This window comes from Notolabrus celidotus, chromosome 2, assembly GCF_009762535.1.
Source record: "Notolabrus celidotus isolate fNotCel1 chromosome 2, fNotCel1.pri, whole genome shotgun sequence".
In the NCBI taxonomy this organism is placed as follows: domain Eukaryota; kingdom Metazoa; phylum Chordata; class Actinopteri; order Labriformes; family Labridae; genus Notolabrus; species Notolabrus celidotus.
Genome location: NC_048273.1, coordinates 14432393 through 14576571, shown reverse-complemented (window position 1 = coordinate 14576571; position 144179 = coordinate 14432393). Strand labels below are relative to the sequence as shown.

Sequence of the window (144179 nt, the reverse complement as noted above, 5' to 3'; positions counted from 1 at the left end):
GGTCAGTCTCTCTCCACTCTGTCTACTGCTGCTGCCTTCATGCTGTGATCCTCAGCAGGCTGTGACTGTGGCTGGCTGCTTAGTTTGGATTGAAAAGTGTCGAGTTTTAGCGACCAGCAGCTCTCAGCTGGAGGAGCAGACTCGAGGTGGATGTAAAGGTAGCTGTTTGGTAGCTACACCCAGACTCCACACAGACTGTTGGACCCTCTGAGGCTCCTCGGTCATTAACCACAGCTCAGTGCTGCTGGAAACTCAAGTCCAGGAGTTACTTCGATTTTAGGGTGTTTGCTGGCAACTGTTTAACTCGGTTGATGAACTGCCCCCCTAAAGTTCATCTAATAACCCTTAAAATGTTTACCGAAAATGTGGAGCAACTTTTGCTGTGTGTACAGATGTTTCCAGAAAGTTTGTTAAGCTGTCAAAAAATCTAGCTAGCTTAACTAGCCAGCAACTAGTCTTCTCGCTGACTTTAATCGATATTAATTTGTTAACTCTGGGGAAGCCCAGCTTTGTGTGAGTACCTACTGTCAACATAGTGAATAATGTGGAAAAGTACCCAGTATTCGTGCGAAAAATGGCCATCTCCTTTCCCAACCCCCTCACTGTCACCACAGGCTTCATTTGATAGCTTCAGAGGAGGCTCGAAGTTGTTAAACTGCAGATTTAACATTTATAATAGTTCATTTCTTAGAGGAAGAGGGGATTCGACGTCAAATCGCTGAAATGTGTCCTCTGCTCCTTTCTGCTGCATGTGCCTTCTGGTCTGGATCTATAAGTGTGTTGATGGTCATCTAACGTTTCAGCTTCTATAAATATTTGACAGGGAAAACCTGGCAGGCCAGCAGCAGGACAGGGCCTTATCTCAGCTTCAGCAGCTGTGTGCAGCAGGCCCTTAGCAGCTGATAAGTCTGAACAGGACAATTGTAACAGGTATTTGGGCAACTACGAGGTGTAGTACCAGTACCCAATACACGATGCACACAATAAATAATCAATACACAGGGCAAACCTCTTGGACTCTTGAAACAGAGTTGCTACAAGACAGTGGGTTTGTCTCTTTAAGTTTTTAAAGGGCCTTCATTCCCAGTGCTTTTTTACATAGCAAACTGTAACTATTCTGCATTTCTGTATACTTATTATTAATCCAAATTATATTATTTCATTCCTTATAACTTATTTTATTCCTTCTTTCTATTCATATTTTGAGTTGTTCATACTATGTACAAGAGCATTCTGTAACAACTGAATATCCCCCAGGATAAATAAAGTATATCTGTTTCTCATAGTTTATGGATGTGGACTATGAGTGGGAAGCATAGAGTCACTCACAATGTGATACCAAAGTAAATGCCCCTGATAATGATACCATCATGATATAGCAATTCAGTGTTAATTGTTCAATTTCTAGACATTCATCTAATGACCACCAATATCGCCACTCTTAATTCATGAAGTAGTGACGCAGTGAGTGGAACTGGAAGGGAAATCTATTAATAGTGCCTTATTATCTTTACTATTGATGTTTGGTTTCAGTGATACAATAATTCTATCACACAAATCAGGATTAGGGATGCACAATATTTTACAACTAATTTCCCCGATTACCGATATCGATATTTTTTACCGCACACCTAATTGCAGAGGTCATCAATTCTCTTCTGTATTGGAGTTAGCGTACAGTATTATGGTGATACTCTTATCACGTGTTATGTAATATTCCATTTCTTGAGCAAAATAAGAAAATACTTAATACTTAAAACTGCATATTGATTTATGACGATGTTTCAAACCAAATTTACACAAAAGATGCATCCTACTTAAAACTTGATGATGCTCTCCCTGATACAATCACAACAATACCCACAACCAGGGCAAATTTGGCCAATTTCACATTTGACAGTAAGGAAACCTAACCCTCTGTTCACAGGGAACATGTTAAAAGTGCATCTGTACAGCAATTAAACCCAAATTAAATAAAATGGTTTACTCTTTGACAGTAAATGTGCCTAAATTAGTCAGCTACATGTACCTTACAGACTGCTGCTTAAATTCAAATTTAACTTAAAACATGAGCCCAACATGTGTGCAGCAAAGCAAATATTGGCTGATAACAATAATGTGCTGATAATATCGTTCATCCCTAGTCAGGATGACAATATGTTGCCATGTTGATGTTTTTTCTAATGTTTAAATCAACCAAGGTTGTGTTTTTCAAACAAGCTATCCGATGGGATGTGTTTAAATTGTTGCTTGTAGCCCATCTTCTTGATAGTTGTATGATACGTGTCTATCACAAGCGGCAACCTCCTGTCTCAAAATATGAAGCACATGCGTATGTGTTATAAACTGCAATTGATCGAGCGTCCACTTGAGGCTGGCTGCAGAAACACCGGAAACCACATGCACACCAATTCAAAAAAGACAATCTTTGCAGCAATAATTGACATGTTTACAGCCTGGTTCAAAAAAACAGTTTAGGTCTAAGTAGCTCATTTCTTGATCGGCACTCGCCGTACGGGGGTTGTTTTTTTTCTGACGGGACAGCTCAGAAGATATTAAGATTTCGAGTTTTGCCATTTAAGGACATGACTGACTTGATTGACAGGTGGGAACACTGTAGCTGTTGGCTAGGAGGCTCAAAGCCCGCCTCTTTACCTCACACTATCTCAACAGAAGATAGGTTGAGTTAACTTCAAAACAGCGCTCAGGAACAGTTGGATGACATCATGGATACTAGGTCCATTATTTATACAGTCTATGTTCTAGACCAGTTAAGACTTGGTGCTACTCTTGAACCTGTTTCCTGCCGGGAGCCGATGCTCTCGCAGTCGAACCACAAAAAACTGGTTTTCAATTGAACACCAGCTCCGAAACGGCCCTTGGTGGCAAAGAGGTAGTTAAGAGATGCACTACTTGTACTTGTACTACTACTGCTACTTTACACAAAGACATGAAAGTAAAACGTGTATGTATTCTCTAATGCAATTTTAGGTTCCACTGATATAGTTAAACTTTTCCAATATGAATAAGGTTATTATGAACAGAGAGCCTGTCTATTTGAGAGTTTGATTTACTGGCTCAGTTTTCCTGTACATAGACGCAAAGAAGACATTTTATTTTTTACAGTTCAGATACATCTTTGATGAGAGACACCTCTGATACAGACTCACAGACTAACAGCCCACTTACAGCTTACTGTATGCTTACTGTATCAGCCTTTCCCTGTTATTTCAGTTAAAACCCTTACTCACAGTCTGACCAGATCTAGGCCATTGAGCAAACAGGTGTCTGCATGTTGTGACACTGCTCTATTTTGTGGTGCAGGTTCAGTGTAGTCAGCTGATATTTGCCTGTGCTGCAACATTTTGGGGCTGTTACATGTATTAATGTTTACAATGTTACTACCATAATCTTTCTGAATTGAAACAGACATATGAGTGACTGAAGGCACAAACATACAAACACCAGTTTCATGACTTTAACAGCTTTTATTGCAGCTTAGTCACAGTGTCTTCACAGGATCACACATACTGAGCAAACATCCAACCACTTTCTGCTATGCAGTGAGCAAATGAAGGTGGGCAGGTTTGTTGCACTACTGAATCAATGACACTATCTGTGTGTGTGAACTAAAAAAAACTAGATAATGTCTACTAAATAGAGCTCAGAGACATGGATATTCAAAAGTAAGGAAAGGCCTCAATGACATGCTAACCATTCAACCCAGCAGCAGTGCAAATAGACACTCTGCCTGCTAATAATGCATTAAATATTTGTGCAAACACAGATTCTCACTTGGTTTGTTCTTATATGCAGTGACAAATGCATGTTGACACAAACTTCTGTTGTTAGAATTTCAGTTTCTCTTCTCTTCATTATTTTAGCACAGGCTAGATTTGAGCTGTACTCATAACTTAAGTGAAAACAAAGCTGAGAGGCTGCTGGGTTGCAGATCACATTGGATCATGGCTCCTTTGCTGGAGACTTAATTTGTACCTTTCTTATTGACCATTAAAGGGGTTGAAAATGTCTCAAAAAGTCATTTCCTGTGTAAATCAACACCTGAAAGTAGCTCTCTGCTCACATTTGAGCAATTCTATGGTTGGTAGAGTTCTGTTTTAGTAGCGCGCTGTCATACGTTTCATTTTTAAAATCATGATTAACTACTATAGTTTATCACAACTTATAGCATTTCTTTTTTAAGTTATATTTTTGGGGCTTTACACCTTTTGTTTTATAGAGGAGAGGACAGTGGATAGTGTAGGAAACTTGGAGAGAGTGGGGGAATGGCATGCAGGAAAGAGGCTGCAGGCTGGATTCAAAACCCAGGCTGTCCGCTACATGGGTGCTCAACTTGACCATAAAGATAAGTCCTCAACCACAACTTGTAGCATTTTAATTGCAAGTTTAAAATTCCATTATTTTGCTGGCAGAACAGTTTTTAAGGCTAAATTGATGAAAACCTAGACATGCCAACCTGTGGACATCCCTACAACCCGAGTGTCCCCTGTAGGACGTCGGTGGCAAATAGTGTACTGCTAGCTTTTAATGCAATTCACATCAGTCTGATTATCTGCACCTGTATGCTTAGCGAGTAGGGGATAGCTCAAACCTGAAGTCATTTGGTGATATTTCAATTCAAGTGTAGTGCTGTTGATGTTTTCCACCATGGCAGCAACCTCCGGTCTAAAAATATGAGTCCAATGTGGAAGTGCTAAAACCTGCAGTTCATCGAGGATCCGCTTGAGGCTTGGTCTGGAACTACCGGAAACCACATACACAACAATTAGAAAAAGCCGATCTTTACAGCAGAAATAAACATGTTTACAGCCTGGTACAAAAGACAAGTGTAGTCTGGATATCTCATTTCTCAATCGGCTCACACTGTAGTGGGGGTGAATTTTTTTCTGACACAGCAATTTCAAAGATATTGAGATTACGAGTCTTCCAATGAGAGGCACAGCTGGCTTGATTGACAGGTGGGAAAACTGTAGCTGTTGGCTAGGAGGCTCAAAGCCCACCTCTTTACGTCACAATCACTCGACAGCAGCAATACGGCTCCCGCCGACGATTGGCCTCAAAACGGATGGGTGATGTCACGGATCCTACGTCCATATTTTATACGGTCTATGGTCAAAAGGGACAAAATAGCAGCGATTAAAAATAAATAAATAAATAAAACAAAAAAACAACTGAGTGAATTTCAGACCTTAATCACATCACAGTTAATGCATTAACGCTGACAGCCCTGTTTTCCAATCATCCTTAATAATGAAACAAAACAAGTACAGCTAATTATTCAAACATGTCACCAACAAAAACTTGAACTTACTTTGCTTTTGCTGTGGGTCAAATATCTTTTCCAGGAGCTGAGCTCCACCAACTTCCTCATAATTCAAACCCTGGCCAGCTCCAACAGCAGGGGTGAGCTGGAAGCTCGGTAAAGGAAGAGGAAGAACAACCGAGTGACACACACTTCAGTTTCAAAGACATGGCTCAGTCAGGGATGTAATACATGTTTGTGATCGTAGTTTTGCGATTGTTTGACTGGAAATGGTTTCAACCTTTGCAAGCCCCTACTTTTTTTTTTGTTTAGGAATCTACAATCCAGGCAGTTTGAGGCTTCATCACAGCAGCTGCTTTGAGAAACTGAACAAAATTGTTTACAAATGGACAAGTAGCATTAGTTGAGTGTATTGACTGGCTTCCTGTATGAGTAGTGTCAGTCAGCTGGTTCCTCTGGAGGAGCGCCTGAGGACAGAGTGAAGTGGAGTTCCTGCTCTGGGACCGGCAGTCCAGAGACTTATTAGTCTTTTTTACCAGCAAGGAAATGAGTAAAGTAACTAGAGCGTCTTCAAGCTGAAGGTTATGAGTACTGATAGAAGTTCTTAATTATGTCTCTGAATGCTTGTTTCGGGTGCGGCCCAGTATTTAAAACATCTAATAGTTTAATTTAGTAGTTCTCAGACATTTCTTTTTTATTATGAGAGACGTGGCTGTTTGAAGACATTCTGAAAAACTGAAAGATCATGGTAAAAAACGACAAGAATCGTTCCAAGATGTATAACAATGAACATTCTATTGGTATTCCAGGAAAGCTCACGTATAAAGTGACATCAATCTTGTGTCTTTGCACTGCAGTGTTAAACGGGTGAGCGATGAGTAGTCCCATTTGAATGTGAAAACCTTTTGTCTGCCCAAGTTGCATCTTTTGTCTTGTGGGGAGGTAATTGGTGATTATAAGCTGCAAGACGTCTTACATTTCTATGACATGCATCACAGTAGTGGCAACTATCTCGTGTTGCCAGTATTGTTTGGTAATTATATTTTGAGCTACATGTGAGCATGATAATGGACTCCGTGACACCGTTTTTATTTATAGACATTTCAGAAGTAGAATGGATGGTTGACAGAACAAGCTAAACAACACATCCGTCATGTCACGTGTCAATATTTTGACGGGAGAATGCCAAAATACAGAATTGTTGAGTGGCGTAAAGGCATTTTCAGGAAACAAGCTAAGGTTGTTTAAATAGATATGAAGTATAAATTGCAAGTTTATGATATCGCATAATCTCCTCTATCCCTCTTTCCACTTGGTTGAGGCAGATGGCTGTCTAACATGAGTGTGGTTCTGCTCGAGGTTTCTGCCTGTTAAAGGAAGTTTTTCCTCGCCGCTGTAACTAACTAAATACTGCGAGGTATTCATGGTGGATTAAGCTGAGGTAAGACTCAAGAGTCTATCCTTTCTTGATGTTGGGTCTTTGTTAATAATATGACATAGTCTAGACCTGCTTTGTTTGTAAAAGCGTTGTGATTTGGTGCTCGACAAATAAAGATTGATTGATTGATTGATTGATTGATTGATTGATAAAGCTCCTGCAGGGTAAGGAACTTTAAGTTGTTTGGATATGGAGACACCTGTGGATGCAGCACTTCCTTGTTACCTGCTTTCTTTTAACAAAAAAATGTCTCATTCACTGTGTATTTTTGACAGTTTTGTTTTCTTTTGTAGGTCACGTAGAAGCATCTGATTTAATTAGTCTGTTTTACAACCGGTTAAAAACTCCTCACTGGAGCTTTAAAGAGTACTTAGTGCAGGTAAAGTTCAATCCTCTTTTAAGTAGTTGTGTTGACAGCCTACAGATTTCAACAAGGAGGTCAGTCTACACTCGTCAGTTTAGCTCTTGTGCCTGACTGCAGACTACCTTCCCAATGGGAAGTAAAGGGGACTGTGTGACTGTGTGGGGATGTGTTGCTTGACACTGGTCAGCCTGTGCCAGTGCTTTGGTTATTTAAGGAAATGCTGACTCTCCAGTTTCTGCAGATCACGGGACACTGCAAGAGATGACCATAAACACTAAAGCCAAATATCACTCTAAATGTCATGGTGTACCTATGTGGTGACCATGTCAGTCTGATGTGTTGATTTACAAAACGTGATTTTTGCCTGTGCTGTTTGACCAACACTGGAGCACTTTGAAGCCAGGGAATGTTTTAAGCATAAACTTTGTATTGGAGCTGAAGGACCAATACATACATAATTTATAACATGAATGAGGCCAAACCTTGAAGGAATCAAGGAATCGCACCCGGCCTGCCGGCCACCTATTTGTGGCCCCCGAAACTGTTATTCCTTCACTATATGTTTTGGTCGGGTCAGCACGTGTATACCACGGCTTGTCTCCATGCCAACGATACGCAAACAGCATGTTACTGGGTCAATTAGAGTTAACTGCTGCTAGTGCAATTTTTAACTTTCACTTTTGTTTATGGAGCAGTTCGCAATTTTGCACTTTGCCAGCTGTAGGACCCTAGAATGCACGAAAATGGAGTGTTTTGTTCCCTGCTGAAAGGATTCGATGGTGCATCTTTGAGGTGTTTTTCTCTGCTGTTTGCTAATCCTCCACTTTGCACCATTTTCTTTTTCTTATTTTTATTTCCTTTCAAGAGTACTCTACCGCAGCACCCACTCTTATTCATGTTAAGTGCCATCATGTGGAGGCTTGAAGTAGTGACTCTGTAAATCAAAGAGAATCTGTTTTGAACAGCTGTATGTTTATTGTTTTAAATATCGATATCAGTGCCAGTGTATCAATAATCTTGCGATATATCATAGCAACGATATTTTGGCACACCCCTAGGACAGTCTGTTACATTAACATTAGCAGCCTCATGGCTAGCGGCAGCTTTTGTTCTATATACTGACATGCCACTCCATAGCTAGTGGCAGCAACTGGGCGTATTTTGATCTTGCTGTCATTCCTAATATTTATGTTCTCCTTCTCGCAGTGGAATGCTGCACTGTCTCTTGAGTGTTGCAGAGCTTGTAAAACAAATTAGGAGTTTTACAACAATGCTAGTTGGATTAAGTTAAGTGGAATAAACACAGACATAGTTTAGTTATTTTTGTAATTAATTTTTGTAAAAGGAAAAAAAGACAGCTTGCAGCTCAACTCTATTACCTATTGTGCAATTATTATCTAAAGTAACACAAGTATCGGATGAGGACTGTATTGGCATATGCTCAATATTAAAAATCTGATCGGGGGCCAAAAAGCTGATTTGGACATCCCTAGTTAAAACTAATCTTCATGTCACATGGAGTCACCTAAATGTATATCATCTATTGATAATGTACAGTATAGGGGAAAGAAACAGCTTTCTGCAATGATTAGAATTCATAGGCTTATTATACTACAACACCCCAGCACGATTTTAGCAGATGTTTTTATGATTATTTTGTAAAATTATCTTCTCCCTTTGCAACACTTCCAGCTAACCCTCTTTCCTCTGACTACTATGAATGCCTGCTGTGTCATCACTTTCACTTCACTCTCTTCCCAGATTACTAGAACAACCGACACCATAGACGACATGAGACATTTATGAGGAGAAACTAAGAAGTGCTTCTCTCTGACTCCAACATGCACACACTACCACTTCTGTAGCCCATCACACACTGCAGGTTAATCGTATTATTTTGTGTGCTAGATGGAGCAATCCACCACCTCACTAAAGTAGATATGCAACAACTTAGCTATAGCAATGTTATTCCATAATGAAAACAAACAGAAGGCTGCAGAAGTCTAGATGAGATGATAGCTGGAGCGATGTGGTCTCAGCAAGAACAGGAGGAGAGCTATTACTTTCCGTTTTCATTATTTGTCAACAATGGAATCTAGCAAACATTGGCCTCACGGGCTAAATGTTCTTTGTCAGATTTTATGATTTCTAAATTTAGATATATTTTATAACAACATGTCAGCCCGTGCAGGTCGGCCGGCTCTTTGGGATGCTGCATCTTGCAGTTTTCTGTTAAGTAAGTCATTTTTAATTAAAGCTTGGGTTGGTAGTCAGATTTAGATACACTTTTTGTTATACTGGACGGAGTCCTGAGGAAATGCTACATTCAGATTCATGCTAGTTTTTCCGTGACAACCGACCCTAGCTTTAAGCAAGTATCCATTGAGATCCCCGGTCTAATGCTTTAGATGAAAATCTTAAGACAGTCTGATGTTTGGTCTATGATTAATGAAGCTCACTCGATGGGATCCTAATAAAGACTTAATATTTCCCACTGATAGTTTCATGATTTGTCAACTTAATAGTGTGTGAATTGTTGGTGACCTTTTCACCTAGCTTATCCTTTAACAAAGCAAGAGGTACACACGAAACATTTGCACTGCCATTCAAAGAACAAGATGAAAGGTAGCTCAGCCTTCATAAGATGAGGAGAGTTAAAGCTTCAAAGGGTTCCTCGCTAACAGCAAGAAGCCAGTTACGTAAAAAAAAGCCAACAAGCAGGTCCAATTAAGCTTTTGTGCAAATGTGTCTCCTCAAACACTGTGTTGACACGCTCCTGTCACAGATATTTTAAATATTTGGACCTGTGCACCTCAGTTTTACACTCAGAACATACTCCACAGTGATGCATTGCAGTACTGAGAGGAGGGGACACCCTGTTCAATTTTACCCTTGCTGAGTGCATGGCACTAAGTGCTCACTCCACCTCTGAAATCCTAGACACTGTGGAACATTGATGTGACAGTGATGCAACTTAACACCTGACAATTCGGGTGCCAATGCCATACCCATGGGGATTTAGGCATGGCTATTCCTGTGTGCATCTACTACAAAACAAAGAAATCCTTTTGGTGGCACGGCCTGAGAGGCAGAGTAGAGAGTTACCACTCATGTGCAAGGACGCAACTTATGTTTGCTTAGTCTGTAGAAGTCTATATGAAGTGGCTGGTGGTCTCACAGATTACGCCCAACATGTACTTTCCTGTTTAAGGGGGAATTTCAAACTTTTCTAACTAATTCTGTTTTTTATTTAGCAGCCTGTAGTTTGTTTTAATGAACTTCTACAAAACCCCTGACCTGTTTTCAGAGGGACTGTATCCTAGCTGACAAACCTAACAGCCAACATCAGGTCACTGCTCTATTAAACCTGTGAATGATTGTAAATTACCATCATGTGATGGCAAAGGAAGCAAACTAAATCAGTTTTCAGAAGTGTTACTGACTTGTCTCTGAATTTTTGTTTAAAAATGGCTTCAAACCAAGCAGCAACCTCCGGTCTCAAACTATGAGTCCCATGCATATGTGTTATAAACTGCAATTCATCGAGAATCCGCTTGAGGCTGGTGGCAGAAATACCAGAAACCACATAGGCACCAATTCAAAAAAGACGATCTTTGCTGCATTAATAAACATGTTTACAGCCTGGTTCAAAAAACGGCTTAGCTCTATGTATGTAATTTATATATCGGCACACACTGTACAGGGGGTAGAATTATTTCTAACGCGACAATTCAGAAGATTTTAAGATTACGAGTTTTTCCCAAATAAGGACATGACTGACTTGACTCCCGGATGTGAACACATAGCTGTTGGCTAGGAGGCTCAAACTCCGCCTCTTTACATCACACTATGGCCCAATCTCAATGTCCACCCTCAAGCACTCACTGCTTTGCACTACTTTGCCAACTATTGTTTTCAAAGTGAGAAATATTATCCAGATATCGCTGGTTTTAAATTTTTATAATAAATACCAGCTTTGGATTCTTAGTACTGTTGTGCTGTTAGATGTTATCAGTAGTGTTATTTGTTTGGCTGATGTTCGGGAGTGCAGCAGAGATTCTGATTTGAAGCAGCTTTTTCATGTCAAAGTTTCAGAAACAGTCAAATCGAGTGTTTCAGTTTGAGGATGACACTTAAAAATGTCTGAAAACGAGTGTTCCTTGTTGCTGTAATCCAAAGTGACATTTGCTTTGGCTGTTATGAATTAAACAACATTTTCAGCTCAGTTTAACAGGCCCTGTGTCTGTGCCACGTCCAGCTGATCCTCCGTCTGTTGCTGGGTAGTTGTGTGTGGGAACTTCTACAGCCCTGTCATCGATCCAGGATCGGGACCCATACTCTGTCCCTAAGGTTAGCTCTGTGGAACATTCTGGGCTCAGGTCCCAGAGAATAGTGACATGTCAGCAGCCCATTCAAATGAACAGGCTGAGGGTAGCACTTTGTTAGCAGTGCAGGGCTGGGGGTGGGGGAGGGCACGGGGTGGGCGTGCTAAAACTGGTGCTGTGTTTAACACTGCAGGGGTAGACCAGGGAGCGTGGCTCCATGAAAGGTCTCCTGTTCCTGGATAGGCTCTAACAGTTTGGAGCTATGGACAGAGGGATAGATGCACTCTGGGACGGCACTCTCTACCTCTCATTCTCATTCAAAGTGTTCAGCTCAATAAGGGTTAGCTGTGGTAAATGAAAATTGAAGAAATCACCATGTCCCCAGTCTTTGATAAAATGCTCCACATGATATTTAGTAGTGACTGTGGATAACCAAAGCAGCTGTGGCTGTGAGTCTACACTTTAGTACACTGGTGTTTTAAGCTAAATGTTAATGATAGCATGGCAACATGCTCACAATGACCAGCTCTGTCACCCACACATGATGCTCTCATTAAAACAAAACCTATAAAAGTCAAAAGGATTCAGGGCGATTTTATGCCTGACAAATGACATACTTTTACAACACGATGAAGAAACATTGTTGATTTTAGTACCCAGGAATCACAAATAGTTGATGTTAACAATTGCAATTAAACAAATACATAATAAAAATAAATAATACAAGAATAATATGAACGATACTACCAGTGACAGTGTTTTTAAATGTGAGGATTCAGAAATGATTGACCTAGTTTACACTTTTCACTACTTTGAGAGGTCAGAGAGTTTGAGGAGATGAACAGTAGGTTTCAGTGGTGGATGTCTGAGGCAGGAATTGTTAAATGATATTGATTAGTGGGTGCTCATATTCCGTATTAAATTTCATTACAAGACCTGAATGTTTGACTCTTTGTAGGTACTGGCCTGGCAAACAGTTTCTATCACTCATATTTAATAATCCTTTGAAAATGAACACCAATTTGGTCTGTTTTATGTTTTTGTTCAGAGTTTAAAGTCTTGGGGGAAGTCTTAGGGATGTACACAAGTAGTCGATTATCAATTAATTGATTAAGAAATTACTTGAAACACACATTTTTGTTTTCAATTTCCGTCACGTGGAACAAACATCATTTTGTGTCATATAACACTCATCTATCAGGGAGCTGTTTTAATTTAAAGCATGTTTCGATGCAAGTCAGCTGATTAAAAGTGTTGTGCACAGCGGAGACGTCAGGTCTCCACGTGCACTTCTTAAAGAGGATCAATACGCAACTGCTGCCAACAACTACACAGACGCGAAGTTTGACAAATTTAACCAGGACATTTCCCCATCTTCGGATATAAAGCCAACAGACTGGTGGGAATTGCTCATACGCTATGTTTGCAGAGCAGCAAAACTGGACACTGAGTCTGAAGTACTTTTCTGTTAGTATTATAAGCCTTCACTTTATAAGACTATGTCCGCGGAGAATATCTTTATGAGCCTGATCATTGATAATCAGTGTTAAACATGTACCCGTTTTCAATACCGTCAGTTATATGCATTTTTTTACTGTGGAAAATATAATTCAGGGGGAAAAGACGTATTTGGCTTTATTTTTTACATAAGAATATTAATGTTTTTATTGATTAATCGATAATTGATTAACATTTTCAAAAATCGATCACGAAAAAAACTTAAAAATGTACATCCGTAGTGCAACTTGATGACCACTGTGGACACAGCGCTCTATCTTTTGAGCTTTTATCTCTCTATTTTTAATCTTGTTGTTCATGTGTATGCTGTGCTTTTTGATAAATCCTCTTGTCCGCCTGTCTTCTAACGGTCAAATGTATCACTCACTGTGAATCTTTGCTGTTGAAAATGTAAACAAAGCTTGTTTAGGCAGCATGCTGTAACTCACTTTGACACCCACCTAGCAACCACCACTAAAATAATGTGTGTAGTAATGATGAGTTTTGTTACTGGTGGTCTTTTTGACTTTTTGTCAGTCACAAGGAGGGATTAGCTTAGTTCATTCTGTTTCATTTGAGGCTAACCATTTATCATAGGACCTTTTAAAAAAGCTAATTTGACTGTTTTGATGTTAAAGATTTTAAGTTATGTTGTGGTTAAATGACTACACAGAGGGAAGTTTGGGGTCAGGATCAGGCCAGATTACAGCGATATTATATCTCTGGTAGGTTTGCTCTTCCTTCATCTGTTTAAAGCAGCTCAGTGGAGAAGGTCAGAGTAACTTCCTCTTGTTGATTTTCATAAATGTTCAGTCCCTACAGTCAGTAAAGTGCTAGACTTCTTTCTCTCAAACCTCACCATATGTCTCTTTGTGGCAGGCATTTCCTATTGATGTGTTTTTGAATTAGATTTAGCTCTCTGTGTGACGCCAGGAAACAAAAACAGTCTTGCAGTCGCAGTTAACTTTTCAAGGACAGATTGTTCTGGCTTGGTGTTGTCTGTGCGTCTATCAGTGATGTCTATTTTAAAGTACTTTTAATTGTTTTTAAAGTCATTTTATGTTCCACCACGCTCACTGAGGTCCACGAATGCTTCCTTTTTAAATGTCCCTCGTGTGTCTCTCACAAGAACCGGCCAGAGAGCTTTCTGTATTCACTGTGGAACTCTCTACCTCTGGACATTAAGATGGCGAGCTCTCTGTGTGTTTTCAAAAATAAACTAATCGATTCAATCAATCAAGCTTTATTTATATCGCAACTTTCATACAAATCAAATGCAACCTAAAGAACTATACAGCAATTGAAAACAAGAAAGAAGCAGAAATAAAACAATAGCAAGACATTAAAAAACAATAATGGATTTTAAAATATAGACTAATGCACACCAACAGCAATAAAATATATGTAATTAAAAAAGGTTAAATCGTCAAATTAATATTAAGAATATAAATAGTTAAAATAAATAATTTAAAAAGGGTAAGGATAAGAGTTGAAAATAAAATTGAGGCTAAAAATGTCAATAAACTGAGTAGATAAATAAATTAATTAATTAATGAATATTTAAATAAAAATAGTTAAGTAGTAAAATAATAAAGCAAAAGACATTTTAATCTGCCTTTTAATGAGTGGTAATTTTCTTTTAGCTCTGGACTGCATTATTACCATTGTGACCATTGTTTTAACATACTTTTTTATTTTATTCTATCTTATTATATTATGTTATTTATTTTTTCTGATATTTATCTATTTTATCATAATGATTTGATTTGATTTTTCTGATACTTCAGATTTTTCCCCTTTTAAATATTGCTGTTGTTTTCTGCCTCTGTTCTTTAGTGAAGCACTCTGGGTTGCATCCTTGAATGTATGAAAGGTGCTGAATAAAAATGAGTTGTGTTGAGAGAGTGTGGCGCTCAGTGTTGAGGTTCTACATCAGATTTACAATGAGATAGATGGAGCTGAAAAGTTAATGTAAAGCATGAGGCTCTTCCGTAATAACCGACCCGTTGCTCTGTAATTGGATCAAACTCTTGCAGTGCTGCTTGCCTCTCTGTTGAATCTTTGCTTACTACAAAGAAAGAGTTGTTGAATGTGATGCTGTTTCCAATTTGAAGCTTATTTGAAAGAGTAAAAGTGAAATTATATGCGAAGTTGATCAAACCACAGAGAGTTACCCAGCGGATCTGAAACTGAAAGCAAAGATTAAGCAAATCCAGACTCTTCCTTTTTTCTGCGTCCCTGAACTAACATAAGAAGGAAATATCTGCATGTCGTCTTTAGGTGGTCTGTAGGGTGTAACGATTCATCTAATTCATCGATGTATCGAATTATATTCCTATGATCCGACTACGTCGAGCTGTGCTCAGCCAGTTGGCCTTCTGGACGACATATAGCGATCTAACATTGTTTTAAAAGGTAATAAATTGATTGTATCGATACTAGGAAATAACGCATTGGATTAAACACGGTAGACTTTATATGGATGTTTTTTTGCACTTTTAATGACAAAGACGTTAAACGTTACTCAATTCAGGCTGCCTGTCTGTGATGTCATCGCCACGCCCCAGCAGACAACAAAACATAGCATGGCGGATGGAGCGGAGAAGCCGGCGAGCAAGAAATGATCAAGCCACCATTGCGGTCCAGCTTGTGGAAACACTTTGGCTTTTGCAAAGATGGAGATGTTCTAAATGAGTCGCTTGCTGTTTGTAGGATATGCAAATGACAAGTAAAGTACCACGGCAACACCACAAATCTATCCCACCACCGACTAAGTCGATTTCAAGTCACTGAATCGTTTCGGATCGTTTCATTCTAAACTAATATCGTCCTTTAATCGTATCAGCAACCACGAATCGTGATACGAACCGAATCGTTGTTAAGAGAATCGTTACACCCCTAATACCTTCCAAATTTGAGAACCACATTATATCGTTACATGATATCAGACCTGCGTGGAAAGTTTTCTTACTGCATTAAGTGTTATAGCAGAGGACATATATTCTGAATAGGGATGGGCATTTCAAGCTAAAATACTATTCCAACGATTATTCAAATAAACCCCCCGCCCCCGAACACACACACACACACACTCACATACACACAAACACACACACCTGTCCCGATAACGACCCGTTTGTTTGGCAGTCGCGTTAACCAGCAGCAGGGCGAGGTGCTTCTAGTAGAGGGCACTTACGGCGTCTGTCTCAATCTTGGCGTGTATGTTTACATTTTACAGCCATGCTCAGTCTCTGGAAATATGTATGTAGTAGTTTGAGATTCAGAAACTGAGAAAATCGCGGCTACTGTCACTACTGTCTTCTTCTTCTTCTTCTTCTTCTTCTTCTTCTTCTTCTTCTTCTTCTGATACTTAACGCAGTTAGCAAACCGCTTTAAGACACTCTGTAGCCACCGTCTGGCAGGAATACTGTATTACAACCAAGCACCAGTAAAAACAATGAAAAATTTAGAAAATATTTGCAGTAACTTTTCGATTTTTACGAAGTAAACGAATATTCAAAATCATTACTCATTCCTTATTCTGATCAAGTCGAGCCTCAATATCCAAATGAAGCTGAAAGCCCTCATAATTGAGAAGCTGAAACTCTGGAAGTTTTTTGCATATTTTCTGGATAATTACTCAATTTTCTTGGAGGTTAAATAATCAATGAGCGGTTAATCAGTTAAGCTGTATTAAAGGACATGTTTGGCAGCCACATGATTAGAAAAACAGCAGTTGTAGCCATTTAACAGTCTTCATCACAGCATAGCTCCCTCACACGTCAACCAGACTTATCTGAGCCTTATTTGGGGCTATTGTGTGTGAAAAATGTGAAAAATGTCAGTGGTGAGCTCCAGCTCTTGGGTGACTGGCGAAATGGACAACAACACACAGAAATCCCACTCCATGCATGTTTTGTTTCACTAAATCAGCCTCTGTTTTGTCTGACAGGGTAACAGCAGACGTGGTAACTGCTGGTGGAGAAAGTTGAAGTGTGATTGCTGCACATTGAGATTTTCAGACAGTCAATAGAATGAGAAATAGCAGGAAACTCCGAGCTTAAGTTTTAGTCTTCATGATTTGAATTGTATTTAAATTATAAGTCAGCTATCAGGGAGGTGGTTTGAATAGAAATGCATACAAACTGTATTTTCTCTGAGGCTACAGCTTGGACTTTGACATGAAACCTGTCTCTGTCTGCACTTGTTTGGTTGGTTTTATGGAGGAGCTTGATAGTCTTCATATCTTGTCTTCTCTTCCATTACTAAAAAATATAAGTAGAAAAAAAGGATCAATGTATTATTGATGGTAGGCTTAACCTGTGGCGATCAATGAACTGATACTGCAGCACTTAGTGTCTTAAAAGCTAGTGTATGTGGTGAGATACCTCCAGCAGTCTGTCTTCTTGTATTGAAGATTGTATTGTCTGTTTTATTCTAAGGAATGCTCAGATTTAACACTCACTGGAACTGTGCCATATCATACCGTCCACGGTAATACCGGTATTCATTTTTAAGTGATGAAAAAAGTTGTATATTGCAGTATAATTGATTTAATGACTAGACGAGGTTTGACGCTCCAGAGCAGAGACAGTCACAGGCGGACGTACATGCTTGCTCCAACTCCTCGTGTCAGAGCTGGTGTTAATGTTTACAGTGAAAGCGCTTAGTAGCTCAATCATCGTGCATTAACCATCTCTCCTTTCCAAGTTTGATGTCAGCTTATAACTGCAGCATTGTGTGTGTGACTGCCAGCACAGACTCTCTTTGGGTCCGTCTGGGGCTGTAGCATCAGCTATGTGCTCACCATAGACAGTATAAAATATGGACATAGTATCCGTGACGTCACCCATCTGTTTCTGAAGCACTGTTTTTAGGCCAATCGTCGGTGGGAGCCATATTGTTGCGGTCGAGCGATTGTGACGTAAGGAGGCAGTCTTTTTGTATTGGTGTGTATGTGGTTTCCAGTACTTCTGGAGCCAGCCTTAAGCGGATCCTCGATGAACTGCAGTTTTTAGCACTTCAGCATTGGACTCATATTTTTAGACCAGAGGTTGACGCTTGGACTCGACACGAGCTCAGCAGGGGTTAATTAAGGCTGGGCGATAGTTCAATAATGATAATTATCGTGATCTAATTTTTCTCAATAAAATTATAACAAATGTTCGATAAAAATTTGATAAAATAAACCTGTAATTACACCCCCCAACCACTGTGCACTACTCAAGACAATAATCTACTTAACAGATACACAAAATAGAATTTGATATATCTCTGTTATAGATTTAAATCAAATTATGCAAATAACCTCAACCTGAGAAAAACAAGAATCTTCACAACTTCACAAAAAATCTTATCTTACACAAAAGACCTGCTTCCTGTTAGCACCGTCGGAAATGAAAGATTCAAGAAGATTATCAGAGAACCAAATTTCAGATACAAGCTAACAAACTGTCTGGTTTCTTCAACTTTCACTCAGGAGAAAAAAATCTGTCTTTAAATTAAAATTAAATAATGATTTGATATTTACCGTGATAATTATCGATATCGACTGATATGAAATATCTTATCCTGATAACATCATTTTCAATATCCCCCAGCTCTAGGTTTAATATTGCCATTAGAACAGTTCTACCTGCTTGACGGTGTGTTTTAACCAAACGTCAACCTCCGGTCTCAAACTATGAAGTCCATACGGAAGTGTTATAAACTGCAATACATTGAGAGTCCGCTTGAGGCTAGCTGCAGAAACACCGGATATCACATAGACATGAATGGGGAAAAAGGCCATCTTTGCAGCAGAAATAAACATGTTTACAGCCTGGTTCAAAAAACGGCTTGGCGCTTCATAGCTAATTTCGCTATCGGCACACGCTCTAGATTTCAAGATTACGAGTTTTTGCCCAAATACGGACATAACTGACTTGACTCCAGTACGGGAACACATAGCTGTTGGCTAGGAGGCTCAAAGCCTGCCTCTTTTCGTCACACTATGCTTGGTCGAGTTCAGCATTTCCAATATGGCTGCCGTCTTCAAAACAGCGCTCAAGAACAGATGGGTGACATCACGGATACTACGTCCATTAATTATACAGTCTATGGTTTTAACTGAAGACTTCCTTGTCTTAAGCAATTGATGGTTAAAAGAAGCAGAATCAATCTGTGGCTGTGACTCGTAGTGGAAGGAGGGACTGTAAATTCTTTACAGAGTTATTGATAACAGCAGAATGTAGCTTTGGGACAAAAAAAAAGTTCATGCTTTGATGGAAAATATTGTGAAAAATTGTCTTTAAAATATCATGATATAATTTTGAGGCCATATTGCTCACCCCTCACTGGAACCCATGGATACTCAATGTGCTTAACATGACAATCATACTGTTATTTAACAACACTGTTCTGTCTTTCAGGTGCTGTCGTCACAACCATTGATCAGGTTTAATGGTAACCAAGGGGTAAGAACATCTTTCATTGTCTCTACTTCTTAATGCTTCCTCCTGTCAACATACAAGGGAAGAAATTATGGAGACACACAAGATATGATAGAGATTATATTTTTTAAAGGGTGCTGTTACATTTTGTTGAGTTTAATGTGACTTTTCATTCATTATGAGCTGCATGAAAACTCCAATTTTCAAGAGATAATTTCCAAGTCAAGTGGCACACACACACACACACACACACACGCACACACACACCCTTGCTCGTTTTTTCAAACAAGACGTGATTATTCCAACAATGGTGCCAGCTGCAAGCTCGAAGTTCTTTTCCCCCAAAATGACACGTCTGTGCGATGTCTTAAAGGGACTGCCAGTGTGATGCTGGCATACTTCAAACTTTTATCATACGTGTCATGTGCTCCTTCTGCCTGGCTTGATCATGATGCTCTCCTGTCACTGTGACCTGATTAGGGAAATGTTTGCAAACTGCTCTTGCTACTGGCCTCAACATTTTGTTTATTTTTGCTCAGGCTTCTAAATGTGCCAAATGTCAACGGAGTCTCTAAACAAAACTTGCCTGGCAGGAAAAGTACATCTTAACCTTTTAAAAGAATGTGTTAACTGTCTGGATCTCTGTCACATCTCAGTTTCCTCAGACACCAAAATCATGTTGTTAAAGGGAAACAAGTCAACATGATCTTATACTTCTCTACTACATCTAAAGTTATTTTTGACAATAAAAAATGATCTTAAAGCACCAGTCACTCTGACTCCTTTTACAGTAATGTAGAGTAAACTGAAGAGCTGAAATTTGATCACACAAAAGGCTGTTCTCTTATTCTCTGTTAAACTGATGGTGGCTCGCTGTCAGTCAGTGTTACCAAAATACTACCAGTTAAATTACTCGGAAGTAGCAGAAGAAACAAAGCAAGCCTGTAACAGAGACCTAACCCTGCAGGTTTTTTTTTTAGCAGCTTATATCCACCATCACAGGAAAAGCTCAAGTTACCTCAGGCTGCCTCGCTGCCACAGGGCCATGTCAATAAATGCACAAGGGTAGGATAAACGAAGAAACAGAAGAAGCAGCAATAAAATATGTCCCAGCTTCTTTTTTCTACCCTTCATTGCATGAAACTGTGCCCCCCTCCTGAGACTGTTTTTGCTTAGTCATGCTAAAGGCGCACCAAGCTGTGCATCGCTCTCTTTTATGAGCAATTTCCTGTCCACATGAAGACAATTAACGTGCTCGTGCTCACCATAATTCTGCGTGCATGCAGCTGCTTCCTTTATGGGTGAAATGCAGGGTTTGCATGTGTGAGCATGCCCACTGTGACATAGATAGACAGTCTATGTGCACATATTGTCACCCTTTCTGCTTTATTTATTGACTGGAGATTTTTTTTTCTTTCCATAACAGTCCAATCTTTGTATTTTAAATAGCATCTTTAAGCCTTCTACAAGAGTTACTTTCAACTATTTTGCCCCCGTGCCCTTGTCTTGTGACAGGTTTGACATCATATGTTGTAAAATGCTGCTGTGTAGTTTGGCACCATATTGAGAAATAAAGCTTGGATTTGACTGTTACATTTATAAGGCACTTAATTTTTAATTAAATTCCACCTGCTACACCGGCTCAACATGTCAGCATCTAAACTTTTGCAAACTTCCACCTTTGCTGAAGAAGGTCAGGGTGTTGTTTTCTTATCTCTTATCTTCTTATCTCATGTAACTATTCATTTTGAATTTTAGTAAAAAATATTGAAATACAAAAGTTTTTTGGTTTTTTTTTTAACAAATATCACTTCAATATGCTCAAGGGTAGTGGGTGTCACCCAAAATATGTTTTATTTACATGTACACATATTTCAAAACGAACAATTACTTCATTGCCCTAACATTAAAAAAAAAATGTCATCTCAGTTTTTATTGTAATTGCATTTTAAAGCTTTATTGAGAAATTGTTTGAAGAACAGTATATATAAGTTGACAAATTTTATCAAGAGACTAAATATAGATCTGTTCCCATTATTTAATTCAACTCTGAAAGTAGTGCTGGGCGATATTGAAAAAGGTGTTGTCACGAAAACATTGTTCATATCGGTCTATCATTAATTTTCACGATAAATCACAAATCATTCTTTAATATCATTTTAAAAGCAGATTTTTTTTCTCCTGAGTGAAAGTTGAAGAGACCAGACAGATTGTTAGCTTGTGTCTGGGATTTAGTGGTCTAGTAAATCGCCGAAATATCTTAACTAATGAAGTTTAGTGGCCTTTCTTGTCAAGCACGATTTCACTCTGCTTTGAGCTGGTAGGTTTTGCGTTTTTTTCAGTGTCGCTGTCGCTCACTTCAGCTGTGTTTACATTCCGCTCCAAACGTCTTTAAGCCCCACCTACCTCTCACCCTGTGACATGATTGGCTGTGCCGACTTCTTCTTCTGTTTAATGTTGGATGGGAACTGGCATTTAAGACACACTATTGCCCCCTCCCTTTCCAGTGGTTTGGGGGAGTAAATACAGGTTTAAATATATCAACGTTTTATTGCACGTTATATTTATATTGAGAAAAATAATATCACATTAATAATTGTTATCATTTTATCGCCCAGCCCTAACTGAATGTCTACTCATACATGAAAATAGTGAAATAAAAAAGTAAAGAGAGAAATAAATTGAACAGTGCCTTGTTTGTTCAATCTGCCCTTAAAGTTGACACCCTCATGTCTTAAGCACATGGATAACAAGCAAACACTGCTTAGAGTCTGCTGCACTATCACATCTCAAGCACAGTACCTGCCAACTGATCACTCCGTGGATACTGCAGTGTGAGACACACATACACACACAGCTTGTTTTTAACATTTATTTTTTAAGGCTGCTAGATATGCTGCTCAGGGGATCCACTCAGTGTTGTCCAAGCTCTCACAGATACATTCAAGTGCAGCAGTAACCTCGGTCATCACTTCAATGTGCATCGTTGCATTGTTTAATTTGCATGCTGTCTTGAACAATTTGTTTACAGTAGGATATTGCACATAATGGTTGTGTTATAGTCTGTTTTTTTCATATGTTCATTTGTTCAAAACAGACAGTCTTTGTTAAAACTGCACTTAAACTTCCCAGAGAGCGATTATATAGAATGTTATCCAAATGTCAGAAGTGGTATTCATTTCCAAACAACCCTCTCTAGAACAATTAAAGCGGCCATCCTGCTGTCAGTATATGTTTGTATAAGATGGGGAGTGTTGAGTGCAGAGTAGAGCAATTGTGCATGCAGTCAGGATCCAGTTTTACATCAGGGGTTCCCAAAGTGGGGGTCAGGACCCACTGGTGGGTCGCCAGACACTAATTGGGGATTGCAAGATTATTTTATTATTTTAAAGTAATCTAAAATTTTCTATATTGTTCATTAATATATATTTGTAAATATATATTTTTTAAAGTAATTCAATTTCAAATTCAAAAAACCTTGCAATACATTTTTTTCACTAGTTTTCTGCCTTTCTTTGTTGCTAGATGACTCCTAAGTGATCGATTTTCTGAAATGTTAACGATCAATTATCGATCAATCAAAAAAAACATTATCATTCTTAAGTCAAAAACAAGGCCAAATACGTTTTTCCCCCTAAATTATATTTTCTACAGCAACAAAATGCATATAACTGAAGGTATTGAATATGGGTATGTTTAACACTGATTATCAACGATCAGACTCATAACAATATTCTCTGCGGACATAGTTTTATAAAGAGAAGGCTCATAATACTAACTAAAGTACTTCAGACTCAGTGTCCAGTTTTCAGTCTATTCGTTCTTATTTAGAAAAATGAGCACCTATATTTTGGGGGTCACAGGCCAAAAATTTGGGAACCCCTGTTTTACACAGCATGGATCTTGCTTTATTATCAATCCATGGCATCAAGTTTGCCTTAAGTGACGGGTCATCTCTAGGAAGTTCACTCAGTCTTCATAGCGGTCTAGGTGCGCCCCATGTACAGAGGCTATGGTCCTTGTTGCAGCCTTCACTGATATGGCTCCTGGGCTTGACCGTTTGCTGCATGTCTTCCCCTGCTCTACGCTCCCCGCATTTCCTGTCGCTCTTCAGCTGTCCTGTCAATAAGGGTGACAATGCTCCCCCAGAAAATTATTTTACCTGACCCTTTTGATTGTGATGTAAATATAAGGAAGAAACAACAGCCATTTATAGATATGTATGTTTAACCATTTTTGCAAACCCTCTAGCAGACCCGGTGTTATCTGATGTTTTTCAACACACAGTAACGCAATGCTTTTTTTTTTCACTGCGCTCACCATGGAGGAGTGAAATCTGTTAGTGCTGAGATCTGAATGCAAGTCAGAAATGTAAAAGTGGCTAAATTGCAGAGCAGATGGCCTGGCTGTCAGGATGCAATCTCACATTCATTCACTCATTTTCATTCATCTCTTCACAGCTCTCTGTGAGCTTTTCAGAAGGGTTCACACCAAGTTTCCCTCAGAAAAGAAAGAACTGAATGAGTAAAGTTTGATGAGAGGTGGTTTTAAGTGAGGTTTGCTGCCTTGAAGTGGTTGAGGAAAGCACACTGGTGGACTGCATCAAACCTGTTGGATACAGTCGAATCTCAGCATGGTCCATGAAATGCCCTGACTTGCTAGGGTAGTTTCCTATGTGCTGATTGGTGTACGAGTAGCAAATATGAGCTATTTGTTCTCTATCATTCACAAGTGCTCTGTAGCATTTAGGATAACGAGATGTTCACTTTTCATATCATTGATTCTGCCTTCATGTGTCAGGCTCCTATCTCTTCCTGATATGTTTTTGTCTTTTTGCTCCTCGTCTCTCCTTCTGGCCTTGGAGAGAGGACTGGATGAAGTGCGTGGGGGTCTGCCCTCTCAAACAACCCTAACCTGAACAGAGTTATTGTTTGCTAGATGACACGCAGAATGAGAAGATGAGGCAGAGTAAGGAGGGGGTGGTTGGACTACCTGTTTAAAATCCACTTCCACCCTTTTCAAAATGCAGATTAACGGTAGAGATATTGTTTGATTGTCAGTGCCTGCCCTTTATCCAGTGTTTCGAGTAATCTCTCCATGCTTGTTAATGTGGGCTCCTCTGCTTTTATGATTCCTGTTTTGTCTAGCTTTAGTGGCAACAGCTGGCTGGTACTCTTGGAGCTTAATAAAGACTTGAACAGAGGCTGTTCTATACAAGTGTCTCATTTGCAAGTAAAGCGGATTTCAGCATTGGTTTTGGTTGATGAGAAGTCATTTAGGTTTTTAGAAGAATGGCTTAGACAGTTGCAGATTATCCCTGCTGTGTGTTCCACCCTACAGTTCAGAGAGGAGAGTTGCTTGGTGTTCTATTACGGCCATCATGAACCCCTTACTTGTGCTTTTCAAGTCATCAGTGTGAGAGCAAATGAATAATGTTGATTAATTCAGCTTTATTGCAGACAATGACTTTGATCTTTTAATTTGAGGACCAGCTCTTTGAGATGCTTGAATTTAATTTCATGGGGGGTCCATCAAACAAAAAAGACAAAAACATTTCAGTCATCAGAACTGAACACAAGTTCACCCTGCACATTGAAATTAAACCTACCTTGCTGGTCAGCACATAAAGTCTCAAAGTGCAGAAAGAGACTGTTGTGTAGTCTACTGTATGGCTGGTTGATAATGATAATTATCGCAGTATAATTTTTCTCAATATAAATGTAACAAATGTTTGATAAAAAATGTGATATAATTAAACATGTAAATACACCCCACGACCACTGGGAAGGGAAGGAGCTCTTATGCGCATGAAACACTAGTTGCCACCTAACATTAGACAGAAGAAGAAGACAGAATTGACCAGCCAATCATGTTGCAGGGTGAGAGGTGGGCGGTCTTAAAGACGTTTGGAACAGAATGTAAACACAGCTGAAACAACTCTTCATTGTCCTAAAAGTCGCTAAATGACGTCATCCCTTAATTTGCATAATCTGAATTGTAATGGGTGCTGTAGGAGAGACGTGTTACGTTGAGGGAGACAAAGAGGTTAGAAAACCCTCTAAATATGTTTAGAACTACAGTTAAGAGCCTAAAAGAAATCAATTAAAACATTACATTTTTCAACCATAATATGTGAAAGATATTTGTTGTATACAATCTACACTATCTAAATGGACCAAAAAGAGATAGTAGGCAGGATCAGCCAGGAGGGGTGCAACGGATCAAAAAACTCTCGGTTTGGAGTCATGGATCGGATCATTTTTCGGATCAGCAAAAAAATAAAAAATAAAAAAGGCAAATATAACTTTGTCCTCCATTTATTTTGTAAAACACTTGTAAACGTTTGCCGATTAAATAAAAACAACCATTAACTCAAAATTTACTGTGGGCCCAGTCATGCCTCATTCACATTTCATGGCATGGGACGTGAAGAAGCAGAGGAACTTCAAAAGTTTCACTCCATTCTTCTTTTAATTGCTGATTTTCACCGTCCACTTTTCCTTGAGATGCAAACTTGGAACACACAGTTTTGGTGCATTCTAGGGTCCTACAGCTGGCAAAGTGCCAATATGCGAACTGCTCCATAAACGAAAGTTAAAGTTAAACATTGCACTCGCAGCATTGGACTCTAAGTGACCCAGTAACAGTCTGTCTGCATATTGTTGACATGGAGACAAGTCCCTGTAAACACGCGGTGACCCAACCAAAACACAGAGTGAAGGAATAACAGTTCGGGGACCACAAATAGGCGGCCGGATGTGATCCGCGGCCCGTGTATTGACGGCCTCTGGTCTAGTGGGTGCGCAACGGAATTTCATAACGTGGCTCAAGCACATTCAGCATTCACTGTATTTCACAGGGAAACCAAAATGCTCCCATACACGTGACAGAACAGATGCAGGAGGGTTTTCATGTTCCTCTGCTCCTTCACTTGCCATGACTACCACTGCGCTTCACGAGTGAGTGTGGATTGAACATGCGGTCATCGCGTGAACACGCGCAACTTTTTTCATCAACCGATCCGCGGACCACGTCCGTGCCGATCCGTGGACAGCTATCCGTACGGATCACGGATCAACGATGATCCGTTGCACCACTATCAGCCAGCGGTGTCTTTGTGCATGCGTAATACATTTTCAGTCTGGATGCTGAGGGATGAACGCGTACTGCTCGGAATGCAAGAAGGGACTTACAGCAGCATCCATTGCTCAATTAGTAGATTTAGAACAATTCATGCTTTCATGTCGGTCTCCAAAAGTCTCCGTTAACACACCAGAAAAAAAAAAAATAATAATACATTTTATTTATAAAAGCGCTTTAAAAGTTTCTCCAAGACAATTTACAGGAAAATAAATTGTACAATAGAAAAGCAAAGGAAAACAGTGCAAAAAAGCAAGGGAAAGCAAAGCAGCAAAACAAAACACAACACAACACAAACCAAAAAAAACCAAAATCAATCAATCAATTATAGGTTGAAAGCCTTTTTAACTAGGATGGTTTTCAGTCCGGATTTGAATTTGGTGAGTGAGGGAGAGAGTCTGAGGTGTTGGGGGAGAGAGTTCCAGAGGGTGGGGGCAGCGACAGAGAAGGCCCTTATCCTCCAGAAAGAGTCGCTAGATTTGTTGCTAGTCGCTTTTTGGAAAAAGAGTTGCTAGAGGGTTCTGATAAATGTAGCGACAAAGTCGCTAAGTTGGCAACACTGGCGACAGCCAAACTGAAGAAAACACAAGCTACCAGCCCAAAGCAGAGTCATTAGTCTAGCACTGTGTTATCTCTGGCATTCACTATTAACTTAATACACTTCATTAAATACACTTTCAGAGTCTGGGTAAAGGAAGAACACAGAGACAACTTCTGCTGTTCAAACATGTTTGCTATCCACCGAGACCGTAGTACAACTGAACACCGACTAAACGTGATGCATTCACTGCACTGTAGGAAACTATCACTCCACTCGTAACTCTTGGTAAACTTAAAAGGGAGTGCATTTCTCAAACAATACTCTACTAGACTGATACGAAGAATACAATTTTATTTATCTTTGTTGTAAATTTAAATCACATTATGTAAATTACCTAACCCAGTGAAAAATACAAATAAAACTAAAGCTTCCCAAAAATCTAATCCTACAAAAAAGACCTGCTTCCTGTTAGCACTGTCAAAAATGAGGGATTCAAGAAGATTATCAGAGAACTTAACCCAGATACAAACTAACAAACCGTCTGGTTCCTTCAACTTTCCCCTAGGGGCAAAAATCCGCCTTTAAATTTAAATGAAATCATGTTTTAATTTTTATCGTTGTATGAAAACATTTGTTGTGATACCATTCTTTTCAATTTTGACCAGCTCTAGTCTACTGTAAGGACACACTTACAACAAGGGAGTGTCAAGTTTCGCCTGAAAGATGAGCCACTTTCTTTGTAAACTGAGTGAGGCAATGTATGAACATCCGAGTTTCAACGTTCACAAGTTTTTATTTCAACCGGAGCGTGAGCCATTTGGTGTGGAGGAGCCTTGTTTTTTTCTCACTCTTTCATCCTCTACTATGTGAGTCAGTGAGTCAACTGAGTCACTCCCCTGAGCTTCGCCTCTCAGCCAAGCTCCTCTGCCTCTTAATCAGCTCTGGATTCACGCTCTCGACCTCGCTCCTCTGTTTCTACAGTAATGAGGTCGTTGCAGCTGTGAGTTTAGATGGTTTACGACGACATGGCACGGTGCGGCCTGTGTCATTGTTGATCCTCACACCACAAGCAAACCTTTCATATTTCACACAGCCAGATTTTTGTTTTATGCTGGTACAAAGTGGTTACTGCCATTGAGACTGCGCAAAGCCCCACACCCTCATACAACTAACAATATGCTGCAATCACCCTGCAATGACACAAGCCCTCAGAAGTCCACATCTGTGTGAGTGAGACAGGAGCTGTTTTCTTACTGTCTTTGTTTCAGGTAATGAACATTTTATGGCTGTTTAGAAAAGTAAATACGAGGCTGATGTTGTCATGATTTGCTATTCAGAATGGTTGCAATCTTAACCCTCTTGTACACAACCTGTTCAGGACATGCCCATACAGCCTCCCTATCTGTGTAAAAGTTGAGGAGGTGGAATTGGAGGGTGAATTTGTTCCCCTGTTAAGCCACCAGCAGAGGTGTAACAAGGCGAAACAGTGTCAAGGCAAACGGGGCATCTGGTAGGACAGACTAGCACTGTGAAGGTGTGTGTGTGAACTACACACGGCTATCTGGCACTGTTTGTTTACACATTGCGCCTCTTGGGCTGAAACACAGCGTTAACTCACACACAGCAGAACAACGGAGTAATGGCAGAGCTGTTTTGAAGAGTCTCAAGGTGAAAAGTAGTCATGGCTTCGATGATGTCAACCATTGGTTTGTTAACAGTCACTCTGAAGCCTCAAGTTCAGCACAACGTCATGTTGTTGTTTTTGGAAATGACCATATTAGATGTGAGGGAGGTGCTGGAGAAGGCAAGCAGTTGGCAAATGCTAAATAATCGCAGTTATACAGTAAGTGCCCAATGCTTGTATTAGTTAGTAAAAGGTTTTCCACAGGATGAGATTCTTTTTGCAGTCTTGTCTTAAAGAGCAATTTGAGAGCTTGTAGAAACCACTTCACCTTGCTTCCTTACAAGCAAGTGTCTTAAAGTAACCAGTTTTCTCATAACTACACATGGCTATCTTTTCTGTGAAAGCCCTTCATTGGATTCTAATGGTACGCTCACACCAGACACGAACGATCATGCTCTTTGCGCGAATACAGACGCAAGAATGGTTACTCGCTCTATTAGCACAAATCACTCACTCAATTCGAGCTAACTTCCTACTACAACCCATAGCTGACAGACAAAGTTTTTCACATATCACCAGATAATCCTCCTCACTCTCTGTCCTCACAGTGAGCTCCTGTTTACTTCTGATCCCATAAAAACAGGTGGAGTCACAGAGTTTGGGGAAGCTGCACAGAGATAGAATCAAAGTGTGCCATATATTCCATATGAGTGAATCTCCGCTGGTCCATACGTCACACCTCACGTCACAGGTTGATCTGCACGCTGATTGGCTATCACGCCGCGATAGATTCGCTGGAGTTCAGAGTCTTAAACTGTCGCAAATGATTTGCGTGTATAATTTGTGTCATTCGCTGTGCCCAATTTGCGTAATTCGCGCTGCCAGACCAGAACTTGCATCTATTCACTTCTTTACATGTGATTCAATCATGGAAATGGTTTTATTTATTCATGTGAACATCCCATTAGGGGTAAAGGAAATAGTTTGGAGCAAAAACATTTTTAGTAGGGATGCATCGAAAATTCAACTAAACTGAGCATGTGCAGATTGAATCAGTTGATTCCTAACTTGTTCCTGATTGGAGCAAGTGCAAGTGACCTGTTACAACTGTCCCCGGTCTCCCTACTAATAATTGGCATAATTATTTTTTTCGTTTTTTCGTTTTTCGGCCTTGGTTTCCTCATTTTCAGTTTTCGGTTTTGGCCAAGAATTTTCATTTAAGATAAGATAAGATACTCCTTTATTCGTCCCACAACGGGGAAATTCATGGAGTTACAGCAGCAAACAAAAAGGTGTACAATACAAGAATTTCAACAAGAATATGTATAGAAAAGAAATGTTCATCAAAGACGACAGATTGGCCATAGTTCTCCTGTTAGCCACCACCTCCACAGGATTTCGGTGCATCCCTAATTTTTAGCATTAGTCTCTAAATATGTTGAATTCTGCTCTAAAAGTATGTGTTCTAATGGGGTCTCTTTGACTTTTAGAGCCAGCCTCAAGTGTACATTTGAGGAACTGCAGCTTTTTGCACTTCTGCAATGACTTTATTTTTCAACACTGGAGGTTGCTGCTTGCCATGAGCACAGCTGACATTGAGTCATTGAGTCGAAACAGCTCGGGCGATAACTAACCAACAGCTAGAAGCACCTGGCACTCATATTTACCACACCTCCAATCACACAAAACTTCAACTTTAATGTCATTTGAGCATGGACTTGGGGAGTGAAATTTCCCACCCTTGCAGTGTCAATAACTCTCAATAAGTTGTCCATTTTTGTGTAAGCCTGCCTCAATTAGCCAGTAGGTTAACTGAATTCTCTCCCTCGTTTGTCTGCTGTTGTTGGTCTTGCTTCTACTTTGCATCACACATAATGAAGAGCCTGGTGAAGAAAGCTGTCAGTGCTGTTGGTGGTTTTGTGGGCTGATGTTTTTTTTATAACACTATAACACAAACACAAGTATACAGTCATGGCCAAAAGTTTTGAGAATGACACAAATATTACATTTTCACAAAGTCTGCTGCTTCAGGGTTTTTAGGTGTTTTTGTCAGATGTTTCTATGGTATAATGAAATACAATTAGAAGCATTTCATAAGTATCAAAAGCTTTTATTGAGAATTACACAGAATTCATGCAATAAGTCAATATTTGCAGTGTTGACCCTTCTTTTTCAAGACCTCTGCAATTCTCCCTGGCATGCTGTCAATCAACTTCTGGACCAAATCCTGACTGATGGCAGTCCATTCTTGCATAATCAATGCTTGGAGTTTGTCAGAATTTGTGGGTTTTTGATTGTCCACCCGCCTCTTGAGGATTGACCACAAGTTCTCAATGGGATTAAGATCTGGGGAGTTTCCTGGCCAAGGGCCCAAAATCTTAATGTTTTGTTCCCCGAGCCATTTTGTTATGACTTTTGCTTTATGGCAAGGTGCTCCATCATGCTGGAAAAGGCATTCTTCATCACCAAACTGCCCTTGGATGGTTGGGAGAAGTTGCTCTCGGAGGACGTTCTGGTACCATTCTTTATTCATGGCTGTGTTTTTAGGCAAGATTGTGAGAGAGCCCACTCCCTTGACCAAAAAGCAACCCCACACATGAATGGTCTCAGGATGCTTCACTGTTGGCAAGAGACAGGACTGATGGTAGCGCTCACCTCGTCTTCTCTGAACAAGCCTTCCTCCAGATGCCCCAAACAATCGGAAAGGGGATTCATCAGAGAAAATGACTTTACCCCAGTCCTCAGCAGTCCAGTCCCTGTACCTTCTGCAGAATATCAGTCTGTCCCTGATGTTTTTACTGGAGAGAAGTGGCTTCTTTGCTGCCCTCCTTGACACCAGGCCTTCCTCCAAAAGTCTTCGCCTCACTGTGCGTGCAGATGCACTCACACCTGCCTGCTGCCATTCCCGAGCAAGCTCTGCACTGGTGGTGGCCCGATCCCGCAGCTGTAACACCTTCAGGAGACGGTCCTGGCGCTTGCTGGACTTTCTTGGGCACCCTGGAGCCTGTTTGGCAACAATTGAACCTCTCTCCTTGAAGTTCTTGATAATTCGATAGACGGTTGACTGAGGTGCAATCTTACTCGCTGCTATAAACTTCCCTGTTAGGCCCCTTTAGTGCAATGCAATGATGGCTGCACGTGTTTCCTTGCAGGTAACCATGGCTAACAGATGAGGAACAATGGTGTCCAGTCACTCAATCATGACAGATTGATCGCACCCACACCTGTGTTAATGTGTGTGACACCTGTGTGTCATTGAAATTATGTTAGCTGGTCCTTTTGTGGCAGGGCTGAAATGCAGTGGAAATGTGTTTTTGGTGATAAAGTTCATTTTCAAGGCAAAGAGGGACTTTGCAATTAATTGCAGTTGAGCTGAACACTCCTCATAACATTCTGGAGTATATGCAAATTGCCATTATAAAAACTGAAACAGCAGACTTTGTGAAAATTAATAGTTGTGTCATTCTCAAAACTTTTGGCCATGACTGTACTCTCACACCATGAGTCTTTACATTATATCCATTTCTTCACCTTCATGAGGCACACTGCTGTGTTATGTTCTACTTCAGCAGGGCATTATTAATAAATGAGAGCACAGGTCTACAGTGGGGCAAATAAAGGACAATGTATTTATTTATAGTAAGCCACCTGCAGCCTTCACACGTGTCAGGACCTTTGGTAAACAGAGCTTAGTTGCACACATTCTGACCACACTCCGTCTCAGCGCTGACAAAGGAGCTAGTGAGTCACAAGCTGAGACTCTGGTGGCGTTGGGGACACTGGGCTGCTCACTGCTCTGGAAGAACTTGTACCAGGGTGCTAATCTAATCTGTAACTTCAGCTATCTGTGTTACTTTGGCTCAGTGTGATGACATGTCAGCATGTTTTTTTTTTTTTGCCAAGGAAAACAGATGAGCTGGGTTATTTAGTTTCTCTCTTTGGAACATGTCAAATAAAAACCTCTGGACCTCTCATCCAGATGCTCTAGTGTTGACAGTTTTTTGGTGCAGGAATAGCGGTAAGCAAGGTTCCATGTCATTGTGCTAATTTCTCTTCATTACTGACATGCCTTTGTGCACAGCATTCAAAATATTCCCTATTTTCATCTGATGCATAATCTTAGTGCTCTAAGTGTGTCGTTTATGGTCAAATTTCAAGTTGTCACTCGTCCAAAGATTCCCATATCTAAAGGGTGTCCAGCTGCTTGCTGATGATTGCAGGTTTGCTGAGGCCAGGAGAACAAGTGGCTCACTCCACTTCCTCTGTAGTTTTTGTTTTTAAATTAACACCTGTAGAGTGAGGGAAGAAGTTAATTCTGGGGCTGGAAAAGGATGTGCATAACTGTGCTGAAGGCCAGACACTGCAGAAATACCTATCATAGTTCTCCTGTTATAATCATTTACCTGCAGCTCCTCCAGTCATAGTTTGGAAACCATTAGGAACAGTCTGCATTCTGCACTGCAAAGACTGCTAGAGTTGAACAAAGGTAAAAGAAAACAATGTAGCAGGTTTATGCTACGTTTAAGTGAGCTTTGTGTTTATTATTGAGGCCAGCAAGAACATACTTGTGGCTTTTCACAGCTTTGCTTAGTCATGGCCAGGTGTTCAAGCCAGGGGAATCAGCACAGATGTGTTTTAAGTTGTGAACGTTGAGTCTGGAAATAGACTGTGGGACTTGATGTTAAAGTTCCAGTGAGGGACTTTCTGTTTGTTTTGATTTTAGAGCCCCCTGGGGACAAAAGGATACCTCTAATACTGTAGCTGTGTCAAGTGGCAACCTCCACCTCCATTGAAGCCAAAGCAGAAGTGTTAAAATCTGAAGTTCATCGAGTTTCCGCTTGAGGCTGGCTCTGGAAGTACCAGAAACCAAAAAACTCGTGTAGTCTGGATAGCTCATTTCTCGATCGGCACACACTGTACGGGGGGGATTTTTTCATAACACAGCAATTTCGAAGATATTAAGATTACGAGTTTTCCATTATGAGAGGCACAGCCAGGGCATATAATTAACTTTTTTACCTCATCTGACATTGGCTAGTGACCTCCAAAAATTTACCAGCCAAAAATATTTTTGACCGGCCAAAGAAAAAAGCTGTCTGTTCCCCTCCTGATCGTCTCCTGCCTCTTTGTTTGTCCTTTTAGTTTGTGCTGGCTTCACGCCGGGAATGTGTCGCCACATCTTCCTCAAAGGCTTTCCCCGCCATGCTTCTTCAAGCATAGGGAATGAATAGAATTCCAGTAGCTGACGTCCCAAATAACAACACAAGTACAGCGCGCCGCAAGGGTCAAAACAGCCTGACAGTCGGCAGAAATGGGCGAAAGGACGAAAACCTCACATGCAATACAAAATTTTCAATCGGCCACTGGCGAGTGTGTTTTTGTTTTACATGCCAAACTCATTTTTTACCTGCCATTTGAGCTTGGCAGGTGTTAAATTTACGCCCTGGGCACAGCTGATTTGATTGACAGGCAGGAACACTGTAGCCGTTGATGAGGAGGCTCAAAGCCTGCCTCTTTATGTCACGCTATCTCGACAACAGTTAGGTTGAGTCCAGCATTTCCAATATGGCTCCTGCTGGCGATTTGCCTCAAAACAGCACTTCAGAAACAGATGGGTGATGTCACGGACACTATTATTTATTTATACAGTCTTTGAGCTGTGTATGTCGTGTTTCCTGACAAAAAGTGCCGCCCTCACTCGTCATAATGTGCACACAGTCAAAGAGGACTTTTTCCTCATTGTAAGCGAATTGCCTCAACTGGCACCTACCCACTCATAACAGTTATAAGTAGCCATCAAAATAATGATAATTTGGTGGTTAATGTTTTTCTAATGATCTTATTTTTTATGGAAAGTCATTGTCATATGGTAAGAGGCGTCATTGTTCATCTCAGGCTGTTTCATAACCAGCTAAAAACTTCTAACAGGAGCTTTAATAATAAAGACGACACACTATAGTTAAAGTTTGGAAAAGGGTCAAAACTGAATATATGAATAGTCTAACAGGATATGCATACTTATTTGTTTTGATTGAATCATATGTACATTGTTGACTGTAAACTATAAAAGGCGCTTATATACATATTTTATACCATTGTACCAAGAAAGAAAATGAGTGTGTATAAAATGAAAAAAGGTTCAGACTTGTTTCCAGAAAAAAAAAAGGTATAAATAGTCTAAAAAAAGCTTTGGTCTTATTCGGGAAAATATTACATTTTTAAATGTTAAATCTTTTTCTTCCTTTTCTCTGTCTTTAACAGAAAATCTCAATACCACGGTCAGAAAATTCCAGTGAACTGCAAACGTTTACTTTCTACCTGTCAAATGTGGGCCGAGATAACCCCCAGGGCAGCTTCGACTGCATCCAGCAGTACATCACAAGGTAAGAGAAAACACTCTTTCCTTTTCTTTCCTTTTTCCTTATCAAATGTGCATCTGATTTTTCCTTCTAGAAACTTTAAGGCTGCTTTAAAAGTCATTATACTTGTAGGTCATGGGCATGGATTTAGCCTCACATGTCACCTCACATGTGTGTTGAGATCCTTGGGCAGAGGTTAATTGTGCATTCCAAATACAAAAATGAATTACCTGAATAGTATTTATTTGATTGTATTTTATTTCATTTAGTTTAACCATTTTAAGAAATATATTTTAAAATAGTTTTATTCCTTAAGAGTTCTTTGTGGGGAATTTTGTCTTTTGAAATATGTTTTATTTCTTTATCTTGACTTGTATGAATTTACGAACTGCCTGTTTTATTTTGCTGCCCATGCAAAGCACTTTGTAACTTGTTTTTAGAAAGTGCTCTACAAATACAATTATTATTATTATTATTATTATATTTGAAGTGGCTAAGATTGAAAGGTGCCGTAGAGATAAAGTGGGCTGGTGTTTGTGACGCATCTTGCCATAAATCAAAATCAAAGTCCAAGGAAAGTTTTCTATTTCTTAGAGAACACTCAAAATAATTCAATACCAAAAAAGATCTAAATAAATGATAATAATGACGATGAAAGTGGCAGCTGGTCGACAAAAAAATTCAACCCCACTCACCCTCTTTGCCCCCCCGCCACACAACTGAACCAGTAGATAAAACCACACCCATGAACCCAAAACCGGAAATAATCATGATTAACAAATAAGACATGAAACTCAACATTATGGCCTCTACATCATTATTATTATTATTATTATTATTATTATTATTATTATTATTATTATCCCCCCTCTCTCTCTGGTTTCCAGCTCTATCCACTGCCCTCTCCTCTCTAATAAAGGCGTAAAAAGCACAGCAAATATCACTTTAATCATGGGTCATCATTGGATTCATAACACCACAGTCTTAGACCTTGGTGTCAACAGTCTTTGGACAGTTACCCACTGAGTGTTTCTGGGCACACATGCTGTTTATCTAACACAGTCAGGACCTGTAGGGAATCTGATGCCTGACAGACTCAACCACATTAGGACTTTGTCTCTACTTTCAAGCTTTATTGACATTACACTGGTAAATGATATACTTCCCCCGTGTATTTTCAATAGAAGAATGTTGGTTGAAATAAACTGCGGAAGGTGATACAGGCAAGGGACATGCAGACCTCCAGTAACATCCAATAAAAACACACATTTCCTCTAGTTTTGAATACTTTTGTGCACAGTGATGGACAAAGAAGAATCAAGTTATTCAGAACATGTAATGCATGCATGTCAGTTTTTCACATGTTCCAAGCTGTTGCATTGACTTTGTAAAGTTGTCTCTTTTTAAAGTAGCAGTTGCAATGACACCAAGGTTATTATAGTTTTGCATTTTTCATTAGTTTTTATTTCGTTTTGACTTTTTGTTTTCAATTTCAGTTTAGTTTTAATTAGTTTTTAAAGCAGCATTGTGTAATAAAAACTTAAAACATCATACCATTTTCAATAATATATTCACCTTGGACAGATGAACAATAATCCATATAAAACAATAAAATGTGTCATTCAGTGTTACATTGTATTTACCAAAAAATGGTCACAACAACAACCTTACATAAAACATATAATACTGAGTGTATATATGAGATAGATTGACAAAGACGAAAACTAACAATATTTTCTCTATAATTTTAGTTTATTTTAGTTAGTTTTGTAAACTCACAATACAGTTAAAGTTATGTTTTTTTTGTAAAGCCTTGTTTTTATTTTTATTTCAGTTAACAGAAACGTTAAGTTACCTTTTCGTTATTTCATTAGTTTTTTCGTTATTGATAATAACCTTAAACGACACAAAACCTGCTCATTATGAAAGTCCATGACCCTCTGTGCACTAAGCCCTTAACACTCATTCTGCCTAACATGCAAAACTGTGCTGACAGAGTAAGTGAGCACCAGATGTCAGTGTCAAAAGAGAAGGAAGTGGATAAATGAAATGGGGAACAACAACAATCTTCTGTGTCTTTACTGTCAAGTTTTGGACCCAATTATTCTGAAAATATTTCAAACTGTTGGGTCAGATGGAGTTCATCCACATTTCCGACTGAATCCTAATCAACCTTGAGATCTTGTATAAAACCCTAATGACTGAGCCGAGCTTCCACCGACCGTGCCAGCAACATCTCATTTTCTGCCAAATCCTCATCAAAGTGGAGACAAATCAAAGAGAGCCTGAGAGTCAGGAAAGCATGGGATTTGATGCAGCGGGCAAGTTGTACTGTGGGAACACACAGTTGGAAGGAAAATGAAAAAATAATAGTTGTGCCCTTGGGGTGTTTTAATGGATCTCATCTGGGGGAAGGAATGCACAGTAGAGGGTTGAGTTATTGCAAATAGTGAGAGATTAGTGGTACATGTTGAGAATTAACTTAGACTTGAAGGATGCTACCTGCAAATTCTTGTCATAAATCCACAAATCTAAAATGTAGAGAATGTCTCCGCTCCAGTCTCCCTCTCTTAACTTTCCTCTTTGTTTTGGCAGTGAAGGGAGCATTCAGCTGGATTGTTTGGGTGGGATCCAGGACAAGATCACAGTTTGTGCCACAGACGACTCCTACCAGAAGGCCAGGGAAAGCATGGCCCAAGTCGAAGAGGAGACTCGTAGTAGGAGTGCCATCGTCATCAAGCCAGGGGGGAGATACGTAGGTGAGGACACGCGTCACAGAAACATGCAGAGCGCCAACATGCTCCTGTGCTCTGCATGTGTTTGTGTAGCCTCCCTGCACCGTTGAGCGGGTTCATATTGCTGCAAACGGGTGTGGGGGTCCGGGGCTGAATGGCAGAGAGCCAGCATGCTGCCAACAATCCTCATGTATAACCAGGACATAATTGAATTTGATGGTGGTCTCTTCCTCTGTGGTAAAATATATAAATCAAAAATCCCTCTATTCCCCTAAATCTATGAGTGTATTTTAAACTCCAGAGCTAATATTGCCTCTGTGCATAGCTCACCAACTTCCAGACTTGTTGTTTTGCTGTCTGACCTGAAATGTAAAACACTTTGTGCAGCCTTGCTTTGCTGCCTGCAAAGAAATAAATCCACTGAGAGCCTCTTCACTGTTAAATGATGAGTCAAAAATGTTTAGTCCGTGAGTGCTGTGGAGCAGAACAGTGTTTTTGTCGCAGTAGGAGGCAAAACAAGAATCATTTGAATCTGAATCACCTTAAAAAGAAGGTCTCAGTTGGAGGAGGTGATAATAGCTGTTGTTAGTAATGGAAGGTGAGTTTGAGTGGATGTGGTGAAGATCAGTGCATGATACATCTCCTGTGAGTCATCTGCCAGCTCTGCCAGCCATCATCACTCACTGTGCAAAAAGATATTGACAGATAAATATATTTCCTGCTGAGTTAACAGTTATTGTGTTTTTAAGCACATGCTGCCAAATAAATAGTCATCTGATGAGTCCTTTCTTTCCCAGCACTTCTGGAGGTAAAATAAGATGTTAAAACTCAACACAGGAAATTAAACTCACCAAAATGAAATACATTTCTAAGATAATAGAACACTAAAATATTAAACCATTAAAAGAAAATAAGATGCTATTCTTAAAAAAAAAAAAAAAAGAATAAATAAGTATATCATCAATAAATAAAGTAGAATAAAAGTGACTAAAATTTGAACTAATAAATAAATATATAAATAAAACTGTTAAGAATAAAACTCAGTTAAAAGCGCACATGTCAAAATAAATGGTACAGAATATAGATCATATTTACAGACGGTATGTAAAAACAATCAATAATTTAAGAAGTGCAACTAATTTGCAAATAAAGTGCAAAATCACAAACAGCATTTCCATTTAAACACAGGCACTGTTCAGTCTGTCTGTCTTAAGATTGAGCCGAAGGCTTCAAGTGAAATCAAATCAGACAATTTCAATTCCATCTGGAGAGTATTCCAAGCAGAGGGTGCATATTTGAATCCCCCTCCTCCCCTTTCCCCAAATGCAACACTACAAAGAAGTTCTTGGTTGTAAGATAAACAAGAAAATTGATATTTATCCAAAGGGAAATTGCTATGCAATTGCAATTAAGCAAATAAGAGTGCAACTATCTAAGTGCAAATGTAAGTGGCAACTTTTTAACTTTGAAATCCGCCTGGTCTTAAACTCTTCTGTGATTCATCCACTCCTCAGGTAAGAAGGTTCAGATCCGGAAACCGGCACCTGGCCTCTCAGATATCGCCCCGTTACGGAGGACATCTCGGCCTGTCATCATCTCCAGCAGCACGCTGAAGAAAACCACACCTCAGCACAGGCCTCTCAGAGAGCGCCTGCTACACCTGTTGGCCCTCAAGCCTTACAAGAAGCCTGAGCTGATCCTGAGGCTGCAGAAAGACGGCCTCTTGCCATTAGACAAGGACTCCCTGGATAGCTACCTGCAACAGGTGATACACACATTCATAGCCTCTGTGGTTTCACTTCAAGTCACTATTTTTGACCTCAAAAGGAAGTTTCCATTTCTGGTTATCCTTAACTGCGGTGGCACATAGACTCACCTTTGTCCTTTTCTTCTTTGTGAGGTGGCGAACCTGAACGGGAGAGACAACACCTTCACATTGAAGGACGTTTTGTACAAAGAAATTCAGAAGGACTGGCCCGGCTATACAGAAGGAGACCAGCAGCTCCTCAAGAGAATCCTGTTTCGGTATGTTAGAGATTAGCAGTAGATCAGAAAAGCCTCTTTTACATTGCCTATTCAAGAAGTGACTGTTACACCTCTGTTCTGCCTTGTTAACAAAGAAGCATTGGAGATAGAAAACAGAGGCAAACCAGCATTACTGTACAATGTTGAAACCAGAATGACAGTGTGTGCATGATTGTCAGTATAAGTGTTATTTGACTGACAGGTGGGTGTGATATAGCCGTTGAGCAGCCACGTCTTTGCCAGTTTGGTAATGAGCCAAAAGTGAACTGGAATCAGCATTCCTGATATGGCAACTGCCATCTTTGGGCTTTGTAACGCCCTCTAAGAATCCAATGAATGGCTTTTTCAGAGAAGATAGCCGTGTGTAGTTATGAGTAAACTGGTTACTTTAAGTCACTTGCTTGTAAGGAAGCAATGTGCAGTGGTTTCTACATGCTCTCAAATTGCTCTTTAAGACAAGACTGCAAATTAGGGATGCACCGAAAATTCGGCCACTAAAAAAATGTTGGGCCGAAAATGGCCCAAACATTCATTTTCAGCTTTTAGCCGAAATACTTTTATCACCGAAACAACACGGCCGAATGTTGTGATGACGCAAGCAAAAAACGCGGCCAGTACGCGCTTGTCTGGATAAGAGCCAATATGTCTGCATCCATTATTCCTTTAATTGCAGCATTAAAGCGTCTTCTAAGCAAAGAGGTTGAGACAGACCACGGAGTGAAAACAATGAAAAGTACAGTCTTAGAGTCTGTCAGCACACGTTTCACTGAGATCTATTCAGATCCTCTGCACTTCGCTTCATTGCGAATGTACTTGATCCGCGTATACAAACTAGCTTCAAGTGTCTTCTAATAAATGGCCTAGAAAATGCCTGTGCAGCACAAACAGAAAATGCATGGCTTAATCTCAAGTCCAAGGAGTGAAATGTTACAACTGTCCCCGGTCTCTCTACTAATAATTGGCATAATAGTTTATTCAGGGTTTTGGTTTTTGGCCTTGGTTTCCTCATTTTCAGGTTTCGGTTTTGGCCAAGAATTTTCATTTCGGTGCATCCCTAATGCTAATTGTCCACTGTAACCTACTGGTATTGCATCCCGTCTAGTCTGGGACACCAATCATTTGCTGTGCATGTTTAAATATAAAGGTATGAGGGTGCAGTGACAACTGAGCTTTGCTACGGCACTACAGCCAAATCTTAACATAAACTGAACTAACCCCAACTCTAACCCTGTTCTGATGATGCCCCTTGTTGATCCTTATTGTGTCTAAGATCGGTCCAGTGCATATGCTATCGTAGTCATGTTTATATTGGTTCATTTTTTATTTAAATTCAGAGTTTGTTAACATGGTTATTAAGTGAGCAACAATAGCTAACATCACAGAGGTGGATTGCATTTCTAAAGAAGCAGCTCATTTTGTCACTTCGATTATCAGACGTCCCTCCACTGAATTTTCTTTTAACGTTTTGGACTCAATAATCAGAGTTGTGAAGTCTGGAATTTTGACAATGCAAACTGCAGAGCACCTTGTATTGTTGTTTGCGCTGACACTCTCTGGCACTGGTCAAGCCACAGGATGTTGGCTCTGGTATTTAAAGAATGGTAGAAGTGCCAAGCATTGTAGAGACAATTTTTTCTTAAAAAGGAATGACGTGTGCAAACTAAACCCTCTCCAAATCATGGAATAAGATTGATTCACATTACGGTACAACTTTGATGGATTCTCCTGCTCTAGATATTTTTGTAAGTATCTAAGTATGGATGTGTCCGTGTGTGGTGAGGAATGTTTCTGTGTGCTTCACTGAGTGTCATGTAAGTGTTGCATTTGTTGATGGCATGAGCTGCTGGCCTTTTCCCCTGTGGAAAAATCTGGTTTCTCAGGATCTGGGACACTAAGGAAAAGCAAGCTCCCTGTAGGCTATATATAGAGCAGGCTGCAATGCTCGGCTTTCAGTTTGTGTTTACGTAGTGGACTCAAGAATAGCTCCTTTTCACGATAAACTCAGTTTTACCTTTGTGACAACTCGGCCTTATCTAAGACATCCAGCTTTGCGTGACTCTGTTACTGACTTACTTTTTATGGTGGTAAGAGCTTTAGAAAGTGTTATTCCAGCTCATTGAGGTTAATGATAACATTTGCATTAGATTGGTTGGATTTCTAGATTTCTGGTCAGTCCTGTGTTTGATTGTGTGAGCACATTTTAGACGTGAAATAAGGCATGTAAGAGAGCACATTCTTGGACTGTGTGTGTATCTTCAGCAGTACTTTGTGCTGGGTTTCTGAGTCTATCAGCTGACTAACAACCACAGCCTCCCACCTAACACCGCCTCCCCCTCCCCAGCTCCTTCAGAGTTTTGAGCTAATGCAGTCAGTCACGCAGGAGCAGCACAGCAACACGACTGGAACGCACATGATGTAATAGTGTTCCAGCACATGCTGATCCGTGTGTGAGGTGGCAGTGGTCCAAGGTTCGGCCGTATCTGTTGGCCTGCTGTCTCACTCGTAGCTCCTGCCTGTCTGTGTGACCATCCCCAAAGATACAAACACACACACAGACACACACACATAGACACATACACCCGGTTTAAACTAGGGTGGGGTGTTGACAAGACTTAGTGTACCCAACTGCCCTTTTTTGATAATGTTGTTGGCTGGGGCGGCACCAGCTCTGCAAATTGTTCTTTTTAGTGTCTTCTGTGTTTTATCAGTAAACCCTGAAACCAGAGATTTATCACAGAATGAACTTATTGTTAAAAAAAAAAAAACGTCTTGTGCGACATGTTCAGAATAAGTAGAGCATAATCTGGTTTCAAGGAAGCAGGAGGATATTTTCTTTGAGGAGTGCCACACACGCAAGCACCAGACTTAATCAGCTAAGAAATAAAACCTTCTTTTTTGCCCAGAGAGGCGGCTGCACTCTAACAACATCAGACATCCTCATAGCTGCTTCAACACTTGGCTGAGTTAGTTATGCACTCTTTGTCCTGTCGGGTAAGTGTATGTTGGCACAGATATTTTCTATTGACTGTGTGACAGGTTGATGTGGTAAGTAATGAGTCCGAGTTCATCGCATTATAATCAGTCTGAAGTATGAAAACAAACGCAGCACAGTGCAAATTCACTGACTTTGTAGTTAATTTTTGATTGTGCCTACTGCTAACCTTCCAAAACATCATCCATACTTAAAGTGAGCTGCAGTACCATATTCTCTCTCTCTCTCTCTCTCTCCCCCCCTCTGTCACTGTAGAGTGTCATGTCACTTACTCACTTGTCTTGAACTAGCTGCCAAGATTGTTGAACTCTGAAATAAACACGCAGCAGTGTTTGAGACTGAACTCAAGATAAGGTAGCATTTCAGTATTTTTTTTTAACAACTGCAGACTGTTTGATTGAATGTTTTGAATGCTGCTCTGTCTATTTTTCAGAAGAGTGTGGCTATGATAAAATGCCGCTCTGCTAAGTAGGTCCTCCTTTGCTCTGTTGTCATAGCTACTCTCTCAGCCTCACAAATCAACTGTTGTGCCCTGTTTTTATTGTCCTCATTCTTCTGCAGAATGAGCTTTTCACTGCAGAAATGGCAGATGTGTTTTTTATTTTTGCTCTTGGGGTGTGTCAATATCTATTAGGGATGCAACGATTAGAGATTTTGGTGGTACGATTATTGTGAGAGAAATAATTACGGTTTCACGATTATCCTGATTATTATGCGTTGTGTTTTATTTTCAGACACAGGTGTCGTAGGGACGACCTCACTTGTAGAGAATTAAAGAGACGCACTCCGCGGAGTGTCTATTTAGTCCCTTTATCTTCTTGTGCCGTTTTGGCAGCGCCTTTTCAGCTGCACTGGACTGATTTTTATAAAACGCAGCCAACTTAATGTTGCAGTTAAAAATGAAAACAGTGTTCTTCATGAAAACCCCATCTGACGGGATCAGGGGCGTTACAGAAATGAGCGGAGGACGCTGCCTCATACTTTTAAATGACGGAGAAACTCAACAAAGGTGCCACTCATTTTTCATTTACAAGTTGCACCAAACATAATGAACCGGCCCCTTTTGACAGAGACAATAGATAAACTGGGTGTAGCGGAGCCTTCACAATTAGATTAACCGTGACACTTTTAAGCACGGTTAATAGTGAAACCGTTTCATCCCGACACCTCTAATATCTATTAGCACAAATATTTACCACTAATTGGCATTAGCCTTTTTGATTATTATTTTAGTTCTCTTTTTAACATATATTTTATTTTTTTGTTACAGAACAAAAACAAACAATAAACAGAAACAGATAAGCAAAGCCCCCCCCGCCTCCATCAAACCGGTTCCTGCCAACCCCAATCTCAGTAAATGGAAGACAAAAAAGATATTAAACAGAAGGGAGAGTCAGCCACTCAACATATCATCGAACATTTGTAAATGAACAGATTTCATCTGACCGTAAACCAGGAAGACACTACCAAGAGTTGTATTAAAATAAATGGATAAAAGAAAAGGAGTGACATTTTTCAGACAAAATCAAGACACTTTGAAAACGCCACGAAGGACCTGAGTCATCGTGGCATACATACACACACATATACATATATACACACATACGTACACATCTGCACATATTTCTGCTATTTTAATTAATTGACACTTTTGTTGTTGTTAATTGCTATAGTGATATAGTGATAGTGATATAGTGATATTAAATAATTTTCCAGTGAAGTCCATGTTTCTGTGTATTCCTGCTTGTTATTTTGCAGTCTGAAAGCTACCTTTTCTAACCTTGTTATTTCCATTGCTTCGGTGATCCATTCTTTATAGGATGGTGCATTAGATTCAATCCAGTTAGCCATGATGACCTTTTTTGTGACGATATAGACAGAGAGAAACATTTTTTTGTTCTTTGAGGAAACATCATTAAGGCTATGGAGGTCTCCAAGTATACATGTTTGTGGTGTGAGTGCCTTTGATATTTCTGTAAAACTAGCAATGCTGGAAGAACAATCAATTCAGGCTGAAGCTGCTTTTGGAACCAACAAGAGTGAGTTGTAAAGATAAAGTAGTGTTCATTAGGTACTGGTGTTTCGTTTAAAGTTGAGGCCATTCAAACATTCTTCTTATTTGTGTGTGTGTTTACTCTCTTAGGAAACAGAGCCAGGCCCAGAACAGCTCTGCCCCTCCACTGGAGAGCCCGCCCAAAGAGCCAGCCAGCAACTCGCCATCTCAGGTGAGCTTCCTGTTCTCTCCTCTATTTGTCGCTCACAAGCGACAACCTCCGGTCTCAAACTATGAAGCCCATGCGGAAGTGTTATAAACTGCAGTTCATCGAGAATCCGCTTGAGGCTGGCTGCAGAAACACCAGAAACCACATAGACACCAATTCAAAAAAGACGATCTTTGCAGCATTAATAAACATGTGTACAGCCTGGTTAAAAAAAACGGCCTGGCTCTACGTAGCTAATTTCTCTATCGGCACACACTGTACGGGGGGTGAATCTTTTTCTAATGCGACGACTCAGAACATATTAAGATTACGAGTTTTTACCCAAATAAGGACACAACTGGCTTGACTCCCGGATGGGAACACATAGCTGTTGGCTGGGAGGCTCAAACTCTGCCTCTTTATGTCACACTCTGCCTGGTTGAGCTCCGCATTTCCAATATGGCTGCCGCCACCGATTGGCTTCAAAACAGCGCTCAGGAACAGATAGGTGACGTCACGAATACTATGTCCATTATTTATATAGTCTATGGTCACTCACTTCATCATACTTAACTCTGTTTTCACTCTCCCACGTGTATTTCTCTTCTTCTTTTTTTAAACAATATATTTATATATTTTTTACTTATGATAGAGCAATAAACAGATAAGCATGCTAAACTAGTTTTGTACATTTAGCAATTGAAAAAGGACATAAATAAATAACTAAATGGATAACGTAGAACAAAAATCAAAACAAGGAGGGGGGAATTAAAGAGGTTAAAAAATAAGTGAAAACTGAAGTATTTTGCACAATGAAATAATAACCAGGAGGAAAAGAGGAAAGAGGAAATTAAATGAATATACATTAAGAAAGTACAAACAAACAAAAACCCTGATGACCATTCACTCCCACCCAAAAAAGGACCATAATGCAAAGTAGGGGTTAATAAAAAAACAAAAATGGAATACAATACAATCCAAACATATTCAGCCGTGTATGCCAACATGTGATAGTGCCTCTACATACCAAAAGGTGGAACTCATCGTTTGATGTCAGACCAACATTTATGGAAAAGATTGAACATTATTTTCTCTGATGCCATGTACGAGATAAGTTCTTAAAGCCATGTAGAAGGAATAGGGGGGTCTGACCTTTTTTCATAATAGAGCAATGCATTTATTCCCAATAATCATGGCCAACTTGATAAACCTTGTATATTTCTGTCTCAAGAAATTTGCTGTATTTCAAGCCTGCAGTTAGGTCATTATTTTTCTCATTCTTTGCCCAGTGTTGTACTAAAATGTATAACTCTCAGACTGTGATATCAAGTCTTCAGATAGTGAACACACTCAGCTAGTGCTCGATTAGCTTCAGCCTTCCCAGAAATGGTGGATGATTGGGGGAATTTTGGACGAAGATGTTTGTTGGATTTTTTTTTGTTTTCATTTCCCACAATCGTCTGCTGACTGGTAACTAACACTTCTGTGGTTTCTGGTATTTCCCAGAGAGGCTATTTCTAACTTTAAAGCTCACTCTCAAATAATTTAATTCCCACTCTGTCCTTCCAGAGAACACATTAAGTGACTTTGTCATGTATGTATGCTCTTTGAACTGGTGCTAGTTGAACACTAATACTACACTAATGTTTGTATTAATTGTTCTGAGCTGCTTAAAAAAAATGAACAAACTACAATATCCTTTGCAAGAGACCTAAAGCTTTTTTTATCAAACAAAATGTCCTTCATGGCACATTAGATTTTTGTCAAACTCTTTCTACTTACTAATGATTATTTATTTGCACATATTCCTCCTCCTGTTGCTCTTTCTTTGGGTCAGTCCAGACCTCTTCTCCAGCTTTATTAATAGCTGCTTCCTCTGAGGTTGTCCTCCCCACAGACACCTTCTTTATGTCCCTACCTTTCCACTCCCTCAGTAAACACTGCGCACAAACACACAAACAAACATCACCAAAGGCTCTTTTTAAGATTCACAGGTATAACGGTGAAATTGTGTGCGAACTTTAGATAGGTGGGAGAAGGATCAGGAAGAGCTGCAAGGCAAACAAGGCTAGACCGAGTCCACACAAGGATAAATCCCAAAATAATTTCCATTCCTGCAAGTGTTTTATCCTAGTGATGGGAGAAATTCTCCCTTTTCACTAGAATACAAAGAGGTGAAATCCCCTCTCCCTTTTCTTAAACATTTTCACGATTTTAAAGCCATTATCTAAAGCAGACATGTGGATCTTATTCTAAGTTCAATCTGTTGTGTCAAAAAAAAAAAAAAATTTTGTCCAGATTTATACCAAACAGGGACATTCTGCCCTGGTAGCTACATAGCTAACATGAAAATCAAACAACTAGCTTGAGACTGATGAGCTTTTTGTCAAAGTCAAAGGGAGATCTTATGGCTGATGTGAGTTAAGATTGGTCTCTGTGTGAAGTATCCATGAGGATGTTTGTTTGCTTTAACCTTAAGCACAACCTGCTGTTTAAAAAAACAGACTGCAGTGAGCTGTCTTGGCAGTTGTTGGTGTATTTGCTGTGCGGTGAATGACCTTTGCAATACAAGCAGCCATTAGCTGCCAGCTGACCTAACAGTTGCAACGCTAGAGGAAAAAATATGAGCAGGATTTGATCATTGATTTGTTTCTGCAAGTCTCCTTTGTGACTATACGGTTAAGATACTGCCTTCACAGAGGTCTGCACAGTCTCCTGCGTTTGTGTCCCTTTTCCTGTTTATTCACATTAGAAATTAAAAACGGTTAAAGAGAGCAAAATCAATACAAAAATCTATTTTCTGGACCAAACGGCACTCGTCATTTGTGTTTCAGAACCAGAGAGTATTCTGGTTAGGACACACACATCCCACAGTCATTAGCTCAGCCACTCCCAAAGACAGTGGTGTGGGCCGAGTCAAACAGGACTTGTCTGTAATGTAATCCCTGGCATTGTGAAAAGACAGCACAGTCATCATTGTCTCAGTGCTGCTGAGAACACTGGGTCTCTGATACTATTTCTTCTTCCCCTTTCTTCCTCCTTTTTGTTGTTTTTCTGTCCCATCTACTTATTCCACATCTTCACCTCTCCTCCCCTCTTTGTCCTCTTCAGCTCAGACTACTTTTATTTGCTCTGACCTGAACATGAGTTTTCTTCTCACTTACTAACAAATGAATTGAAACAAAATTGAACCCTGTTGTAGGTTCTGCTTCTTACACTGCTATTTTTCTGCCAGAAACGACCTGCCGCTGACTTTATCGACCCTCTTGCCAACAAAAAGCCCAGGATATCACACCTCGCCAGCAAAGCTGCAACAGCCCCAGTCAATGGCAAGCTCAGCACCTCCAACGGGAGAGGAGAGTCAGGTGTAGCACCCGCAGGAGTGGTGGTTTCTATGTCAGACAGCGGCATAATGTCCAGCTCCCAGCAACTGCCTGTGCTGGACATCCCTCGTCCTTTCGAAGCGCTATCGGACGTCAGCAACGACTCCAGCCACAACGGGAGAGACTGTGACTCTCAGGAAACAGCCATGTCCGAGAGACTCAGCCAACCTCCCTCACTGTTCTCAGGCTCAGTGGCCTTCTCGACACCCAGCATCTGCACACAATCACCCGGACACACGGCCCCGGAAGTCCCTACAGACAAGAGTCCTTCATCCTTGAACGTCAAATCCAAAAAGAAGTCAAAAAAGCATAAAGACAAGGAGAAGAGTAAAGACAGGGAGAGGGTGAAAGAGAAGGGGAAGGAGAAGGAAAGGAAGAGTCATAAGGAGCGTGTGCCTGAGCCTAACAGAGCCTGTGAGCTGAGCCAAGGAAACCTCAAAAGCAACAGTATTCCACACAAAAGCACAGGTGAACACAACACCAGCACAGATCACTTTTCATCCTGCACAGAATGTTTGATTTCTTATGTTTATCTATTGATATTAGTATCATTATAATTATTAGTATTATTATTGGATAAAACAGCTCTGAATAGAAGTAGTACTTTGACACCAGTTAGTCATCACTGTGAAGGTGATGCATCATGTGACCATAAAGTCACTCAGTGATTGAATGGAGACCCCTGGTGTTCAGCTTCATGCCTTTCAGTAAGCCAACAGAAAGCATCTTTAGAGGATTATATATAAAATAAAGGAGAAATGTTAACTTATTTAAAATAATGTTTTTTTGTGTTGGTGTCTTTCCTGTTGCACTGCAGCAGGTTTCAGGCGCACACACAGCAACGATAACATTCATTTTCAATGACCTTGTTTCAGATCTGAATGGAATGTGCAACAGTACCAGTATTCCTCTGTCATCACCGGAGGTGGCAGACTATTTATTGTGAGTATTTAACCATTTTAAGTCTCAGTTGATTAATAGATCACACAGCAATACTACCTCCTGTAAGAGAATCAGTGTCCTTATTAAATCGATCAAAATATCAGTGAGGTTTTACGAACTGTGACCCCCATGAGTATTCTGAGGAAGCTTCAAGGGGCAAAGATGCTGTTAGCTGAAAGGGGAAATGCTCACGCTGGTGTTTTTAGAACAACAGGAAGTAGTTTTTGTCATTTGGCCAACCTGATCAAGTTGTGAAACACAGCTCATTAAAGGAAGGAAGTACCTGTAACTTTCATCCCAAATTGCAGTTATTGTGCAATTGTGAGTTTCAAATGCAGTTGACATGCTTTTTGTTCAAGAAGTAAACTCTTGACTGGACATCTTCTGATCATAAAGTTTATTCATTGTAGAGTTATCCAGTGATAGCAGTCTGTGCAGGGAAAGGTACATGTCAATCAGAAGCTGCTGATTACTAACTTGGCTTACTGTTTATCAACCTTAAGAAAACTCAAAGTAAAGCAATGCTTTGATAAGTGAAAGAAAATATACAGGCCATCAGACAAGGCTCAAGTTGCATCTCCAAACACAAATGTTTTCACTGGCTTGAGTTTGTACCACTCTTTATGTTTCTCTCAGATGTCACCTCACCTCAGTTTAATGAGTGTAGAGTCTTTGAGGGTCTTCTCCCTTTTTTCTCCCAGTAAAACGTTCTGTGATTTCACCCCTAGGAAGTACAAAGAAATTGGCTCTCCAGAGCAGCGTCAGAAGTATAAAAATGATTTTAACACCGAGTACAGTGAGTACAGGGATTTGCACGCTCGGATAGAAGGCGTCACCCGACAGTTCACTGTGCTGGACAATGAGCTCAAACAGCTCCAACATGGCACAGACAAGTACCAGGTAGATACACAAACACACATTAATGCTATTTTTGTCTTAATCACTTCACTTAATTGGGTCATTATCAAGTATGTCTGTCTATTTAAACCCTTTCCCTGGTCTTATCTTTACAGACAATCCACAATCAGATACTTGAAGAGTATCATAAAATAAAAAAGGTAAGTTCAAGTCCCTCCATCAAACAGGTTCTAATGAAATAAAGTATCCAAGAACAACCCCAAGTCAGAAAAGGTTGGGGAGCTTTGTAAAATGTTGATTAAAAACAGAATTTGAATTTAGAAATGTTAATGTTTTTTAAAAATATATGCTCAATCCAGATTTAACAACATACTTCAAAAAATGTTGTGACAGGGACAAAAAAACACACATGGTTTCATAATGCTAAAAACACACCTGGAAGAACATCTCACAGCTAATTAGGTTAATTTGCCACATGCTAGTTACATAACTGGGTATAAAAGGGGCATTCCAGAGAGGCTGGAGTAAAGTTGGCAAGGGATTCAACATCAGGATTCAGGATTGTACATCATTTGCCCCTGTTATCTTCTCCATCTCAAGGTCTGATTCACAAAGCGAATTGCGCCAATGATATTAAAGCGTAAAAACACAGACAGAGTACTGCAGCTCCGTGCCGTTTGTTAAATGTATATCAACAGACTTCAGGTTTTTTGGTCCATGGCTCATTTAAATGTATGCAAATAACACAGGTTAAAACTGTACTATAAATAGAAGAAACAATGTATAAACATGACCCAGAAACACAGGCAATTTCTTTGGTCCCAAGCCCAATTACAATGGACTGAGGTGAAGTGGAAAACTTTCCTGTGGTCTAACCAATCAAATTTTTACATTCTTGTTGGAAATCCTCCACTCTATAGAGCAGAGCATCCATGATGGTATAGGGAAGTGCAAGAGCGGACGGCATGGGTAGCTTACACATCTGGGAAGGCACCGTTAAGGCTGAGAAATGTATAGGAGCAATTTATGCTGCCATCGAGATGATGTCTTTTTCAGGCAAGACCTGGTATATTACAGCAAGACAACAGCAGACCACAATCTGCATGCATTAGAACAGCATGGCTCGGTAGTAGAAGAGGCTGGGTGCTAAACTGGCCTGCCTGCAGTCTTGACTGGTCACCATTGGACCCAAACTGTTGAGCTGCTGAAATCCTCTATCAGGCAGAATGGGACAAAACTCCTGAAACTGGTCTTCTTGGTTACCAGGTTTACAGATTGTTGTTAAAAGAAGAGGTGATGCAACACAACAGTAAAAATGGCCCTGTCCAACATTTTTTTAAACATTGCTGGCATTACATTTAAAAAAATTATCAAATATTTTCTTTCAATGTTTCCTTGCATTAACATTTAGAATGTAGAATGTTTTTGTTCTGTTTTCATTCAATAATGAAGTTAAAATGATTTTCAAACCATCGATTTCTGTTTTTATTCATATTTTATACAGTGCTTCAACCTTTTTGGGAATTGGTGTTGTATATAAGCAGACTGACTGTCCTTTTTCTCTTGCAGACTAATCCAAACTATAGTCAAGAGAAGAACCGCTGTGAATATCTACACAACAAACTGGCACATATAAAGAGACTTATTGCAGAGTACGATCAGCAGCAACCTTAGAGTTAGTTCTTAGACATTGTTTCCCTGTTATCTCTGGAAACTAAGCAGATAAAGGAAACTCTGGATTCCACCTGTGCTAAAAAAATGTTCTCAAGCAAGATGCCATGAAGGGAGTATTCCCCTCACTGGGGCCAAAGGCTTTAGTGAGGACTGAGCAGGACACAATCTGTTTCTCTCTTTCCTTTTTTTTTCTTTTATGGTGGGCAAAGTCCATCTGTGTAGTTACAATGCATCCTTAAAAAAAAAGGTTCTGTTTGGCTTTGTTTTTCTTGAGAGCCCACCCTGCTTATATTGCACAGAGGTCTGATTGTGTCACACGAAGAAGTGTTCCCACTTTCTCGGGAGATGAGCCTTCAGCTTGTAGGCCAAATGCAACTAATTTGTTTTGTATTTAGATAAATTAAGTGATTCTCCCCTTTACTGAATCCAAGAGTTTGGACATTGAAATTCTTTTTATTTATTTTTGACACTTAACCTGGGGGTCTGGGTCTGTTTTACACTCCTCAGTATCAGTACTCAAAAGCTGTCTCTCTTCCTGTCTTCACATCTTGAATGTCAGCCAGTATTTAATTCAGAAGCTGCCTTGCCCATCAAACTGTCCATCTGTTGGTGTTCATTATTCTTTCTCTTTTAAAGAGATGAAATTATTACTATTGATTCAATCAAAATGATGCCTCTTAATGCACACAGTCAGACGCAGGTTTTTGCACATGGCTTTTTTTTCTAAAATCCTGTGCAGATGTCTTAATAGAGGGGACATGTGGGAGAATTTCCAGTTCTCTTGAGCTGCAAATTTCCTTTGAACACAGTCCCTTCACTCAGTCACAACCCGCTGCAATGCTCCTTCTCTGGTTTCAGCAGTGGTTTTTTGTTATGGTTCATCAAAGTGTATCAGTGAAAAAATAGATTAAGCTCTTAATTGGTTGTCTTTTCAGTTTAGGTCATGATGGCTTTTGTAGCAATAGAATTGTTCACACTTATCTTAATGCTTCAGAGGATCCTTGAATTGTAAGATGGTGCAGATTTGCAGGCTTTTTTTCCCCCTAAAAAATCTACAAAAATTAGGTTGAGCCACGGATCTGATATCTCATAAGTTCCCTTTATTGTGATCTTTAGTCGCGTCAAAATTATGTTTACAGTGTCTTTAAAAAGATCAAATGTTTAGTCTGCTCATCGGCCCACATGCTAGTCCATCGAGAAGACTGTTAAGATGAAGCCATCCTCGATCATCTTCCAGGGAGAGCCTCTCGGAGGAGGGCTCGCCTGTGACCAGTGTTTGCCTTTTCAAATGTGATGTCAGATATTCACGGAGGTGAACCTGAAATCTATTTTCCTGGATCAGCTCTCCTCTCTCTTAGAGGCGTCAAGACAACAAATTTAAAATGCTGTTCCAGAGCTTTACCTGATGAACAAGCAAGTCGAGTTTCGTCAGCGAATGCATTTCTTATACCGACCTTTTTATGTGAATATGAAGAATCAGCACTTTTTCTCCTGATCTCGCTGTTACCTGGGAGTTTTGTCCAGTGACCTTTCTCTTTGTCCATCAGAGTGCATGCTTTATGAATGTGTTACAATGAACAGTCTTTGTATCTTTACTTGAAAAAAAAAAACTGCCCAAGGATCTCAAAATCCGAGCAAACGCCTAGTCCACCTGAATCAGTATGTAATCAATCCGCCATGGGTCTGACCAGCATGTATACCAAAGTGCTTACAAAGTGGAAGGAATGGAATCGCTTTACCAAATGATGGCAAAGGAACATGTCACAGTATTCTCTTCTTTCTGTTATTACGTCTTTTCTCATTATTTATCATCCAGTGAAATCTGAGTCAGTGTTTTTGTATATGAAGTAACAGAACGGTCCTTTGCCCCAGACTGGATTTACAGAACTTGGCTCAAGTGTTTGCATGAGGAGAGTGGTATAATCTCAAACCTGGCATTACATCCAAACACTACATCAAAGCCAGCCACGCTGCTGGGTCTAGACTGAGGTTGGATCTGGGACTTGAAGATGTTTGGGCAAGGGATGATAACGTGAAAGTCTTTTCCAGAATCAGTAGTCCTGCAGCCTGTTGATAAGAAGTAACATCTTTCACCACTCTTGTTCCTTGTTTTGTAGACATATTCTTTACATGATTACTGTATTACACCTCCATCACGGTCAAAACCCATTGTGAATGAGTCATCAGTGAATGCATTTTCCTCCAATGGAGAGCAAAGTGTTTGAAGGTAACGAAATGCCAGCACAGGAGTACCGTTGTACGAGTTGATAGTGCCAAAATGACCTGTTGTAAAGGTTTTTTTTTTCTTTTCTGACTATATACATGCTGCTGTAAAAGCAAAGAGGGCTTTGGAGAAGAGTCGTGAAATGTTGGCGCTAAAACCCAAAGCACGCTTTTTGAAAACCATAAGGGACTGGGACTGAAATTGATCTTTGTTTCAATAAAATTCTTAAAATCCTTATTTGTGAAATTCTGAACCAAGTGTTTCTGTCTGTTATTATCAATCCCTGAAGCTGAGTTTTAGTTCTTGAGATTTTTGAAATGGAAACTTTTAATTTTAACTTTTTTAAAGAACATTTTTGGGAGGAATATGTTGAAATGAATACAGCATATACAGTTGGCCTTTTTTTCTAACTGATCCACAGTTATATATTTTTTAGATGAGCAGATCTTAACATTTTAGTGTTGATTCAAAAAAAAAAAAAGGAAATATATTTTTGTGATTAAAATAAAACCATACTTCTTACCCAGAGCAGGTTTGGAAGAACTAAGATGTTATTACTTCCCAACTGATGCATTTCAGAAGTTTCCTTATTTTAATGAATTTCCCCTGACTCGACAGCATTCAGCATTTTTTTTACAGACATGAGTCCTGTAGTACAGAAGATGTCCTGTAGATGGCAGCAGTTTCTTGCCTTTTGTTTGCAAACCTCCACACACGGCTGGCACACCTTTTGTTTTGTTTTTAAAAAATGACTTAGTGAATTGAAACATTTGGATCCCTCTGGTCTCCTTAGTTTGCAGTGTTTCTCTTGAAGGTATTCAATTTTAGTACACTCAGTGACAAAAAAAAGGCTAGGTAAACAGTTACGTTGAAATGCAGGGGGGTTCTGCATGTGTATTGTATTTGTGTTTCCTGTGTCTAATGAGCATCCTCTTATAAACCACCTTGTGTGTTGTTTGCTGCCATGTCTTTTCCTTAAAAGACATGGATTCAAAAGAAGACCCTGGCATGGTAGTGTGGGCAGAACAGAAGATGCTCCTGCGAGGCACCAGAGAGGACAGGACAGCTCGCTGTAATCTGACACACTGTGAAAGATCCCAGAAATCTACATAGCGACTGTGTTCCAGTTGGCTGGGCCGAGCAGTGCCTGAGCCTCGCTATGCTGCTACTGGCTCCCATCCCAAAGCTGGCCTCAGTGCTGCTCAGGGAGCTGAAGGTGGGGGGGAGGGGGGGGCGGTCAGTGAGTTCACTGTGGCTGGCTGCCATCTCTCCTTCTCTTCAACATACAGCAACATATACACTGACATGCTTACAAACACTGAGCAGAGAGTGGGAGCTCAACCCCTTTTCTGTGCTTTATAGGTTGTATTAGTCAGAGAAGACTTCATGTGTTGGGGATTTCTGCATGGAGGCATTCTCTTTAGATTATGTGTGAACACTGGGGAAAAAGCTGCAATGTGACAATTTAGGCCATGGTTGAATTAAGGGTCAGTCAGTAATTTGAGGGAACTGGTATGTGCTTATAAAATGAGAGCATTTCATAACAGATCCAAATAATGTGTTTGAGTTCACTACGTACACATCACATCTCTGCAACAAATCACAGAAACGGAGTCATCTTGGATTCATTAATCATTCATGTAGGTTAAGAAGATTTTTTTCCGACTCCCTGCACCTAAAACACAGGCATCTTGGAAAACTGATGAGCACAGAAAAGGCTGATGCACAGGCGTATTAAAAAAACTGCTTTATATTCACACCTTAAGTGTCCAAAAAACAATATTTTAAATCTGAATAAACCATCAGTATGGTAACGACAGCCTCTTCTGTAAGGATTACTGTGCATGATCCCACAGAAAGTGAACAAATAGATCACCATAGGGGCTCAAAGTGTTTGTTGTTTCAAAGATGTATTGATGGTAGACAATGCAAAGCAACAACAAGCCTCTTGTTTTACTCATGGTGCAGAAAATTGATGTTTATGACCTTATAAAAGGTATTGCATCTAAGATACTTCAGCGTACTAGTTCCACACCTTGGAAAACAAAGCCTTGTTTCAGAAATGAAATAATTGCAGCAATTAAAGCTTTCAACAGTTACAAAGTTCAGTTGCAGTAGCAGGTCAGGTGTTGGGAGTGGCGTAAATGTTTTATATAATTACATTTCATGGATCATGGTCAAGCTTTTCAGCTATAATGCCAAGGCCACATTCAGGCTTCACATGACTCAACCTCTTAAACAATACTGGCTCTGTTGTGGATTGCCTCACTGTATCAGCCAACTTTTATGAATGAGCTGAGGACTTGACCTTTTCCACAATCACATCATTCTTACCTCTCACATTTAAAATACCATCAATAAAATACAATGTAAGGCTGATAGATTAGAAACATCTTTCACAGCAACTCTTTGATGTGTGCGTGTGTATGCGTGCACATGGATATTTATACTCTAAGATTTGCTGCATGTCCTTGTCACAATAAATGTGAATTCTGGTTAATTAGTCATTTTCTTTATATGAACATGTTTGTAACAAATGTATTGACCTGTCAGCATTATTACACATTTTCTACAAGTCTACTGTACTCTCTGTTTGTATACGTTTGTCAATTTGAGTTCAGTAATTCTTCCCTTGCTTTGCTCCAACAGCAAATGACACCAAAAGAAACACTAAGCAACACTTAAAAAATGTCTAGCAAGACATAATTGATTTCTAAAACATTAGATCAACCTCATTGTAACAGGTAGAAACTCCATTTCGCTTTGATCTTAAAGCCCATATACGAATCATTTCTTGCAACTGACATTGTTTTTTTTCATCACATGCAAGTGTAATCAGCAGTGGCATACTCAGGCTGCTTGAAGGGCAGGGGCGAAAACCAAAAAAGAAAGGGCACCTCCTTTCAAACCCCTTTTACTCACAGTTTAGGGTGAATTCAAATGTATTGATGCAGCGGTAACAAAGGGGCGTTCTGTTGGTCCTCCTCCAGAAAATGTTGAGCATTTAAAACTTAATTCCCTGCATCGTGATGAATATTTTGTGACTAATTGTGGTAAAAACTGAATTATGAGAAAGTAAAACACAAAAATATTGATATATTTCTATTGATTACATATCATAATTAACTACAAGGGCAAATAGAGGGACCTTATGTGCACTCAATCCAACGAAAATAAACCAAAAGGACATTTTTTAACAGTCAATTGACTGTAAGGCACGTTTTGGATATTGGAGAGGCATCAAGAGGGTGCGTTTTTTTGTACATTGGAGGGGCATCCAGAGGGCACTTTTCTACATTTCATACATTGGAGGGTAATCTGGAGGCCGCTTTTTTTTAACTTTTCGTTCATTGGAGGGGCATCCAGAGGGCGATTTTTCATTCATTATCCACTGAAAGGGCAGCAGAGATGGCCATTTTTAATGTTTTATTTACTACAGTGAAATCCAAGAGGGCACTTAGTGCATTTTTTTTTGGACATGAGGACACCACTGGTTATCAGCATCAATAAGTTAGAGCATTCTCAATATGTCTGTGCCTGTTTTAGAACCTAGGTGTTATTCTTACTCTGCACACACTACTCTGCAACATATCTAAAAGCCTGCCAGCAAAGGTGGAGATAAAAATAAACATCTCTAAAGAGATGTGCTCATGCAACTAAATCCTGTCATCGGATATTTAGGAAGCAGGGATCCATGTTTGAAGATTTACTCGGATTTCAGGTGTTGATATCAGCTTCCTACTTTTACTATTCTTATAGTCAGATCCTCCAGACCTTGAGACGTTGTCATTACCAAAAAGGAAGTTGAAACATAGGCTACAACTAACTTGTCCTGAAAAAAAATAGGGTTACATGCCCTGACCATGTGGTGTGGATGAAAGCTTGGCTGTGTCAAATGGTATGTTAGCTCCAGTGGTGGACCATAACAAACTAAATTTACTTGAGTACTGTACTTATGTACATTTTTTGAGTATCTGTACTTTACTTGAGTAATATTTTTGGGGGGAACATTTCTATCAGTGCTCTAGTTACTCACTACTTTTGCTTTGAAGTCAGCTGATGAATGTCCTCTTTTCTGAAATCAGATCTACACAACACACTTTACTGTCTTAAGGATCTGTTTGTCTCAGTGGTTTAGCCGTACCAGTATATTGTGCGTCTCCACTGTTGAATGTGGAGCAAACACAGAGCAAATTTCCCTCAGATCAGCCAGTTCATTTAGAGGTGGTAATGATGGCTATAATTCTCCACCTGAGCACCCATGGTCATATCTTCAGCCCATGTTAGAGGTTTTTGAAATGAAGAATGATACGTATCGTGTGATATGTTCTCCCTGTTTCCCACTCTGCCCAAACATACAAACATTCACAGTCCAACCTGAGAAAGTGTGTTGAGCTACGTAACATTTGTTTCATTCCAAAGGAACATTTCAAACTAAATTGTCTGTACTTGGAGTAACTTACTTTCTGTTTTTATTTCATGGTATAGTTTTTAGAGATTTCAAGTAATGGTTTCTAGATAAACAGAATGTAACCGAATGTACTCCTTTGTCTTGCCTGCACTCATGCTTTGTGAAAATACAAAGTTTTGAGATTTTTTTAGAAGTTCTTTGAATACTTAAGATTTTTTAAAATCAAGCACTTCAGTACTTTAACTGAAGTTCTAATCTGACAGAGCAACTTTCACTTCTATTAGAGTAATATTTGACCAGGAGGATCTATATGACTTAAGTAATGAAGCTGTGTACTTTGTCCACCACTGCTGATAAGTAATACTTTTGACAGGGAGAACCATTTGGTAACTTTTGATCAGCTTGAATTGAATATTGGATTGTACGTGTCCTGCTGTATGATCCGTGGAAACATATTTTACCTTGATCATTAAAAGAAAAAAAGTCGTGATATTAAACTACGCTCCTTCAACGTGGGACGGGTGTGCTCACTCGTGCTTGGCCCACGCGCTGAGTGCTCACGGTCCCGTTGGTGACGTCAGTGTCCCCTCTGCTGCCATATATATATTCATGCCGGGCAAGATGGCGGCGCTACGGACGAGGTGTTATTACCAGTGGACATAAACAGGCATTTTATTCAAAGAAGACAAACGGAGACATAGACATTAGTATACCTGACTGTTTTGTGTACGTATTCACCGCATGACGAGCATCGACGTGTGTTTTTATTTCCACGCTTTCATGTTTTTTTTCTTTAAAATGTTCACATTGTAGCTCGATCGCTAACCGACCAGCTGGCTAACAGAGAGCAGAAGCTAGCTTTCTATCACAGGCGAGTCTCCGTGAAGTGGAGAATGGGAGAAAAGCTGGAGCTCAAGCTCAAATCGCCGGTCGGAGCAGAACCTGCTGGCTACCCGTGGCCTTTACCTGTATATGTAAGTGTTAACCTTTTTAATTAGCAGGTTTTCACATGTGGATTCTGTCTGTGTTTGTGTCTTTGTTAGCTAGTTATCTGCTAACACTGGCTAGTGGAAGCAGCCATGGCACGCTCGTCCGGTGAATCAGGTCATACTGGTCGTAATGGTGACATAGAGTATCAACCAGATACTATGACATTTTTCACATGTGCTACCTTGAAATACTCATAGAAAGTGGTAACACACACACAGTGTATTTCAGAATGTCAATGGCTCATGTTAGTGAGTAAGTAGTGAGGAGAACTGCTGACCCAGATGTTGACAGGGACACTCAGTAACTTAAAATGTGAAGTTACTTGGACAAATTCAAGATTCAAGATTCAAGATTTAACAAAGCTTTATTGCCAAGTGAGCTTGCACACACATGGAGACAACAAGACATTAAGGACAATAAATATATAAACCTAAACACAAATCCAAAAGTTCTAAATAAAAATACTATCTGTACAAAGACAGGTGAAGAAGTACATTTAAGGACATGAAATACATTAACTTAGCATAAGCCACAGTGCACATGTAGTAGATGAATATAATAATAAAATATGTTATGGAATAATTTACAATATTGCACATGTATATTGAGGTATTGCACTGGAAATCAAAGTATTGCACATGAATGTGGCAGTTCTTATCCAGCATCATGTTACTGTCACCATTACTTCATTTCTGTCAAAGTGTCTCAAGTGCCATCGTCTATGTCCTTACTGTCTGCACATTTCAGTGAGTCCTGGACAGAATCCCAGGACTCACTCACAATCCTGACTTTAATCCACCATTTGCAAACCGTAAACAATCACATGACACACAGATTAGGGATAACATGTTTGCATGGGGCAGTCCGGGGTCTGTTTCTCCAAGTAGCGTGCACGTGAATGACCAAATCGCATTCCTCGAGTGCTCTGAGTGTTGTGCTATCTCAGAACATCAGTGTGATGGAAACCAGCTGTTCATGTTTGGTGTGTTTCTCTGCATACAGCCATTACATCCCCGAGCATGTCTCTGTGTGAGCTATGCTTGCCTTCTCTTGGTTGTATTTCCATCATGTTGCAAGCTGTCAGCACGTCACTGCCTCGTCGTAGTTGACTCACCTAAGGGGAACGGAAAGGGAAGTGGCTGCATGTTTTGTGGTCTTTTCAAAGGTGTATTTAGTTGTCTGAAAGTTTCTGTCACTTTTATAGTAGCTGCGGTAAGACAGTAAGTATTGACTGAAAACAGGTTGAGTTTCTCAGAATGTCTGAAAGGGTACTTTCTCTGTAACTCATCCCCACCCACACTAACATGTAGACGGGCAATCCGGTGACTTCAGTTCCATCTCTTAAGTTTGTTTATCTCATCATGAAGAAGTTCAAGTCACTGAGTCATAGATGCTTCTTGACGCGATGAGACACTCCTCTCTGCTTTGGCTGACAAAGTTGACCCTCCCTTTTTGAGCAAAGTCTGATAACACTCACAGTTCCCCCTGGTCCTACATTTATAGCCTCACCCACTTCCTTATGTTGTGATCCGTGAGAATGAACACAAGAGCAGGCATGTCAGGAATTCATACTGTTGACCTGCCTGATAGCTATTTATACAGTGACTAGCTGTCACACACTGAAATTAGAAACAGCTGATGCTCCTGCATGTGGAGTTCTGCAATATGGAGCCTATTCATGCCGCGCTCTCCTCCTGTTTTCAAAGGGAAAACACTTCCTCTCTTTTTCCCCCTCCTCTCATGTCCATATGGTCAACTCTACGGGGAGGAGGACACAAGAGACTTCTTCTTTTCAGCAATGCTACATTATTAGAATTCAGAAACATGCTCGTATATGTGTGCTCAGCATTTTTCAGTCCTGTTTTGTTGTCAGTTTGTATCCTGGTTGAAGTGCTCGCTTATAGCAGTAAATCCTACTCCATGTAGATTAATTCTTCTCTCCCACAGAGCATTAAGATTGCTTATCTCACCCACAGAGCATGAACACAGCGCTGTCTGTGTTTGATTCACACAGCATGGCTGTTGTGCTGGCTGTTAATATAACGCATGCTGTTTCTGTAATGTGGCACCCAGAATGAAGCCCATAAAATGCTCTGTCCTTCTTTTTCTGCTCAGTGTTCTCCCTCTTTCTCTCTCTTTCTCACTACGTCCACCAGATCCTCACATCTGTGCATCTTTAAATGCTTCCATATGAAGAGTACTGCTGGTGTGGTGCAGCTCTTTGTCCATCTGGTTCTGGGTGTGGGCACTGAGCAGGCCCACATAGCTTTTAAAGACACTGCAGCTGAAACACTGCTGAACATGACTGATGGTCTACCCACCTTTTTACTGAATCTACACCGAACACGGCTGCACTTCTTCTTCTTCTCAAGTTTTGGTCTCTGTAGTTCTTTGAAACCACGAAAAAAGAAAACACACAAGGCAACTGTCAAATCTGCTGCCTTGCTATTGCTGATTTTGAATATCTTAGATGCACAGTGTTTCTATTTCTGAACCATGCAGCCATTCAGTATATCACATTCTTATACATTTTCCTCTTGACACCACATTAAGGAGGGGACCCTCAAATGCAGGTTAAACACCCCTGCTGTGCCCCAGGTTTGCAGATTGTTTTGGAAAAAAGGAAATCTGACTGTTTGTTATCATTTCACAATCAATCAATCAATCAATCAGAATTTATTTATAAAGCGCTTTTCATACAATGACATTGTGTCACAAAGTGCTGTACATAAAAACAACCTAAAATAGAATAAATTAAGAAAAAGATCCCAACCCCAAACCCACCCCACAATCCTTAAATAATACTACTCCCTACTCCCACATTCAGTAGGAACTGCAAAAGCAATGCTAAGTGGAATCTGAGGGACATTGGAGTAGGGCTGGGCGATAAAACAATAGTGATAATTATCGTGATATTATTTGTCTCAATATAAATATAACAAATGTATGATAAAACGTTGATATATTTAAACCTTTCCTTACACCCCCCAACCACTGGACAGGGAGGGGGCACTAGTTTGTCTGAAACGCTAGTTCCCACCCAACAATAAACAGAAGAAGAAGTCGGCATGGAACAGCCAATCACGTCCCCTGGCCCGCTACGATCTCTGTTTACTTTTCCACAGCGATTCAGAGCGTGTTATGTTAATCTACAGCTGATACATGTTGTTGTTTATCATACAGACATGATTACATGAAGAATAGAGAGGAGGAGATGAAATACACGGCCGATGAGTGAGGATCCCAGAAGTGTTGTAAATGTGGGAAACACAATGCTGCTGAGTGGACCAATCACAGGACTTGTGGTCTGTGTCGATTCTACGCGTAGTTACATTTTGGTAGAGGTGCACGTCAGCTACGTGCGTTGGCATCTGCGTAGGTTTGGGAGCTATGCAGACCTCTGGCGTAGGCTATGCTGTTTATTCGACGCAGAAGTATAAATCAGTCTTAAGAGGAAGGCAGGCTTAAAGACGTTTGAAGCTGAATGTCACCAGAGCTGGAATGAGTGAGAGCGACACTGAAGACGCAAAACCTATCAGCTCGAAGCAGAGTGAAAACCTGCTCAGCAAAACCTGCTCAACAAGAAAGACCACTAAACTTCATTAGTTAAGATATTTTGGCTAGACTATTTACTTGACTACTAAATCCCAGATACAAGCTAACAAACCGTCTGGTCTCTTCAATTTTCAATCAGGAGAAAAAAAAATCTTCCATAAAATGATATTAAAGAAAGATTTGATATTGTGAAAATGATGGATATCGACTGATATGAAAAACGTTATTTGATAACATCTTTTTCAATATCGCCCAGCTCTGAATTGGAGCATGCTTCAAGTTAAAACAAAACCCATTAGAGACTCTTCGACAACATTCACAACCTCCAAGCCACAGTGCTTATTATCAGTGATGGTATACCCAGCCGGTTGCTGATGTTGATATTGTTTCAGCTTCATCTATGGCCTGGTATTCCTCCTCATGTTCCACGTCCATTGTCTGTTCAGCTGCCAATCAATCAAGACGTGGTGAAATAACAAAGATTGGTCAGAGTCCCTTTGGTTGTTGAGGTCTCTGTTCAAGGTGATGAATGCAAGTTGGCTCATTTCAAAGAATCAGTCATCATCAGTGAGCGAGCGCATCACGACATCTGGTCTGGACAGCAGATTGTTTGTAATCATAAGATGACAAGCATTAACGATTTCATCACTTCTGACCTCCTGCTCTTCAAACACAGAAACGTCTTGCTGACACACTCACACCCTGTTAGTTCATGATCCATCCGGACATTCAGTCATATCTGTGGTGAGAATGAAAAGCACCGGGTGTTACTGACATGTCTGACTTCGTCATTTGTTCTTGTAGGCTGCTGAGGTAGTGAGCAGCGTGATGTGTAAAACCCCTGCACCCATGATGCATAGTGCTGATGTTCGGAGAGATTGACTGAAGAGGCGGTGAGAGGAGGAGGAGGAGTTGTAAATGCGTCAGTATACCCACAGTGGAGAGAGAGGAGGGTCTCCTGTTCTTTTTGTCTGACTCTCGCTCGCAGACGGTGTTTATTTTTAGCTCCAGCTCTGTGCTGGTGTTGCTGTGTGCAGTCTTTGTGTGAGCAGGTGACCTCCCCCCACTTCGGCATCTCATTGCCTGGCTCACAGTCTTTCATATTACACTTCTAGACCTGAGGTAGCTCCCCTTCGTAGTTCATACACTTCAAATATTTGATTTGTGGAGAAAGACTTGAAGCCTTTGCTGCTTTAGAGCAAACAACGAGCAGTAAGCTTGATAGAAAGGCTGTAAACGAAAGCTGCCAGAAAGAGGAGTTTTCCTTTGTTACCGTGCATATTTGTGAGTGTGCGCGTGCATGTTTGAGCGTTGGCGGAAGTTTGCGTAGTAGTGGCGGGCAGTATTGAGCGGGAAGCTGGGAGCTCCAAGCTGCGAGCAGTTTGCTGCGGCTGCTGTGCCAGGCCTCAAACAGCTGACAAATACCAGGCTAACCCCCTCTACCACCCCCCACCCCCCCTCTCTCTCTCTCTGGCCCCATTCACTCTCCCCACTTTCTTACCCCCCCCCCCCCCACCCCCTCTCGCTTTCATTTTCTTTGCTTTCACACTCTGGTTTCCCCTCCTCTTATTTTCCGTCTTTTCTCTCCCTCCACCAGAGGCTCTCCTTGGCAGTGTGCTGGAGCAGGAGACAGAAAGTGGGTCAGTGGGTCAGCTCAGGCAACAGGCTCAGGCTGGCTGCGTGCTGGGTGTAACTTGACTCCTATAACTCCCAGAGCTGCTCAGCACATAGCAGCTCGCTCTTTCTAACTATAGAGTCCCTGTGTAGGGTCATTTTAACTCCATTTATCTCATCTTTTCACAGCTTGTCTTTATTTTCCTACCAAAGGGACATTTAATCAGCTTGATTTTAATTTATATAACATGTGGAGTCTTCTGTTTGCCAAATGGAGAACAAACCAAGCGGATTCCCTGCAGAAAGAGGAGAGTTACTCCTGTGGAGAAAAGTCCCTTATAACCCTACAGAGAGGCCTATAGGACTGTAGATGAATGCTCCCGGTCATAACATGAACACAGGTTAAACAAGAGCTGACAGACAGATAAAGATCTACTGCCTGGACACTCAATAAAGCTGTCAAACTATGTTTCTGATACTTACAATTTACAGCTACAGACAAGATAGAATAGATGATTTCACTGCTGCAGCCCAAGTAAGGATTTTATTCCTGAGAGGTGGAAGTCCTCACTACTTTAAAGTTTTCTTCTGTTTTCCTCTGAATCCAGCTTGGTATAGAGTTTGATGTGTTCCTAAAGTTGGTGGGTAGTTGGTAGTGGGTGGGTATGGCTTAAATCCTCTTTATTCACTGCAAAGTCAAACACCGAAATGCAAGAATTTATTTGCAGAGTCAGTTGAAAGTTGGTCTTGAACTATACTTTGGAGTGCATGGGCCGGCCATGTATGCAGCCTGTTTCAGAAGCCCTTGTAACTTAGCTAATTCTAACTATTCTGTGCGTCTGTATATATTTCATTATTATTTTGATTTGATGTTATTGTATCTTATTTTATTTTTATTTTATTTTATTAGCATTTATAATGGATGCACGATATTGGATTTTTTGCCGATATCCGATATGCCGATATTTTACAACTAATTTAGACGATTACTGATACCAATATTTTTTTCCCGCACACCTTTTATCAGAGATCATCAATTCTCTTCTGTACTGAAATTAGCGTAAAGTATTATGGTGATACTCTAATCACATTTGTTATGTAATATTCATTTCCTGTGCAAAAAAAAAGAAAAATACTTAATACTTAAAACTTCATATTTATTGATGACAACTGCTTTCAAACTAAATTTACACAAAAAGATACACCCTACTTAAAACTTTGATGATGCTCTTCCTGAAACATCATAACAATACCCACAACCAGGGCAAATTTGGCCAATTTCACAATTGACAGTAAGTAAACCTAACCTCTGTTCACAGGGAACATGTGAAAAGTGCATCTGTACAGCAATTAAACCCAAATTAAATAAAATGATTTACTCTTTGACAGTAAATGTGCCTAAATTAGTCAGCTGCATGTACCTTACAGACTGCTGCTTAAATTCAAATTTAACTTAAAACATGAGCCCAACATGTGCAGCAGCCCATTATTTAATCAGTTAACTATATCGGCGTGTTCCGATAGTTTATTTTAAAGCCAATATTGGCTGATAACGATAATGTTAGAACTTCTTTCTAATATTTTGACTTTCTAAATTGTGATAACTGAACTCAAACAAAGCGTGCCTTCACATACCACAGGCTCTCTTAGCTTATTTAGCATTGTCATAAATAAATAAATTTGTTACATTTCACAAGGATTTCCTCAAAATGTTGATTAAAATTGTGTCGGGATTTAAATGTCAGAGCTGGAAACTCTTCACCCTCTCATATCTGCCCAAATCCTGTAATCTGGCGAGGCAGATGGACAGCACACATTTTATCTTTGCATGTTGAATAGTATCACAGAGGCCCACCCTGTTCAAAGACGCTTCTAAGAAGAACACTTTAATATCATGTTTTTATTTATAGATTGTGTCCAAGCAGCAACTTCCGGCCTCGAGAACTGAAGTCAATGTGGAAATGTTAAAAACTGCTGTTTCTCAAGTGTCTGTTGAGGCTGGCTCCAGAGTACCAGAAACCACATACACACCAATTCAAAAAAGACTATCTTTACAGCAGGAATAAACATGTTTACAGCCTGGTACAAAAGACGAGTGTAGTCTAGATAGCTCATTTCCTGATTGACACTTTATGAGGGGTGAGTTTTTTCAGAACGCAGCAATTTCGAAGATATTAAGATCACGAGTTTTGCCCATTTAATGATGTGACTGACTTGATTGACAGTCGGGAACACTGTAGCTGTTGGCTAGCAGGCTCAAAGCCCACCTCTTTACCTCACACTAGCTCGACAGCAGTAAGGTTGACTTCAGCATTTCCAATATGGCTCCTGCCGACGATTGGCTTCAAAACAGCGCTTCAGAAACAGATGGGTGATGTCACGGATACTACATCCATTATCTATACAGTTTATGACTGTGTCATGATTTTTGTTTCAACCTGTGCCGGTGAACCTCCACCAAAACATTAGGAAGCTGTAATGTGATACTTCATTAATCTCTTATATTTGACTGTTTTAGTGCAGCTCGTGTCCACACCACTGTTTTGAAACAAAGCCCTTGGCTCTCAAGCTTACATAACAAGGCTTAGAACCTGCCTCTTTCATTATTTCTGGTATGTTTTGTAACTCTGACAGAGTTCCTGACTAGAGGTGCTCTGTGTTGTGTCCTCAGCGGCTGTTCCATCTATCAGGTGTAACTTTAGTAAAGAGACGATCCAGACAGTAAATGTGTTTTTGATCTTCACACAGTGGTAACATGATGATGAAATGAAGCTATTTCCCTATTTTTGTTTCTGGAGTGCTGTTTTGAAGCCAATCGTCGGCAGGAGCCATATTGGAAATGCTGAACTCAACCTAACTGCTGTGGAGCTAGTGTGACGCAAAGAGGCGGGCTTTGAGCCTCCATATTAACAGCTAAAGTGTTCCCACCTGTCAGTCAAGTCAGCTCTGCCTCTCATATTGGAAAACTTGTAATCTTTCAAACCCCCCCCCCCCCCCCCCCCCCCCCCCCCCCGTACAGTGTGTGCCGATCGAGAAATGAGCTATCCAGACTATACTCGTGTTTTGTACCAGGCTGTAAACATGTTTATTTCTGCTGTAAAGATCAGCTCATTTTAATTGGTGTGTATGTGGTTTCCAGTACTTCCAGAGCCAGCCTAAAGCAGACACTCGAGAAACTGCAGTTTTTAACACTTCTGCATTGGCTTCAATTCTCCTGTGTGATGTGAACCTATAGAGATTCTTTATGTTCTGTTCGGTGCTACCTTTGTCTACCTTTGTCTCTCTACTTTAAATCACCGATTTACAATGTTCTGCTCCCATATTCTTAAACACAGTAATAAAACACTTGTGCCGTAAAGCCAAACATCACTGTGAGATTCAGTTTCTGTTACCACTCTTGTGAGAGGCAATGAATAACCTTTCTGCTTGTTTTGGAGGCAGTACTTTGCGGTGCTGTTGAAAGGTAATGAGTCAAACTGAGAGGTGTTTCATATTTGTGTCTGTTCACAGGATAAACACCATGATGCAGCTCATGAAATCATCGAGACCATTCGGTAAGTGACCATCACCACACGGACACTCCCAAAGTTCACACAGACAGTTAGTGACTGCGTCAGGAGTGTGATCTGGTGACAGTTCTATGTGTGTGTGTTTTTTCTAGGTGGGTATGTGAGGAGATTCCAGACCTCAAACTGGCGATGGAAAACTACGTGCTCATTGACTACGACACCAAGAGGTGAGCCCTTGAATTACTGTGAAATGAGTCGGTGTGAAGCAGAAAAGTAAACAAACGAGGGGGAAAAAACGGAGAAAACATCACAAGTTCACTCCAAAAACACTTGCAATGTCAGCAATTTCATCCAGTCATGCTTTACTTCTGATCTAGCTGCCTGCTCCTGTCTTAAGCCAAAATTAATCTATGTAAAAATGAAGACTTGTTTGTTTTCTTTGCCTAAAAATTTTGATTTGGAAATTGTCCATCATCATCATCGTTCACTTTTTTCTTGAGTCCTAACTACTACATCTCCACTTGACTCAAATTTGTATGTGAGGGATTTTCAGGCCTTTTCAACTCAAAAATGTTATTACTGTGAAGTCAGCGGTTAAATAGCTCATGACCAGAGAGCTGGATTTCATTTCTTATGAAATTGTTCTATTGATTTTATGTCTTGTTTTCCCTCACAGCTTCGAGAGCATGCAGAGACTATGTGACAAGTACAACAGGGCCATCGACAGCATTCACCAGCTGGTGAGTCCACATGTGTGAGGGAGTCTGTGTAGGAAAGGTGGCTGTGAAAGTGAACACCTCTGTACCTGAGTACTCTAAGTCTGAAGCTGTGCCAATATTGTCTTCAAAGACTAATGTTAGGGGTGTAATGATTCTTTTTAATAACGATTAGAATTGTATCATGATTAGTGGTTGCCAATATGATTAAAGGACGATATTGGTTCATTTAGAACGATGCGATTCAGTGACTTCAAATCAGATTCAAAATTTCAACCAGTGTGACTGTGAAATAAATGCCTTGATACTGGACAGTCCTAGATGCCTGTTGTTTCTTGTAAGGGAATCAGGTATAAATTAATTATGGATATAAACAAACAAGGTCTGAGGCTTCTGCAGAGCTGATGTTACCTTGCACTGCTGCTGCAGCGGGAACGCTGCAAGAGGTGCCTGGACAGCTGGCATTGTGTGAAATCCCATGGCGCCTTAGTAGGTGGGTGGATAGATTTGTTGTGTTGCCGTGGTACTTTACTTGACCTTTACATATCCTACAAACAGCGAGCGACTTATTTAGAACATCTCTGTCTTTGCAAAAGCCAAAGTGTTTCCACACACTGGATCACAATGGTGGCTTGATAATTTCTCACTCACTGGCTTCTCCTCTGCCATCCACCATGCTATGTTTTGTTGTCTGCTGGCGTGTGGCGATGACGTCACAGACAAACAGCCTGAATTGAGTAATGTTTAACGTGTTTGTCATGAAAAGTGCAAAAAAATACATCCATATAAAGTCTGCCAATACTTCATTTCCTAGTATCGGTACAATCGATTTATTACCTTTTAAAACGATGTGGATCGAAATATGTCGTCCAGAAGGCCAAGTTGCTGAGCACAGATCGATGTAGTCGAATCATAGGAATATAAATCGATACATCGATGTAGTGGATGAATCTTTACACCCCTGTTAAATGCATCTAAACATAAAATCAAAGTTATTTGTACTGAGATGTTTCAGCGATGCGACTGCTTTTTCATTTTTAAATCTGCTGCTCAATACAAAACCTGCAGTGTTTGTGTTTCTCTTTAAAATCCAGCATTTCTTGGTTTTATAAACAACTGATAGATGAGGAAAAACTTTATTCCTTGGTTTGATTGTATATACATGTAAATAAATGTATAATATCATACTCTAGTGGAAAGGGACCACCCAACCAATGAAGCTGAACAAGCGTCCCTCCAACGGGCTGCTGAGACACATCCTGCAGCAGGTATACAACCACTCAGTGACTGACCCGGAGAAGCTGAACAACTACGAGCCCTTCTCCCCTGAGGTGTACGGAGAGACCTCCTTCGACCTGGTGTCTCAGATCATCGATGAGATCGAAATGATGGAAGATGACACCTTTGTTGACCTCGGCAGCGGTGAGTCAGCTGAATGTCCAGATTTCAGAGAGTATTGATCCAAGTCTACGTTTGTACCATTAAAGCCAAATGCCACTGAGCTGAGACATAAACCAATATGCCTTGTTTGTTTGGTGTCAGAAATGAAGCCCATGTGTTTTATTCCACAGGAGTGGGACAGGTGGTGCTCCAGGTTGCAGCAGCAACACACTGTAGACACTACTACGGTGTTGAGAAAGCAGACATTCCATCTACCTATGCAGAGGTGACTTTTGATCTTCTTATCATCACCTTGTAGCGAACCACACTCTCATTCACACACAAGCACTGATACAAATAGAACTGTATATAGGGCCCTATGAAATCCGTTTTATTTTTATCCATTAAAATTTTTTTGAATTCTGCTTTTTTACCCAATACACTTATTTTACCACCATATAGTGTGTGCTTTTTGTGTCAGTGAATAAAATGTCCGTTAATGAAATGCAAAAATCCTTACATTTATTATTGCAACACATCATTGCACAATTTTGCCCAGTATTTCAAGTCAAAACTTGAACAATGTACCAATAAGTGCTGTAAGTACTTATATCACTTATTGTTTTTCTCTGTTTTTCACATGGCTTTTGAAGTTGTCATCATACGAATTTAATATATTTTTACATTTCCAGTCAACAGTGTGTTTACAGAATTTGCAAAGAAGCATATCACCTGACACAGAAGTCATTTGGGAACTGTTCAGCTCTGTATTTTGGAGTCAGAGATGAGTTTCGTAGCTTTTTTTGCAGACTTAGCCTGTGTTTCTGGTGGCCGCTTCGACATGTTGTATATTTCGGGAGGGGGCGGGTAAGCGTTTGTGAGGAGATGCACGGGTGGTGCCATGAATGAGCGGCCCCTGGAAACATTTCCCCAGAAAAACGTTCCTTCTCCTCATGATGACAGCCTTTCACTCACATTATGTCAATTTCCGTGATATTCCGTGTTTAACAGTAGATTCCGCTTTAATTGGCCAATTCGGCAATTCCGTGAGTGCGGAAATCATAGGGCCCTATGTATACAGTTACAGCATGAAAATGTGGATTACGCTTTATAAATATGCTACATGTGGTTTGAGTGTTTTAATGCTATTGAAATGCTTCAAAATAGCCTCCGCCAGTCTGTCCACTGCAGTAGACATCATCAACAAACAATATGAAAACTAACAGCGCAAACAGCACATGTTCGAAAAGGAGCAGGATGAAGTTTATCCTTATCTTATCCTACCCTGTATCTTCATTTTAGCAACTGTAACACACATATCTGCCTGATGTCAGAACCAGAGAATAATAAAGACTTAAATTATCAATGCATACAGCTATTGAACTATCTCCTCCTCTTTCACCTCTATAAAGTTTGTTCTTTTATAGACAATCCTGTTTAAAGTGTTCCACGAATCCATCCCACAGATAACTCTACACTCAGTCTTCATTGTTGTTAAGCTAAGTTTAGGTTTCCCTTAATTATAACCCGACTCTGTGGGAAAACGTTCTTTGAATATGAGTTACAAATCATTCCTTTCTTGCTTTATGTATAATTAGAGCGGTGTTAAATTCCACCAGGTCCATGAACGTCATCACATCTGATTTTAGAGCAGTGGGTTAATATATAAACATCTACATTGTTTCTTTCAGTCCATGGATAAAGAGTTTAAAAAGTGGATGAAATGGTATGGGAAGAAACATGGGGAGTACACAGTAAGTCGACTCTTAGTTTGACATTTACTTACTTATTACTTTAATACTGAATTCTGCTGATGTAGCGGTTTTCAGGATATTCCCTAAGTATCACTGCTCTGATTCTTTCAGCTGGAGAAGGGGGATTTTCTGTCTGAAGAATGGAGGGAAAGGATCGCCAACACAAGGTGATGTGCTAATCCTGGTCTCAAGGACTGTCCCAAAAAAAATCCATTTATATCTAAAAAAAAAAAATCATCAAATATCATTTGGTGCATTTTATTCAACATTTAATCAGAACTTTGCTCTGGATTATTTCTCTCCATTTTTCATGCAAATAACAAACCATGTTGTACAGCTGTCTGTGTAGATTTTTAATGCTCTTCTGTTTTTCTGTCCTCCAGTATTATTTTTGTGAATAACTTTGCCTTTGGTCCAGAGGTTGATCACCAGCTGAAGGAGCGCTTTGCTAATATGAAGGAAGGTTAGTCAACACGATTTTTGGATCACAAATTGTGGAAAAATATCACGTGTATGACTTTATATTCTAATAATAGTTCTGATAGAATAACACTGTTGTATGTCTTTTACCACAAAAGCAGTCAATGAAACCTTTGTTGACTGGAAGCTATTTCTGCTACAAAGAAGTAGTACATCTAATTTTAGCGTAGTGATGATAAGAGGCTGCCCACAGACACAGACATGTCGAATACTTCTACGATACAGTCAGATACTGATGGGACTCTCGCATCACGAGTCCTTTTGATCTCCACAGTGTGCTGCTACATGAATTTGTCAGCGTTAATGAGCTGTAACACAAGAAGACATTTTGACGAGACCTCAGGAGGAAACAGATCAAAGGTTATAAATAAGGCTTTTTAAATAGAAGGTGCTAACAGCCTTTGAATCAGATAACAGGCCTGTTGGTTTAGCAGTACACATCAGCACCTTCTGTTGATAGCAGTGGGAGTAACACTGACTCACAGGCAGAGATAATTATTCAGCTGTTTAGACCAGTGATTGAAATATCAGTGTCTGATGATATCTGGTAGCCTGTATGTTAAGTCTTGGCTCTTGACCTTTGATCTTACAGCCTCACTCTGTGTCTGTCTTACATTGAGACTGTGATAGTTCAATGTTGTGTTTCCTTTTTAAATTTTTTATTGTAATTAGTATTTCATTGAATTTACATAAGACTTATCACATTTGGGTGAAAAACAAAAATCTTGGTTTTTTTAACATGGAACACAATATATAAATGAAATAATAATAATAATAATAATAATATAAATGAACAGATAAAAAAAAATAAACACATTCAACTAATAATAATTGAAACCAAAACCCATAGTTAAAAAAAAAACAACAGAAAAAAAAAAAAAACGTCCATAACTTCCAGCAGCAACTGGACTGGTAGAAATTATTGAAGACGTTTCATCTCTCCTCCGAAAGGCTTCTTCAGTTCTGACCAGACTGGGAAGAGCTGTGACTCTTGGACACACCCACGACTGTTAGAGGCTTATATTTCGAGCTCTTCCCCAGTCTGGTCAGAACTGAAGAAGCCTTTCGGAGGAGAGGTGAAACGTCTTCAATAATTTCTACCAGTCCAGTTGCCTTACAGATCAAGCTTTGGATTACCATGACCTGGATGACTGAGAATCTTCACAGACAAAAAACAAAAACAAAACAAAAACAAACATGCACCATAATCTACTCCAATGTAATAGCAGCAATGCAATTCTATACAGTATGAGTGCCTTAGTTCAAGCTCAATCAACATTACTAATGTATTTCAAATAGTCTCCCCACTTTGCCACACATTTCTCCATATCCTGACAGCTGAACGAAATCTGTTCATATGATGCTACCTTTGCCAGCTCAGTGAACCACTCATGAAAAGAGAGCTCACTTGGGTTCCTCCAGTTTCTCATTATGATTTGGTTTTCCACCATTATACTGGTCTGAATAAAGTCCCTGGCCCCACAGTGAGATGTCATTTGTGGATCATTCAGAACATATAGCCTCGGGCACAGTTCAAAGTTGGTCCTGGTATGTTTTTAATATGCTCATAAACTGTTAGCCAATAGTTCTGTATCATGGGGCATTCCCAAAGTAGATGAAGAAGAGTCCCTTCAGAGTTGCAACATTTCCAACAATCAGCATTGTCCCTGAGCTTAATCCTGAACATTCTGGAGGGGGTCCAATAATATTGGTTGAGAATCTAAAATTGAATTAGTCTTATTTTAATTTCTCTCGAAATCCTGAAAGACTTTTATATATATTGTCCCATTCTTTCTCTGTAACATCAATATTTCCTTATGTACAAATAGCCATCAGTTCTTCTACAGTGTCTTTATTACAGAATCTACAATCATTAAAACACGTCTGACTGATTTTTGTTCTTTTTGATTCTCAGGTGGGAAAATTGTATCCTCCAAACCTTTTGCACCTTTAAATTTTAGAATAAACAGTCGAAACTTGAGTGGTAAGTGCCAAAATCAACCAAAGATAACATGTATATTCAGTTTGTGGTGTGTATCTGATTTAAAGTGTCCCATTTCTCCCCTCTGTCCTGCAGATATTGGCACAATAATGCGTGTGGTGGAGCTCTCTCCGCTCAGGGGCTCGGTGTCCTGGACTGGAAAGCCAGTTTCCTACTACCTGCATACCATAGACCGCACCATAGTAAGGAGGATCACCCAAGTGCAGAGACTTGGAATTTGTTTTGGAGGAGAGCTTGACAAACCGGCAAAACACTAAATGAGGGCTGAAGCTGTAGGAGCAAATTATACATTAGAGACGAGGAGTAATTAGAGACCAAGAGGAGGCTAAATGCCAGAGAGAGGCGGCCTATGTAACAGCTGTTATTGTCTTAATGAGCAGTCTGTCCCATGTGTAAGCAATCTAAAGAGAATGCAGGGGGTTATACGGGGTAACACACATGCATTAGACAGCACTGATCTGATCACTCTGGTTACCAGTGGGATTCCTTGTTAAAAAGATGGACGGCTGCCTAAAATGTGCAAGTGATAACTTGTTCTTTGCTAACATCTCAAGTATTGTGCATGCCACAATGTCAATTTGGTCACTCATTTTTTCAGCTTTTGGAGGACATATTTCGATGGTTTTTCAACAGCTAAAGAACCAGCAGTGACATAGAGTGACTGTTCAAAGCTGGGAGTCATTCCAGGTTGTTTGTTGTTTTTTGGCGGGGCTTTTGTTTAACACCTTTATTTGGAGAGGACAGGACATTGGATAGAGCATGAAACCGGGACAGAGAGCAGAAGAGTGATATATGGGAAAGGGGCTGCAAGCATGCGACTTAGCCACTAGGCTAAACCCTCGCCAAGGTTGTTTTTTGATAGTTTGACAAACAGAGAATGCTAAAACCAAAGTCCAGCTGACCTCATACCTTTTGAGTTTTGCATAAACAACAAGGCAAATGACTGGACAGTAATAGAAAGACAAATTATCTGAACCAGTCTGCATGTTTCTGTGTCCAGTTTCTTCTTCTAAGTTTGTGTCTGAAGTAATTTTAGGGCTACGTGTAAGAAAAACGTAAACACTGATTATAAAATATATCGATTATATTCAGAATTAGGTCATAGAGTTTAAAATGAAGCCAATATCATTCTTTATGTTTTATGTATAATATAGAAATGGGGAAAACAGAAGTCAGACTGTTAAAGTTAGTACAGAGGTTATCATATAAATGTTAACATGTTGATGAATTAATGAAAATAATAAATATGTTTCTGTCTTTCAGCTTGAAAACTATTTTGCTAGTCTCAAAAATCCTAAACTCAGGGTAAGTTTTCTTCTTATTCCTTATTTATTCATAAGTTTCACTGTATACTATGAATTTTCTGTACTCTGTCTATTTATTTTAAAAACAAAAAATGTATCTCTTCTAATTTCAGGAAGAGCAAGAGGCAGCTAGACGACGTCAGCAGAAGGATACGAAGGACAGTAAAAGCAATAGCACCACGCCCACGAAACCTAAAGAACAAAACAAGGTAGAACATGCACAAGTTTACAAGAACTCATGGAGAGAGCATTTACTGGGTTGAGATTTAGATCAAGCATTTCTTCATTATAGATGCAAGCTTTATAATAATGACTTTATTTGTATAGCGCTTTTCAAAACAAATTACAAAGCCCTTTAAAAACAAATTAAAAAGCAGTAGGCAGTAATTAAGAACACAAGATCATTATCCAGCAGTGGTAATAAAACAAGGATCAAAGCAATAAACCATAAAATCAATATAAAGCAAGTCTAAAATAGTGAGTTTTTAAAAGCGACTCAAAAGACAACAGTGTGTTAGCTTCCTTGATATCCTTTTATGTGCTTTATGTGTTTTCTGACTGCATCGTGTGTGTGTGTGTGTGTGTGTGTGTGTGTGTGTCTATGCGTATGACAGCAGGACTCCTGTGGTGAAGAGGAGCGTCCGAGCTTGGTGACAGTAGTCAAGCCCCCCGCCAAACCCCGAAGAGCCCGACTCCTGTCCAAAGGTCGCAAGTTGAACAACAAGAAACGCGGTCGACCCAAGAAAGCCGCACCGGCCGCTGAGAAGAAGAACAAGAAGAACCAGAGCGCTTTGGAATTGCTGCACGCCAAGACCCTGTCTGCAGCACCCCCTCAGGGTCAGACAGCACACACGCTCTACATTCATTCATGCTCGCTTTGTTTGTTTAGGAACAAGCAGCTTGTCTAGACAATCTTAAGCTGCCGTGTAATACGGGAAAGAGTCATTTTTTAAAAGTTATACTGAATCCTTGCTTCTTGTGTACAGATGCATACCGGCCACCTCAGAGTCCCTTCTACCAGCTACCTCCCAAGGTCCAGCACTATCCCTCAAATCAACTGTTGCAGACCCCTCCTGGTCTGCAGCAACTGCTAGGTGAGCTAATTAAGACTCAGATACACTTTTGATCTGTTTTTACACCAGACCCTGTTCAACTATGTAAAACACACTGTGATAACTTAAATACTCAGTGAAACATCTTAGACCTATTTACATAGTCTCGTGTTGTATAGTGTTAGAATTACTTCAAATATATTGTGGTTTGAAAACCTTGTGTCCTCTTGAAACCAGCTGGACTGTCATCATAATCAGTGAAAAAACAGATTAATGCAGATTCACATTGAAACGGGCGTCTTTTCAGTGATCCTCAGCCGGTTTTGGGACTATAAGCTTGGTTTTAAGACTTGTGCTAACTTAAACTTACTAAAATCTTTCCTCTAAAGTAATACAGTTAAGAATGATGGTGACGTCACTTGAACACCCAGAAGGTGGACTTGTAATACTAGCAAGAAGTGAAAAGTTTAATCTTCATATTGAACTGACAAATCTGATTTTACAGCCCTAGCCTGCGCTTATAAATCATGTTCAAGTATGCTAACCTTTGAAAGGAGCATTATTCAGAAAAGCCTGGTCAGGTTCCACTTAGACTGCATGTCATTACCTGAACAGCTTGACTAATGTTGTCTGTTTCCCCTCTCTTGCTCCCTTACATATTTTTTTTACAGATAACATCAAAGTTCAGTACCTCCAGTTTATGTCCTACATGAAGACTCCTCAGTACCGCTCCAACCTGCAGCAGCTTTTAGATGAGGAGAAGGTAATAAGACCACTGGGATATGCAGTACTGCTTTTCATCATTCCAACACATTTTGCACAAGTTGCATGTATTCGAGCACATTAAGGTCACAATGCAACTCATACTGTTGTGGATTTTTTTGTTCATGTATCTTACCTGCATTCCTGTTTTCCTGTCTGTCTCCAGCAAAAACACAGGGACCTGTCGGGGCAGGCAGAGCAGCTCCACTTGGTTTGTCAGTCTCACAAGGACAAGATCAAAGGTCTCTTTCAGACCAAGCTAGATGAGGTAGGACTTTTTGCTTTAACACTCTCTGTATAAAAGAGTTGTTAACACTGATGCAACATAACTCAACACTGTCTTATGTAAGTGTTATAAAAAAAGTTGTTCAGCTTGAAGTAATTCAGGAATTTGGGATTTAAGAGTTTGGATTTTATTTGGGGAAGTGAAGATTGCTGATCTGCATTCGTTTTAAGGGAAACCTTAAAGGCTCATTCCTCTCCATTTATATTACATTTTCAAATGACATGGTTGAAACTGATGGTAACAAACAGGTTCAGTGTGTGTGAGAAAGAAACGCCTTATGCACTTGTACATTATTACTGCATCAGGAAAACCACCATAACCACTGGTGGTCAGCAAGGACAGCATTTTCTCATTTTTCATGCAATTGTAAGCATTAAGTTTACTGCTGATTTACGACACTGAGCATCTGTGTGTTTATCTGTGTTTGTTTGTGTGTGTGTTCTGACCAGCTTGGAGTAAAAGCCTTGACTGTGGAGGACCTGCTGCAGGCCCAGAAGGAGATTTCTGCCCACAACCGTCAGCTGAAAGAGCAGACGAAGCAGCTCGAGAGAGACATGGCCTTACTGAGAGACCACAGCCTTTTGTTGGTAAGTGCTCGGGGGGCTTCTCTCAGGCTGCTGTGTTGCTGTAACCTCCACCCTGTTTCAACTGTACAGCATCATCCAGGGTGATTCATGCAGCTTTACATTTGTGTAATGTTAGCTGAAGTTCAGTTCAGCTGTTGCTTGCACTGCACTGCCTGTACGAGGAGCTGCTGTTTTCGTACTTTATGGGTAGAGCATGCTCCAAGCAAACAATTAAGTGTGTGTGTTTGTTGTTTTGCAGCTGAAGTCTCGATGTGAGGAGCTGAAGCTAGATTGGGGCTCTTTGTGTCTGGAGAGTTTGTTGAAAGAGAAGCAGGCACTGCGCAGACAGATCTCTGAAAAGCAGAGACACTGCTTGGAGCTGCAGGTATGTTCAGTCCACCTCCTATGTTTGTTAGATTTAATTTTGCATCTCCCTCCTCCAGCTCTTACACACTCATGCTCTGTTGGCATCCTGCCTCCCCCTTTTTTCCATCCCACTCCCTTCATAGAGGGATTGAAAAGAATTTGCCTGAGTTAGTTTTGGTATGCTCACCTAAACTTTGAATACAATAAAGCTTTAAGGAGGAGTTTAAGAATCGCTCTCACAAACACACTCCTAGATAGTTCAGTGTTGCCAGAGAATGTCTGTTTACAAGTGTAATGGCTCCCCCTGGTGTCTTTTTGCAGATTAGCATTGTGGAGCTTGAGAAAAGTCAAAGGCAGCAGGAGCTGCTCCAGCTCAAATCCTCCTACAGCCCCTGTGACGGCTCCCCATACAGAAAGAGCCTGGAATCCCGCTCTTCCACAGACATGGATTCCTCTAAGCATGGCCTGTCTTCAGCCCCAGCCCTCAACGGTATCAGCCCAGAGCTGTCCATGAATGGCACCAGCTCACCCTGCTATGACCGGGCCAACACCAAAGGGGAGCTTCTCTCCCGCTACCTGCCCATCTCACCAGACCACGATATTGTACCTGCCCCCACTGACGCCCGGCAGAGGCAGCAGAGTCACTTCCACGCTCTTCCTGATTACACACGCTTCTCCCCCGCCAAGATTGCCTTGCGGAGGCACCTTAACCAGGACCCTACTGCCTCTGCCCACTCAAGAACTCCAGGGCTGACCACACACAGGTCTGTTGGCTCTTACAGTTCCCTGATTTTGTTCCCATTTGCTCCCTATGGTAACAGACATAGTTGAAACTAAAATTTTCTGTCCCTGTTTGTTATTTCAGAGATATGATTGGTGTTAATTCACTGCATGGAGCCAAACAGAACTGCTCCTCTCCCTGTGCATCTGACACCCAGAATCCTCCTAAAGGTTCAGAGAGGGTAAATGATTATCTTCCTTTTTTTTCGTTCCTTTTTTTCTGTATTTCTGCAGTGTTTGTCTCTCTCACTGTTAACACATTGTCTCCATTGCTCTCTGCATGAAGGGTAAGGAGAGGAGCCCGTCTGCTCAGGGAGACAATAGCATCACAAGCCTTCCTATAAGCATCCCTCTGAGCACTGTCCACCCGAGTAAACTCCCAGTCAGCATCCCCCTGGCCAGCGTGGTGCTGCCCAGCCGTGCAGAGAGACTGGTGAGTACATTCATGATGGAATCAAAACTACTTTCCTTCTTTGTAGTTGCTCTGCAGTAGTGGGGTTTGAACCTCCAGAAGTGTAATCTGTGTGACCTCAGAATTTTAAAATAAAATCACAACTCTAAGAAGCGTTTGGTAATACAGTGAGCGATGGTTCATTAATAATCTAGTAACATTATTCAAGAGAAATGTGTGCCTCTCAGCAGCAGGGTTTTTCCTGCATATGAAATTTCAAGGAAGCCTCCTCTTCTTGATTTTACTACAACCTTTCAGCATTGACAGGTGTTTTCAATTTCAATTAAATTCAAAGGGCTTTACTAGCATGGAAAACATACGTAATCATTGCTAAATAGAAATAAAACACAAAATAACAAACAATTACAGAATACCAAAGATCAATGTTAAACTAACAGAGCTGTTCAGTTTTACCTTTTTTTTTAATTATAGAAGAAAGAAAATATATGAATAATAAAAATAACAATAATAATAATAATTTCATTTAGCTTTTCAAAATATTTACAGATGACTACAGATTATTTACAGAAATGTAAAATAAAAATATAAAGAGTTAAAGAGGAAAGATGTACAGCTCTTATTATTTCTCTCTCTCTCTCTCTCTCTCTCTCTCTCTCTCTCTCCCTCTCTCCCTCTCTCCCTCTCTCCCTCTCTCCCTCTCTTGTAGAAGAATACATATTTATGATAGAATAAAAAAAGGTAAAATGTGTTATCGTCATATACGTTCACTGAGACAGAAAAACAGAGAGAGAGACGAGAGTGCCTCCCTTCCAAACATAAAATGTTTTCATGACAAATTAGTGCATAAAAAAGTGTTGGTACTGAATTTAATTAGAATTTTCTTTTATTTAGTAAAAAATGATGTCATGTTAGTATCCTTTATCCAGTCAGACAATTGTTAAAATCCCAGCCTCACTGTGAGCAGGCTCAATCACTGTTCTGTTCAAACTTACTCCAATAACCAATCAGATAGGAGCTTGACATTCTTAACTTTCAGTGCTGATTTTAGGTTTGTTGATATTAACCTTAAATCACTCCCTTTTACTGTGCATTATTGTCACTTGACAGTAAGCTTTTTTTACCAAGTGTAAAATCAGAGGATCTGAATGAAGAGAACTCTGAGGGTTTCCTTTATAGGCTGTCTAACGTTCTGGAGAATGTAACTCCTGAGAATGGTGATGAGGTGAATGTGGATACAACAGCTGCAAAGAGGGCTCAAAGTTTTCTGAGAGAGTGGCTGAAAGACAAACAGCACAATGTGCAGTATATAGTTATTACGGCACTCCTGACGTTTTGAAGTTGGGAGCACCAGTACTATCAAATGAATAAGTTAATATAGAGTACTGAGTAGTGCCCTGCTTTATTAACTCCATGATTTTGGATTCAAGTTCTCTAATCATTTCTTTACTGTTTCTTTGGGTTTGAAGTTTTGATGCATTCTCTGCTCCCCTCATTTCAGAGGAGTACTCCAAGTCCTGTGTCTCAGGCAGGTCAGACCAACGGTAAGGGTCACCCTCCAACTTCTTCCATGTTTCTTACCATAAGATGAACTGTGGCTTCTTTATGCCAACAAGGTTACATTGCAAATATATGTAATGGGGTGTATTTTTGATAGTTGACATTGAACCATTCATGATGTCATGGTTTGGTCTCTGTGTAGGATATTCCTCTAGCTCAGGGCTGATGAACGGAGGGTCTCACCCTGAGGACCATAATGGTGCTTCTTCATCACCTCCTCCACACACCAACTCTCTTCTGACAGGACCAATGGGCCGTGGAGGTCACATCCAGAGCCCCCCACTCGGTACCGGAGGGGTCCTCCAGTACGCTGACGGACCCCCGAGGATAATTCCAGAAGACGGGCAGGATCACCAGGGAGGAGAATCGGACATGGAGCCTCAGGACTGTGAAATGCGGAGGAGGATCTTCTTCTCTTCCTCCTCCTCTTCATCCTCGTCTTCCTCTTCGTCAGGCAGCGGAGGCAGCACCGGTGGAGGATCACGCCTCCACCATCACACCGGCAACTCGGCCAAGCAGGGATACCACAGTAACCATGGAAACCACCACCACCAGTCTCCCGGCACACAGCACGCTCACCAACCCACACACACGTCGTCATCGCACTCTTCTCACAGCCTCGGCCCTCAGGAGGGGCGGAAGAGGGGAAGGAGGAAGCGTAACTCCACGATGTCCGTTACAGCGGGCGGATCCCCAAAGAGGAGGTCGTTCCCCGGGCTCGGTTCCAACAACCACTCCTCAGGATCACCACTCAACATTAACACTATGGTTAGTCATGATAAGCATAATATACCAATATGAATATGATATATATGAGTTTAAAGTTCAGATTAGTTAAATGTCACGTTTCAACAGGCTCTCTTCTAGTGTCTGCTGAGCTCAGCTTAACAGTTCCTCTTTGATCTCTCTGTGGATGAATGCTGTTTTGATTACCAGGTATCATCTGGGTATAACCTGCATGTTCTTTGTCTCAACAGGTGAACAACATCAACCAGCCTCTGGAGATCTCTGCCATCTCCTCCCCTGAACAGTCGAGTCGCAGCCCCAGTGGGCCTGACCTGGACCAGCCTCCCGTCTTAAAGAGAGAGCGCCCTCTGGAGCTCAATGGCAACTGTCGTTACTCCTCAGCGCCCAGCTCGGATGACGAGGATTCAGGATATCCTGCCGACAGCTCCAGTTCAAGGTAAAATAGTAATATTGTGGGGAGATAAGAAAGGTAAGGTGGCCCTGAAGTGAAGAAATCACAACGGCAAATAAGAAAACACTACAACAAATCAGAAAACACTACAACATTAACCAAACCGCAAGAAGGAGGTACCCTCGGGGGACATGACTAGCAGCATGTACGTTGTCGCTGGCAGCTATCATATTTGGAAAACATGTAAATCATGTCCTTCCAGGTCAAAGGATAGACCAGTCCAATCCGCGATGAGTCATGTCCCCGGAGGGTACCTACTTCTACTTCCACTTTGGTTAATGTAGTGTTTTCTGATTTGCCGTTGTGATTTGCACTTCAGGGCCACCGTAGAAGGCATTCATGTACCCTCCTCCATGAAAATTGATCATTTTCTTTGCAGTGTTCGAGGTTGTTGCTCTGACATATTGATTATAAACAAGCTTTTTTATAATTTTGTATTGCTTACCAAACTCCAATGTCATTTGTTGTTTTTTCCTAGAATTGAAAGAAAAATCGCCACTATATCCTTGGAAAGCAGGGATGGACCTGGTAGAATAGGGGATAATGAAAGAGGTATGAATAAAATAAATCAATAAAAGTTTATCTTAAACTTTTAGAACCTTAGCCAATCAGTCTCTTTTACTCCACCAGGCAGAAAATCTGGTAGCAGTAGTGGTAACAGCACAGGCAGCGAGGCCTCCTCTTCCTCCTCCATGTCCTCTACCAGCAAGTGGAAATCCACTTTTTCCCCCATTTCTGACCCAAAGCAACCCAACTCTGACGTGAGACAAGGGGGCTCTCCCTTTGGCATGGGGGGGTCTGGCCGGGGTACAGACTCTGATTCTGACCACAAACAACAGCATCAGCAGATGAGAAGAGGCAGTGATGGAGAATCATCCAACTACATGACCCCTAACCCTTTCCTCAGTCAGGAAGCTGGGACCCGGGGTGGAGGCAGCAGCAGTGGTGGTGGTAGTGGGGGGGGTGGTGGCGGTGGTGCACAGGGCAGTGGTTCAGACCAGCGACAAGCCCTCCAGAAGCAGAAGGCCAGCCGCGAATGGGAGCTGAAGACGAGCAGCAGCCTGGGAAGCCAAAACCTCTTCATCTCTGCCGCCGCCAGCAGCGGAGGAGGCATCCTGAGCGGGAAGGTTGGAGGAAGTCCTGTAGCAGTTTCCTCAACGACGGGATCATCCGTGGGACAGTACCTGGGGCCTCAGTTCCCGCTCGGAGGGTCCTCGGTCTTACAGTCTCTGTTTGGGGCTCAGACGGGATCAACAGCAAGTGCGACCGCACGACTCGTCAACGGACACTCAGCCCTGGGAAGCTTCTCCAGTCCGGGGCTGGCAGGGGGAGCGGCAGGAGGTGAGCATCACTAAAAGCAACCTCATCATGGACAGGTTTACACAGGACCATTAAACAGTTGATAATGAGGGGATAGACGTAGTCTGGGTTCATCAGGATGTGGAAATAGTCTGAGGGAGAGGGCCTAGGAGTGATGCCAGGTAAGTGGAGGTCCAGTGCTGCTGTCTTTCTGTGCTGCATCGCTTTGACATGGACTGGCTGCTTAAATGCTGTAGTGGGAAACACCCTCAGAAAATTTGAGAACATGAAAACTTCAGAAAAAAGATTGATGAAAATATGAACCAATAATCTATCTGAGAGTCTGTGACTGACTGTGAATTATGTAGCTAGTTTGAAGTGATTGTAACAATCCTGCAGACTCATTTTCTGTGGGTGTATCTGTTTAAGATGTTTGTCAGAGTCATTTCACTCGTGAGCCAAAAGAAACACCCCACCATTAAATCAAGCAAAGTGATGAAAAGGGGAAGAGCTGATCTGCTGGACTTACAGTGAACTGACTCTGTTTGCTTTCTATGTGCTTGTCGAAGACTTGCTTGGCGCTATGCACAACCTGGCTCAGTCCTTGCTTCTCTCTTTGTCCCCCCCCTTCCCTTTTGCTCTCTCTTTGCCACTTCTATCTGCTCTCTCTCCCCCCTTCCGCCTCCACTCTCTTGCCCCCCTCCTCCTTCCCTCCATCTTTGCTGTATGATTTGCAGGTATTTTTCACCACGTGGTTCCCACAGCGTCCTCCCATCAGTTTGGGGCGGCGCTGCCCACCTCTGGAGGCCTCGGCTCTCTGCTCAGTCTCTCCTCCTCCTCTACCTCCTCCCAAACCCAGCAGCACTCCACACTGCAACCAGCCTCCACGCGCTTGGCCTCCGCAGCCTCACCTCTCCCCCACCACTCTCTCTCCCAGGCGCAGCACAGCCGCATCCAGTCCGTCCTGCACAGCCCCTCTCCTCCCACGCTCTCGCTGCCCCCTCCTCCACCCCTTCATAGCGCCTCTTCCTCCTCGACGACCACGCACTCTGACGCCCCGCCGTCCTCTCGATCAGACTCCCTCCACTCCTCTCGTCTGTCCCACTCCTCTCTCCACCACCAGAGAGCACAGTCATCCCTCTCCTCCTCTACCTCTGCCTCTTCTGCGTCTGTCTCTGCCGCTCCTGCTACTGCCGCCCACCCCTCCTCTTCCTCTCTGTCAACCTCCTCTTCCTCTTCGTCCCGTCCATTTGCAGTGCACTTCTCCCCTCGGCTGCCCCCTCCACCACCAGCTAGCGGCACAGGTGGTGGCGGGAGCATGTGGAGGACTCAGAGCATGCATGGTACCCACACCAGCTCCCAGCTCCCCGGCTCCCGGCCTAGATAAGGTTTGGGAGTGAGCGGAAGGAGGGAGGTTGGAGAGGGAGAAGGGCAAAGGGCAATCAGGGGGTGGAAAGAGGGAGAGAATTAGAAAGAGAGACTGATAGGGAGTGTGAGAGACAGAATACCTGTTTTCTCTGTGCTCCCAAAAGCTGTTGTGCTGATTGAACAAGGTAAGTCTCTTCCAAGGTTTTAGACTCAAAGTATCAAAACTGTGCGGGGATGATAAATGACTGGATTGTATCTCTTTCATAATGAAGCCTCTCACATTTGTTCTTTCTCGATGTTTCAGGTAATTGATGAAAACTACCTCAACATTAAATAAACTATGCAAATGTCCAGGTGTGGACCAGGGCACTCTCCTCACTCACCGGTGCTTCAAAACGTCTCCCGCTACCCAACTGCCTCCAAGACCGGCTTCTGTACTGGGAACTCTGACACACGCATGAACATAAACTTATCTCACACACACACACACACACACATGCACACACAGACACACACATTAACCCTCACCATGGTTAGCCTGAGCAGAGTTCTCTCAGCACTGGTCGTGTTTCTGCGTGACGTGGCTGCTCCACAACTCAGTTCTCTTAATTATGAGGATGTCTTGTTTAACATTAAGGTGCTAGATAGTATGAGAGTTGACTTTCTTATCATGGTCACTGTTGTAACAACTATACTGTTAAGCAAAATAATCATATTTAATGTAACATTCAATGACAGATTGAAGCACAAGCTCCATCTTTTGAGCTTAATCGCATCATGTCACATTCCCTCCAAGTTTCATCATCGCAAACAAACACACACGTACACACGTACACACACAGAGAAACATTGACCGGTTCACTGAACTCTGCTCAGATGTCATGCAGTTAGACATCTCTGCATGCTCTCTCTCTCGCTCTGTTATCTCCCGTCATTCTAAAATCTGTTGCAAAATATTCAAATATGAATCAAGCAGCGGGACGATTGAGACACAGTTGTTTGTGTAGCAGAAGATGTACGAGTCCTGCCTGGTTCGGTGACAACCCTTGAATGTTCGGCTTACGCGAGGCTCGCGATCATTATCTAAAATTAAAACAAAGACTTTGAAGTTCCTCGACTTTAAAAGCAAAGTATGAAATAAAAAACGAGAATCCTTTCTTTGTGACAAACTGGTGTAAAACCAGTTGCTGAGTGATTTAAAAAAAAAAAATCAGGTGTGTTTCAGTGTTTCCCTTTTTATGTCACATGATTTAAATATCAGTGAAAGTTTCTTCATCTGCTTCTAAAAGGAGCAATCAATTCTATTTAACCTCCTCTGAACCGATACGTGAGCTGTAGATGGAAGAAAACATCAGAGTATGTTTGAAATCCTGAACACACATCATTCATCCTACTTCATGCAGTGGGTGCTATTGACGCTGAGCGGAGATGAGTACATTATTAAAAATAACCCATGAATTTCATCCAGTCAGATGGTGCTCTGTGTAGACATTAGCCTGTCTCTAATAGACACCCTGTGATGTCAAAGAGTGTTTGGCTTCACTGTTTGGTGCTGTAGTGAAGCTGAATCCAGGTAAAATCATAGAAAATGTAACTCTCTTTCTTTTTGTTTAACTTATGAACTTTCTTTCTTCTTTTACACACAATTTGGTAAATGACACTACCATGTGGGAAACTCTTACAGCAGGAATTTTTAACTCTTCTTAAGCTAAACTTATTTGTATTTATCTCCACTGTTGGGAAATGCAGTTTTAAGATAAGGTTTCGGACTCATTCTGTGGAAACACACACACACACGCAGACATACACACACACACGCAGACATGCACACACGCAGACACGCACACACTCATGCATGCAGCTCTGCTCACACTGAGAAACAATGAACCATGACCACATGAAACTACTGGACTCTCTTCACACCTTTTTGATTGCTTTTTTTTTTTTAATGTGTTATTTGTTTTTGTAAACAGTGTTTGTACTGTGAATGTGATTCATTCTCTGTATAGTTGTGTATAATTTAGATGATTATATTTATGCCGTCAGTCTCTTCATTTGCCTCGTTTGTTTGTTTGTTATTCTCTTTTTTTTTAAGTCCTGAAATGTGTTGACATTGTAGAATGCAATAGTGTGTGTACTTGACTCACAGTCTGAAAATAACGGTGCTACGTTTGGACTGTTCCTGATCTTATTTATTCTGTAGTGAAAACATCAAAAACAAATTGGTGCTGTACACAGGGACATTTTTAAAGCCTTTGTTTTGGCATTTCCTATCTCATATTTAATATGCTATTGTCGGGTTTTTTGAATGCCTACTGTACACCTGTAGACACCACCTTCAGATGACAGCTGGCTGTGAGCGTGAGCAGACGGGATGTTCCCGTTCCTCACGCAGCAGGTGATCACTCAAGTCAGCTGCTCATCATTAGTGAACAAGACACACTGATTTTTGTACATAACTTTTTGTTTCCCCTTTTATGTCTCTCCATCATAAACAGAAAGGTATATAAATGTATCTATATACAGTCTCTATATATAAATGAGTATATCTATAAGTGAATAGAAATGTTTGGTGCTAGCAGCATTATGACCTTAATTTCAGCCTGTTAAACAGGAGGCTTGAAGCCAAGGAGTGTGACGCTTTGCCACCACACGATCTTAACAGATGGTGCCTACAACAACACAGTGACACAACAGCACCTGAGTCCATGTGACACACACACACACACACACACAGACTTAGAAACTTAAAGCTGTATTAACACACACAAACACAGGTGCTGTGGCTTGAACATGACTAAATTGCAGCACTAGAACCGTCATCACTTTTATCAGATGTTTTCACGTCTTTGTTTCGTTTTATTTCACCAACCCAGACTCTTCAGGAAAAATGGTGCTTCTATTTCCAATCAATTGCAATTCCAATTTTACAAACTAAAATGGTGCTTACAAAATTAGGTGTGAACCTCTAACACACACTGTCTGTCTCTGGATGTCTTACTGACAAGGCTCTGCTACCTTGTAATGTGAGGGTCCGTGTATTTGCAAAGATGTAGAACACTTGTGTTAGAGTGTAAGTGAGCAGCCAAGCTTCCTTTTTTTTCTCTGATAGTGGAATACACTTACGCTCAGTATGTGTGTGTGTGCGCGCTTTGTTTCTCCACTAGCCAGTGCATATCTAAGGGAAGATAGAGTAATAATGAAAGCTTTATTGTCCTGTCCTGTGCACTCACTCTGCAGACACATGTGTTTTTCACCTGTGAGTGCTCGGGTGAAAAGCAGAGGGCGGTTTTAGACGGTAATTAGAGACTATTTGTTACCAGCACTGAGAGCTCTTTTGTAATTATTGTTGATGCTGTTTTAATTTTCTTACTCTTGGTGTTTGATACAACTGCAGATACATGTTCAGCTTTTACGTGTGTTCAGATTCCTGTCAGTTTTTAATACTACTAGTCAGACCGACAGCACGGTGCTCTCCTTCACTTAAAACAAGGAAATTGCAGCTATTCATGAATACTACTCTTCTCCTGATGTGCTGCAGGGTTTTATGGGTGAATAATCATCAACACAAGCTTGCCTTTAGCGGCTTTCTTGCAGTCTGGTCAAACCTGCGGAAATTTCTCTAACCTGGAGGAGCGACGTGTATGTGGAAGTGAGAATCAGCTTGTTGGAATGGTGATTACATTCATCACAGATTTTGTAGCTACTCGTACAATCAGCCAGAGGAGTGAGGCGCTTTTATTAAAGTCCTTTGGTGTCTGATCTGAATTAAAGCTTCTATGCAGTTTTACTTTGAGTGCCACTCTGGTACGTTTTTGTTAATCTGCATTTGAGGCGGTTTACTCTAAACCCTGCCAAAGGTCGTAACTCAGGAACTTTCTCTTGCAATGATGTAAACAACTTTATTTAAACTACTGCGTGCCACATGTTTTCACCAGCATGTGGCATTATGGAATCCCTTTGATAACCAAACTCAGGGCAGTAAATTCCCTCAGTAAGTGAAATTTAAAGCAAAAAGCAACCTGCCATCTTTTCAGCTCTCCCCAGGTTCATTCTCACTGTCACCTACACACAGCCCGTCCAGTGAAATCCAGCTTTATATGAAGCTTTATGAGTCGGTTTGATCTCGAGAAGCTGTGAAATGGCTACGACTTTCAGTTTCTTCCTCATCTCACAAATGCCTCTGTCTTTATGTGTGTCTCTGAGAAGGAGGTTCACTGTCCTCTGCCGGGAGTGCCCTCATTATCTGGGGGGTGAACCGATGCCGGACAAATGTGACCTGCAGTTTGTGTACAGTGATCTCTGATTGGTGAAGCCAGGGCAGGTTTGAGGTGCAATAACGGCAAACCTGCCTCCCAAAAGGCCCTGGGTTTTCATGATAAAATTGTTACTGTTTGGTGTTGGTGCTTTTATCCTAAGATGTTATAATGAAACAAATGGAATTAATGTTTTTTTTTCTGCGTTTTATGATTATTAATAAAAATGTTTCTTATAATATTTGAACTAATTTTGTTGTGTGTAGTTTAATTTATGTGGACAGCTAGTAATGATTGTGTTACAAACTAATTCAAAGAGGGTAGGTTTTAATTATTAGTTTGAAACCTAATAGTAAATAACTGATGCTGAACAAGCTTTAAAAAAAATGAGAAAAGACGAGATGTAGAGCAGGGGTTCCCAAACTTTCAGCCCACGACCCCCAAAATATAGGTGCTAAAGACTCGTGACCCCCACTATCCCTCAAAGTGATTTAATGTGGCTTCATTTAGCTGGTCTGCAGAAAGTTAGCCTACCTATATGAGCATGTGTCTGTGTTTCCTGTGTTGTTATGAATTAACCTGCTGCTACTGATGCCTTTGATAATCAACTATTCATTAACCCTAAACTTAGGAGTCATCTGGTAAGAAGAAAGGCAGAAAACACATTACATTTTCTATTTTTAAGGTTTTATTTCAGTGTTAGCCACTATTCTTGGCAATATTTTTTTTCTATAATGGGTAAAATGTAATAGTTTTAGAACACTTACAAAAGAAAACATTCTGGAAGACATCTCACGACCCCCCATTTGTGTCTAGCAACCTCCCAGGGGGTCCCGACCCACACTTTGGGAACCCCTGATGTAGAGTGTAGAGGATGGCAAAGGTACATTATGATTTCTGTGTAGGTCATAGAGTCAGGCCTTTACAATGAAAGATACAAAAGGATCAGAACAAATAGCTCTACAATCACAAAAAGAAAAGTGTACAGGTTGCACAATAACATCTCACCACTGTTGGGCAGAAACCTTGTATCTCCATATTCAATCCTTTGATTTTTTTCCATTAATCAATGCTATTGATCTACCTTTATGTCTATTAGTAATCATTCAAAAATATAATGAATGAAAGTGTTAAAAAAAAAAAGCTTGACGTTGAATCTTATGCTGTATTAAGTGATGTTTAATGTTTAATTTGAGTTTATTTGATTAGGACAGTGCACATTAATCAACATTTCAACAGTGTTCCTCAATGTAAATATGCTGGAATTAGCACAATAGCTAAGTTTCATCCGTACTCCTAGGCAGGTACTCACATAAAACATAAAACAACAAGTTTTTAAATTACTGGATGTCACAAAACATTTATTTTACCTCCTGGAAAGTAGTGGTTTTGAAGATACAAGGTTTCTGAGGTGATGATATGTTGACAATATAAAGAACATTTAAAAAAAATAATCAAACCTTGTCCTGGAAAATCTGCACAATCAATAATGGCATATGAAAGAAATTAAACATCTATAGCTGCCTTTTTAGTTGGACACATGAACTTAAACTTGTCTAAAGCGGCATGTAGTAATAAATAAGAAAACTTTATTTAGTATCAATATGGACAAGACAATACAATGTGTAATAAATAATGTAATAATGAAAGCTGACAAAATAACAACAAATTACAAAGGGTGGTCAAAAGCCATAACAAACTAATGAGTCTTAAACTGCTTTTTAAAAGTCTCAGTGGAAACAGCACAGTATTCTGGGTCTGGAAGATTGCTCCACAGAGTTTGAGGCACAAGCTCAAAGGCCTTACACGAGGCAGCAGAGCCTGATCAGAAGATCTGAGGGGTCTACTGGGGATGTAGGGATGGAGCAGGTCGGAGATATATGCGGGTGCTTGATGATGGATGCTTTATATGTTAATATAGTGTTATAGTGTCCACTATATTAATGTGTTTCTACCCCTTAAGTCCAGAAAAGGTGATTATTTTTATCTTCTAAAGTGTACAAGATGATTGTGCTAACGAGTTATCCTTTGTGCACTCAAACTGGTTCCTTTAATTTTCATGTCTGCACAAGTTATCTTGTTCACAAGAACATCACCGCTGTACGCAGGATAAAAATGATCACTTTGTGGGACATACTGTGCTCCTAAATTTTAACTCACTGCAGCATATTTTATCTATGTAAAGGATTTTTATTTATTCTGTTGCTGTTGCATTTTTTCCTAAACAGTCAGAGCTCCTGGTACTGTAATTTGGAGTACCATAAAACCCTTTCTGTTGCAAATTTCCTGGAACATTATGAAGCCTCTATTGAGAACCTTTTTCTCCTGCAGCTGCTATGAAACTGTTAATGATAACTTAAACATTAAATATTCAGAAGAAAACAAGGGGCTCCCCAGTTTTAAGAGATGACATGAATAGAGTTAGACTGTTCAGAAGAGCATTCTTTATTTAATCCGTAGAAGAATGCAGAGACATCTAAAGTCACCCACAAGATTAAAAAATCTATCGTTTTAGAAATATGCCTCTGAATACAAGCCCTGATTCCCACACTATACACATACAGAATTAACCTCAGGTTGTTGTCTGCGAGGGATGGCGTGATGAGGTACCTGCCAAGAAATGTCCTAGAAAACACAGTGTTGATAACATGTAGCAAAGGTTCAAGAATGATGAACAGTGCTTGTCATTCTTGGCGTTATCTCTTGAGATTCATGGCTACTGAACAGCCTGAGACCTTGACTGTCTGAAAAAACAACACAGCAGCTGTGAGAGAGGTGATGGGAGACAGAGTCACATCTTATGCCTCTATTCTGTTCTGGATCTTTTTTTCATGTTCCCACCTTCTAGTAGCAGAAACATAGAATACATTCATTAGGATAACCGGATGAGTTTTCATTCAGCTCTGTATATAGTTCTTTTTCCTGGTCTGAGGGTGAACATGACTGACTTAGTATTAACTGTCAACAACAATCCAACTGTGGAATGGCATAAAAAGATGTCATAGTAATCATAGTTCAACAGCATTGTAAATATATGTATTTACTGTTTGTCTAAGATTTAAATAAAGATTAGAGGCGCCAGCTTGTTAGCTTATCTAAGCTCAGAGTTAAGCTAAAAAGCTGCTAACAGAGGGAAACAGTTAGCAAAGCTCACAAGAGTGTGTCCAGAGCTTTTTGAGTGTGGGCACTGTCTCATGCAGGGTTGATGGGAAGTATTAGTGCACACACACAAATGAATAGTATGTATTTGGCATTCCTGTCTCAAATGATATCTTCTTCAACTACCCACATTTAAGTTTACAGACTCCTGCATGTATTTTTTCAACTTTGCAAAGAAACACAACAGAGAAGAAACATTTAAATCTTAAATGAGCTTAATTAGTTGATGACTCAAAAGACAATATTCACCAAAAGTTACAATTTGAAGTTAAAAAGTACTTTAATAATGCAGACACGCTCCTGCTCACTGTTTATCTGTCAACAATAAATTCACTGGCAGGTTAAGTCAGTGTGCAGGAGTTTTTTTAATGGACTGATTCCTCTCCAACACAAAGTATTTCCTAAAAATTCAAGTAGCGACAGAAAGAAAATGTTTCACATTGCAATGCAAAACAAGCTTCAAGCTGCCTGATTCAATCAAAGTTCCAATAGTTTCTTTTTTTAACTAAGTCAGTAACTAAGTCCGTAATTAAGTCCCAACTCTGACAAAGCAAAGAGCAAATCAGAGTTTATGATGTTATGACCTGGGGTGGCCAGGCAGATTTCAATGGGGGCTCCTGGCCAACCCTCTGGACAGGTCCCTGTCAGTTAAGTGCAAACTTTAAGGGAAAAAAATCAGCCCACCAACTCCTATAAAGCTCATTAAAATGATATGTCCTGCAATAAAATACAGAAGAATAAATGTGAATTCAAGTTTCACCAAAGTTCATGAGTCAAAAATTTTCGTGGGGTGGCAGTTTCTTAGAGTTTCCACTGGATGACTAACATCCACACTGTGAGGACATAAATTCAGAGAGTCACTGTGATGGCCAGGAAATAGTCTGGTTCATAGTCCAAAATAAAGGCATAGTTTGTCATTACTGTTAGGGTTGTCACTTTGTATTTCATATGGATGAGATAAAAAGGATATTTAAGTTAATTAGCAATGCTAGTAGGGATGTTATAGTTTTCAACCTTTAGATTTAGCTTCCATTTCTTTATGCCAGACTAATCTTCTTCTAGCTACAGCTTACTATGCAGCCTTGTGCAAATGCACACAAGTGGTCTGAATACTCTTGACTAACTCTTAGCTGAAGAGCAAGGCAGTTTATTTCTTATAATGCTGAACTTTTTTCAAAGTAGTAGCCCAGCTAGCAGGGAATGTTCCCACCACATTGGCTACCATTCCCTATAATTTCTGATTAAGGTAACAGCCAAGGTTTTGAGTGCAATATTCAAAGAACATCTTAAGGATGTTTATCGGTTTAAAAATGTTCCTTTTTTAAAAGTATTAATGACAGAAGAACATTTTGTCTTTAATATTCAGAGGATGTTTTGATAATACTATTAAGGAAAAATATTATTGAGTATTTTCTATAAAATGTTCCCATAATGTTACTTAACAAACAAAGAAGCAACTTTCTCAGAGTAACTTGTAAAACGTTTTCAGGATGTTTCTAACGCCTCAAATCTCTGAATGTTTTATCTAAGAATATTCTGATGATATTTAACTAGAACAAAGATAGAATGTTTTATCTTTAACATTCAATGGATGTTTTGATAACATTCTTTGGGTCACAGATTATTGAATGTTTTAGAGTAGGTTATCTGAGAACAAATCGTGAACATAAAGAAAACTTCCCGCTGAAAATGTTTCAAGAACAGTAGGGTGTAATATTGTCACTTAACATTTTATTAATGTTTTTAGAGAATGTTATCTGAAAACATCCTTTAAACACAAAGCAAACTTCCTGCTGAAAACATTACAGTAACATTCTGTAACATTAACAGAATGTTTTTGCTGAGAGCATCATCCTCATCATCCTCAAATAAGGAAATACTGCAATGTTCCTTTAAGGAGGAGAGGTTTCCAGCTGTCTTTAAACGAGGCACTTTACAATCTGTGTCTCATAACTGTGAAGTATTAGAATTTTAGCTCTCACCTTTCAGCCAGGGGCATCATTTATTGCAGACAGTGAATTCATGAGAAAAGTTAAAGAGCTACTCTTTAACCTTGAAACCTCTGATGCCTCACTGTCACATATCCAACTACCTTTTTCTTTCTTTCCATCCTTCCTGTTATCTGACTGGTGCGGAGGTGAGAAAGCCCCTTTCTGTGCAGGGAAACACCTCAAATAGAGCCCACTGTCTAAATCATCAAGGACACACGATAGTCCTTTTTTGGCAGCGTGATCCCCATTTAGTGAGAAGGGAAGGCGGGAGGATAAAACTCCTATCCTCATGAGTTTGACTGCACAGAAACACAAACAGACCGTGAACTATGTTGTTTGTGGATTTCTCCGTCTGTCGATCGTTGATGCTTTGCTGTACCGGGATGTGCGTGGCTCTGATCCCTCTCTGTAAGCCCACAAAAACAGGTCAGACTGCACAATCTACACTAACTAACCCCCTGCAAATATGTGCACCATTAGTCATGCTGTTTTATGCATAATGTCATGTTGTGGAGCTACTGTTGCATAGCTCCTCAATAAGTATGTTTTGAGCACAGGTTGTACTGTTTGCATGCTGTTTCTGCCTCCAGCTTTTACCTGTTCCTCAATTTAAAATGTAATTTGTTTATTTTGCATTTCTCTGAAAGGAGATCACCCCATGACCAGCACAACAGAGACAGGAGACGGGTTAGATGTAACAAATGGAGCGCACACCTTATCAACAAAGACCTCATCAGGCTCCACAGTTTCACAACCCCTTCCTAACCTCTCACCATGCTTTGTGGACGATGTGGTTGCAGAGTTATGTGACAGTGTTGGTGACAATGGTGAACTCACAAACGACACCATGACTCTGTTTGGAATCTGCACAGGATCTGAAAATTCCTCAGCCTCACTTTTAACAGAGCTTGCCAAAGAAACCAGCAGAAACCAGAGAAAGGGCTTGGAGGTTTGGCATCTATCTGGAGGTAATAGTTCCCTCTAACTGTAACTATTTCCCCTGCTTCTTTTTCTTAAAGCATGCTTTGTTTTCTCCATCAGAGCTCTTGTCAGAGGGAGATGAGACAGGATCACTCAAGCTGACCTTTGACCTCCCACATTCTCATTTGCTGAAGTCAAACCCCGTGCTGCTCTTAGATTTTGAAAGTCCCCTTCCAGGAGCAAACCTGGAGGTTACTTTCACCAGCCGTGCACTGCATCCTAGCACACAGGTAAAGAAAGGTGTGATGAGAATATTTCATGATTGAAAACTGCCCCAAGCTCACTAAATGATGTTGTCACATTTCTTTTTGTTGTTTTCCTGCTGTCGTTTGCAGACCGTGTGCATTTCAGGAGAAACACAATACATAATGCTGGCAGGAAAAGAATCAGAGGGCAAAGTCCAGCGTAAATGGAGGATTTCTGCTGAGACAAATCCCCCTGTTATGAGTAAGATTTAAAATGAGACAGACAAACATTTTTTATTTCATGTGCACTCTCCTCACACTTCCTCTATTTGTAGAGCAAAGGTTAAGAAACATCTTTATTGGTGGAAAATCAGGAAGTAACTTCAGCATGACTCCACTTCTGCTTTTCTCAAGGGAAAGAAGAACTGAAACAAGGTTGACTTAGCTTTTTTGTTCCCTTTTGTTTTTGATATTTTACCACACTCATTTCAGAGCAGTGGTAAGTCATTTTTACCCTCTTTTTTCAGATCTGCACATGTTTCGGGTTCATCCATGACCTCCTCCTTCCTCTGTGAGCTGAGGCGGTTCCTTGGTGATGTCCTGCCTCAGAGCCACCCTCCCTCCTCTTCCCTTCAGCTTGAATCCTTACAGTCCCTGCCTCCCCTGACCCTTGGCCTGTCCTCTAGTGAGACCCTGCTGGCAGGACTGATCAACTCCTCGGCCCTCACCATCTTCTCCTTCTCCAGCTGGGGCTCCAGGTTTCAGGTGCATCATGGAGAGTTGTCCCTGTCTCCTGCGCTGCTGGAGGAGCTCAGGCAGAGGTTGGAGCAGGCTATGGAGCAGATAACGACAGTGATAAGGGAGGAAGATGTGGGTCACAGAGCCATAGAGAAGCTGGGGAGGCTCAAAGAACACAGTGCATTCCCAAAGACACAACCTGCAGCAGGTGATGTGTGGCCAACATGAAAACAGGCAACTAAACAGCATTATCAGATTAAATCTCATCCAGAGATTTTGGATAACTTCAGGTTACTTTAACTGTTTAAAAACTCCTGTGAGGAAATGTATGTTTGTGTTGAATTTTGCACCCCCTGCTCAAAAACAACTTAGCTTTTTGCTGATCTTGTTCTGTGCTTGCAGTGTTTGCTTATGATAAATATCATCCTGCTCATACATTTAATTCACTGTTACACTTTAGAGTTGAAAATATACAAATACAGCCTTTTTCGGCAATCGCTTCTTTTGATAACTAAACAAAAATAATCAATCTTGTCTCCAGTGATCTGAGGGTTGATTTCTGGTTCATCTAGACACCACAGTAATCATTTCAGTCCATTTCATAAACAGTCCAACGCTCCTCATATGAGCTTTGAACATTACTGCAGACCATTCATTTTAACTGTTTAACCACATCAAGCTAACTTTGTCATATCTACACTACAACTGAGCTAACAACTTCAGCTGTTCACCCATCATCTCTTTGAGCTATTTTAACACTTTGTTCATCAGCTACTGTTAGTTCATGATTTCAGTTGTTTATATAGAAAGTTTATTCAACTTTTTCAACTATATGAAATTACTTATGGCCTTTCCAACTATTTATCCACTAACAATGTTTTATGCTAATGTCGCAGTTGTCTGTTGCTTTTAGCTAAGTATTTGTTTAAGCTGTGTTCAGCTCATACCTTTAAGCTATCTCAAGTGTATATCTATAACATCATTTAGGTCATGGTTTAAGTTGTTTACCTATTTTTTTTCACTATCTGTTTCAAATTAAAAGTTGAAAGTAATTTCTAGATATTTCAACAGTTTATCGGTTTATATAAGCTAGCTGTTTCAACAGTTGATCAGTTTCTGTTTTTAGCGTACTATTTAGCAAATAGATTTAAAACTACATTTGTTTGTTATTTGTTCGTCCAGTACTGTTGGATTTTTTTATGTTTAATAATTAAAAAACTTTAGCTATATTTCACATTATTATTTCAGTTCTTTAAATATATTGCTTTTAGCTAATATTTTCCACTATTTATATACTACTTTCAGTATTTCCTAAGTACTAATACATTCTCAATTGAAAACTTTTGGTCTACCTGGCTCAATCATCCTGCTTTTTAAAAATTAGAAATGTCTCAAGTAGAGCACTTGATGTAATTTAGATGTCTTTAATAAACAGTCCCCAGTTCTATTTTTCATGGATATCTCTGTTTCCCCTTCTGCATGTTACAGGAGAAAGCCAATACTGTGCGTTCCTGCTGCTGAAGGCTCTGCAGACAGTGGCCCGAGCGTATGAGGTGGAGAAGAGACTACGGGCCACCAGAGCTGGCCGCAACAACTCAATGGGCAACGTCTGTAGGCTGAAAAGCCTCACCGTGTCCCTTGAAAGAACTCTAGTGGGTCCAAACACTGCGAACATCAACAACTGCCATGGCTCCTGTGCCTTCCCCCTGGTCAACACCAACAACCACGCAGTTCTGCTCAACTTCCACATTGAGAGCGGGAATGTGGACGAGCGGGCGCCATGCTGTGTGCCAGTGGCCTACGAACACCTGGAGGTGGTCGACATGAACCAACATGGGACTTACCTCTCCATCAAACCAGATGTGGTGGCGAAGGAGTGTGGCTGCCGCTAAAGCAGTTTAACTCTATATCTGTGCACAGTCACTGAGCCTGTTTTGTAAGGGAAAACTGTCATCAATGCTGCTCTGATGGGATTTATTTATTCACACAGAAGTCATAGTAGCAGATGTTTATTCAATTAGGTTGCTTTAAGCTATGTACTCAGACAATGAATTATTTGTAGTAGAGGCACGCTGCACAGTATTCTGCATGATAAAAATATGACAACTGAATTGTAGATCAAAATAGGTCTTTGTCTTCAACAGAAGTTGCAAATCCTTCATTTTCTCAATCAAAGAAGTAATCTGAACAAAAATATGTTTATGACTCAAAAAAAAGGTGAGGTTTTACATTCTGTGTCTTCTTCAACTCTTGAAATTGAATTATATTGCTGACTTTATAGTGTCCTTTCATTTAGAAACCAGCTGCTTTTTTGATCCTTCATTTGTTCAATAAACATTGTATCTAGATCATTCTTTAATTTTGGGCTTCAGGACTACTTTGCTGCTCATAGGCTTTTTACGTCTTCTTATCACTCCAACTTCTTCAGCTCCCCACCAACCCATAAAGCTGTCCCATGGGGAAATCTGGAGCTGACAGCAGGAAACAAAACATAGTGTGATTAAAAAAATATATTTGTCACATATATTTGACACACCCATATATACAAATTTAACAAAAACATCACAAATTCACTCACTTGAAAATGATAGATCATTGTACACTATTTTGGTTTGATATAAATTATTACAGAGACAGAAAATACCTGAGTTATTAATCCATCTTGCAGACTTCCAATAAAAGACCCTGTCTCCTCAACAAAAGAGTCTATAGCCTCTGGAAAACCAAAAAAAAATTATTCTCGAACTGAGAAAGAGTTTACAAAAAAAGGCATCTTGCAATTGTGGTATTTAAAATAAATTAAGTAATATTAGATGCAGAGGTATTAATGTACAATACATTCTTCGTATTAACACAACAATGGTAAAACACAAGCATTACTTCAACACTGTCAATATTACTGTTTATTTTGTATTCTTACTCAAAGAGTTAATTCAGATATAAGTGAAGTAACGGTACTCACCATGCAGCTCATTGACCCCTGAGCTCACCAGCAGTACCACCAGTGCCACCACTATACAGCGGTTCATAGTTAATCCCTTCCATGGGTTTGGGACATCGCTCAAATTTTCAATGGACAGAATTCTTTCGTAAGACACTGCGGACAAATGAAAACAGAGTCAGATGCATGTATTATAGCTGCAGTTTGCATTAAATACACTTTATTATTGATTATGAAATATTTCTTACTTGTGATGTTTTAAGATATTTCAACTTTGGCTCCCAATGTGCTGCAGGTTGAGGTTGAGTTGGATCTGGAATGAAGCTAGAAATGATAAACCTTTTATTGGATTACAACACCTGAACATTGATATGTTTCTAAAGTGCATGAACTACCATGAACAGTGTACAGTCTCTCTGACTGTAGGTGACTGTTAGTCATAGACTGGCATTGCTGCAGCTTGAAATAGGCATCTACAGCTGCTTAAAAAAGACAAATAGGATTTAAATAATTAAGTTGAATGTTATAGGAAAAAGGGAACTTACCTGATTGACAACATCAGTTGTATCTCCCCACTGAAGCAAAGGTTAATGTGGTTGTGATGATAGTGATTTCTCTTCTGAAGGAAGTGTTTTAAACACCCTGCACCACGCTCACTGCTCCATGATTGACAGGCACAGATGGAAGATGTTGAAAAAAGGAAAACAGTCATAGCGTGGACTGACACTGTTGATACTCTCGGGAGAGCTACAGTGACAAGCATTAGTCTATTTCCTTTAGGATAACACAATACAACATCAACAGTTCAACCAGCTGTCACTTGTAAGGAGTAGCTTAATACTGTTGAACACCTACTGCCAGTGGGATTACAATACAGTGTTGAAAAATGATATAAAGTATAAAAATACATTTAGCAATATGAAGTACTTGAAGTAGCCCAATGGAGTATTTCTAATTTTATTTCAACTCAACTTTATTTATATAGCACTTTTCATACATATAAACATGCAGCCCAAAGTGCTTCACAGAATAAAATAGAGACAGAAAACAACAGCAATGGTAAAATTATAAAACACATGATTATAAATAAAATACTTAAAAATAAAATAAAATAAAATCAACACAGTAAAATTAATAAAATAAATAAGAGTGGAAATAAAAGTTAAAAATAAGGTAGCATTGACAAGATCAGATGACTACAGGAAATAGATAGATAAATAATTGAATACATAAGATAAATAAATGTTAAAGCAATGATTCAAATAATAAGAATAATGCAGTCCAGGACTAAAAATAAATTACTCCAAATTCAAAGCTAGATTAAAAAGGTAAGTCTTAAGTTCCATATAGAAAAACAACAAATTTGGGGGGAGATTTCATATTCCTGTTTTTATGAATAAAGAATTTTGAGAGGTACAGGATTATGTTACAGCAGATTTCATCACTTTTATTTTTTAATATCAAACCAAAAGTTATTTCATTTATTGAAAAGGAAATTTGAATGGATTTAATTCTCACTTTTAACCATTCATGGATATCAGTCCAGAAGGACAAGTTCAGCCAAGTACCCTCTTGTGTGGCTGAGAAAAATGTTCAGGAAATAATATGGGAAAAAAACATGAATAAATCTATGCATGTGGTTTTACAGTGCCATAATAACATTGAAATGAAAGATGAAACAAATGATATGCTTTTGTAGTGCAATATTTTGAGAAACAATTAAAGATTGAGGCAGCTAGAACCTTGGTGGCCCAAGGAGCACACCGATTTATTTCTGTCAAACAAGAAGCATTTCAACCACCTGTCCATTGTTATCTTCCTGGCCGCGCTTTAAATTAGCATACAAATGTACGTGATCGCTTGCTGAACAATTGACGGCAACAGACGGAGGCCATCTAGTCCCAGCGGTTTTGCAAACAATATATTTTATGAATGAATATGCTCAATTTGGAAATAGTGCCCTATTTGGTGTTGCACTGAAATAAAAATTAAATGCTGTTGATAAAGTTGTTTCTAATCAGATTTTATTTTAACTTGTTGTGATCAAGCGGCAACCTCCGGCCTAAAAGTATGAGTCCAATGTGGAAGTGTTAAAAACTGCAGTTCATCAGGGATCCACTTGAGGCTGGCTCCGGAAGTACAGGAAACCACATACACACAGCAATTTCGAAGATATTGAGATTACGAGTCTTCCAATGAGAGGCACAGCTGACTTGATTGGCAGGCAGTATGTAAACAATGTTACAATGGATACATGCAGGATCTCCGGACACAGACAGGAACAAAAATAGTAAAAACACCACTGAAAAAGTAGCCAGTATGGTGTCGATGGCCAACAAATGAGTCATTAAAAATCTTGACCGGCTACAAATACAAAGATAACTAAACAGATATAAAAAAAAGTCGAAAAAAAAGAACAACGAAGAGAGAGCTGCTGCAACAAACAGCCACTGGAGCGGCGCTAAGCAACGGAAAAATGGTATATTATTATATATATATAAATATTGCTGCTGTCGAGCTAGTGTGAGGTAAAGAGGCAGGCTTTGAGCCTCTTCGCCAACAACTACAGTGATCCCGCCTGTCAATCAAGTCAGCTGTGCCTCTCATTGGAAGACTCGTAATCTCAACATCTTCGAAATTGCCACGTTAGAAAAAAATTCACCCCCGTACAGTGTTTGCCGATCAAGAAATGAGCTATCCAGACTTCACTCATCTTTTGAACCAGGCTGTAAACATGTTTATTTCTGCTGTAAAGATTGCCTTTTTTTAATTGGTGTGTATGTGGTTTCTGGTGCCAGCCTCAAGCGGATCCTTGATGAACTACAGTTTTTAGCACTTCCACATTGGACTCATATTTTTAGACTGGAGGTTGCCGCTCGTGAGATACATCGTTCTTAATTTTCTGTTGGTTTTTTTTGTCAAATTTATGTAAAATATAATTCCTGTTCTGTCTATCTGGGAATAGTATTTCATTAAGATTGCTTCTTATCAATTTATTATTACATTTTTTTTTTTATCTAGGAGAATGTTTCCTAAAGTAACTGCGTCATATTTTCCCCCTCACACGTCATGCTGGATAAGACACTCCCCCTGACAAACACTGCATACTGCTGCCTCCAGCCAAAGCCCAACACAAGGCGAGAGGGAGGACAGAGCGAGCAGCTGGTGCGGACGCTGGCCGGATGGTTAAATCTAACCTACAGACGATTTTGAATAGTCATTGTTTTGTTAGAGAAAAAGAGAGAAACTTAACCGAGATGCCTGTCATTGAGCAGTCCAGTAATAAACCTGAAAGTGAAAGGTATGTTGTTACAGTCGCTGCGAGTTGTTAGCAAGCTAAGCTAAGCTAAGCTAAGGTTCAGAATCTGCGGCCTAGTTAACAGGCGCGTTTAAAGGAGCAGTCCGCAACAAACCCCGTGTTTCTTGTTTACATAACAGGATTATTTTATTGCACATATCCGAAATACGATTAAGCAGTCACTTAAAAAACAGGTTCGTGTCTTATAAGAAGCTAAAAAACCATATTTGAATACCCCTGAATAATAAAAACGTGTCGTTAATTTATGACATTTTTAGAACATTTGTTTTAAGCTAACCTACAAGCTAATATGTGAACATAGATCTGCTGGTTAAATGCTAAATGTCTCACTAACTATCATTGAAAGGGTCGTGTTTGCATTTTTAATTAATTAACACCATGCGCAATATGTTCATTAAACGACTACATGGCTGTATTTTTCCTTTATGTATTCACCGCCTGCGTTTAACTGCACATGTTTGCAATCAAGGTATCATTAAACTTGCATTGTCTTATTTTTTTTGCAATTGTAGAGTAAACAACAAAATGTTAAATGATTCAATTCTCATTATGATAATATTTGAGCCTCAGAACAGTTACATAACGTTATGTAAAATCAGCATTACGCCAACACACGTAGTTAAATGATGATGGCTGAATTCATCATCTGAAGATACATGGGGTTGTTTTTTTGCACCTTAACATCGAGCTCGGGTAATGTTTGCATTGTGTGCCTCGTTTGAAACGATTCATGATATATTGCCAAGTCAAAATGGTTCAACATTTAAGCTTACTGTTAGCTTTAACCTGAATTATAAACCTGATCACAGCCATTGTGAAGGGAATATATGAGATTGAATGGCTTGTTTGCTCTGTCGATTGTTGACTAGAAAAGCCTCACAGAGGACATTCATCCTGCAGAAATGGGTCATATGTTGAAAAAACCCCAAAAAACAACCATTCAGCAGAGTGTTTTTTAACCCCAGTCGTGTCCTGACAGGATTTTGGTCGAGGCTGTTTGCCACACTGTTGTGAAGGACTCGTAGGAAATTTCCACTGCACAGCAAAGGGGGGTGGCATGAAGAATGAGGAGTCCAATAATGACACATTGTACACAGAAGATGTCTGTTGTCTTTAGATCTGCACTTATATTCATTCATTTATATACAATTCGATTATTTAATCCACCTTGGGGATTATAAATTGATGAAAATATTATTATGCAAGACTCCAATGATGCATATTGTCGTTCGATGGTGTAAAATGTGTTTGTATAAGAATTATATACATATTCGGCAGCTGTGTTTTTGAGCAGAGGCCTTTTTTAAAAAGAAAATATTCACAGTTAATAATCCTGCAGCGCACAATGAGATTAGAGATTATAACAGTGGGTTGTCCAGTTTATTATCACTAACAGTATGAGGTCTAGCAAGATGCGAGTGTTGTTTCAGAATGTTTTCGTACATTCCCGAGGTGCTCTTGTGCAAGAAGCAGCTCAAGACTCACAGCTCATGTGACTGGTTCTGTATTTGTGTTGCTGTTTGTTCGTGCGGATGTGTGGATTAAAGAAAAGAAAAAACAGAATGAAGAGGTGGATTAACAAAGCCTACTGCTGTGCCGATTTTAAATGAACAAATGGAAGATTTAATGTGAAGATGCTAATTGGCTGTTTTGCATAATCTGATAATGGGATTTAGGTGACCTGCGTTAGTTGCACAACCAGGCAATGGGCTTTGTGTTACATGTTCTTCTCAGTGAGCCCAAGTTATGGTGAGAGTGACAATAGTCCTCATTTGATTCTCACACATCTGCCCCAGATATGGCATAGCAGTGGCATTTGCGTAAGAGCATCTGTGAGTGCGTGTGTTGCTGTGGGAGTCGAGCTGCCGCTGCTGCTGCCTCTAATAGCTTGTGTTCCAGATCGGCGCTGAGAATAGGCTTTACTCTCAACACTGTAAATATATGCAGCCGCACAAACAGACCTCTGCGCAAGCAAGCCGAGCTAATTCTATAGAGCACACTGGCTTGGCCCAGCCTCTGAATTAAAATGGCTGATCTCACTTGCCTAACTGGTGTTTGTTCCTGCCTGTTTGAAACTGGAGCAACGCAGGAGGGCTGAAGTAGGCTAATGGTTAAACAAACTGAACCTGCTCCTCTGGCAGACCCTGCTCTGTAAATCACGGGACAAGCCTGAAGTTGTCTGACAGAAACTGAGGCACGCAGAGATTTGTCTTAGGACGTTAAACATTGATACATTTTCTAAGAAGAGGCAGAGATGGGGGGGATGGTATGGCTCTGTAAGATGAAGGTAGAACAGGTCCTGAGGGGTTGTTGAAAACGACTGATTGATTGCTGACACACTAAACGAGGACATTTTTCCTCAAAATGAGTCATCAGTTATGTGATGCACTGACGTGTGCTCCTGCTCCTTCTGTTAGTGTGCCACAGACCCGTGCATAAACATGGACATGTAATGATTGAACTTCAGATCTGTCATTTTAGAGATCAGTTACTAATCCCAGTAATAAGTGCCAAGCAAGCTGTTTATATGAGCAGTTTGGTTTGTGCTAGAATCCAGTTAACAATGCCCCCTTCCATATGTATGTTTGTTTCTCCCACCAGTATCTCCAATCCCAGGAGGTGCTCCCGCTGTTGCAGTAACCCGTGTCCGGGGCCTCTGTGGTGCTCCTGATGCCCCTCTCCCACCCCTGAAGATCCCAGGTGGGCGAGGGAATGACCAGCGGGATCGCAATCTTTCAGCTAAGCTATTCTATTCTGTAAGTACAAGGACTTTTTGAATAAGTTTTTAAAATATGATTTGAATCACAAGATGTTCACTTACAGTATAAGACCAGTGATAACACAGCTTTTTATATCGCTCGTGCATTTGACTAAGCTGCAGTAGTTAGTTATGTGATCTATATAACTTATGAGTCAAATTAGCGCTGACCTAATCATTTCCTTTTTAGAACTCCCTTCCTTTCGTCACTGAACTTGAGTAGTCACAGAAGCTGTTTCAACATTCTGACTGCTTTTCTTTCTGAAATCTGTAAACTGTGTTTTTAATACGAGACGTGTCTCTCTCTCCTCTTTCCCTCTCTGATCACTAGGATACTCAGTTGCTGGTTCTTGAGGAACCTCCCCCTGCAAACAGCAGAGTGCGCTTCTTGCTCTTTGAGCCCCGTCGCACTGAAGGCAAGCACTGTGTTTGGAGGGCGGCGCTGAAAGGAGGGAACCTTTATGTGGAGATCCCTCCTGGAGCTTTGCCCGAGGGCAGCAAAGACAGGTCGGTCGACATCGCTTTTTGTAACCCTTAAAAAAGAGAAGTCTTCAAACTTTTGAAGTTAAATATTTATTTCACCACTGAAAGAAGACAAAGACGATATTCATTTGCTGTAGTTGAAATGTATATATAAATATAAATGACATCCTTCCTGTAAAACATTGACTCATCTTGTGTTCTTTATTTTTCACAGTTTCGCTCTTCTGCTGGAATTTGCAGAAGAACAGCTGCAGGTCAATCATGTGTTCATCTGTTTCCACAAGAACCGTGACGATAGAGGTGAGCCAACAACAATACAAGTTATTCTATATATTCTCCAGTTACACATTTATAGTAGTTGAATCATTTGTGAAATGTACAGTAATGATAAAGTCAAAAGATCTAGTTTTCTGATGTTTTTATACAAGTTTTGAACTTGAGGATTACTTTTGTCATGGGCTTCAACGATGTTAGGGTTAGGGAGATAGCGTGGTTCATGCACTACTTTGTACAGATAGTAGTGACCGCTACATTATTATTACATTAGACAATCAAATGCTTTTATTACACCGATGAAGAACTATTAAGTAACACTAGGAACAGGAGAAACTGAGTTTGATGATAACTCTGGAACAGCAATAATGTTCCTGGCTCAATTTGACCCGGGGCATATTCAATTATCCAAAAGTGTCAGAACCCCAAAAAAAACCCAATAAACATTTTTTTAAATCTTATTTTTAACTCCATTACTGACAATTTAAATCCAGATTTAGTCCATTGGTGTTCTTTAATTCTCACAGGTCATGGTTCTATGAGGAGAACTCACTCCTTTATATTAAAATTAATGTTAAAACTTGTTTTAATGTACACTGGAAAGACCTAAATATAAATACAATAGTTTTACATGACATAGATTTTTGTTTATTTATTTTAAATTTTGAATCTTTTTATTTGTATGAAGTGATGATGATAAATTAACACGACTCCTCTTCTGTCACATGCTCCCCAGATTTTTATGCTGCATTTAGCTGGTTTGGAAAACATATCGTGCCTAAAATAGACTTTAAAAAGCAACATAACAGGAGGGTTAAACAGCTTTACTAGTTACATGTTCTTCTCTAGCATAGAGTCAATGATAACAAGCATGTCAGACCTGCCTCTAACTTCTGTCAAAAACCATCATTCTAAATATTCAAAGGGATTTAACTTTGTGTGTGAAAAATGTGAGACTCATATCTGTTCACACCCTGTTTGTCCTCAGCTCCCTTGCTCCGTACATTCAGTTTCCTGGGCTTTGAGATTGTGAGACCGGGTCATCCCCTCGTCCCTTCCCGCCCTGACGCTTTCTTCATGGCTTACAGCATCGAGCGGGACTCCTCTGACGATGATTAAAGACGCTGAGCAGTTACAGATGTTTCTTCTTATTGCAACCCATGCCCGCTCATCTTTATAATTTCTTGAAGAGGAATATATTATCCAAGTTAAAGTTGAGGTTTCCTGTGAGATTGCGTTGTGTTGTTTTACTTTTACCTATCATGTGCTGTGTTTCAATGATATTTGCACTAGGGTAAGATGTTAACATACCAGGAATGTAGAGCAAACGCCCATGTGATATCTGGGTAGTGTGTCCTCACCTCTGTATTACTCCCTCTGATGTGTAGTGATTTCCTCCGATACACCCACCCTGATGATCATCTCCACAGTGTGATATTTATGATAAATCTAAATTCATCTTACTTGTGTAAGTAGGTATGTTTTTCATAGTAATTATCATTTGATTCTCCTATTTGTATTAATTTTTAATGTGTGCATGATTTTTATTTGTTGCTTTGATTGACTTGATAGAAATCTGCATGTTGTAACTACTAAATAAAAGAACTCACCTTACAAAGTGGAGTCTGTTGTTTTTGTTAAGTTGGAGATAAGGTGTCAGTAAGCCTCAAAAAACCTTTTACTTATGATTTGTCATTTTCTCAAGCTGATACTAAAGTCTTAATTCTTGTTTAATTTTCTAGTAACTAGTCGGCTGTCAAAGCATCCCATGGGCGTGCTGGTATTTCTCAGAGTTCTGAATGACAAGTTTGCAGTGTTCACACAAAACATTCAACATGTGGAGAAGAGGATGCACACTGTCAGTTCTCTTGATGTTATTTGTTGTGTTGCACTGAAACAAAAAGTGAGAAGAATGAAAAAAGGGTTCAAGGAAAGTTGAAACCTCTCCTTTCACACCTTGGCTAACCTGTCCTTCAGTTGAGTGTAAATGTGGACTCAATTCTGCAACATTCTGTGTTAAACCGCTGTGAAGTCCCTTGATCACCATGAACTCTGGTGCTTCACTGCTGTAAAAGTCATGTTAGATTCAGCATTATAATAAGTTAAAATCAGTCGGGGCAAGCAAGGACAACAAAGTACATTTATTTAAATGGCTGCCAGTGAACCCCTGAACATCTGGCTTCATTGTTTCTGTATTACCTTCAATACAAGCTGCTGTACCTATCGATAAAAAGTAATCAAAAATAAAGAGTTTGGTATTATTTCACAAGTTTTAATAGTCAAAAACTCATCATATACACCACGGGTTCACAAAGTGTGGGTTGGGACCCTCTGGGGGGGTCGTGAGATGTCTTCCAGAATGTTTTCTTTTTTTAAAGTTATCTAAAATTAGTACATTTTACCCATTATAGTAAAAAATATTGACACAAATAGTAGCTAAACTTTAAATAAAACCTTGAAAACAGAAAATGTAATGAGTTTTCTGCCTTTTTTTGTTGCCAGATGACTCCTAAGTTTAGGGTTAGTGAACAGTTAATTATCAAAAGCATCAGTAGAAGTAGGTTAATTCATTACAGCACAGGAAACAGCCACATGCTCTTACAAGTAGGTTCATTTTCTGCAGACCAGCGTAATGAAGCCACATTAAATCGCTTTGATGACAGTGGCGGAGCCAGGGGGTGGCCAGGGGTGGCCATGGCCACCTCTGAAAACTAATTGGCCACCCCTGTGGCCACCCTGAAATTCATAAACATGATTGGCTATTTGCCATGTCAGAGGCATTACTTATATTCAAATCAGCTATTGCGTTTCAGCAAGCTGCAGAGACAGTAGTTTCTGTGGATTTGAGTATTGTTTTTGTTGATGCTTTGACTTTGGACAATCATCTTCATTTTGAGTCCTTAAAGAGTTCAGTTCAGCAGATTTAAATGTTGACACTCTGTCAAGTTACATTTTTCATGTTAACGTTAGAAATCTACAAAAATGTAACATTTGTTAAATTATTTTATAAAAAGAAGTTAAAGTAGATGTGATTATTGGAAGTAACTCTAGGTGTGGGGTAAGCTAATGTTTTCCACACCTAACCAACTCTTCAAAAGTCAGTGCCCTAGTTTGGCCACCCAAGTCAAAACTGTGTGGCTCTGCCACCGTTTGAGGGACACTGCGGGTTGCGAGTCTTTGGCACCTATATTTGGGGGTCGTGGGCTAAAAAAGTTTGGGAACCCCTGATATACACCACCCAGGACTGTGAGAATGTGACACTGGTGAACCTGATTGCTGCTAAATAAGGATTGTTTCATAGAAGTGTGATACTTCCATTTCTCACTTGGTCCTTCCTGTTCAAACCCCAGAGGTGTGTCTAGATTCCATCTCTTATAGTGATCCATTTTCATAAAGAGATATGCAAGTGCGCTGAATTTATAAAAAGGAGGACGAGGAGGGCATACACATTCTGTATTTTGTGTATTTTTTCACAGCTGTACATCATGACGGTTAAATGTTGTTGAACTAAATCATTTAAATACCTATTTCACTCTAAGGCATGAATGTTCACACATTGTATATTTCATTCCAAGTTTACGCTGAGCCATAGCTGACTGGCCATGCTTATGATGATCTCAGGATCCGTAAATGACACATACTGCAGAAACATGAAGTCCTCCCAGTCCAGAACTGACTGATCCCGGATCAGCCCTCTCTCTGCAAACTTCATCACCAGCAGGGCTCGCTTTAATGTCAGCCAGTTGTGAACAGCTGTGGTCAGATGACCTCTTTCAGTGAAGAGTGGGACTCCTGGTCCCCAGAGGAGCATCTGCAGCATGATGACCATGTCTGCCACCTGAGGAGCGCTGTGCTCACCCTGGAGCAGAGAGGACAGATGAAGGAGCCCTGTTCGGTATGAGGACATGGTAGACTCTTGCGAGTGGAGGCAATATTGAATTAGGGCAATGATTTCAGATTTGATGTAGGTGAGGGGGTGAGATACAGAAATAACAGAAGACAGCGGGGTTAACACCACACAAGGTGAACCATGAATCCTCCACACCGTCTGGATCTTTCCCTTTCCTCCTCTCTTTTGTAACTCCATTTCTTCTTCTGTCTTGTCACCTTTCTTCCCTCCAGCAGCATCCTTGTCATCTCTGTCATCCTTTTCTCTGTTGGGCCACAACAAAAAGATCCCCTGTGGTCTGAGATCAGCCACAGAGCCACTGTTGTTGCATAGATTTTGCGAGCCTATTAATATCTGCAGCAGCAGAATACACACCTGTCTGTCATAGTCCAAACAACCCTCACTTTGCAGCGAGTGACTCTCTCGGACAAATTCCTTCAGAGTGGTGTGTGGCAGGTCCCTCTCAATGCTCACCGAGCAACCTTTCTGGAGGAGAGACTGGACTGAGAACAGATTAATGTTCATACATTCTGTGGCAAACTCAGTGCTGTCTCCTCCTGGTGGTTCAGCAGCAGTGCAGTCTGACTTCGAGAGACAAAAGGGATCCTGAGTTTCTAATTACTGGAATCAGTCATGAGGGTGTGTCTTGGCTGGAAATGAGTAACAACATCTCGCACATTGACATGTGATGGCTGGGGTTTTGTGAGAGCAGAAGAGGTTTCATCAGTCTGTTTGTGAACCTGCACAGAATAACAGAAAACACACAACAGTAAAAAGAAATGCATCCTTGCTTTGCAGTGTAAAGTGTTACAAATGAAATATGATCTGGTTTTCCTGTTGCAGCTGTGATACCTGATGACAGTTTAAAGGAAGTGTTTTTTTGTACCACAAGGCCGTGTCACAATTGCCGAAGTTGATAAAGATCTCGATTGTCATTCTGGTTGATGTGCAAGAGGAGTTTCATTGTATTCAGCGCACTATACATGATATGAAACTGTATGATATGAATAAAGGGTGCTGTATCCTTACCCTTAAACCGAGCACCCTTCCTGGGAGTTTGGGGCTCTGCAGACTGTAGTAAATTGTGTCTCCGATCTGCGTTGGCTCACCGCCTTCACATAGCAGGAAATCTTCAGGCTGGTAAGACCTGACGTCTCCAACTGTCCCCTCTCTCTGCAGCAAGATCCTGGCCTCCATGCTCTGCGCCATACTTCTTAAAAAAAGTAAGTGGCGGTGCTGAATCCCCTGAGAAATGACCCTCTGATCATCAAAGCTGCCAAAGATGTTGGGCAGATGTTCATCAGGGGTGTCAAAGGACAGCCGGGAGAGAGAAGGCGAGCGGATGGAACTCTCTCCGACTGGGTGAAACTCTTCTGCCTCCTCATGGAGATAGATGTTGTGTATGGGTGCCAGCATATACAGGGGGTTGTCAAAGTTGTGGGCTTGACTTTGAAGGGGAGATGGGGAAGGTAGAGGGGAGAGAGGAGGTGCATGGGTTACAGGGAGGGAGAGGGTGCGAGCGAGCCTCTTCTTTGGAACAGGTGGTGGGGTGCCATCAGAGAAAAATCTCACCTGGTGTCTGGAGGGGTCTGAGAATCAGTCATAAAGGATTTAGGTCATACAGCGAGCAAGAGTAATGACATGCAACAGTTTGGACACAGCATGTCTAGAGAAGACAATAACTTACAGGGTATTGTTTAAATATCACATGCATGTTTATGTAAGTTAAAGTTTCAGATGCTTACTTCCTCTCTTTCTGTTCTCATGGGAAAAAAAGAACTGAAAAAAAGATTAACCTTCTATCGCATTATATATTCTCTCAGCACAGTGAGCAGAATACATCAGCTGTAGAATAGTTTTTATAAACTCAATACCAAAAAAAGTTTGGAAGCCGTGTAAAATTGTAATAAAAATCTGAATTTGAGGGTTTGCAGATCACTGAACTCTTGTTTGTTTAAAAAAAGAAAGACGACATATCAAATGTTGAAACTGAGAAAAGTTTTTTGTTTTATAAAAAATAAATGCTCATTTTTAAGTGTAAGTTTCATCACATTTCAAAAAAGTTGGGACAGAGGAAAGTTTACCATCGTGTTGCATCACCTCTTCTTTTAACAACACTCTGTAAACATTTGGGTACCCAGGAGACCAGTTCTTGGAGTTTTGAAAAAGAAATGTTGTTCCAGTCTTTTATATATTTTATATACAGTCTTAATATTTTATTTCATGATAGACTGCATGCAGTCCAGTGCACACAGTACTAGAGAGCCACGCTGTTGTAATAAGTGCAGAGTGTGGTTCGGCATATCTTGCTGAAATATGCAAGGTCCATCATGAAAAGGCATTGTCTGGGTGGCAGTATATGTTGCTTCAAAACCTGTATATTGTTCAACATTAATGGAGCCTTTCCATGTGTGTATGGTCATAATGTCAGGGGGACTTATGTGTCTCAATACCATCACTGTTTCTGGTTTTTGAACTGTGACAACAAGCCCGGTGGTCCCTCTCCTCTTGGAACATGTAATGTGTATGGTTTCCTCTTTGTATGCTTCAGTTTTCTCCCTGCATTTGTGGATGCAGGGACAAACTGAGTTCACAGACAATGTTTTTTGGATCCCATGCAGTGATATCCACTGCAGAGTCATATCTGAGTCGCTGCTGTAGACATTCTGCTGCTGTGAACGTTCTAGACTCCAGCTGATAATATATAGTGCTTCAATTATTTGCAAACCATAAAATTCTGTTTTTATTAATATTTAATACAGCTTCCCAACTTCTTTTGAATTGGGGTCATATGATTTTATTTAGTAATGCAACTTCTATCCTTCACTTGAACTTTTGTCATTCTTTAAACCTACCGTAGCGTTGGTGTATGGGGCATTGAGCTGCGTTGCAGTCAGTGGGTTCAGGGAAGACCTCGTTGTATGGGTAGTTTTGTTCAACAGGGCTAAGCAGGACAGAATCAGATTCCACACTGCAGGACCTGGATGGACGACTCCTGTGTTAGATAGAATGATAAAATCAGAGCGCAAATATTATCCAATGTAAAGTTTCTGTTTGCACAAAAAGGCATCACTGAAATCACTTCTCTTTTCTGTAGGGTCTAAAAGTGCTACTTCTGTCCCCATTAAGAAAGTTATTCTGTCAGGGATTATGCAATTATCAAAACTCATAAAAACTAAAGTATCTGTGAAATAATGAAAACTCATAAGATCTGTAAAAATAAAATATTTCATTTGTTGGTCTTACCTGAGCTGTTTGACAGGCAACGCAGGTGGTTGCACCCCAGGACCAGACGCCATCAGTAATCTACAAAACTAACGCCACCAACGAGCTGCCCTTCCTCTCTCTCAGCTCACTGCTGTCACTGAATGAAGTGTGTGAAGCTAACAGGTGGCTAAGTTAGTGTCTCTCTGAAAGACTTCCTGTCAACATCAGTTACTCCCCTGTTACTTTGTCTCTGCCTCTTTTCTCTCTCTCGCCTGTGCGGGTTTATGATTCAAAGTGAATTTGTTATCTTTTGCACTAATCGGTCTTTGAGTCTGAGCTTGAGTTGGGAACCGGAAAAGAAGTGTCTTTTCTAAGGGCAAACTGTTTGCTGAGCTAACCTCAATTTGACAGAATGGGGAAGAGCAGTTACAGCAGAGCCTGCTCAGTTTTCACTTGTTTCTCCTCTCTTTCTCTCAGTCGTAGTTGATCTACATACAGCCATGTGAAGCCCCAGCATGAACTTATCTCTTTGGATGATGCAGTTTGAGCCTAATACATGCAATGCCATCTTCAGGTTTTGGTGCGTGCATGCAGGAGCTTTTGTTTTCACTTACTTTATAGGGAAAGTCAAATGTTTAAGCTGTTAGAGTCAAATTGTTGCCCTTGTCTGCATCTTGCATATTTCATGTTACATAACTTATATTAGTGACTATTTTTTGAATAAAAAGCATCTTTAAAAAGAAGGAGCATTGTTTTCTGTAGGAAGCATAATATATTTAAAAATTTGCAAGGGATATATGCAGGGTATTTTTGAGATGAGTTGCTTGTTTCATGATAATTAAAAACATTGAATGAACCCTGCACATACAGCTTCTGTTTTGTAAAGCAAGAATAGCCAGAAACACTTTACTTTCTGTCATATCGTTGAAATTTGAGACAGGTAGCTTAGACTAGGATTCAAATGTTGTAATAAAAAAATCACGTCTCAGCTAACATGTTTTAATCACTCTTTCAACTGCTTTCAGTCAATATGAGAAAAGTGAAGACAGAACTCAGTATAATCTAAATCTATGACATTATGTCTGTGACATATAACTCACTAAAGTAAGCAAGCTGACACGCTCACATACAGTATGTGGTATTTTTGATGTGTTATCTAGCTTACACAGCTGGGGTTGATGACAATATCATTAGTTTTAGAAGTATTTGGTAGGAATGGACATTAGGCCCTTATGTGTTAACACGCCCACAGTATTCAAACCACCATTAAGCACTGAGAAACATGCACAGCCACAACAAGAGTCAAAACGACGTCATCGCTGTGCATGTACTTCACTGTTTCAGAGGAAGGTAATACAATTCAAGTTTTCAAAACACGTGCTGTAAATATGCTTAGAGGAGGAGTAAAAGTGATCAAGTTTATTCACAACAAACCCTAAAATTCACCTGAATGTTGTTTTTGCATTGAAGATGCATTGAAGAAATAACAAAGCAGCGGTAGTCACATTTAGCATTAGCACCAAGTGCCACAGTGCTGAAACAGTGTTATATTTCTTGCCTTTTCTGATTTGACTTTGGATGTTAATCTAATTCTTATTTAGTAGATTGACATGTTTCATTTGAAATTTTAATATGATAATTTAAGTTCTCAGGGAAAGATGTCTTTTAAAAAAAGTATGCTGGTTTTATTTTGTTCATGTAAAAAATGTCCTGCTAACCTCTTTACTTTACCCTCCTGTTATGTTGCGGGTCAAATTGACCCATTTCAAAGTTCAAAAATCAAAAAAAATGTTACAAGTATTTCTTCAGTATGAAACTTCTTCTGCTTGTCTTAATTAGCGTAATCAACATATACAATGAAAATGGTTCATTTCATATGTTTGACATATCTGCTGGAGCTGGGATCAATTAGGGACAAGCTGGCAGCCATTGGGACAAGGTAGAGCAACTTCCACTTCTCTATAACCCAGGCCTTAATGTCACAGTGGATGAAAGGCTAGTGGTATTCAGAGGTTCCTTCCATTTTAGGCAATATATATCTTCCAAACCAGCTAAACACAGCATAAAATCTGGACAGCATGTGACAGAAGAGGTGTTTCGGGTTAATTTATCAACATCACTTCATAAAAAAGAAAAAAGAAAAAAAAAGTAAAAGGAAATAAACAAAAAATCTGTCATGTAAAACAATTTTATGTACATTTAGGGCTTTCCAATGTACATTAAAAAAAGTTTTTCCATGAATTTTCATAAAAACAAGTGAGATATCCTCATGGAACCATGATCTGTGAGGATCAAAGAAAAGCATTGCACTAAATATTGATTTGAATGGTTAATTAAATATTCCTTGGGTCAAGTTGACAAGAGCATCACTCAAAAATATGTTATTTCACTAAGACCCCCATCAAACAAGTCTGCAATGCAACACTCAACTCATGTCTGAGCCCGAGACCACTGACAGATGATTTTATAGTCCTCTGTTTGTCTGCAGACTGCAGCCTGCTGTCAGTCTGCGGGCTTCAATTTATGAGCAGTGGTAACTCGGGGTTAGGGGAAGCAAACCTGCCAGCGATAGTGATGGGAATTACGGCTCTTTTGACTCGGCTCCCAAATTAGAGCTCTTTCGACTCCCGAGTGGCTCTTAATTTAAGAGCTTTTGTTGCAGTATATTTTACCTTAACTTTGCAAAAACTAATGGTTTGTGTGTTGAAAACACTTTTACGTACAGTGTTTTTATGAGGAGCCTTATAATTGTCCAATTTTGTGCTTTATATTCTATTACAAAACCATTCTTACTTTGTTTAGTATTTAAATCAACTTTTTTATGCACAAATCAACAAAAACTGCAAACATATCCACAGAACAGAACCAGAACCAAACTCAAGCAAACAGAACCAGAAACAACTCAAGCAAACAGAACCAAAACCAACTCAAGCAAACAGAACCAGAACAAAACTCAAGCAGACAGAACCAAACCAACTCAACAACAGAACCAGAACCAAACTGGAGCAAACAATATTAATGTCCTCAGTGCAGGTTGGCAATGAGAAAAATCAGATGCTCAGCTTGGATGGGTTGATGTTACTAAATGTTGCTACAGACAGTGATAACATAAGGTAATACAGCCTACACAGAACTTTGCATATAAATAACAACAAGCATACAATACTGGTAATGAACAAATAAACAAAGCTCAAACCACATGAGTATAAACAACTACAATATACTACAGTGACCAAGTTTGGCTATCCTGCCTGGTGAGGTCAGTTATACAGAGAACACCCACACAGACATATTATAATCTAACATAAGAGAGGAGTGTGTTATGCAAAGAATGACTCATCCAAAGGGCTGTTGTCTCTCACATGCTTATTTAGTATCAGCTCTACTAAAGCATTTACAATCTAATTAAGAACACCATGATGATGTGTATACACGTTGTGACTGACACATCTGCTGCAAGAAACATCCATTAATATGTTGCATTAAAAACAACAAGAGGTAAGGTTCCTCTTTCAATAAACATCATCTGTGTCAAGTATAAGTTGACATGAGCTTGGAAGAGATGAGGTTAACTCATGTTTTTATATACTTTCAATTGAGTCAACAGAGAAATATAATCAGATGTCAGGTCAGTAGGTTTATATATGTAGGTAAAAGAAATGTAGTCACATCAGTCACAGATTGGAGCTTCATGAATGTTCTAATGTTCAGTTTCTACAGCAGGAGGGGCGTTGTTAAAACTGTGTTCATTTTTGAGGATGTGGTTTGTGGTGCTGTTAAATTGCTTTGCTATATATAGACAGAAATGTGTCTCACATGTACCTGACCCCATTTATATAATTGGTTATAGTGAATGACAATTTTAGTTTCTCAATCTGCCATGCCCATAAACAAATAAGAATTTAAATAACATTATCTGTTAGTAAGATCTGGGACGCCTTCTTGTATTCTCTGTTCCCTTTAATTACAACCAATGTGCGTCATTGTGACATTAACCCACTACATTTCAGTGCGTGGGAGAGTTGAGGGCGCATGAGATAGGGATGCATTAGTGGAGCATCATAAAGGGCCTCTCCACCAGAGCTCTTCATATGCTAAGAAGAGAGCAGAGCTGCTTGTTTCTCTGCACAAGGCAAGGCAACTTTATTTGTATAGCACATTTCATACATGAGGGCAACTCAATGTGCTTTACATTAAAACATTAAAAGCATTGGAAACATTCAGACAGGCATAAAAGAACACAATTAAAATGAAAAATATAATAAAACAGAAAAGAAAAGGAAAATTAGAAACATATCGGAAGTAAATTGAAATCTAATGTGAGTTAAATAAGCTAAGATAGGAAGGCAGTGGCAAATGAAATATCTTAATCTTGATTTAAAAGAGGTGAGAGTTGGAGCGGACCTGAAGCTTTCAGGGAGTTTGTTCCAGATATGTGGTGCATAATGACCACAACGCTGCTTCACCATGGGACTGAAAGCAGACCAGTACCTGATGACCTCAGAGATCGAGATGGTTCATACAGTAGCAGCAGATCAGCTGCACACACTCACTCCTGCAGCAGGGGCTACCAGTGAAAACTATACAGGCAATATTCAACACAAGGTTGAATGGAAGCAAACTGCTCGGGAGGGTGACATTTAAGATCCAGTTAAAAGCTGTTGAGGAATTCATTACCTTAAACACACAGCTGCAGTGAAGCATTCACCCTGCTAGGTGTGAGAATCTTGAAGGGGACTTGTTTGATGCCAGAAAGAAACTTTCAAATAAATGTGATGAAGAAACAAATATCAAAATTCCAGCAGTCTGTTTATGTGGCGTTTATTTTTCATGAGACAACAACAGGTACATTTTTTATGACTTTTCATATCTTAATCATTCTGATGTTTTCTCTACTGACAAGAGAGAAGCGTGTTCAATCAAGCGGCAACCTCAAGCCGTGAGAATTGAAGCCAATGTGGAAGTGTTAAAATCTGCAGTTCTTTGAGTGTCCGCTTGAGGCCAATGTGGAAGTACCGGAAGCCACATACACACCAATTCAAAACAGACGATCTTTACAGCAGAAATACACATGTTTACAGCCTGGTTCAAAAAACAAGTGTAGTCTGGATAGCTCATTTGTCGATCGCACACACTGTACAGGGGGTGAATTTTTTCATAATATAATTTTGAAAATATTAAGATTACAAGTTTTCCATTATGAGAGGCACAACTGACTTGATTGACAGGTGGATACACTGTAGCTGTTGCTAGGAGGCTCAAGCCCGCCTCTTTACCTCACACTAGCTCGACAGCAGTTAGGTTGAGTTCAGCATTTCCAATATGGCTCCCGCTGACCGATTGGCTTCAAAACAGCTCTTCAGAAACAGATGGGTGACGTCACGGATACTACGTCCATTATTTAGTCAGTCTATGAGCATTGAAAACCAGGATAAGTTGACATTGTTGCAAATAAGTCCCATCATTTCAATCTAAATGACTGGATGTGAAGCTTTTCTTATAACACTACAGAATCTGTGCTTAAGCTTACTGTCTTGATGTCTTTTTGAAGAAGAAGTTAAAACTGTGGCATCAATGAGGTTGGCAGGAGAAGCTTTCATTTCTTCTTTTAATAATCTGTCATTCTTCTGAGATTCAGTTGAGTCTTTGGAGAGTTTCTTCTTGTTTCCTGCTGGGTGTGCAGAGTTGCTTTTGTTTGTCTACTGTCCCTCGTCTCTGAAGCTTTGCTGAGAAAGTAAACAGTTTCCTCGTCCTTGTGAAAGCGTCGCAGCCCAGTTAGACAGAGAAGTGCCTCCTCGCTCGCCATCTGTGGGCTCTGGCTCAGGGTGATGAAGCCGTACGGGTGGTGACTTTGGTGAGGTGTGGTAGGGAGAGTGCGGCTCTGCTGGCAGGGTCCAGGCAGTGCTGGGCCTCTGCATGGGAGAGGGGATGGGAGCACTCTCTCTGAAGATGAGCTCTCCTCTGTATTAAGGGGTCAGAGATGCTGCGCTCAGCCCTGCGTTCTGATGGAACCAAATTGATGCTTGTGGATGAAGGGGATGAAGAGCGCGTGAATGACAAAGAGGAGGAAAAAAGGTGACTCCGCTCTGTCAAAGAACTGCCCAAGCCTTCTTCTTCTGGCTCTGCATCCTCCTCCTCTGTCTCTGAGGATCTGGAGCTGTTCTGCACAGACAGGCTCGGTATGGTAAACTGCGGGATGCTGTCAGGTGTCAGGATATTTGGATAAATCTCCCGGCTTATCTGGGAGTCTGATCCCAGAGAGTATCCAAGGGACTTTGCACTGCTGGTTGCCCACAAGAATGCACGGATCCCTGCGCTGCTGTGCCTGCGTGCAGTAGAGAAGTCTTCCTTGGCTTTGGTTACACTGGAAATACCGTCCAATACTGCATGTCCTTGTGACTGGGATTTTCTCCATCGCTCAATATCTTTCCCTCTCTTCGGCACAGGCTTGGTTGTTAGAGAGTGGACAGATGACAGGCTTTTATACTCCTCTACTTCCGGTTTTGTCGTACATAATGTGCATCAACAAAAGGTAGATGTGACGAAAGCAACAGGCGGAAATGTTTGCCAATTAGGGAGCTTGTCAAAGTACACATATGACAGAACCTCTTAGATAACCTCTTCATAGGCTAAGGAGAAAACTGAGATGGAACCTCTTCCTGCTCTGAGGATCTGTTTAACATAGTACTATTTTTGGAAACAAACCATTAGATCATCAAGGTTGAATGGTTTCAAGTTATTTTCTGTGTGACTATTAAATAATCAATAGATCAGAATGTAAATAAATCTGATTACTACGTTAATCAATCAATAACTGTAGAGTCCCAAAAAAATTTACATTAATGCATTTGCAAATTCTAAAACTCTGAGACTGTTTCATGATTTTTTTCCTCAGTTAACATATATTAATAGATATTATTCTGTTGTAAAAATGTTATTTACTCACTGTGCAAGAGAAAAGCAACACTGTGCCATTAAGAGGGAGCTGGATCTCAAGACCACAATATTTGGACACTTTTACATTAAACTTCAGAGGCTCAATCATTTTCTGTTTTTTTTTAAATCTGTTTATTTTGATTTTGCCAACTTGACACACAATTTCTACATTACTTATCAACTGTATAATGAAGAAAAAAAAGAAAGAAAGAAAATAAGAAAAAATAAACAAAATATTAATATATATCAAAAAATATTATAGAATAAAAAATATTTATAGAATAAAAAAATAATTAATACAATGTAAATAAAATACATTTATTTTAATAGATAAATTTACTCCAAAGACATCCACCATTACATCTAAAATACTCTGAAAGACACATTTATTTAAATCAGACCTTCGACTCACCTTGTACAGACTAATGTTTTAATTATGCTTTTTTCTGTTCACTTACTGTTTTATTGTTAATTTGAATTGAATATTTTCCTGTGAAGCACTTGTGATTTTATTCAATGAAGGTGCTACATAAATACAATTTACTTACTTACTTACTTACTTACTATGTACATTTCCTGTTTTTCTGTGAAGCACTTTGTAACTTTGTTTAGAAATGCTATATAATTAAAGATTATATTATTCTTATTATTGTTATTATTATTATTATTACTACTACTACTACTATTATTATTATAGTGGAAACAGTGATGTGATGGAAAAGAAAGGGAATTTTTCTTACCAGAAATAAAAAGACCTAGACCTAGAGATCTCACGAATATATAACCACAAATTTGCGACTATTATATATATATATATATATATATATTTGTGTGTGGTGTGTGTGTAGTAAGTTGACCCGAAGCAAACCTACAACCAAATGCTATTTAGTTAAATCAACATTGTGCCTCATCCTCTGCTTGATGGTTGCAGAGAGCATTTCTTAGCCTTACCTCTTTCTCTGATTACTGGTGGTTTCTTTTTTGTAAGATTACTTTTCTTCTTAACACACATGTAAGAAAATAAGGCAACATGAACCTTTCTAGTTACATTGAGTCTTGTTTTTGTGTTACCACTCAGTAAAGTTTTATTGCATTTATTCAATAAAAGCTTAGAGAACCATCTGACCATGCCTGGGTTAGTCAACAATCAAGCTCATTAATAAGTTAAGGGTAAAATAGATAATATGGTTAATACATCTAATTTGAAGTGTAGATTCTGGTTTAAAAAGTGTCTAAACTTGATTATTTGAAACACAAAATAGCTTATTAAAGACCTAATCAAATTGTTAAACAACATTCTAAAAAAATTGTCTAACTTAGTGTGGTGAATAATGTCTTTATGATTAATATAATGAGATACTCCCCACACACATTAAACTCGTTTGATTCCACCTTCGGGAAATACTCGAATTTCTCCATGAATGTCACCAGATATTAATAATGACAAAGTTACACAAGCAAGCTTATGATGCTGCAGGGACTTCCTGTTGGCAGAGCTGACTGTTTTTGAGTAGATTAATGTTATTGAGCAACCAGTTTGTGTTTAAAAGATACCTAATCATTTTAATTCGGTCTACTGTTACTTCAATGTAATAGTTTCTTCTTAGTTATCTTTTAGCTTCCTATTAGAGGTATGTATGATTTAAATATCCAGATTTAATGTTAGGTAGTTCACATTTAGTGTCAATGTATAAGGTCCATTCCTTTTTGAGTAGCACAGACTTCTGTTTGCATGTCCAATAAAAATTTAATTAACCCCGTACCTGGGTTTGTGTTGTACTACTTTGTGTTAGAGATGTGAAGTTTGCGAACGAGTCACTTCTTTTGAATGGCTCTTTTAAGTGAATGATGAGAACCGATTCGCAGTTGCGAGCCGTTAATTTGGGAGCCGTTTATATATGCAGATTGCCCATGCTGCCTTCAATTGTCACCTGCGTGCCCTATGAGTCTTTTGTTCACACTCATTGTCTACACTTTGTTATTGTTTACATTGTTTTGATGTGGATTAGAGTCAAGAAGCTGAGCTCCTGTTTGTAATTAATTGAGGTGTAGAAACACCAAGGGCCTCATGTACAAAGGGTGCGTACGCACAAAAACGTGGCGTACACTCTTTTTCACGGCAAAGTTCAGATGTATCAAGAGTGAGATGGCCATGGAAATGAGTGGTGCCTCACGCCAACTTCATGGCTGGTGTACACCATAGACTGTAAAAAATATGGACCTAGTATCCGTGACGTACACCAATCTGTTTCTGAACGCTGTTTTGAAGCCAATCGGCGCAGCAGCCATATTGCTGCTGTCCAGCCAGTGTGACGTAAAGAGGCAGGCTTGAGCCTCCTAGCCAACAGATGCAGTGTTCCCACAGGCAGCTGTGCTTCTCATTGGAAGTAGTGATGTTAGAGATGTGCCGAAGCTTCGAAGCGTGTTGAGTATTTGAGGGGGCGTTTTCTGCGAACCCGTATTGAGGCTTGTTTCATTGAGGGGAGGGGCCGAAAATGATGACGTTCGAAGTCTCGCGAGCCGCCTGTACCACGTGACTGATTCAGGAACCGGTTCGCGGGTTTGGTGCGCGATTCGAAATATAAGGGGGCAGCGCACAGTCACAACCTTACACCCCAATTTGTTTCCACTTTCCCTTTGACGCCGTCCATTGTATCATAAAGACAGACACCTATTAAGAAGTTCATTATTTATGTGTTGGCATCACAAACATCATTCACTTATTCAATTTCAAAGGCTTCACACCACCAAAGGCATGGTGTCCTTGTAATCACTGCGCTTATTTTACATTGTATTGTCCCACTTGATGGCGCAGTAGAGCAAATGGAGCACCATGAAGCTTCGGCCCATGAGTGAACCAATTGGATGGAAAGCCTCAATGCTTCAAGAGCTTCATCTCGCCATCACTAATTGGAAGACTAGTAATCTCAATATCTTCAAATTGCCGAATTAGTATAACAATTCCCCCCCCCTCACCAGTGAAGGACATCGAGAAATGAGCTATTCAGACTACACTCATCTTTTGTACCAGGCTGTACACATGTTTATTAATGCTGCAAAGATCGTCTTTTTCCCCATTCATGTGTATGTGACTTCCGGTACTTCCGGAGCCAGCCTCAAGCGGATCCTCGATTAACTGCAGCTTTTAACACTTCCGCATTGACTCATATTTTTAGACCGGAGGTTGCCGCTTGGTGTACACATGTTTCTACAGCTGTTGATCCTTGAGCACAGATTCATACATCTGGATATTTTTGAGCGTACGCAATATTTCAGTAGGAAATCAACGCAAGTCTTTGGACATGAGGCCCCCAGGTACAATTTTGCATTCACATTTTTATAATGACCACATTTTTTTATTCTAGTTTTTTTTTTTTTTTTTCCTACATACATATTTATTCTATTTATTCTTATTTATATATTTTTTCTGTATTGTTAAAATTTTCTTGTGTGGAAAATTTATAGTAAAGTTGCTTTGCATTATCTGTAGCCTCATAGTTTTTACAGTGCCACAAAGTTTTTTAGGTGAGGGAAAATTCAAAATGGTGATCTCACTGTTGAAGCATGGGGATATGGCACCATCTTATGGAATGTTACAATGCCAAATGAAATTATAATCAATACTTCAGAATAATTCCCACCAATAGACTATATATATTGGTGGATGTGTAAGTTTTTATTATTCTGATCCAAATCTTATCTTGTAACTGCTACCAGTGATTGTTTCCTTGATAAAAAACAAGTTACCCCTGGTGACTTCTAAAAAATAAATAAATATAACAATGAGTCAAAGAGCCAGTCTTTTGAACGGCTCTTTGAAAGGAACGGCTCCTCATAATCCGGTTCCCTTCAAAGAGCCATAAATCCCATCTCTAGTGTCAATGTATAAGGTCCATTCATTTTTGAGTAGCACAGACTTCTGAATTTCGAATGAAAATTAAATTAACCCTGTACTTGGGTTTGTGTTGTTCTACTTTGTGTGTTCCAAAAATGCATTTAGGGGACATAAGAGCGCATATGATGGTGATGCTACGAGATGTGCCGAGGCTTCGAAGCGTGTGTCGAGTAATGGAGGGGGCGTTTCCGTGAAGCGCGTATCGAGGCTTGCTTCATTGAGGGGAGGAGCCGAAAATGATGACGTCCGAAGCCTCGCTGCCCGGCTGTACCACGTGACTGCTTCGGCAAGTGGTTCAGATTTTGCTGCGAGGATTAACCAGGGGAGTAGCTCCCTCGGCTGGTGGTGAAGCTTTCAGCAGAGTGTCTGCACCCTGGTGGCTGGCGGGGGAGCAGTCAAACTTTAAAAAATAAATACACGTTGTACGAACGTTTCTCACATCTGTATGCTGTGGTGATATGTAGTTAGTATTTGACTGTTTTGTGTCCAAGGCCTCTTTTTCCTGAAAAGTTTATTTTTCGTTAGTTATTAGAGTTTAAAAAACTGGGTTTTACTTCCGGGTTTGCTTTGATTCACAGCCGCCGTAGAGGGAAACTTCAAAGGACACACAGCGTCTTGAGACGCTATTGCTGTAGGGCGGAGCTCCTTACAGTGGCTTCACAGGCTCTGGCTGCACAATGGCTGCACCCAGGAGCAGGATTTTTTGGCTTCAGAACCGTACAACGGGAAGAGGGCGGAGCAACGCTGTCCATTTATTTACAGTCTATGGGTTTGATGGTTTGACAGCAATATAGACTCAGGCTCCATTCAAAATGTGGGTGTTTGATGGAGAGTTGCGGTCAGGTCAGAGTTTGGATATAGTTTTGATAGTTTGGATACTAGAGTTTGGATAGCGTTTATATAGATGGAGAGTTTAGAGAGAGATAGAGAGATGGTTTGAAGATTTAGGAGTGAGGAGAGGAGGACAGGTAAGACGGAGCCAGTTAGAAAGAGGGGGATTAGGTGCGGACCTGTTGCGACTCTGGTGCGGTCTTGGCCTAATGGTGAAGTGCACGCCCATGAAACATTGGGATGGATTGAGTCCAGCTTGCGGCTTTTTAATTGCATTTTTTTCCCCCCACTCTCTCCCAGTTTCTACACTGTCCTCTCCTCTATAAATAAAAGGTGTCAAAGCCCAAAAAATATAACTTTAAAAAGAAAGAAAGCGGAGGATTTCCTGTTTGGTAACATTTGACTTAATGACTCCTACTAACACAAGTATATTCAGTGCCTTCTTCCTAGTTCCACAATCACTTTTACTGTCCTCTGCCTGCTTAAGCCAATGCCATTTTCCTAAAGTGACAGAAAAATATAATTACACACCCTGCCATATCATATGATACTACCATTTTGGGAGAATTTACACACACTGAATACATTCAAAAATATTTTATCATACACATATATGATCATTTATGTACAGAAATGATTTGGTCATACATTTTTTGTAATTCATAGTCATTCCCATAGCATCCCACATTATGTGGTTAAGATCCAGCTGTCTGTGATTATACACCTGGCCAGTAGGTGGTTTCGTGTGCACATGAAGCTTCGAGAGATGAACCCTTTCTCGAACCAATTGGCTGAAGTGGTTCGATGCCTCATGAGGCTTCATCTCACCATCACTAGCATACGAGTCAGAACTTACCATGAAGTCCATTCTCAAGTCCACTTTGTTCGCCGCCGCCATCTTGCCCCTCTCCAGTTGATTGGCGGGAAATGTTCAATGCTCGCCCTGATTGCGCCAGGTGCGTTTCTCCCTGTTGATTGGCTGAGCGGTGGAAATCTCCGGGTACATTTCACCCTCCAGAGCACCTCGCACTGTAGTCCTTCAAGTTCTCCTCCTCACTGCAGGCCAGCAAGTCCACCAGACCCGCAGCAGGATGCCTAGTGAAACCAGCACCGACACCGTGGAGCAGGAGCAGGCCCAGAACACAGAGGTAATAGTGGACGTACACTTCAAAGCTAGCTAGTTTAAATGTAATGCAGCCGGGCTGGTTGAGATTGTTTCATTGTGGTTTTTAAAGCGTTAGCTTGTTCTCTCTTGCTTGTAGGACAGAGTAGTTAGGAGGGACGGTGTGTTTCGCTCTGTGGTGCGCGGCCTCTTCTGGCCTTTCGGCATCGTGGTACGTGCAGCAGCTAAAGTCCAGTAGCATCCTGATGGCTTAACACATGCGGTCTAACATTGCTCTCACCTGCAGGTGCATGCGTATCGCGGGTTTTGGTGGGTGCTGGGCTTCAGGCAGCCACAGGAGAAACCCCGACTAGTCCCGCTGTCTCCAGTCCCAGCCGCCAGAGCCTTGCCGGCAGGAAGCGGCTCCACAGGGGTGACCCGCCTGCTGCTGTCCATCCTGCCCCGCTGGGTGCAGAGCGCCCTCGGCTACCCGGTGTCCAGCAACATTGGGCGCTCCCTCTCACCAGGTAGAGTGACCTAGGGGTCCAGTCTTTGTGTTTTTTACAAACATTAATTAGTCCGTGGAGAGAACTACTTTTTGTCCTTGGTTTGTTGCCATGGACCAACCAAACAAGACAATACACATTGCTTTATTGCAGTAATATCACTCTCTACTTTGCATATTATAATTTAAACGTGGTGTGCTGTATTTAGGGTTGCCACCTTTCTCACCACTAATAAGCAACAGGTGCACGGTGCCATGGTGGTGTGAGCATGATGTGTGAATTCAAAGTATATTCTGCTTCAACTGGAAATGCAGAAAGTGTGTATATTCCCTTTTTAATCCTTACTGTATCATTATGTAACCTCACATGAATCAACCACAATTTGGCTCTTTACATCAAAAAACGAGCAAAAGAAAAATTAAATAGAAAAGAGGAGTATGACTCACCTACTTTACTTTTTCCATGGATACTTTTTGCTGCTCTTGACTGACTCAAGCAGTCTTTTGTCCCTTTGCACAGACAGAGAGAAGTCCTTGCATGACAAGTCCCAGTTTACAGATATTTGAAGTTTATTGTTGATCAGCTCTGTGCTGCATCTGTTTGAGTCTGACCATTTAAAGGCCATCAGAGAGAAAATCCCCTCCACACTTTTTGCAGGACATGGCGCATTTGCGCTGTATATAACTGATGCTCGTGAGGGGGCCTGTGATTGGATGACAGGCGGCGTCATTGGCACATGATCTGATCTAGGAGCTGTAGAGTGCACTCTGCTGTATTAAGAGTTAATAGTCAATATACGGGACAATTGAGGTCCCTATGAAACTAACCAATTTTGAAAAAAATTAGAATATATCCACGATGCTCTAATTCATTGATCAAATGTAACAGCTGTCTGCCATCAAAGGCAAATTCACCCTTTTGTCTTCAAACTTATTTTCCACTTAAAGTGAAGCATGGGGAAAAAATTTTTAAAAAGTGCTTTTTTTTTTTTTTTTCCTTCCCTACAGAAATCAGAGTCTCTCCTACAAAGCCGTGTGGAAAGGGCAGCAAAAGAAAGCAGGATGAGTTGGACGAGGATGAGGACGACGAGGATCATCCGACCTGGGTTGAGGCACTCACCCAGGAACTTGCTGATGATGATGTCCCAGAAGAGGATCCTGACTATGAGGTTGGTGCTCAAAGAGGGCAGCAAATACCCAAGATCCCTTCACAAATTTTTAGTTCAGTGCTTTTGACATTTTAGTTTGGAATTTACAAGAGCAGTGAGCAATTCATTGTGGCCTAAGATTACACAACTAAGTGTTTGTTCTGCACATCCCATTTTCAGTCTCAAGTCAAAGTGTAATCAAACACTTTATTCCTACAAAAGATGAAAAACCTTAAAGATTTAAAGGACTAATATAATTAACCTAAATGGTGCACTGTCTCTCAGCCCAGTACAGTAGAGACTGAGAGTGAAGAGTACTGCTCGCAAAACAACACGGAAAGCGACATTGAGGTTCAGGGGAAGGACGTGGTCGTGATTGAGGATGTGAACACGGTAAGATCCACCAAGGTGTTTTTATGTAATAACTACTTTTTTTTTTTTTTTTTTTTTTTTTTTTTCTCCCCATCACATGAAAATTCATACTTTTTTATTTTTTTATTTTAATAGGGTCTTGAGGAGTCCCCATCTGAAGCACCCCTGGCTGCAGTTTAATGTGTCATATTGACAATGTGTTGTATTGTTCCACTGTTTTTTGTATGTTTATAAATTAATTCAATAAAACCTTTGCCTTGACATTGCTGTTGCCTCTCACTAGATGGCAGTAATGATATTTCTATTCTGCCACTGATGGATGAAACTGAGGTTGCTGTTGGTAAACACAATCTAGTAAACTTAAATGCAGATAATGCCAGTACAAACGTAATTGTCTTTATTTGAAAACCTTGGTGTCAGATTATTTGGGTGGTTGACTGTTTAGAGATCAGAGCTCTTGTGCATTTTAATTCAAGCAGATTAAAACTGCATGTAATCACTAACCCTAAGCAACTAGTATGTGGGTGTTTTGATGCAAACTTCAGGGCCCTATATCATTTTGTTTACTATAATATCTAGGAGATGAAGATGCATTATTTTCAGTCAAGTGGAAAAAGCGCTGACCTCAAAATTGGTATGTCAGTCTGGTGAAAGCAGTTGGCTTCTGCAGTAATATGTGGTGTTATATTAAAGCACATGAAATTGTGAAATGCAGGTATAGGAATCTTCGAAGAGCTCTTTGTCATATGTATACCAACGTTCAGTCTTAAACTATCAAGACTTAAACGTTAGCTAGTCTTGATCCAACCATGTATTTTGCATTAGATAACAGGCTCATGTGTGACACTTCCTGATCATAAACCTACACTTTCGGCCCTGATGTTTTTGGTCGGGTTCATCAGTCTGCACAACACTTGTGCCATGAAATTTTGTTTTTCTTCAAAGGATGAAACTGATCATTCCTGGTGTTTGTGCATAAAATAATTATCTTAATGTTGATACTTACCAAAGAAATTTCTCGTCATGACATCTGTTTCTCACCCATTGCCTTCAAGACAAATTATCCCCCCCCAGAGTTTATTATTCTCTCTTCCAACAAATGTTATAAACATCAAAATTACATTTTCAGTCTGTTTTTGAGTTGCCACTTAATTTTTAGTGTCCCCATTTGTCACATGGATGAGTCAACAGCGGAAACTCTTGATGTTTGACCTGGATCTACGTGCTTGGGATGTTGATTATAAACTCTGACATGGATGAACCACAGCTATTTTTAACTTTAAACCTGTGACGCTCCACTGTTTGATGCAAGTTCATTCAGGCAGTAAATAATCGTATCACCAAGCTCCCCGTCACACTGGCTTTCCGCTGTGAGTTGAAATCTGCTGATTTGTGGCTCTATGATGACGGGCAGCTGTAGAGGATGAGTGTGAGTTAGTGTGGCCTTCACAGTCGTACCTCTGTCCACCTGTAAATTTAGTCTCTTTCCCGCTGAGCATGAGTTGTTCACAGGAGTAGACGGTAGAGAAAAGCCACATGAAACTCTTGAAAATGAGCTGCTGCTTGTCCTTGTCCAGCAATCAGCACCCACTCTCCCACTGTGTGGATAAGGAGCTACCACTGGTTTCTTCCAGGGTTAGAAATGATCAAGGTTAAAGATGAGCTAATGTTCGTCTTTTGTTTCCTATTGGATCATTACAGTAACTGAACCTTTTATACAGCTTTGCTCTCCATAAAGACCTTGAGGAAAAAGTAGAAGGAAGTATTTATCAGAGTCGCTGTTATTGTCTCGGAAGTTTGAATTGGAGCTCCTCTGACACTGCTCTTTAAGGTCAGTTCACTATTCATGAGAAGGACTTGGCAAGTGAAAACAAATTTGGTGACATTTACTTTGGCATTGTCATGGTCTAAAGAATAACCCTGATATCACATTCAAAACAGAAGACCTATTTTTACAAACTGAAGGTTTAGAGTTGAAAGAGCCCCTCACATAGTCAGGCTGGGAATGCCTCATGAAAGAAGCAGCTGCATGGTATAATAGGGGAATGAAGGTGCACTCTACTGCCTTTTTTATTGCAATTTTCACTCTTTTCTTGGTCATTTGTCCCATCAAAATATTCAGGAGTTAACTCCAAATCATCATACCTACATAAAAACTTCTCTACCTCGACACAAAAGGCATGTGGTACACATTGTTGGTATAAACTGTAGGCCTATTTAAGTGTTTATATTGTACAGATGATGAAATGTCTCTGGGTGAGAGTAATATTCCTACAGTGTGATACCTTTTATTTAATCAGGAAATCAGACTGAAAGGATCATTTCATTGAGCATCTTGTTACACATGCTGCATTACATAAAATTTCCTGGAGGGAAATAATATACGATAGAGTATTAAACTCATTTTTGGGGCTATATTATTGTCCCTCCGCCTACTTTGTAGTAGTTTCACATGATTTACAGCTAAAAAAAATGCTTCACTTATCTCAGGCTGGTGTCTTTGAAAACCCTCATTTCAGCCTCTGTCCCAAATGCTAAATTTCTGCTACTGTCTCTTTAAAGCCCCCTGAGTTCACAAAGAATTACCGAAATTCCCTGACGTTTTTTCTTTTTTAAAAACACTTCAGTATTTTCATCCATTATCACACAAATACAAATGTAAAACTGGTTCTTGATGCTGAGTGCTTCAATAGGTTAGAAAAACAAAATAAATACAGGAGAGTCTGACGCCCCCAAAAATGGTCTAGGTCTTTAAGGTTTTAAGGACACTCACAAACTAGTGATGTCCTATTTTGAGCAAATCTCATGTTGATTTTCGCTGAATTCTCGTTTTACTTTTTTAACTAGCTGTTTAGAGCAGCCTGCAGTCTCATCTGGGGATAACTCAAACACACGTTTACCTGGAAATTTGAAACTTCATTGACATTCAACATATTAACTTAATATTTGTTTTTAAAATATGAAAAAAAGCATAACCACCTCTTTAAAATCGACCATGATGTAAATCATAGAGGGAAACTTAAAATAGAAACACTTGAAAACTTAAATATCACATAGTTTAACACAGTTTTCAAAAATCTACTCTGATCTCAAAGCACTTTACTTTAACACACTGGGATTACCAAAAGGTAGACTTTTACACTAAACTATAAGATTAAGAGTCTCTCTTCAAAAAGCCACACATCTCATACAGTTTTTAGGAATTGGATAAGTTATGTGGTATTTTTTTATGACTACGGATATGCTGTTAGATTTTTGTCTCCTTGTGACTATTTTCTTCTTCACTCTAATTTAATTAGCCAAACCATTTTGTGCATGAAAATAACTTAACCATATATTTTCTATACTGACAAGGGAAATGTCAGCTCCTATGAAAATCTCTGGACACATTGGTGTCTGATGCAGTTTGGCACTAAGATCCCAGCTGCTTTTAATTAATTCCTGAAAAACACTTAAAGTTGTTTTGACAGTGAACTTTGTGACTTCCTCTTTTTCATTTCCTTAGAGATGTACTCCACCTCCTGAAACATGTGTGCAAAGACAACCGCCACCCTACTGAAGCCACAATAGTAGGAATTAAACGCTTGATGTCTATGTATGTATGTGTTTGTGGGCAGAGCAGCAGCAGTGAGAGCTGTATATATACAGAAGAGGAACTGGTGGTCTCAGGGGGCTTCTCATGGCTGTCTGAACATTTGAAGGGTAGGCTGCTCAGCAGAAGCAGCCATAGAGAGCATCGACCTCTATCTGTGGTGTTTGTAGCCAGCTGGAGACCGCTTTAAACCAGGAGCTCTGCCTTTGCCTTTCAACTGCAAGGTGAAAACACAGCATCTTGAAGAGGGCTATAAATTTCATGTGCACAGTCCCAGGTGTGCTGTTGCACAAAGGCTTCCTGCCTCATGCAGTGAATGTAGTGTTGGTCTTGTTCTTTAAAGGGTTGCTGCATGGAGTGTAAATTGTGGAGGTGATTAGATTACATGCAGGGCTTTTTTCTATTGTGTGACAGCTTTTATTGCACTTTCCTCTTTTTTGTATGAAACTTTTTGTAATAGTAGTTGAAGCTTATTTCTGTCTGCAACACACCCAAAACCACATGGAAGTTATATGAACTTATGACCCAGCTGTGTTGCACACTTAATTCTGATTGGTCAAATACACATAACAACAGTGATCAATTCTAATCAGCAAAAGTGACACTAGTAATCACACCGTCATATCAATTCAATCAGCAGAGAGGGCTCTGGTATATCTTATCTCTAATGACACTGTGGCAAAAGCATCAGTTTCTGTTAGCCAATTAGGAAGGCTAAACCAAGGGCTCTGTGGACTATGCACACAATCTGTAGCCTTTAAGGCATTGTCTTACTTCTTGTATGAATACTGGTTGTGGAAACAGGTTTTTCTAAGTGTATGTTTATTTGTGTATGCATTGTATATAGATTTATTGAAAAGGTTGTATACTTTCAATGTATATTAAGGAATCTGAATAATGATATTATCATAGGCTCCCTTTTCAGAGCCACTTTATTTGCTCTATAGGGGCTGTGATTGGTTCTCAGTCAGTGCTGGGTCTTATCAATTCAAGGGCTCTGAGAGTGTGGGATATAGATCACTGGCATGCTTTCTCAAACCCCCTGATTGATTTGTGTATCATTTACTATATTGGTATATATTTTTGTCCTGGCTGCTAGTGCCTAGAAAGATTTACCACTGATTCACTCCTCCCGACTGTGGTTTTGTATTTTGGTACACTTTTTCAGAGAGACTGATAACAGTTGAATTGGTTATTGATTCTGGGTCCTTCGTGACCATCATCTGAACCTCGGATCACTTTTTAAATTAATACCATAATCTTCTCATGTTATATAATCAATATCTTATATAATCAATATTTCATTTCAGCTTGTTTATGTTTTCATTGTTTTATGCTAATAAGCAAAATAATGTACAATGAACGGGTGGTTATTTAGATGTCAAGACCCCTCCACTTTGCATCAGTCCTGCTCACCCTGTTGGGATTCTGATTTGTACCTCCACCTGGCTAGTCACACACCAGACAACTTGTAGATCTTAACTGATTTCAAATTCATGGGAGACTACACATTTGTGTTTCTGTTCTCTGCCATGTGTGTGAGCTGTAAAAGTACACAGCATCTGCTTGGTGCCACTCTCCAGTCTGCCTCTCTCGTTGGTAGAGATATTTAGAAGGAGGCATACCAACCCCTTTTACCTATTGTATACTTTTAGGTACTTTTAGGTGTGGAAGCACTAAGTGGACATGGATCAATACACTGCATTACTCTATTTTCCTGTTATAATTAAATTCCAGTTGTTCTCTCATAATCATCACTTGTGTCCTCAGTGTTGCTAAAGCACAAAACATAGGCTTAGCTTGCCTCATTAGTTTGGGCAATTGCATCATTTCATGTGGTGGTCTGGCCAGTCACAGTGACAAGCATATCATTTTGATTTTTAGATCTAGGTAAGTGGAGCTATGTTTACTTGCGAGTATGTCAAGTTTGTTTCTCCAACAGCTCACGATCTAGGCAGTCGATTATTAAAAACCTTAGCATAGCATAAGGTAAAGTTAAAATGTACCAGAGCCAATGTGTACAAAAGTAGCATTAACCAGTTAAAAGTTGGTTTAAGATGGAGCTATTTTGACAGCTGGACATAACACTGACACATGCTGTAGAGGTATTTGTTTGTATGTGCAAGTTAGAAGCACATCAAGATAAAACGAAGAGTTTAATCCTCATCAAATACTAAACATCAAAACTTTTTGGGGGGGTTTTTCTTTATCCTCTTATTTTTAATCATTCTTTATGATGGACAAATTCAAAAGCATGTTTTCATTTCCTCATCAAAGCTGTACACAAATTAACTTGTTTGACTGATACACAGTTTAGCTCTGGATTGCTCACTTTTTTTGTTTTAAAGATTGTAGTTCATCTACAGACGGCCTGTCTCTTATTTTAAACAACCTTTGGATACAGTTAGCATGCAGCATAGATTGTTACAAAACTTCTCTGACAGACACGTACGCACATTCCCAGAGGCTCAAAACTCTGCAAACCAGCAACTAGGACTGGGTGAGATTGGCTTTGTCACCTTGAATGAATGGCAGCAGGTGCCGGCTGCTCCCCGGGCCCCCCAGTCCGACCTGCAGGCTATTATCCGCAGCATTACAATGTGACTCTGTAATGTCTGCCAAACTTGCTCCTCTGCCTCTTATTTTCCCGCTTTAACCTTTTTTCCTGCCCCCTCACACACACACCCCTCCTCACACAGTCATGCATCATGTTTCGCTTTACCTCCAGCCTAATGACCAGCTGTCCCCTGAGATTTCAAGTGCATCCATCATCTTCAGAGAAGTGGAGCAGGAAAAGAGGCATGAAAAATGGAGCAGACAGGTAGAGCCCTCAGTTCGTCATATGCTTTGGTGCTGAGGACAGTGAGGGGTCCAAAAAAGATTCCAGGGTAAAAGAAAGCTGAGTAGAAATCAGATTTTATGTAATCGATGTTGACCGGAGTGCTGTGAGTGACTAGAGGACTGACTGGTTGGTGGATGAGCAAGTCCTTCCTCAGGGCACTGTCACTGAAAATCAAGTCAAGAATTTAGTACAAGACAGAACAGAGTAAATTTGTCCTGGAGACAATTTGCAGCTGCAGTATTGTTCATTTTTTAATGTCTGTTTTATCCCCTCATAAAGTTTAGCATGATAACGCAGAGCTCTAAGCTATCACAGGTCAGCTTAAATCCTCAAAGTCCCCTCCCTGGGCTGACGTGCACCATCAACTCATCTTCTCATCTGAATGAGTGTATTTCTCGTCTCAGCGCTCTCCTTGATCAAATCTGCCGGATTCAAAGGCTTTGCAGCTACCTGGAATTGTTCCTTTTTCATCAGTCCAAAGGTCATTCACACCACTGACTCACTGCATAAATTGTGTGAAGTCATGCCCTGTTGATGTCACTGAGAAAATGACTTCACACATTGAGGATTCTATTCTAAGAGACAACTCAGAGACCAGCGAGGTGCGATAAAACTCAGAGAAGCCAAAGCATGCAGACAAAAAGAGAGAGATAGTGTATGTGCCAGCTTATACATCATTATTTATAATCAGGAGCTGCAGCGCAGAAGGTTTCCTCATCTCATTTCTCTGACCTTTGACTCTCTGTTATTAATTTTTGTTTACACCAGCTGCAGGAATTTGTCACTTTCTTAACCCGATGAGTTGCTCTAAAATGAGACAGACTTGTAGGTGTCAATTTTCAAACATGTGCCCAAAGTCTGAACAAACAGCTGTGTGACTTTAAGGTTCTCTCCAAGTGTCTTTGGATGCATTTTCGGCATGGTTGTTTGCACTACTATTATCATGTATTTTTAGATTGAATATTTGATCACTGAAAATATGTCCAAGAAAACCGCACTCTGTTGCATTCTGTTCTGCATATATTGTTTATGAACTTATACATTCACAATGTTCCCATCTCTAGCTGTATATGTTTGGGCACTAAAGTTTTCACTTCAGCTCAGTTTTATTAACTTGAACATTTTGCCTGAGAACTGTTTTGTTGTACATGCATTCAGACAGGCTGCAGACTTGCAATTATACTTTTGTGTTTTCCATGGAATCCTGCTTACATGGCTCCAGTGACTGCTAAAGTAGCTTGAGAAAAAGCAATACACAGCACTCAATTTGATGGAGGTTCTGTTATTCCAAAACTGAGGCAAAATTTGAAGTACGTTAACTGATAAAAGGTGATTGAGTGAAGTGTTTCTGGGAGACCAAGCCTCACTGACTACTGTAAAAATAAATAATTAAAACTTTATTCAGTGAGTGTGGTGAACCTGGATCCCATTTTGTGAAAAATAATACATTTTCCGTCTGATGTATCCTTCAGTTTCACTCTTGCCTCCACTCTCAAAAGGACAGAACTTTATTTGTATCAGAAGCAGGACTTGCTAACTCTAGCTGCTGTTAGCTTGTTAGTTCAGTCCACCATGGATGGGCAGAAACAAATTCAGATGTTCAAGCATACAACATTGGAGTTAGAGGTATAAAATCCTGTTGGTGAGTAGTTTTTGCACACAATAGCAGGCCTTCATCTCAAACCAGAGCCGGCCCTAACCAACTTGGTGCCCGAGGCAAGATTTTAACTGGTGCCCTTGTATTATAACCAACTCCAACAATCACATCGCATATACACTGAAAGACAACTGGCATACAGCTTTATGTTTTACAGGTTTCCTTTGTTTAAAAATAGAAATTATGTCCAAAGAACAGTAATAAAATGGCAATAACACTGATATTTAGCAGGGAAATAATAATACAATTTCAAAATGCATAATGTAATCGTAGTAGAATGTATTCAGTCGTTGTATAACACAATAATTTTCACAGTGCAGACACTTTAAACAAAGCAACAGTAATGTATTAAGTGATGAATGAAAAGGCAGAACCAAAATGCTTATCTAAGACTAGCCTACATTTTCTATCTAATTAAGCTAACAGCTTCCAAAGTGTAAGGAAAACAACAACAAAACAAAATAAAAACAGGTAAATCATGAACACTTAGAGACTACAAAAACAGATTTGCAAACCATTATTTTTAAAACCAACAGGGAATCACAAGCTTTTAAATGTTTACTGGCATCATTCTGCAATTTAATCTAAATTAAATTAGATAAAACAATATTGTTTTTTCTTTTATCTTCAGATTTTCTTCCTCACTCATTTAGCGGCGCCCCCTTTGGATGGCCGGCCCCTAGCATTTGCCTATACTGCCTATATGCCATGGTCTGGCTCTGTCTCAAACACTCTCAAAATGCAATGTTTTATCATTGGCCAGTCACTGTCATTAATATTGTTGGTGATGATTTGGAGTACTTTTTGTAAGCCTGCTGATTTTATGAATGAGCTAATTCAGAACTGGATACTGAACCATTGTATATACTGTATACAGATGTGCTTGGTAAACATTGTCTGCAAAGATCAATTTCAAAGTGAGATACTTGTTGTGAGCTTCCTTTGAGTAAAAGAAGGCACTGTGGTCTGGTTAACAGGCTAATTTTGCAGTTCATTTTCTGTTGATTTAAAGGTGACATATCACGCTTTTTTCATCAATATATATTGGTCTAAGAGGTCCCCAAAACATGTCTTTAAAGTTTATGCTCAAAAAAACACTTTGAAATCAGATTTTGGTCTGCCTGAAAATCCCTCTTCTTCAGTCCTCCTCAGAACACTCTGTTTTCTCTCTGGCCACGCCCCCTCGGGAAGTGGATGTGCCCTCGGCTCTTCAGCACGTTAATCTAATGTTTACATGTTGGCTGAATACACACGGCTGCTCAGAGATCACATTACTTCATCTGATCCAGAATCTGATCCTGACGGAGAGGCGCCTGTAGCAGGACCTTCCTGAAGGATTGGTCATAGATTTAGTGTTTCTTGTTGTTTTATTTATAAGTATGTGGACATGTGTCTTGGTACACAGCTACAAACATATAGCTATGTGGCTATGCTAACTAGCGCTAGCACTTATCCATGATAAATAAAAATCATCCACAAGATCTTCAAATCTGCAGGCCTGGGGAGTAAAACCGACCTCTACCAGAAAGGCAGCAGGACCTTTCTGAAGGATTAGTCACATATTTAGTGTTTCTTGTGTGTCTTGGTACACAGCTACAGCTATGAAGATGTAGCTATGTGGCTATGCTAATTAGCGCTAGCACTTATCCATGACAAATAAAAATCATCCACTAGATCTTCAAATCTGCAGGCGTGTGGAGTAAAACCGACCTCTGCCAGAGAGGCAGCAGGACCTTTTCTGAAGGATTGGTCACAGATTCTGTTTCTTGTTGTTTTATTTGTCAGTATGTCGACGTGTGTCTTGGTACACAGCTACAGCTACGCTATGTAGCTATGCTAACTAGTGCTAGCACTTATCAATGATAAATACAAATCATCCACTAGATCTTCAAATCTGCAGACGTGGGGAGTAAAACCGACCTTTGTGTTTATTAAGACAGCCTACAACTAGCATGCCTCCCTCCTAAGCTCCTTGTTACCACACATTTGTGCAGGTAATGAAAAACGGAGGGGGGATTCAGTATTATTTTATACAGTCTATGGGCTGAACAAGCTCCGAGCTCTGACTCCGTGACAGACCGGATATTGTTGTTACGTAACAAAAACACGGAAGTCTGAAACGGCTCGTTTCACACACATTTACAGAAAGGTGTAGAAATCAAAACAGGGGCAGAATGGATTTTTTTTCATTCTCGGGGGGTTTGTAGACATGCCAGGGAAACATAATTCAGGTAGAGAACCATTAAAAAGTCGATTTTGCATGATATGTCACCTTTAATGTTTTAAAATGCAGACAGGGTTTAGAATTTGCCCTTTCAGGCATGTGGCTGTTGTAGAAAGAAGTATTGCACAAGAGCGGGGCTACAATATGAGTAATGCTTCTAACAAGCAGTGCATCAAGATTATTTCCAACAATGATGAATGCATGATAAGTCCACAATGCAGTGGGATGTTAAACTTAGCAACATTAGCAGTGTCAGATTCAAGCTTGAGAACTTGAGAAAAAGCAATAGAAGGAAAGTTGAATGTAGTTAGTACAAGAGAAAAACTCAGAGCTTAATGGCCCTGCACACACGTTTAACTCTTGAAATAGTGTCTCCTAATCATGAATACTGAGCAGCACCATAAGCTGCTTTAGATGAAAACCTCAGCTGAAATTCTTAGAACGTGAAATACTGTACCTAATAATTGGGATATATTTTGAGCACTTACAGACAGCATGAAGTGAAACCAGACTATCAAGATTCTGAATCTCCCCGTCTCTCTCTCTCAGCTCACATCTGTTTTTTTTATTTTATCAAATGGTATCCTCTATCAACAACATAACATAAATGCATCAGGAGTGTGCAAATAAATTACAAGCAGTGAAGTATGTTTATTCAAAATACTCAGAAATATACTGATGTGACTGTGACTGTGAGTTGTCTAAATATGTGTTAAATTGTACCATGAAGTACATTTTAAAGCATAAAGTGTTGCAGAAAGAGTGTAAGGGGGTTTCAAAGTCAAACTTTGAAAGTCTAAAAATCAGAACAAAAAAATCCAAGTGTCAGCACCTCAAAACTGTACAGACAGGAGGCACAGCTCTTGAATAAAGACACCTTGCACTCTCCACCCTGTGTTATCTTCAGCTGCAGCAGAAGTCGTGCCTGCATAAATGCTCCCCTCATCAAAATCTCTCTCTCATCTATTAAGAGGACCTTCTGTTCAGAAAATGATTGGCTTTAAAGTGAAGACAGTTTCATCTTGTATTTTGGGCAATGAAGCGAGTGGACCCTCTTTGGCCTTTCATGACATACATGCAGTGTCTCCAGTGTGAATAGTCTCTTTCCCAGTCAACCATATCGTTGTTTTTTCTGGGTTCAAGAATCAGATGTTTGGAGTCCATGTTCCGTTAGAGAAAGGCAGCCACTCTCACTGACCCACCTGCTGACAGATTGTGTCGACAGATGGTTTTAACTGTCACTTTTAGCTTGATTAATGAAACAGACATCTTCTTTCTAGCAAAGATCACTCAGCTACAGATTTGTGTCTTAAAGTATAAGCCGTACTTAGCCATGTTTAAAATAGTGGGGATTATTCTGAAATATTGATTAGAATTTAATTTGGCATTGTAAACATTCGATAAGATGGTGCCATATCCCCATGCCTCAACAGTAAGATCACTATTTTGAATTTTCCCTCTCCTAAAAAGTGTTGTGGCACTAAAAAAACTATGCAGGCTACAGATAACTTCCATGCAAAACAACTTTACTGTAAAATTTTCCACACAAGAACATTTTAACAATGCAGAAAAAAAAATTCAGTTGCTGCTCGTTAATATCTCCTCGTCCCTGATACAGCAGTAAATAAATGTCTTCACTCCAGTCGGCGGCGCTGACTAATCTCCTCCCCTGAGTTAGCTGCGAATATATAGGCGGGTTCATGTGCATGGAGAGTGCTGTGGACAACTCTTACTCAAAGATGGCAATGGTTGTTCACATGAAATCAGAGTGACAATTCAGACTCATCGGGCACGCAGGTGACATGTGAAGGCAGCGTGGGCAATCTGCATACAAAAACGGCCCCCAAATGAATGGCTCGCAACTGCGAATCAGTTCTCATCGTTCACTTAAAAGAGCCGTTCAAAAGACTGACTCGCTGCTTCTAAATCCTTCCCTGAGTGTCACATCAATGGAAAATTGCCACTGTGTGAATATAGTTTATTAACATGTGACTACAACTGGAAACCAGAACACTTCCATTGCTTCAGTCTTCACCCTTGCCCGCAGATTCTACACCCTCGCAGTCATGGGTTGGTAGAGATTAAATGACCTTAACTGAATCAGTTGCAGGGTCATGCAAATCCTGGGCTGACATACACAACTGCAGTGGTGTGAAATGAATGTTTCTCTTTGTTGCTTTTGATGTTTAAATCAGTTTGACATTGACCTTCCGTCTTACGATGAGATTTAGTGTGGCGACAAGCTGGTTCTTTGATGTGATTTTATTGGATTATGGTAATTTGGCCTCATTTTTAATGGCCCCCCTTGTTACATATCATACTCCTCATCACACCAGTGGGAGTTTAGACTATGAACAGCCTCTCCTAAATCAGCCACTTTCTGTCCCCACTGTAAACTGTCTGTGGCAACAAAGAGACAAATACGCTCCAATTACCAGCTGTCCAATTAACCTAGATTTTATTTGCTGCATCTTTTTTTATGGTGGAAGCCTTTCTGTGACAGTAGGGTTAGTACTCATGATGTGTTTTGCAAGGATGTATGGTGGTAGAGGTTTTTGGGGGAGGTTCAGTATCTACAGCGGAGGATTTTCCTGGAGCTTCAGATTTTGGCTTGCGAAAACAACATTTTTGTGGATAGATAAGCTGATGTATATCCCAGAAATGACACAGTTTTTGTTGCCCTGTGTCTCCCAGAGATGGAGGTTGTTTCAGTGTGTTGTTCTCTATGGTTCAAGTGTATGCTGTCGTTTTGTTTGTCATTTTGTTTTTCCCTGCAGCTCTGTCTCTGTAGTCCTGCGCTGCTTTTTGAGAATGTGCCAGGCACAGCTGAGTGACAGCAGTGATAACATGCAGAGTGAATGTTAAGCTTCCTCTTAGTCACAGGGAGACTACTCACACACGCGCACACAAACACAGGAACAGAAACGCTATCACAAAAACACAGCTAGAGAGAGTCAAATCCTGTACCTGCGTCTTTGATGTGCCCACTGGCGCTAATGAGATTTGTCATCTTTTTAGAGGGAATAACTGCAGCCTTTGTTCTGCGTGTGTGTGATCATCTTTGGGCACATACACACACAGAAGGTAAAGGTATATGCTGATTTTTTGGATGACTTCCTATCAGTGGTTCAGCTCATTTCAAATATGACTTTCCCTTGGGGCTGCAGAACAAACAGTGACACAGGAAAATGGGACAGCCGTGATTTTGTGTTGAAAAGATTGAAAATGACGGATGGACACAACTGTGTGTTCACGTGTGTTTGTGTGTTATCGATTCAAGCGGTGTATTAATGCTCCCCTCAGACCTCCTCAGGCTCCTGTCAGTGTTGATGATGTCAGTGATTGGTGAGCCAACAGGAAATTAAACCAGAATGTAACCCCTCATAGCTTCAACTGCACTTCAAGGTTGAGACAACCCGAAGGGCCCCGGGGCCACAGAAAATAACATTTCCACACTGACTTGCTGTTTTTGTGGCTTATGTCTTTGGGAACACTGCTGTCTGGAGACCTCAGTATCGAAGTTTTTATTTCTCCACACCCCGGCTGTCTGGCTGCTGTGAATTTATATGGCGGATTCTTCAAAAGGTTTTTTCAGCAGTGCGATTGATTCAACTGTGAGAGGCTATGAAGGGCAAAAGCACATTTGGCCTCTTCATTGCCTGTGCTCCCACACTGATGGAGCTTTAGAATAGAGCCCCAGTGTTTATCATTTGAATTTAAAATGAGGACAGAAGTGAAAAATGACACACAAAAGGACAAAAGCATCCTGAGCTAGCAGAGACTTGTTGGGGGTGAGAGTGTGCTTTTCAAATCTGACTCAGAGAGCGAGGGAGATGTGGCGATGGAGAGCAGCGTCAGAGTAGCTCTGTAGCATTAGAAACAGTGACAGAACCTGGCAACTGTAGATGACCCGCTTGGATCCAGCCTCCTTGCATAACATAAAAAGCATGAAGAGAGTCGCCAGCGGCATGCGAGCAGGATGATGAACTGCTGGGCAGTGAGCGCTCCTCTGATACCAGGAGGCACTGCAGCAGAGACCATTTGACAGCTCTAAAAATAAGCAGAGTTGCCTTTTGTGCTGGATATAATCTCAGCCCAAACCAGCCTCGGTTGACTCATCAGGCAGGGTTTAGTTTATCGCAGCACCCTGCTGTGTCTTTTGTACCTTTAGTGATTGCATAACTTTTGATTTATAGGGGTGGACTTTCCATGTATTTCCACTCTGTAATCCCATTACTCCCCCTGCTCGCTCTTTCCCTGTCACTTCCTGACATCTGCAGGGATGTTTATATGAACCATGTGCATTGCAGCACTCAGCTTAACTCAACTGGCCACCCATCCTAATCTGTTCTCTTGGCCTGAGCTTTAACAAGCTTAAAGCAAAACATAGTGATGGTCAGCAAGAAAAATCAGACAGTCACAGACATTTCCAGCCTGGGGTTGACCATGGTGGCTCTTGTACGAGTGGGCAATGAAAATGAGGAAGTGCATTATCTTAATTGCGTGTCTGAACACTTTTTCTATTGTACAGTACATCCTGCATATAAATATAGCTGTACTTATCAGCTCCAGCAGTATGTTTTATAAGTTATCAGAGGAGCAGAGCATCAGAGGCCAAGGGAAGAACGTGATCCCCCGCCTCCTTGAAGTCATTTTAAATAATCCCATTTCTGAAATCTACACTTACTGATAAAATATTTTTTTTGCTCCGGCTAAGCCAGAGCATGAAAAATGTCTCCCTTTATGTCCATCTAATTGGTTTTTATTGTATCTGCCCTGCTTCATTCGCTTGTATCATCTGCAGTGATTTGGTTTTCTCTTGTCTGAGCAGTTGAAATCGGACGGAAACCACAGAGAAAAAGAAACATAACCCCAGAGCTTTCTAATCCACCCACCATCCTCCGCTCTGACTCCATCTGCATACGACGTGGGAGGCTATTGTGTGAACTCACTGATCTGATGCCTCATTAAATATGGGCAAAACACACACGTTACTACACAATACACATTACTGCTACACATACACATGCACACACCACTTATCATATAATATAGGTAACAGAACAGTAATCAAGGCCTGCATTCAAGTGCAATGTGGATTTCCGCAGAACTACACGTGTTAACTAGGGCTGTTAACACGCAACTGATTAAGGTTTAAAAATGACAGGGGCCCTGAAGGGCAAAACATAACAACATTATAGAAGACACAACAACATTTCAGAAAACACAACATCATTTCACAATACAGAAAGGGGAGGGACAACACTTGTTTCTAATTGGACAGAACCCGACAGCTCAACATAACTTCCTGTTTCTTTTAAGGAATGGAAGAGGAGATGGAAATAACAAAAGAATGTTTCAACAAAGGATACACATGTAATGTAGCCATATACTCCTATGGTGTAGTCTACATATTAGGACATCCTCAGGTCTCAGAGTCAGGTGTTAGACCTCAGATGAAAAAGCATCAGGTCTTTTACGCTTCGGAAGCAAAATG

General features: G+C 40.2%; 6 protein-coding genes and 1 long non-coding RNA gene across 11 annotated transcripts in view; 5 read left to right on the top strand and 2 right to left on the bottom strand.

The window, feature by feature from the left end:
- The window catches only part of ell (elongation factor RNA polymerase II), a 54555-nt gene extending 265 nt beyond the window's left edge, over window positions 1-54290 (top strand). The window contains exons 2-12 of the mRNA XM_034705079.1: window positions 19319-19363; window positions 34906-35027; window positions 37599-37762; window positions 39253-39503; window positions 39639-39763; window positions 44899-44980; window positions 48192-48807; window positions 49215-49281; window positions 50010-50181; window positions 50295-50339; window positions 51709-54290. Of these exons, the coding sequence (XP_034560970.1) occupies window positions 19319-19363; window positions 34906-35027; window positions 37599-37762; window positions 39253-39503; window positions 39639-39763; window positions 44899-44980; window positions 48192-48807; window positions 49215-49281; window positions 50010-50181; window positions 50295-50339; window positions 51709-51813 (1794 nt within the window). The 3' untranslated portion in view covers window positions 51814-54290. The remainder of the gene's footprint in view (window positions 1-19318; window positions 19364-34905; window positions 35028-37598; window positions 37763-39252; window positions 39504-39638; window positions 39764-44898; window positions 44981-48191; window positions 48808-49214; window positions 49282-50009; window positions 50182-50294; window positions 50340-51708) is intronic.
- Window positions 54291-59042: 4752 nt separating this feature from the next.
- dot1l (DOT1-like histone H3K79 methyltransferase) lies at window positions 59043-87913 on the top strand. Of its 4 annotated transcripts, XM_034709709.1 has the most exons (30): window positions 59060-59174; window positions 59262-59422; window positions 68118-68161; window positions 68269-68343; window positions 68793-68856; window positions 70026-70254; window positions 70404-70498; window positions 71904-71966; window positions 72078-72133; window positions 72350-72429; window positions 74362-74430; window positions 74524-74630; window positions 75712-75753; window positions 75866-75961; window positions 76367-76589; window positions 76739-76846; window positions 77476-77567; window positions 77733-77834; window positions 78302-78439; window positions 78678-78803; window positions 79106-79548; window positions 79650-79746; window positions 79851-79997; window positions 81475-81517; window positions 81676-82301; window positions 82511-82716; window positions 83210-83283; window positions 83362-84072; window positions 84768-85583; window positions 85703-87913. In XM_034709709.1, the coding sequence occupies exons 2-29, from the start codon at window positions 59342-59344 to the stop codon at window positions 85415-85417; spliced, it is 4887 nt and encodes a 1628-aa protein (XP_034565600.1). In that variant the 5' UTR covers window positions 59060-59174; window positions 59262-59341; the 3' UTR covers window positions 85418-85583; window positions 85703-87913. The 4 variants fall into 4 exon arrangements, with proteins under 4 accessions (XP_034565616.1, XP_034565600.1, XP_034565609.1 ...); XM_034709718.1 differs by having other exon boundaries at window positions 59060-59422; window positions 76370-76589; XM_034709700.1 differs by having other exon boundaries at window positions 59060-59422.
- A 7029-nt stretch (window positions 87914-94942) lies between these two features.
- On the top strand, window positions 94943-99067 carry amh (anti-Mullerian hormone). The gene is made up of 7 exons (XM_034674731.1): window positions 94943-95230; window positions 95452-95772; window positions 95846-96015; window positions 96121-96232; window positions 96306-96405; window positions 96498-96916; window positions 98197-99067. Exons 1-7 carry the CDS (start codon window positions 95134-95136, stop codon window positions 98598-98600), a joined length of 1623 nt encoding a protein of 540 aa, XP_034530622.1. The 5' UTR covers window positions 94943-95133; the 3' UTR covers window positions 98601-99067.
- On the bottom strand, window positions 98702-101447 carry LOC117806068. Of its 2 annotated transcripts, XR_004629593.1 has the most exons (6): window positions 101168-101447; window positions 100195-100305; window positions 99898-99973; window positions 99671-99805; window positions 99353-99423; window positions 98702-99179 (listed from the first exon to the last, which is right to left on the bottom strand). It is a non-coding gene; the product is annotated as an uncharacterized LOC117806068 (long non-coding RNA). The 2 variants fall into 2 exon arrangements; XR_004629591.1 differs by lacking the exon at window positions 101168-101447 and having other exon boundaries at window positions 100195-100395.
- A 1301-nt stretch (window positions 101448-102748) lies between these two features.
- On the top strand, window positions 102749-108100 carry oaz1a (ornithine decarboxylase antizyme 1a). Its single transcript, XM_034700268.1, is given in 6 exon segments — window positions 102749-102950; window positions 105570-105636; window positions 105638-105724; window positions 106058-106233; window positions 106424-106509; window positions 107471-108100. Coding segments are annotated over 6 exon segments (666 nt in total). The 5' UTR covers window positions 102749-102831; the 3' UTR covers window positions 107602-108100.
- Window positions 108101-109927: 1827 nt separating this feature from the next.
- On the bottom strand, window positions 109928-126235 carry peak3 (PEAK family member 3). Its single transcript, XM_034700270.1, has 5 exons — window positions 126097-126235; window positions 113227-113366; window positions 111944-111960; window positions 111401-111818; window positions 109928-111111 (listed from the first exon to the last, which is right to left on the bottom strand). The coding sequence occupies exons 4-5, from the start codon at window positions 111785-111787 to the stop codon at window positions 110986-110988; spliced, it is 513 nt and encodes a 170-aa protein (XP_034556161.1). The 5' UTR covers window positions 111788-111818; window positions 111944-111960; window positions 113227-113366; window positions 126097-126235; the 3' UTR covers window positions 109928-110985.
- org (oogenesis-related gene) lies at window positions 126173-128628 on the top strand. Its single transcript, XM_034700269.1, has 6 exons — window positions 126173-126388; window positions 126503-126574; window positions 126650-126869; window positions 127856-128016; window positions 128281-128388; window positions 128503-128628. The coding sequence occupies exons 1-6, from the start codon at window positions 126332-126334 to the stop codon at window positions 128545-128547; spliced, it is 663 nt and encodes a 220-aa protein (XP_034556160.1). The 5' UTR covers window positions 126173-126331; the 3' UTR covers window positions 128548-128628.
- Window positions 128629-144179: the final 15551 nt, after the last annotated feature.

Bases quoted from the DNA above. Each gene is read 5' to 3' on its own strand.
- dot1l (XM_034709709.1), top strand. From the start codon at position 59,342: ATGGGAGAAAAGCTGGAGCTCAAGCTCAAATCGCCGGTCGGAGCAGAA. The intron at 68,162-68,268 runs GTAAGTGACCAT...TGTTTTTTCTAG, and splicing joins GAAATCATCGAGACCATTCG to GTGGGTATGTGAGGAGATTC. The intron at 81,518-81,675 runs GTAAGGGTCACC...GTCTCTGTGTAG, and splicing joins TCAGGCAGGTCAGACCAACG to GATATTCCTCTAGCTCAGGG.
- org (XM_034700269.1), top strand. From the start codon at position 126,332: ATGCCTAGTGAAACCAGCACCGACACCGTGGAGCAGGAGCAGGCCCAG. The intron at 126,575-126,649 runs GTACGTGCAGCA...TCTCACCTGCAG, and splicing joins TCTGGCCTTTCGGCATCGTG to GTGCATGCGTATCGCGGGTT. The intron at 128,017-128,280 runs GTTGGTGCTCAA...ACTGTCTCTCAG, and splicing joins AAGAGGATCCTGACTATGAG to CCCAGTACAGTAGAGACTGA.
- peak3 (XM_034700270.1), bottom strand. From the start codon at position 111,787: ATGCTGGCACCCATACACAACATCTATCTCCATGAGGAGGCAGAAGAG. The intron at 111,112-111,400 runs GTAAGGATACAG...TATTCTGTGCAG, and splicing joins GAAGGGTGCTCGGTTTAAGG to GTTCACAAACAGACTGATGA.
- amh (XM_034674731.1), top strand. From the start codon at position 95,134: ATGTTGTTTGTGGATTTCTCCGTCTGTCGATCGTTGATGCTTTGCTGT. The intron at 95,231-95,451 runs GTCAGACTGCAC...TTTCTCTGAAAG, and splicing joins CTGTAAGCCCACAAAAACAG to GAGATCACCCCATGACCAGC. The intron at 96,917-98,196 runs GTGATGTGTGGC...TGCATGTTACAG, and splicing joins AAAGACACAACCTGCAGCAG to GAGAAAGCCAATACTGTGCG.